Here is a 118,479-nt window from a genome sequence, read left to right on the forward strand (position 1 = left end):
GGGGCAGGACACCAAAAGACAGCCTCTCTCTCTATATGGTTGGGTGAGACCGAGAGTTAGCATACATTAAAAGATCATGGATGGGGCGCCTGGGTGGCGCAGTCGGTTAAGCGTCCGACTTCAGCCAGGTCACGATCTCACGGTCCGTGAGTTCGAGCCCCGCATCAGGCTCTGGGCTGATGGCTCAGAGCCTGGAGCCTGTTTCAGATTCTGTGTCTCCCTCTCTCTCTGCCCCTCCCCCGTTCATGCTCTGTCTCTCTCTGTCCCAAAAATAAATAAACGTTGAAAAAAAAAAAAAAAAAAAAAAAAGATCATGGAATCTCTCACTTCCGACCCCAGCGGAGTTTCTTAACCTCTCTGCTCACCCACCACCACCCCGCTGCATGGAGGCAGGTTTGTCAGGGAGCTGGTTTTACCCACAGGAGGGACTGAGGCAACCCCTCTCTTCTCTCTCGCTGAAGCCCTGGGCCAGCGAAATCATCCCAAACTGATTCTGCAGAAACACAACCATGTATGGTTGCCTGGGAAGCAAAAAAAAGATCATCACCTGAGACTGTGCTCTAATCCCTGCTGTCCCGTCCTCCACCTGAGGGACCCCTGCAAAGTCATTTCTCGTCCATGCCAAGCATCTGCTTGCTCAGTCTGGAGCTTCCCGAGGGTTCTCTACCCGGCTTTCCCCAGGCCTCAGCTTCCACTTTCAAAGACCAACAATCTGCCTATGGCTCTGGCGGAGTTAGTTTCCCTTCTGGGATGATTATTCAAGGAGAAAGAAGCCCGAGTTTTCTGGCTTCACCCCATTTCTGGGTGGGATTGGGTTTGAGTCTTTGTGGTCTCAGTCCCTTTGGAAAAAAATCTCTTCTACGCTATTTCCTGCCTGGAATAGACGGGAAACTCATAACCACAGAGGCCTCCAGAACCCTTCTCTAATCAAACCCTAGCTCCTAATTAGGGCCTACAGCCCACCCTAACGTCTCCAGAAATAAACCTGCGTGGCAATGAGGGTTCAGAATGATGCTCCGGAGTTAGAGTAACATCAGCCCTCAGGTGTAGAAAACTCACGACTCTAAGTTTACCTGCCTAGTTCATGGAGCTGGATAGATGCCTTGACTAGGATGGCTCATTTGGGCCAAGCACCCATCTCAGGACCAGCCAGAACCTAGGTGGGGTGCAGGGGTGAGGGAATGATTGCCCACACACAGGTCTCGCCCTGGCTCTAAACCAATGCCAACAACACTCAGTCTCTCAGCAACCTGTCCCCACCTGCTCACTAGAGGTGGGCCCAGAGTAACAAAATGCAGCCCCTGTCTCTTGGCACCCACACCACCTAGGGGTGCCCACCATTTCTTTTCCTCCCCATCAGGAGAGTGGCAAATCTCGGGCTCTGGAAGGGCTAAATCAGGTTCATGGGCTGAGAGTGGCAAATCTCGGGCTCTGGAAGGGCTAAATCAGGTTCATGGGCTGAGAAGAATCTCAGGCGGTAGGAAGCCCATCGGGAAAGGGCAAAAGAATGAAGGTAAGGAAAACAAGATGGACAATCCTCTGAGCAAGGTTTGTGGGATATGGTGGGGAGAGAGACCCTGAGAAAGCACCAAAACCTCACAGCTCTGGAGACCGGAGAAGAGCCCAGTGACTCCTGATGCCCATAGCAGGACATCCTACTCTGCAGTCAGCTGGGTTCTGAAGGCACCCCATTTTCCTACAACTCTCTACCAGGACCACAACTCTGGTCCCGAGGACCAAAGCTCATAGTCCTTGTCAGAGTCTTACCTTCTCATCATTAAGTACACACCCAAACTCACACAGGCTCCAGTAAAATACGACCTCCCATGTGCCAAGGGCCACTAGCAAGAAGGAGAAGGGTCTCTGAGAGATGGGCAAGGTTCAGCCCTGCTTCCCAGTCTGTTTCTGGCAGAGGTGTTCCCTCATTCCTTGCTCTAATCAAAACACATGGCACAGCAGAAACAAACAAAAAAAAAAACCCATTTCCTTTCTTTTAATAAAATAAAAAGATGCTCTGGACCCTCAAACCCTGAGTCTCTCTAATACTGTCCGTCTGTCTCAGGTACCTATAGAAAACTGAGGTGGTCCAGATGGGACAGGACAGGAAGTGCTGCCATTTTTGCTGGGAAAGAGAGAGATCCCCAAGCTTTGGGGAAGCTATGAGTATTCTGTGGTGAAGAAATGGCAAGGGCCTGAGGGCTTCATGGATGGAAGAGAGAGGCTGAAGGAAGGGAGGCAAGGGTGGGAGAAAGGGGTGAAAGGAAGTGGTGCTGGCCTTAGGTCATGTGGGACCTGACTCTCCTGCCCAGGCTGAAGGTTTGGAAGGAGGCTCAGTGCAAACTTGACTGACATATATATGGCTTTTTATCAATGCTGGGGACAAAAGGTGAAGAGGGAAAGGGACACAACCGAGCGTGGGGTAGAAACCCCGGCAGGTGTCCTCCACCACCCATTTGGAATGGATGTCCTGCTTCTTGGCATTCATAGAGAGACGCCTCCCCAAGGAATAGTAGGATGGGGCCTCCCCACAGGTCTCCCTGGGCCACGTCAGCCACCCACAAACTATCTGGCATGGAAGGCAGAGGAGTGGGAGCTGGGGGGCACGGATCTCAGCACCCCCACCTATCTCATCCGGGAAATCTCTGCCATCTCTCCACCATCCTCCCCCTTCTTACCTGGACCTCAGGGGGACAAGAATTCAAACCTTCTTTTTAGAGTCTCTGGCTCTGTACAGAAAAGTCTTCAGATAGTGTTGCTCCACTTAGATTAAAAGAGAAAACAGAAGCAAAAGCATGATGGGGAAAAAATGCAAATGAACCGCACAGCTTATATTCTGGAAAGGGAGAAAGCATCTGTGTTTCCCACTGGAAGGGGGTAAAGAAGATCCAGGAGTTTCATTTGGTCTTTCTAGGTAATGGGTCTTCTTTCTTCATAGTTTGACGTTAACTGTCAACAACAGTGAGGTCCCAGGACTGATGGTCCCTGTTAGAGTCTAACCAATCTAGTGAATAGTTCATGTCCACGAATGTCCCAGAAACCACACTTGTGGGGAAACAAGGCCTGACGAGAGGAAGTCTATGACGGCATCAGGTTTTTGGTCCTAGTTCTGGACAAGTCCAGTCTCCACATCTTGCCTCCCAAATAGCCACCCACAAAGAGTATGGGAGCTTCTGGCACCCGACCGGGATTCTGAGCCCTCTCCACGAGCTGACGGAAGATCTCCCACTTAGACAGTGGACGTCTCTTCACTTCAGGGTCCCTGAAGAGCCTTCTCTTCCCACACAACTTCACTGTCCGTGGTTCATCCCAGGAATGCAGAGAGATGCTCCAACACGCACACGCGCACACACACACACACACACACACACACACACACACACATCATAGGCCACTGTGTTGCCTTCCCTGTCAGGAAACAGGATGTGCTGCCATTTTGTTGGTCCAGAACACTCAAAACACAGGAAGTGCTGTGACTTTCTGCTGAAAGAGGGCCTCACTCAGGGTGAGGTTTAAGTGAAGCTTTGAAAGAGTGAGAGGGAAACGTGACAGGGCATGCAGCAAGGACAGCTCCTGGGACGATGAAAAGAGCCAGGCTTCTCTTTCACCTGTTAGGGGACTCTCCTCACACAGCCACCAGAGGGAAGTTGGTCTTTCAAAAGTGATAAAGGAAGGAAAAACAAGGACACGACCACAAACAAATGAGAAAGAAAACCTCTAAGGTTGCATAACTGAGGTATTGATAGCTCTGGATCTTGTCAGTGTCTGTAACGGCGCGGGATCCCGGCCGCTGCTGCCTACTTGTTCTTGCCCAGAAGCGCGTCCACCTCTTCCTCGGGCTTGAGGGAGTGCCACTGGGCGATGGGCCTCCGGGGGTTGGCCAGCATGTCAGACCAGTGCCGCAGCTCTGTGCCCGTGGCGTTGCTGCCCACGAAGATCTTGCCAATGGCTTCGTTCTTGCCCAGCTTGTCGTAGTCCAGCACAGTGACCACCACCTGGACTTTCTGCGGGGAAACAGAGGAGGGAGGGAGGGAGTCGGCAGGTGGAAACGCACGATCCCGTGACCAAACTTCTCCTCCTCTATCCTCTACTCCAAATGCCCCGCAAGGAGAGGCCTCCCAGGGCGGCTTGCTTCTACCTCTGAACTTACTTCCAAGACTGAACTTAAAGGGGGGCGAAGGCTGCACGTTCTGGAAACAGCCTTTCTCCCTACCAGTAGGCACTTACCCAGCATGTGCTGTGCTCCAGCCACTGTTGAGTGCCTGGAAGTGGAGGGCGGTGAAGACAAGGGAAGAGGGGTACTTCACCTTAACGAAAGCAGCAGATCCATACTCAGAAATTTACAACACAAAGTGATGCAGGTTCTGCTAGAGAGGTAAGCACAAGGTACTACGGGAACTCAGACGAGGCGACAGTCCTCCTCGGGTCAATCGAGAAAGGCTTCGCCAAGGAGGTGACATAGAAACTGGGAGGTGAAGGCTGAGGACTTCTCTAGGCAGAGAGAGAAGAGAACCCCAAGAAGCAAGAGGAGCCTGGGCGGAGGCATAGAAATAGAAGTGTGCACTTGGTATCTTGGAAACAGAAGAAGTTCAGAGTCACTGAGGTTGAGTGTGAGAACAACCAGGCAGGAAATAGGGTCAGCAGGGTGGGCTGTGCAGGGTGGGGTCAGCTAAGGAGTGTGCCTTTTGTTCTTCAGGCAAGCAACAGGGAGCTCCCAAAGACTCCTGGGAGGAGCGGCATGGATATTTCAGGAAGAGACCCCTCACATCGAGGCGGGAGATTCACTGGAGGAGGACGGGGACTGACAGGTGGGGAGGCCGGCCGGGGGCCGAGGGGGGAGCTGTGGGGGCTGCGTAGTGAATGCCTGAACCAAGGGGGGGCGGTGGGAATGGAAGCAGGGGCCAGGCTGGAGAGGCACTGAGGGGAGAGAATCAAAAGGACTTGGTGGTCAGTTGGACTGGCCGAGGTGACACTCGGGACCTTTATTCATCCTGCTCCACAGCCCACTCAGGCTACTCAAGCTCAACCTTTAGGACCAAGCTTGTCCAGGAAGCCTCACCTGTTTCAATGGCCTGTCCCTGCTCCCCCTCGTGAGTGTGACGCCCTCGAGAGCAAGGACCATGTTTTCTGCACATGCTTCTCCAGCACCTAGCCAGTTCCTAGGGAGGCGCTTAGGGAATGCTCAGCAAAGCATGTTGGGTAAATGAGAAAGGCAAAAGGGTAGGGGGTCTAAGATGATGCCGAGGTTTGTCACTTGAAAAGAGAATGCAGACGAAGCAGGTTTGGGGTGTGGGCGGGGGAAGGAGAAGGGGTTTGGGGAAGATCATTATGTTGGCTTTTGGCGTGTCGAACTTGAAACTCCTGGCCAGTACACTTCATGTCTGTCTTAAGTTTTCCACAAGGACTTCTCGTGGTCTAACATTATCGTTGAGATTCCCTTGACACCTTCGCCTCCCAGTCCTGGGGGCGGGGGGGGGGGGGCAGGGAGGGAGAGGAAGGGAGGAGGGAGCAGCTCACTCCAAAGAGGGAGGGACCAAGACTCCAAGAGGATCCAGCACTCTGCGATTCCAGATGGCTCGGTGGGTGTCTGGTCCTGCCACATTCAGATCTCACTCATGCCCCCTCATGGTGAAAAACAGACCTCACCTCCAACACTTACCGAGCTTGCTGGTAGGAGGAAGGAAGGAGACAGTAGAGAAGGGAAGGATGGAGGGGAAGAGGAGAGAGGAAGGGGGCAGAGGGGTACCTGGGAGCAGACCCAGGGGGCAGCAGAAGTGGGAGAAGGCTGGCCAAGGCAGGAAGCGGCTGCACCAGGAGGAGCGGGAAGAGGATGAGGCTATACCCCTACCTCCCCGGCAGCTCCAACCCCACAGGCCCACTGAACGCCCGTGTACGTCGCAATTCCCAAGGAATGATGGGTAGCATGGCTTGGAGTGGTTCTTGTTCGTCTCAGAAAAGGGGGAAGCCCTTTCTGGCAGGGGCCCCGGGAAGGAGGACCCAGGACGGCACCATGAGAGTCAGAGCCCTTCCCACCAGGGCGAGCGAGGTGGCTCGAGGCGTCTGGGTGAGTTCCCTCATGCCCCCACTGCTGTGCCCCCAGGCCCGAAAACCCGAGCACCTGAATCTGCTCGAAGGGGATCTCAAAGCTGAAGGACTCGTTGAAGTAGGGGTTCAGGGTCTTCTTCTTCACCGTCGTCTTCTTCTTCTTGAGCCTCTTCCCATTCTGCATCAGGTGGATCTTCACGTAGGGGTCTGTGCAGGGAGAATCCCGGCCCCGGAAAGGCACCCTTAGTGCCCCACCCTCCCACCGAATGTACTTGCCCGCCTAGAGCACCCACCCCACCAAGGCCAGGCACCCAGCAAGCCCTAACGCGTGGGCCGCTGAGTCCAAAAGCAGCAGAGTAAGCGTCCAGTTCAGGGGCGGCAAAAAGGTTTCACTTCAAGGACCACCTCGGGCTGATTGGTTGTGGCCTCGTGTAACGCCTGGAGCATTACACTGGGGACATTCCTGAGACTAAGTAAGGCCTTGTCTAGAAAGAGCGAGGGGGTCGCTTGGTGATATCTGTCCTACGCAGGGAACAGAGGAGTGCTGAAGGCACCACACACATCTGCCATCCCCGATTCAATCCAATCCTCCTGACCTCGCAGATGAGCAACCGAGGCTCACAGAAGTGATGTGATGTGCCCCCAGTCACACAGCGGATCAGTGACAGAGCCGGCAGCCAGCCCCACCAGTTGAAGCCCAGGCACAGGCCTGATTCTCGGGAAAATGCGTGCTCCGCTGTCCCACCAGAACCCTGTGCTGTGGGCTGGCCCCGCTCCGTGTGCTCCCCCACCCCCCGTGTCCCCTTCCAGGGTAGGGCCAGCAGAGCGCCTTCCGGAGAAGTGTTCCGGACTGTGACACGTGACAGAGGCAAGCTTTCCTACACAAGTTTCTCTGGTCCTTCCCTCCATGGCTTATACTGCCCAGCAGCTCAGAGTGGGGGCAGGGGACCCGTGGAGAAAGGAGGGAAAGTCAGACATCTCCGGCTCCACAGTCCTGCGCTCAGACCCACAGCTGCTCGGAGATATTCTCTGTATCCCAGGGCCGAAAGTGCTCTTACAACGGGTATGTGAACAGAAAACTCAGGCCAGTGACCGGCTCACTGGTGCCACCCAATGGCAGCCAGAAGTTCTGCATGTACCTGAAAGGCCACCTACGTCCATCTTCTTCAGGTTCTTGGCCTCCAGGATACAGACAGTGAGCTTCCCAGCCGTGGGCACGTAGCGCAGGGAGGTGCAGATGTCGCCCAACTTCTCTGGCTGTCCAGGGGGAAGAGCAGGACCCAGGGTCATCTTAGCCAGCCCACTGCCTCTAGCACGGCCGACCCCCATCTTGTCAAGACTAGCAAGGCGGTGGTGTATCCCCAGCCCTCTCAGTCCCCAGTCCCCACATCTGTGATGTTGGAGAAGGTCGCAGGGCCTCCTGCTGCAGTTCAACAAAGCCCCTGAGAGTGATGCTGCAGGAGCCACGCCCTTAGGAGCGAGGGGAGCAGAGTACAGGCTGTGGGCAGGAACGTGCGAGTGATGTCTGGGTGGATCTGGACACACGCGGGGCATGGTCGGGCTCCCACCCCAGGCCGAGGGGAGATGGAAAGGAGGCTGGGGTGTGGGCATGGTACCCAAGGGTTCGTTTCCAAGGACAGTGGGAAAGCGAGTATCTCGGAAGCCTTCCTCCCTGATTACTCCCAACCCTTTCGATAGCCCCCTGTCGACCATTCCACTCGCAGTGTGACCTGCGGTCTTCAAAGCACAGTGTGTCCCTTCTCTTACGTGCTGTCAGTGCAACACCTTCATGGAGACAAGGCAAGGGTTCTTTGTGACCAGTGAGACTCCCACAAAGTCCCACAACAATTTAGCACTGGGGGCAGGACGAAACCTGCTGGACTCCTGGTTTCTAAGAGCTCTGCCCACATCACGCCAGAGTCAAGCTTCTCAGAGACCAGGTCGCTCAGGCCAATATCCCGGCTCGAGTGTGCCAGCCCTGCTTTCACACAGCATGAGCCCCAAGGTAAGAAAGGGTGTCTTCAGCGTCCCTTCTCGCCCCCTCCGTTACCACCTGGTACTGAGCTAGCCACACAGCAGGGGCTTGGCCAAGACACATGACCGATGCTTGGAAGGAGCAGTGGCTAAAATGGAATATTTGGCACACAGTAGGTGCCCAATAAGTGTTGGGTAAGTGCTTGAAGCCGTAGCAGTTGTTGGGAGGACAAGCCCCCATGCTGAGAATCTTTTAAAATAAATGTGGGCTTTCCTTGTGGGTAAACTGAGGCACAAAGTCATAAACCGGTGGCCCTAAGTGACAGCAGAAACTTAGGAGTAAAAATAATAATGGTGTTCTCCTTCACTTGAACACCTACCGGATGCCAGGTGCATTACAGAGATAAGTTAATTCTCATCTGCAAAAACACTACAGGAGACAATCCAGATCTAAAGAGATTAAGTGATGTGCCCAGGGTCACACAGGTGGGGTTGTGGAGCTAGGGTCCTAACCCAGTTCACCCAACTCTAAAGCCTACCATCTCCGTCGTGCCAATAGGTGGTGGCCCAGGTGGGCAGCCACACTTATCTTCCACATGGTCTCTGCTCTCACCTCTTCCTTCTCCCCGCCCTGCAGGTCTCTCCACTCCTCGATGGGCTGGCCAAGGTCCACGGTGTTCATAGGCACCTTAACCTCGCCAATGATGTCATGTTTGGAGAAGCGGTCAAAGTCGTAGATGGCCATCACCAGGGTTTTGCCTCCTAGCTCCTGGTATGGCACCTGAAGGGCACAAGCAAGATCAGACAGGGGTCAAAGCCAACTCATGCACCTCCAGAGGCTTCTGTGGGCAGATCCTTTGGTTAGAGCTCTGTTCCTACTACCCTGCAGGACTCCTGGTGAGTCTGTAGAGACAGAGAGAAGACCTCAGGCTCTGGGGGAGCAGAGTGGATGGAGGGAGGGGAATGTCCCAGTCCTACAGGAGGCTGAGCAGTGACCTCACACATAAGCCCTCAGTCCAGCCCGCCATTGTTCCAGCCTGAGCTCATTCCAGGGCCTTAGCCACAGCTAAGAACCAAGGAAAGGTCTGTAGAACTCCCAGCAGAATTGGGATCAGAGAGGGACGTGGCATTACCCTTCCAGCCCACATCACCTTGAAGGTGAAGGTTTCATTGAAGGCAGGGTTCAATGTCTTCCGATGGACTTTGGTCTCATATTTCTTCTTCTTGTCTGGAAGAAGGAAGACTTTGACATAAGGGTCTGAGGTGCCTCCCATGTCCAGGGCGGGCAATTCAGCAGCCTGCAGAACGCCGACGGTAAGCTGTGGAGAGAGTGAGGGTGGGCCTTGAGTCTCAGGACTGCTCTAACACCAGCCCTGGCCCTAGACCCAGCACCCACCAACTCCCCCACCACCACCACCAGAGGCGGGCGGCTGGGGAGGTGGGAACAGGCTGGTGCTAGAGAGCAAGACTGGTCTCCATCTCCACCCCCAGGAATCTGGAATGACATCAGGAGAAGCAGTAGCTTAAAGGGCCACTGATTTGCCCAAGGTTGGTGGATGCCAATCTGGGCCGGGGAACCTTCTCTAGAGCAGGCTGGTGGCCAAGGCAGAGTCAATGTTCAGGGGTACCTGCCTGCGGTCTCCAGCCCACCCCACTCCATGGAAAGGAGGAATGCCTATGGGCCAAAGTGGGGGTGAGGGCTGTGGAAGTGTGGAGCTGTTTCTATCTCCCTCCCACCCAGCCCTTTTGTCCCATCCCCCACTTTGCCGCCAAGCCCCACCCTCACACCTGGTTGGCCTGGAAATCATAGTCCAGGGAAAACTGCAGTTTTCCCAGATTCTCTGGCTCTTTCTCCTCCTCTCCTTCACCTTCTCCCTCAGTCAGGCCTGTCTCTGCATCGTCGTCATCCTGTGAAGGCTGGAGGAAAGGAGGGGCGAGTTAAGAGAGAATGGAGCCACGTGGCCTGGCGCAGGGGCATCAGGAAGCCAGCCCATCTGTGCAGACCCTGACTCAGAGCTGGTGCGGGGCAACAGGAAGGAATGTGGCACTGTGCAGGGGGCTTGATTCTGCACAGCCCCTCAAAGCCCCCAGACAGCCCCTCAGAACCCCAGACCGTGTCTGGAAGACCCAGTTCTGGTTTTGGTGTGCCTCTCTCCCTTCAAGACACAGTGCTATGAGACCAGGTGCTGCACCAATGCTCTAGACTTCTTGAGGTGGGGGAGGGGTGCTTCCCTTGTTAGCTCCTCCCCAAAAGTTCCCCCAGCTCAGGCCCCACCCATTCTAGGCAAGACTTACCAGGAGTGCATTCCAGGAATTCAGGAGCAGGGTGAGTCCCCAGAGGTAAGAAGAGAAGGAAGAAAGTGATGTAAGAAAACATCCTACATCTCAGACCAGCCCCTGAAGTCACAGCCACCTGGTGAGACCAGGTCGGCCTACACCCAGATCGTTCTTGGAGGTCCCCCTTCCCTGACTTTGCACTGCAGGCTTCAGGCACACACACACACACACACACACACACACACACGCACACACAGCACTCAAAGGCCATTTTAATCTCTGGCTGACTTCTTGAGATCAGACCCTTCCTGCCATCCTCCATATTGATTCCTTGAGCAAGAGACTTCTCCTAGTCACTCTCAGAACAGATGTGGGCAAAAGAGAAGCACAGAGAAGCCTTTGTAAACTTAAACATTAAGAAGGAAGCACTTGGGTTTATCAAAGGACTTTTCCAGGCCGATTAACACCCCCAAAACAGGGGTAAATAAACCAAATTATTACATGACAAGAGATGGATTCCCCTTGGCCCTGGTCTTGGTGCCTCAGGACCATTCTTTTACCCCATCCGATTCCCCACCCACCCCAACCAAGTAGGTGCCTCCAGTGAGATTTTGTCCTCTAGTCTCTGGCAGGAAAACACAGGGTCACTCCCATGGTGACTTTCTGGCAGGTTGGAGGGGCTCTCTTTCCAACATTTTGTCCCAATAGCCTCTTTGGCGGGGGAGTCAATATATTATGCTCTTCCTCTGTCTTTTCAAGGATGCATCCATGATCACACATGAAAAAGTCCCCCCTTTCCACTGTGGGATGGGTAGACAACATTTTACCAGAGATGTAGCCAATAGGGAGGGTCATGTGGCATTCTAAGGAGGGAAGCCGGTTTGGCTGCAGAACAGCCCAGAAGCATTTGCTTCACCTTTCAGCACCTGGAATGCCTGGGCTGGGCCTCTCTCAGTTCCCCCCACCACTGTCTTCTCCTACCTGGCCCCCTTTCATGTCCTTCATATTCATGGCATTCTTCATGCCCTTGCCCTTCTCCTTCTTGTTCTTCTTCTTCTTACAGCAGCACTTCTTACAGATACAGAAGCAGCAGGTGAGGAGCAGGAGGCCAGCGACCACAGCAATGGCGATCAGTGCCCAGGGTGGTACTGCCCACAGAGAGGACCCCAGAAGTCAGCAGTGCTCTGCCTTATAGTCCCTGACCCCAAAGCATCAGCAAAAATGGGGGGAGAGATGAACCCCAATGTCCACACTCCACATTTTTTAACCACACACCCATGAGTGATTTACATGCAACTTGCCTATACTTTGCATGCCTTTTCGTTAATACTTGCTCTCTCCTGAGCCTACCGTCCTTATGAATACAGCCTACTAACTGAGAGATAGCGGTCAGGTGTATAACAAGGAAGAACGTCAATTTGGCTCTATTGGGTTTTGACTCATTTGATCTACGGAAAACTGGCTTCTATTGGAAAGAATGGGAAGGTCCTTATCTGACCCAGGTGTAGGAAGAGCTCCTTTGACCCATTCCTTATGCCCAGGCTTGAGAGGGCTGACCTAAGCCAGAAGGCCAGCTCCTTAAGGACCTAGACAGCTTGGCTTTGCAGAGCTCAAATATTTGGGGATGGGCCCTGGCTGCTCTCCATGGTCCTGAAGAACCATCTCCCCCTGATAGGGCTGCTCCCCTTAATGTCTGGTGACTCCTGAACAGCCACTGCCAAGAATTCAGAAAGCAGGGGTGGGGGGCGTATTTTCTGTCTTCCAAACTAAGGTAGTTTCAAAGTGTGACTGGGAAACTTCAACAATGGCTTCTGTTTCCTAATTTTTCATCTTCTTTTGGTTTCATATTTTGACAGTTTTCTAAGTTGTAAGAACTTTCTTCCCCCTTAGGAGACGGGGGCACATAAGCCTCCTTGTTCCCCTTATTAGTGCCAGGACCTCCCATTCCTGAAGGGGCTCCCCAAATAATCCATCTTGGAATCCAAACATTCAGCCAATCACATCTCAGGGGTGTTTCCCACCCTTCCTCAGCTCTGCCCTGCCCATAAGGCCTTGCACTGACCCTGGCCTTGCCCGGCCCTCTCAGCCACCTGGGACACTCACAGGGGATCTTCTGGATTTCATTGAAGAATTTCTCCTTCAGCTTGGCAAACATGTCCTCCTTACTCTCCCCAGCGCCCCCACTCTCGGTAGAGTTGTCTAAGAGCCCAGTTGACATTGTGGCGGTGGTGGTGGCAGGAGCCACAATGGGCTCCTGGTTCCTCTTGAAGATGTTCCTCATGGTGGCAGAGGGGATCACTGCAGATGAGAGGGGATGATGGGAGCAGATGAACAACCCAGAGGTCCAAGTGCAGAAAGCTCTGCCCAAAGGACTGGGGAACCCTCTTCAAAAGCTAAAGACTATTAAGAATCCCATTATAATTCAAAGATATTTCTCATAATATTAACATAATATAATAACATAATATTAACAACTGTGGTAAAACAACAATAACAGTCATCATTAAGTTAGTACTTATATGTGCCAGGCACTGTGCATGATCCCCTCTAATCCAAACAAAGCCTAATGTTTGATTATTATTCCCATTTAACAGATATGGAAATGGAGGTTCCCAAGGTCATTTAGATATTTAAGCCAGTCAGCCTGACTCCAAAGCCTGTAAACCTAATCACTTTCATATATTTCGTTTAAATCCAACTGCACAACTCTAGGAAGGAGGCAATATTCTACTATCAAAGACTCCTTCTCGAGCCTCTCTTTTCCTTAACTTCTTCCATGACCTCACTCTGCCTAGATTCTCTGCCTGTCTCTATCACATTCTGGATGTCATCATCCCTGCCTCCAATCTACATCAGCATCTCTGGAAAACAGAGGAAAGGAGGTTGAAAGACAAGCTGCACATAATTTTACCATCCAGAGATAACTCGGGTTAGCATTTTATAACAGTAGATTTTCAGAGTGTGTTTTACATATTGAGACCAGGTTACATGTAATTCGACATTCTACCTTTTGTTAACATAAGATTTTATCATAAGTCTTTTCCTTTATCACTAAAAATTTCCTTTATTATTGAATAGCTAAATAATACCCATTACATGGAAGTACCATATTTGTTTAATATTCTGCTATTAAACACTTAGATGGTTTCCAAGTTTTTGCTAGTAAAAAATATTACTGTGGTAGCATTCATTTAAGGCAGAGGAGTGGCCTGCTCTGTTAAAAGTGGAGCTTTGGGAGGATAGCTCCACAGGCATTGGAGGAGGTGGGGCTGGGGCTGGGGGCCAGGAGGGGGCTGGTGCAACAGACCAGCCAGAGATGACACGGACCCAGATGAGAATAGGAATGTAGGGGACGGAGGAGAGAGGGCAAATGTGACAGCCATTCATTATTCATTCATTCAAACAAATTTATTGAACTCGTATTATGCTTCCCTTGTGGAACTTACCATAAAGTGGATTAAATAACTGCACATAAGTGAATGTAAGATTGTAATTCTGAGAAATGCCAAAAAGGAGAGATTCTTTGGTATCTTTGGCGGTATGAGTTTATAATGGGGCATATGCGACCTAATCTGGGAGAGAAAAATTGCTTTCCTGAGGAACGGACTGAGACCTGAAGGATACTGGGAAGTATCCAGGTGAGGAAGAGAGGAATAAGCAGCCTAAACAGAGAGAACAGCATGTGCAAAGTCCCTGACGTGGGAAGCAGTGTGATTAGTACAGAACCTTAAAAGAAGACCAGAGTGAAAGGAGCATGGGTCAAAATGGGGCTGGCAGAGTGGGCCAGTATGGCCCAGGCACATAACCTCACAGGCCACGGCAAAGAGTTTTGTCTTTACCCAAAGAGAAATGGGAAGCTGTCAGAGGGTTTTAAGGATGCAGGTAATGTGTACAAATTTACATCTTGAAAATTGCACTTCGGTGGCAGTGAGGAAAAGCCTAGAATGCACCATGACTCCAGAGGGAAGGGCAAAGAGTTTAAAACAGTCAATAATGGATGTCTTGTCATCCCCAAGTTCCCATGAAAGATTCTCCAGTGTTCCAGGGGAATCACCAGAGGGGAATGACATACAGCTACTCGGAGGGAACATAGGGCTGTTAATAAAGCAGCGGCACAGATCAGTGGCTTTTCCAGGGCCCGGTGCCTGGAAGGCCCTTTTAAATCCACCTCTAACAAAAGACATGAGGACAAAGCTGCCCAGATAGCAGGGGAATAACAAAGATGCTTGAGAACGTGGCTCTTGATAAAAGGCAGGTTCAGGGGTGCCTGGGTGGCTCAGTCGGTTAAGCGTCCAACTTCATCTCAGGTCATGATCTCATGGTTCGTGAGTTCGAGCCCTGCATCGGGCTCTGTGCTGACAGCTCAGAGCCTGGAGCCTGCTTCGGATTCTGTGTCTCCCTCTCTCTCTGCCCCTCCCCCACTCATGCTCTGTCTCTCTCTGTCTCTCAAAAATAAATAAATGTTTTTTAAAAAGGCAGGTTCAGGGCCATGTGCCCAGAGATGGATGGGGTCTATACATTCAGGGCCCACCTGCTCAGCTACACATCTAGAAAGTATTTGGGGTCATCCTAAGCTTCTCTCCTGCCATCACCCCCACGTGCAAGGCATCTGCAAACTTCTCAGCTCCACTCGCAATGTTTTCCAAATTCAGCCACTTCCCACCCCTCTACCTGAAGTCTTACAATAGCCACCTATCTGGAAGCTTTCCACTCTCCTCTGCTTAGTCTAATCTCTGCACTGCAGCCAGATCCATTTATTTTAAACCCTCCAATGGCTTCTCATCACACTTAGATAAAATCTCTGCATGGTCTGGCCTCTGGCCCCTGGCTAGCTCCCCGAATGCATTTCCTAACACTTCTGCTCTCAGCCACTCAGCTCCTGCCATGTTGGCCTTCTTGCTGCCAGTCACAGGCTCACCAAACAAACTCACAGCCTTTGCATTTACAGCCTAGACTGTTCTTCCTCCAGAAATCTCCTTGACCTCCCGGAGGCACCATCACTCACCTGGCAAAACACCGCTCCTGGAGAAATCCTATTAGGGACTGGGTTTTTGTGCCCCGCCCCCACCCCCAAATTCATACATTGAGATCTACTGCTCAACGTGATAGTGTTAGGAGGTGGGACCCGGCATATGGTGGAGTTCACGAATGGGGTTAGCGCCTGAGAAGAATAGGCCAGAGAGCTAGCTGGCTCCTTCTGCCATGTGAGGATGCCAGGAGTCGGCAGTCTATAACCTGGAAGAGAGCTCTCACCAAAACCCAACGTTGCCAGCACCCCAATCTCAGATTTCCCGGTCTTCAGGGCTGTGAGAAATACATTTCTGTTGTTGATAAGCCTCCTAGTTTATGGTATTTTGTTACAGCAATCTGACCTAAGACACCCACTATCAGCTTTTTCCTCTCCATTGCCACCCCCAGAGTGCTAAGCACTGCTGATGAGCATCCTGCATGAGGGCAGCTGGGCACCCCGTAGATTCTCAACACCACCCAGTCCTTCAACCCTGCACAGGAACCTTAATATATGCTCCCCATCAACTCGCTCTGCCTTCCTTCACAACGGACACTCCAGACCCTCTGTTTCATAGTCCCGTGGCTTTCCCATGGCCCCAACACCTTGCCTGTCATTATCAGAAGCCATTGAAGAGAAATCTCTGACAATGTCCCACCCTACGCCAAACCACAGACCTTCCTGCATATAAACCGCCCTCTCCTCCTGACCTCCTGTTTCGGCTGAGTACTTTCCTCCTATTTAAGACCAATCCCCACATCGCAGGGGTCCCCTCTGACCTTCTCAGGCCACCTTCTTGATGCATGTGCTTTCTTATCCCCAACTTTTCCTGGTCAACCAGTTTGCTCAGATCTAGTTGACCTATAGCATATTGGGACTGGTCTCCTAATGCCTGCCCAATGCGATTTTCCTCTAGACCACACAACCTCTCAGATGGTAGAGGATACACTTTTAAGAAAAGTTGTTTGTATGCTCAGTGATTATTTTAGAACAGTGAATGTTTTCATCTGAGCCACTACCATATTTTTACGCGTTGGCAGCTATTGAGTGATACAAAACGACTGAAATGTGCAAATAACAAACAAAAACAGGAACAGGAAAGGTTGGGCATCAGAAAGGTTCCCTCTGCTCAGTTCTTCCCATTTTAAAATACCACCAGCCAAGCAATGAAGAGCCTCCCCACCCCTCCTCATTCAGCTGCATCAGTCTCCCCTTCCCTTCAGGGTCACACTCCACCAATGGTCTCCATTTCCTCGCCCCCAACTCTCTCTCCTCAGCGCCCACACTGTGGCTTCTGCCTCATCACTCCACTGAAATGGCTCTCTGCACAGTCGCGGGTGACCACAGGGTCATCACTAAACCCAGCAGAGCTTTTCGTTTGGTTGTATTTGACTTCTCTCATGTTCACTTCCAACCACTCCTGATTGTCATCATAATTCGGACTCCATCGCTTGCCTCAAGGTTTGCCCCCAAGGCTTCTCTTCCCAGGCCAAGTGTCCCCCCGGGTGACTTCTTGCACACCCTGGCCTCAGCCACATCCCCATTCTGATGGCTGCCAAAGCCCGACTCACTCCTGAGCTCCAGGCCCAGAGGTCCAGCTGGGCCCTCGATATACCCATTCTACCCATACTCTGTTTCCTCCTGCTCACCTCCAATCAGTTCTGCAGGTGCCACCAAAGCAATCTTCCTAAAACATGAATCTGATCATGTCACTATGGGTACAAGCCATCCCAGGGACATAAGCCACAATCCTGAAGGTGGCCGGCCTACCTGGCCCTCGTGTCCTCTTTCCAGCATCATTTCCTCGTCCCCTGCCCTGAGTCTCAAATACCAACCACACATGGCTTTTCTTCTCTCTTCTAATACAGATGTTCTCCTCCCACCAACACACACGCTACAGGGCCTTGGTACATGCTGTGGCCCACCCCCCAACTTCACTGAGCTAATGCCTGCACGTCTTTCTCGGCTCAGCTCAAACGGCCCCTCCTCCCACTCGTGCCTCCTGCCACCACCGCCCCCAGATTGAGGCCTGATATGTTTTCATAGCTCTGTCCTTACCTTCACAGCACTTACACGGCTTGTGACTGTATTTAAGCAGAGACCACACGTGCGTTGTTTACCGCCCCATGGGGCCCACGGCCTGATTTTCGTAAATAAAGTTATATTGGAACACAGCCACGCTCATCCCTTGACACATTCTCTCTGGCTGCTTTTGCGCTTCAGCAACAGAGTCGAGTAGGTGTGACCGACGTTGTGTGGCCTGAAAAGCCTCGTGTCTTTACTGTCTGGCCCTTGAAGAAAAATTTTGCCGACCCTGCCCTAGCAGATACCAGACTGTCTGACATATGAGAGGCATTCAGTAAACATGTGGTACGTGATGAAAAAAATGAATGAGCAGGACACAGACTCTAGACCACTGGACACGTTATGTCATTTTGCAAGATGACACTGGAGCCCGTCCTTCCAGGGCCACCCGGTGCATGAATGCCTAGGACTCGGACTCAGGGCTCTTTCCACAGGCTTGTTAAGACTCGATCTAGCCTCTCCAAGTCACCAGGCTGGGTCCAGGGCGCTCCCCCCGAGGCCTGGGGAGCGTGTGCGTGTGTGCACCCGCGCGTGTGCGTGATGAGACTCCAAAGTCGGCACAAGTGAGTGGCGGTGTCCACGCTTCCGCGAGCCGTCCCTCCACCCTCTGCCTTTGCAGCCGGCCTCTCGTGCTACGGGGTCAGGCACATTCCCTTATGAGCCGTTGGACCCTGGATGGTTTCTTTTACCTCTCCAATCTTAGACCGCTGAACCGTCAAAAGGAGTCCGCATTCCTAATGCCTTCAGCTGAGGCTAAGACGAACGGGGATGGTGAGTGCCCTTTCCACGGCCCGAACCTGCCCAGAGCATTGAGAAGTGCTTCTCATCTTTCCAAGGCTGCCCTTTGGGCATTTCTTCCCGGGAGACGCTCCCTCCGATGTGACTCAATGACCCTTATCCCTTAGCTCTTCTGCGTCTTTTCCAGAGTCGAGGGAGTTTAAAAAATGCAAAAAGAGAGAAAGCCGAGCAAGCCCTTTTCCCCCCACCTCAAGACCCCACGGTGCCCTCCAGAGGACCCTCCAAGCCCTTCTGCCCCTCTGAACCACGCTGAGGCCTTCTGCGGCCCACCATTCTCAGGGGGCCTTTCTATCAGGACAAGGATGATGGGAGGCTCCTAGCCGGTCTTTCCTCTTTCCCTCTTGTCTGTCTCCAGTCTGTTTTCAGCCCAGCAGGCAGAGCGGTCCTATTACTACAACAAAACCCTACAGCGGCTTACTTCCCTCAAAGTACCCAGTCCTCACAGAAGTTTTCAAGGCCCTGCACAGCCAGCCCCGTGCCCTCGCTCCTCCCCCCTGGTTCTCTTCCTTCCCTCCTCTGCCTCGCTGGCCTCCTTCCAGATCTTCACTCATGCCAAGCACACCCTTAACTCAGAGCCTTGGCACCTGCTGTTCCCTCGGCCTGAAACACTCTTCCCTGCAGGCCTCCACACAGCTGTGTGTTCAGCGCAGCGAGGTCATCCGTGATGACCATTTTTGAAAAGGCAAGCTCCCACCGACCACTGGCATCTCAGCCCCCCTTTATTTCGTCTTCTGCACAGCACTTATCACCAACAGACACACCACACATTTTATCTGGTCTCCACTCACTCGACTTCAAGACTCACGAATGTAGGCATTTCTGACTAGCACACAGCGGGCTCTCAAAAAATATCCTCGGGAAATGGATGAGTCGCACACCCCTCACGTCCGCGATGCCTGGGCTATCGTGCCTCAGACCTCGCGCAGTTGTGAATGCTTGTGACATCACCAACCATTTCCTAAGCGTTTCTAAAAACAACTTTTGGGGCGCCTGGGTGGCTCAGTCGGTTGAGCGTCCGACTTCAGCTCAGGTCACGATCTCGCGGTCCGTGAGTTCGAGCCCCGCGTCGGGCTCTGGGCTGATGGCTCAGAGCCTGGAGCCTGCTTCCGATTCTGTGTCTCCCTCTCTCTCTCTCTGCCCCTCCCCCGTTCATGCTCTGTCTCTCTCTGTCTCGAAAATAAACATTAAAAAAAAAATTAAAAAAAAAAATAAAAACGACTTTTATGTTCCCTCTTGGGTAAGCCCAAGGGGTCAGTTTCTTCTTTCCTCCTCAGTCCACCGGAAGCTAAGGAAACAAGCTGTTGAAAACTTGGCACCAGTTCCCAAGACTCCTGCGGAAAACAGAGGCCCAGAGAGGTGAAGTGCCTCGTCCGAGGCCACACAGCCCGGGCTGCTGGCAGCGCTGGGGGCAGAATCTAAGTCTCTGGAACCCCGTCCAGTTCCTTCCCCCGCAGCACAGCTGCCTCCTCCGTCTCCAGGACTCTTCCCCACGCTAGAATGCAGGCTTCCTGCGTCGGAGCACAGGCGGAGACAAGCACGGCAAGGAGGAAAAGTCAAATCCTCAGGGATTTACAGCTGTCTTGGCCTCTCTTGTGGCTCAGGCTGCAGTCCTGGGGAAGGCAGCCAGCTGGAAGGGTTGAGGATGATAAATGATTTGAGGCTCCAGGGGCTCCCGGCACAGACTGAACTCCTCTGTCTGGTCAGAATCACCCGAGCAGGAAAGCATGAAATGGCATCATCAGGCAGGGACGGCTGCAAGGTGCCGTGACACCAAAACCAGGACACCTGGGAGACAGGCCGGGGGGCTGGGTGGAGGCACCTGTTCTGCGCCTGCAGCGGGAGGGGTCAAGGTCTGAAGGGGGGGAGGGGCCGGGAGACCCAGCAAGGAGCAGACAGACAGGGGAAGGGATGAGGAAGGGTCTCGTTCCTGGGGAGCCCCTGGGAAGCTTGTCGAAGTGCAGACCACCACCCCCCCCCACGACACCCTGCCCTCAAAGCCTCGCTCAGGGGGTTGGAAGTGTGGCCCGGGAACCCGCAGGTTAACAACGAGCACCCTGGCTCACGTTGATGCAGGTGGTCAGTGGCCACCCTGGAAAACGAGGTTCTAAGAAGTCAGAAAGACTTGCCAGGGGAAGCAAAAGTCCAAGACCAGTGGTTGGAAGTAAACTAAGCCTTGAAGGCTCTGTGCACCTGGACAGTGCCCTCCACCTGGCTCCCATCAAAGGCCGCAGAAGGAAACCACAGGTGCGACACACTTAATAATCAGTTAAGTCTCTGTTCTCGTTCTCGGTTAATCCGTCTGGGAGGGCACCGTTGTGAGCTCCAATTCAGAGACAAGGCACATTCCGCTCAGCTAAGTGCCTGCCGGACAGTCAGCATCAAGACTGGAGCCTAAGTTTGCCTGAGGCCAAGTCTCCTGCTCTCCGGATCCCTATCCCACCACCCCCCGCCCCGGGGTGGGGCTGGGGGACAGGCCTCTGGGGTAGCTCAGGAAGGCAGGGTCTCCCCCAGTGAGGAGCACGGGTGGAGCGGAAGCTAGGGAGCTAGCTAGAGCGGAGAGTCCATGCAGGACCTCCTACCCGAGCCCGCTGGCTGCCATCCACCTGTCTGTCTGTCTGTCCAGGGTGGCCACTTGGCTCCTGTGACAGTTCTGGGCGCCCTGGCCTCTGCGTCTCTCCTCAGGGGAAGTCAGTCCCACTCTGGGCTGCAGCCACCACTCCCCTAGCCCTCCCCCCCTGCACGTACCCCTCCCCGACGTCCTCCCCCGGCTTTAGGCTTTACCGTCCTCCCTCACCCCTGCACCGTCACTGAGAAAAGCAACGATACGGCCATTTCAGCCAAGCTTTGCTGGACACCCTGGCTGTTGGAAGTGGCTGCACCAAGAGGGGCCGGGCTCGGGTGAACAGGGCCAGGAGAGGTGATGTGTGTGGTCTAAGGATCCTTACACGCTTGGGATCACGCTGGGATCTCCGAGCACTAGCTAGCTGCCTCTGGCCCCCTCTGGCAGGGGGAACGGCCACGTTTGGCCTGGTGGCGGGGCAGGAGGTGGAGGGCTAGTGACGACCTGATTAAATCCTTTATCTTATCCCTTTTTCTCTCTGTCACCATAGGACCAACCCAGAGGAAGAGGCCTGAAGCAGGGCAGGAAGCAGGCCCACCGGTGGGAATTAAAAGGGTCATATGCACTGAGAGCCTTGGGGTACACCCAGGTAGGGTGTCCTAACAAGTGAAAACAGCCTGTGTCTGGAGGCTGCGTCCCCTTGACTCCAAACACGGAGAGGTTGCTCAGAGCCGAGCGGTAATCCTTGTGTCTAAAGGGAGACGCCATTGACCATAACCTGTCAGGTAGGATGGGAAGGGGGTTAGACTAGTTGCAGAAGGCGGCGTGAGCTGGCCTCCCACCCACTCCCATAAGCTCCCGGATGCTCTGCTTTTAGGACCTTTGCTCTGCTCGTGGTCAGCTGATGCGGGAGCATCGTGGAGGTGCTCCAGGGCTTTACTCTCTGGGTGCTGATGTGGAATGATCTCAAGAGAATGTTAACCAAAAAATGAATATGCACACGAGTTAAGCATAATATCCGTGGGGAAAGGGGGGAGCTGTGTGTATATACGTGCTGAGATATTCACAGACTGGCTCTGGAAAGACGCACAGGGAGCTGGTGACATTGGCTGTTGCTCCAGGGGAGGGGAGTTGGGAAGGAGTAGTTGGCACATATTTCACTGCGAACCCTTCTGTATTTCTGTGATTTCGAACCACACAAATATATCTGCCTGTCCCCTCCCCCTCCCCGGGGTGCTTCGGAATCAGGAGCCCAGTTCCCAGCCTCACAAGAGACAGAACAAATGAGGGGCTTATGTAGCTCAGCCAGGAGTCGTCTAACTTGCCCCAGACTGGGAGGCATCGTCAAGACATTCCCTGCCTTGCCCAGAGGCCACCCTGCTTCCTCGCCCTGCTTCTCCTGTGCCCTAGAATGGGTCAGGAGCTCTAAAGCCCCACACTCACCTCCAGCTGGCTTCTGGGCTCCACTGATATCCTCCCAGAGGAGACTCCCTTCAAAATCAGATTCTTGGGGTTTGGGGCGCCTGGGTGGCTCAGTTGCTTAAGTGTCCGACTTCAGCTCAGGTCACGATCTCACAGGTCGTGAGTTCAAGCCCCGCGTCGGGCTCTGTGCTGACAATTGAGAGCCTGGAGCCTGCTTCGGATTCTGTGTCTCCCTCTCTCTCTGCCCCTCCCCCACTTGTGCTCTGTCTCTCTCAAAAATAAATAAACATTAAAAAAAAATTTTTTTTAATTAGATTCTTGGGGCGCCTCAGTGGCTCAGTCTGTTCAGAGTCCAACTCTGGCTCAGGTCATAAGCTAATGGCTTGTGAGTTTGAGCCCCGCATCAGGCTCTCTGCTATCAGTGCAGAGCCTGCTTGGGACCCTCTGTCACCCCCCTCTCTCTGCCCCTCCCCCACTCATGCCTGTGCCCGCTCACTCTCTCTCTCTCTCAAAAATGAATAAACATTTTTTTTTTTTAAAAGTAATTTCTGCCCTTTAAGGAATCTACTCCTGAAATCATTGTTGCACTATATGCTAACTAACTTGGACGCAAATTAAAAAATAAATTACATAAAAATACCAAAAAAAAGGTAATTTCTGCCCTTTCAACTATCCCAGCACTTCACATCAGATACCACCTTAAAAAAAAAAAATCGGATTCTGACCCCACAACAAACATGAGTAAGTTTGATCCCCACCCCTCACCAAAAGCACATGTGCATGTGTGTGCGTGCACACACACACACACACACACACACACACTCGCTACCAACTGCCACTCCAAACCAAGTCAATATGATCTGGGGACCATACACTTCTGCAGATTGTCACACTCAGGCCTGGCCTCCATTAATACAGATAATGGGGAGTTAACTTACTTAATCTCTCCTCATGTTGTAGTTGCAGAAACCAAAGTAATGAGATGGAAATAGGTTAACCAGCAAGATGCCTCTCACCAAAGCTAGCAGGCTAAAAAGATCAATGCCTAAGGGTAAGTGCATCTCTTTGTTTTTTGAACCCATGCTCCAGTCCGACGTTTGGTCCCGGGAGGCAGAGGATAAAGTTTCAATGAATTATTTTTCTAGCTCATTGGGAACATAAATTACCCATGTCTGTGAGCTCCTTGTGTACCAAGGCCTGATGAGCCTTCCCCGGTCGGGCCACATGCACCTGCACTTTGGAACAAGGTTGTCACTGCTGGTAGAGCGAGGCAGGGCCTGCTCTTGACTAGCTACGGGGCAGCTACCCACTCCAAGGTTCCGGAGAGCTAGAAAAGTCCTTCCCAGTGTCTAACTTCAATCTCTCCCGCTGCAACGACGCTCGTTTTCTTTCTTTTGCATCTAGGCTGAGATCAGTAAATCCCAGCCCGCCGAGAGGAGGCCCTGGGCAGAGGTCACAGCTCTGAAGCACAGGATGTGACGGCCGGGGCTGAGTCCTCATCCCAGCACTCAATCGCTGTGCGTGACCTTGGGCCGGTCTGCTGGCACATCCGTAAGTCAACCACGCCACTCTGCTGGCCTGTGATGACGAAGGCAGGGGGCTCCTGTGTGAGGCCCCTGGAACGCTGCAGCCCTGCACACCCCCCCACAGGGTACTTGTCTCTGAACCTAGACTCAGGGCGTGGATATTCTTCCGTCACAGATGAATTAAGCCCTGGACTGTGAGCGCTGAGGGCACCCGGCTGACAATGCAGCCCAAACCCCCCATCTGAACAATGAGGAAACAGGCCCCAAAGGGACGTGTGTTATCTCATGTCTCACAAGTATCGCGGCAAGTGGGGGCAGAGCGGTGTGAGCCGTCCAGTCCCTGACTCCCTGCTCTTGGTGCCCCCCTCCCTCCACCCCCTGCAAGCCCACGGGTTCCAGTTCATCTTTGGTTAACGACAGCCGATAGCCAGGTGCAGGGGGTGCGGCGGTGGAGGGCAGGGATGCCCCCATCAGGCCAGGCCCCTGGGGTCCCGCTTCCCTCTGCCACCCCAGCCAAGACCCCAGCCGGGACCAGGACAGGGGACCCCCGCGTTGGGGGAAGAGTCCAGACTTCCCACAGGGAGTGAAGACTATAGCAGCTCACTACAGCAGGGGGAAAAGCTGCTGAGTCACCTCCGGCCGCTCTGGCCAGCCCGGGGCAGTCTACGGGGCCTCTAGCGCTGCCGCTCCAAGGGGTCCCTCTACCCCTAGACCTGCTGCGTTCCCTCCCCCTTCTCCCGAGACTCAGAATCCTGGGCCTTCATCCAGAACCCCCACTGCCCAGCACCCGACAGTGTCTCCCAAACCTGTGGGCAGCTCTCCTGGGGCGGAGGAGAGGTCTTCCATGGGTTGGGTGTCAGGATACTTGGGAACAGGCCAGGAAGGGTGGGGGGATCCTGGACGGGTGACTGAGTGGGAATATACACGAAAGCTTAGGGACCAGCAGGGCCCCAGGCTGCCTGGTGCGGAGGGGGTGCAGAGGCCTGCCCGCCAAAGTGTCATGGAGACTTCGAGTGTGCCGTGAGTGTGGGGCACAAGGGCGGGACCCAGGCCAGGGAGGGGGCCGCTGCTTTGCGCAGCGCGGGGAAGAGGAGCCCTTGTGGCTCAGCAGTGATGATCTGACACAAATCAATGGGATCCCTGCTGTGCCGCATGTGACCGGCACCGTCCTTTCCAGCACGGTCCCCTGTTATCCTTCGTGGCGAATGCACATCTTCATTTTGAGCTGAAAACCATTAAAAATTGATGCATCTTCTTCCCAACTAAATGTTACAAGCTTTGAACACACTAGCTCTGCTAAGCACGGCCCCGCTAAGGGAGCCCCGCTAAGGGACCGGGGGTGAGAGGCTCAGGCTGAACGCAAAAGTCTTTTAATTGGAGTGTGTGAGTGTGGAGGTGTGGGGTGAGTGCGTGTGATGTGTTTCTGAGCGTGTCGGAGGGGGTGAGCGTGCGCATGTGAGTGTGTGGTGTGGGTGGTGGGGGTGGCGGGGGAGAGAAGGAGCAGGCAGGGGCGGGGAGCCACGGCAGGGTGGCAGGGGCCCTAGGTGGCCCCCGAGGGAGAAGGTTAGAGACCTAGGAGCCTCCTCCCTGGGGCCTGGCTGACAGGGCTCCTGTCTGTCCAGGAGCCTGCAGCCTGCCACGGCCCCATCTTCGCCCCGACAGGGAAGTGGGCTCCCCCCAGCCCAGGATGACTGCCTCCTAGGCCCCAGTCAACGCTCACGGCCTGGAAAGGAGGAGGTGGGCAACTGGCAGAAGGCTCCATTAGCCGAGTGATGGAGCGGAACCGCGGCGCGGCCGTGTTTGCTCAGCGGCTGTAAGAGGAGAGAGTTTCTGCATCTCTCAGGCCCAGGCGACTGGGGCGACAGCAGCCAGTGAAGGAACAGGATAGGGAAGGGGGTGCCGGGAAGGTTCTGCGTGTGTGCACGTGTGTGTGTTGTGACTGCTAACACACTTGCACGGCACTGTGAACATGTGTCTACACAAGCGAGCCAATGTGTGTGCCACAGAGCCACCTGCAGGGACGCGAGAAGCCCTGGGAAGAAGCCCTGGGAAGCCCTGGGAAGAGAAGCCCTGGGGGTGTCTGACCACACCGCTTGTCCAGGAACTGGGGGGTGACATGTGAAGACCCCGTACTTAATAGCGAGCGGGGACAGACTCCAACGTGGGTCACCTTGAAGGGCCACAGAGCCTCGGAGGCGGGAGAGACAGCAGGCCCCCAGCAACCCCCCGCCCCCCACAGCATCACGGTCACCTCTTGTCAGTCCCCTGCTTCCTGGCAGGGTGTAGGACCCGAAGGAGGCATCAGGAGACCTGGTGCCTCTCCCCTTCGACACTTCCACGCTTTGGAAAGTGCCTTTGCACCTCCCAGAGTGGTCCAGGGACCTTCTGAGATGCTCGAAGACTCAGCCTCTGAGCATGAGCCTCACGAGGGGTGCCAGTGTGGTGAGGAGAACGTGGACTTTGGAACACGGGCTGAGTTGGAACCTGGTGCCCAGAGCTCAGCAACCCTGGGAGATGGGCTTGGGCTTCAGGCATCATTTCCTCAGCTACAAAGACAGGGCAGGGTGCCTGTCCCCCCAGAGCACCGTGAGAATGAAATCAGTCACAACGCGCCCTGGACACCTGTGGTTTTTCTCCTCGCTTCTCCTCGGCGGGGCCGGCTGACCGTGGGCACAAGGTCAGGCCTCGCATCCCGGGAAGGAGGCTGCGACACCAGCCAGGAAGCGAGCGGCACTTCGGAGGGCATGAGGCTGGAGAGCCTGAGGCCCCAGGGATTCTCCTCCCAGAGACACTGCACCGCTCCTGCCCGTGCCAGACTTACTTGCGTGAGCGGCTCGGCTCCCTGTGGATGGTGAGGGCTACAGGTGGAACGTGTCTTGTCTGCCTCTGTATTTCCTGCCAGGCCCCACCGGCCCTGAGCCCTGAGCTTGGCAGCAGGATACTGAGAAGGTGGGGGTCTTACCAGGTACTGCACCCTCCCCTCCAGCAACCACGTCCATCAAGCCCCCCTTCTTCAGAAGGGAGGAGAGAGACACCGAAGCTGGGGGCCTGCCTGTCAAGGCCAGACCCCCCCCCCCCCCAACCCCACCCCGGGGCCCGAACGGTCATTGGCCTGGGGTGGGCAAGCCTGCTGGCATGGACTGTTCAACAAGGACAAGACGACAGCAGCCTTTGGGCAGACTGTTCCCTGGGGCTTCTTCCTTGGGAAAGGGAGTCCCTTGCGGTTCAGACCTCCCGAGAGTCTAGGGCCGGGGAAGGGCCTGAAGATTACTTCTCTCACTTTTGCGGGGCCAGGCAGAAGTCAGCCCTCACATCCAACCCTGTCAGCACTAAGTGCTGGGAACACGAGATGAATAGAACTCAGCCCTGTCCTCGAGGAAGATGACAAACTCAGGCCTTCTCAGGGAGCAGATGGGATCCTCCCCATGACAAGAGATCACTGAGGCTCAGAAATCAACTTACCCAAGCACTCACTGTGAACTTGAACCTTGACTTCCTGGCATCCAGCCCAGGGCTCTTTCCTTCCTAACAAACAGCCCTGGCTCACGGGACTCATTGTGGGGGAGAGATATCACGAAGGCCCTGGGCCCATGGGGTGGGGGTGTGTGCCAAGAGAAAGGAAGGAAACCTTCCCTGAGGTTCTAGTAAATGCCTCACTGAATTTCATTTCATGCTCAGTCATGTAAGGTAGATACTATTATTCCCATTTTATAGATGAGGAAACCGAGGCTAAGCGGGGTAAAAGAGGTTGCTTACTCACACTGTGTCCAGTTTCCTCTTCCCCACAGGATGGAAAGAACTGTACCCTCAGGTAGCAGAGTATTTCATCTGGGGCCAAGGAGGGAGCTGGGACAGTCAGAAGTCTGGGGAGCCCAGTGTGCCCTCAGTGGGAGATGGGAACCAGCACCCGGGAGGGGCTCAGCCAAGGCGGATGCAGTCTATTCCCCCCATTTCCACAAATGCCTCCTTCCTCCCAGAGGCCGGACAGGCCCTTGGGGAAAAAGATGTGCCCTTCACTCTTCCAATGAAGATGCCCATTACCGCCAACACCTCTGACAGCTCATGGTCTCCACAAACTAAAGTGGGTCATGCAAATCCCGGGGGCACAATTATATTCCCCGAAGAAGCCAACCTTCTCCTGCCTGACCTGGGAGCCAGAACAGACATGGGAAACGGGGGCCCACAGGGGCAAGCCATGTCCTCAAAATGCCAACAGGCTGGAGGAGGGAAGAGATACGGGAAAATTCCAAGTTGGAAAGTCCAACTTGGATTCTCTGTGGATCCAAACCTGGGAGGCAGAACCAGCGAGGAAACGGAGCCAGGTCAAGCCTGGGGGGCAGCCACGTGGCGCAGATGAGCGCCTGGCCCCTGGGTCCGACAGACCTGGCTTCGAGTCTTAGCTCTGCCGCTTGCAGCCCTGTGAACTTGGGCAGGTAGCTTAACCTCTCTGGGTCTTGCTCCTCCATCTGTAAAGTGAGAATGAGAACAGTACCTGCCTCATAGGCTTGTGAGGCTCGGAGACGATGAACGTAAAGCAAGTTATTGTGCCCAGAGCCTGTTCCTCAGGGGCTGGGAGCCACAAGGAGCACACAGGGGTAGCCCTAGGGGGCGGGTGGGCTTCTCCTAAGCACCATACTGTGGCCCAGGTTGAGCTCAGCACCCTTCTTTGTACTTCCCGGAGACTGCAGGTCTCTGTGCTGGCAGCCAGGCCTCTCTTAATAAACCATCCTTCCCCATCCCGTACCCTCGACTCCAGCCCAGCAGCCTTTTAAGGCCATCTCTGGGCTGATTCCTGTCTCTGAGCCACTGCACTGTCCTGTGTCCAGACGAGCCCTCCCCCACCTCCAACCCGCCCTCACACACGCTCACGCTGTCCATCGCTCAGCATCGGCCTGCCTCTCGGACTGGGCCCACTGGGGCTCCATTTTGTTTGCTCAAGTTTTCAAATTCTTCTGTGCGGGGTCTGACAGGGTTCTCCCCACAGAAGCTAGAAGAGTCAGGCTCTTCTTCCTCTGGCCATCACTCCCATTCTGCAGTGACAGAGCTCGGAGGCAACGAGGCAAGGTCGTACTGATGCCCAAGGACATCCCAGCCGCATCCTAGCCATGCCACTGGGCCACCAAGTGGCCGTGACGTCCAGCAGGTGGCTGGTGGGCCGGTGTGCTGCTCAGAATGGGGGCTATAGGGAGAACTAATGTCTGGGAGTCATTAGCACAGGTGGCTGGGCAGGGTGCAGGGGGATGGCGGCGGGAGAACAGTCTCCTGGGGAGAAGGAAACCAGAGACAGGCTCTGGGGAACATCAACATTCAGAGGATTCGCAGGAAAAGGTGAAATGCAAGGCATCATGAAGAACAGCCAAGGGTGGAAGGAGAGCCAGGAAGAAGAGAAAACTGATCTGTGGTGACAGAGGTGAGACAGTGGTGGGCAGTGACAGGGCAGGGGACACAGGCGGCTTTTGGGGTGCTTGTGCAGGAGAATGTACCAATAAGTCGTGCACGCTATTGAATCTAAACTATACTGCAATCAAACAGAACAAAGAATGGGCAGAAGAGAAAGCTCTCCGAGCTGATCTGCCTGTGGTCGGTGCTCCAGCCCGGCATTTACGTGCTCCCTTTGGTCTGCAAGAGCTTGACTCGACGGCTGCTGTGGGAGCTACCGTGGGCCCTGCCCAGGGCACCGGGCACCAGGTGGCCCACCTGCTTCCCCCGTGAGGTGCAGGTGATCCCGCTGAGAGACCGTGGAGCGAAGGCATAAAGAGCCAAGAAGCACCACTCTGGGGAGGCTTCCTGGAAAGGAACCCTGAGCCAGGGATATGGGGGTGGGCTTAGAAAGGGCTGGACAGTTCTAGGCAAGAAATCTGGCAGAGATGGCAGGGGTGGGTTTCTGACAACTGTAAGACAGGATGGGACCACTCACCACCATGACCCTGGAAGGTGCTGGAATGACAGCTGACCTTGGCTGGTGGGTAGGTGGTACAGCACGACACTGCCTTTGGCTCGAGAGACCCCACCTTCTTTTTTTTTGTTTTTAATGTTACGTTTTTAACTTTATTCATTTTTGAGAGAGAAAGAGCATGTGCACAAGTGGGGGAGGGGCAGAGAGAAAGCGGGAGACACAGAATCCAAAGCAGGCTCCAGGCTCCAAGCTGTCAGCACAGAGCCCCACGCGGGGCTCGAACCCACGAACCGTGAGATCATGACCTGAGCCGAAGTCGGACACTTAAGCAACTGAGCCACCCAGGCGCCTCGAGAGACCCCGCCTTCTGGGACGTACTCCACAGAGCCAGACCTGGGGCAGGACAGCCTCCCTGGCCCAGACACCAGAGGCCTCTAGGCTTTCTCTCACGGGAGCTGAAGCATCACTCTACACTCACCATCGCCAAGCACACGGAGAATGGGCCCTTCGGTAGCCAGGTATACAATGCACAGGTGTCCAGCTCTCTGCCCGAGGCCGGAAGGAAGCGGACAGAGGATCCTCCCCTTCATACAACCGGTGGCACCGAGCCCCGCGGAGCGCGGGCCTGGATGAAGCCCAGCCGCCCTCATGCACAGCAACCTCCAACCTCGGCGCCCAGCCTCCCGCATCATTTCTGAAGGTCCACACACAACACATGTCACAGCAGAAGACGCTGAGAGCCAGAGGGAGGAAGTGACTTGCCCACGGCCACAGAGTTCATTCCCGATTCCGTGGTCTTCTAAGCCAGTGACATCCTCAGGCTTGGTCGGAGAGTTTCCAGGGGTTTCGGTCTCCCTGCAGGGTGGCCCCAGGTTAAAGCTTTAACTGGAACTCCTGGCGTGGCTCCCATCAGACCCCCAGTCCCTGGCGCGGGAGGCAGCATTTAACCTTTTCCCCATATGGAGCTGGTCTGTTTCGGTATTTCTAATTTTCTGCCACATATTCAAGGTGCCACACACCTGAAGCAGGAAGGGCTTCAGGCATCTGACTTCAGTTTTCTCTACCAGCCCGCCCGCCTCTTCTTGGTGCCCACTCCCCCGAGCAACGTCACCTCCCAGGTGAGGACCACAGCGCTGTTCCTTCAGCCCGTGCCCCGGACACCGCGCCGTGGACCCTCCACTTCCCCTCTCCGACTCCAGCAGTGTGGCTGGAGCAGAAGCTGAGCTCTTCCTCTGCTGGGGGCTCCCCCATCTCATGGTGGGGAGAACAGATTCAGCCTCAAAATGAGGGAGGAGTTCTACACAGCGCTTCCAAAAATCCTGAGAGGATGGCGAGTTCCGTGAGGTAACAAGTGCCCCGTCACGAAGGGTGTTCAGGCTGAGATTAGAAACTACTGGAAGGGGGGCCATAGACAGGGGACACAGCGTTGGCCTAGATGAAGTTCAAGGTCCCGTCTCCAACCTTGTGAGTCTCCAAATCTCTCACCCCTCCGTCCCACCCCTCACTGTCAATTGGCCTCATTCATCCAGGCCCTGCCAGCTCTCCAGGCACTTCGTCCTCAAGGAAGGCCACCACCCAAGTCCACGGGGGAGCTCAACAGTCCTCTTTATGACACGCCACACTCGTGTAGGGATGGCTCGGGGATGCTGAAATTAAATACAAAATGGAGACCAGACTCGAGAATTCCCTGAGCAGACAAGACCATTTAGGCCACATCAGCAAAACTAAATCTAGCTTATTTCATGAACACAAGCAAATTTTAACTTAGATTAGTTCTTGTGAATGCCTCTGATAATCATAAAAAAAAAAAAACAACACAAAACCAAGTCGTTCTTCCTAAAAATGGTATAAGATAATCATCTTTATCCAAGCCCCTGCCAAGCGGAAACCCCCACGGTAATAAGCACTTGAGGTAAAGAGTAGACTATTTCCTTCCCATTTGATAAGCCGTCCTGTGCTGTCCTGTCCCTGAGCTTCTTACCAGTATTTGAATTTAAGAGCTCTCAGTTCACGAACTGTTCTTAAATGCATCATAAACTCTTGCTAAATACTATTTAATGGTTTGGCGGTTTAAATTTTGCCGTTTCTGGGTTTTTGACAGGGGTTGGGGTAGGATGGGGGGAACACAGGACAAAGGACAGCATATCTGGAAGAGGCCAGGTCCGGGGGTGCTGGATTCCGAGGTTGCCACCACCAGGGGAGTTTAGGGGCACACCGCAGGGTGAGTCCTCGTGAGTGGAGTCTGGACCCAGGTGGGCAACAGCCCGGCTCTGGCCTCCCAGTAGGGGGCGGTTGTCAAGTGAAAAGGGAGCCAGCTTAGCTCTCTGAGGTTCATTAGAGAAAAAGGTGAATGTTGAAGACGTGTCATGGCAGGCAGCTCATTAAGCCCACGGAGCTTAAAAATAGTGAGGCATGCAGGCATTGGGGGGAGGGGCGCTGGGGACCGAAACTCCAGCTCGGCACACCAAAGGCAGGGACGGCAAACCCTGGAGACGCTGAAGCCATCGCCAGTGTAAGGAAGGCTGCTCAGCCATCACCCGAATTCTCTGGGTAAGCTAGGAGCGGGACCCTGTTGGAGATGCCACGCCCCACTGGGCCAGGAGAAGGTGAGGCCCGGAGGATCACTGAGCTCCTGGCAGAGGTAAAAAGAGATAAGACACACTGACACATGCCTGCCCCGGAGGAATTCAGAGGCCACCCGCTCAGAGATACTCTACTTGGTTTCCCTGGATCCGTGCATCCCTCCAAAGGCCTTTACACCACCTCTCTTATTGGCCTGCTGTGCAGGCTTTGGGACTAGACAGCCTTTGCTCAAACCCTCCCGCTGCCACCTGCCAGCATGGTGACCTCGGAGAAGGCACTCCCCTATCCTGGACCGGGCTCCTCTTTCATGAGATAGAAATGCCACTGATCCCCACCGCATAGAGTTAAATGCACTCTCCATTACGTACTGGGGCTGCAGCAGGACCTCTGACCAGCAGGTTCCAGGAAGCGGGGAATGAGGAGTAAAGGGGAGGCCTGGGAAAGGTGGTGGCGCTGGATGGAGGACGCAGAATAACTGCGGCTGCCTTGCTCAGTGGTGCCAGATCGGGCTTGGAAAACACAATTAACGCTCTCACTGAAAAAGGCGCAAGACCAGGGGAACCAGATTCAGAGTCAACTGACACAGGGCACTGACCACGTGCTCAGCACACTTTGCCATAAACACTCCCAAACCGGGAGGTGGGGCCAAGCACCAGAAGCCAGCTGGGTAGTTGACAGGTGCGAGGGCCGCGTTGACCCTAGGGAGCCGGATTTCAGAAGTGCAGGAGTCCGGAGAAGGGTAACCAAGAAGGAGGTGGGGAGGTATGGAGGTCAAATGGCTCTTTCCTGGCTTGGATCATAGGAGAAGGTCCCCGGCCCACGACAAGGGCTCTATGATGAAGGGGGTGGGAGGTCTCGCCCACCACCTGACTCAGCCCCCAACCTGGCCTGTCAACACACTGAGTGGGTGAAGTCTGAGCACCCACAGTGACCTGAGACCCTGGACTTGTACTCCAGGCTTCACTTCCCGCCCACCCCCCCCCCCCTGCCCCGGGGGGGCTAGGACTGCTGAGGAGACAGGATGGAACTTACATAGGACGAAAGAGCTGCAAGGCACCTCAGGGTCAATTACTCCAGCCCCTCACTGAACAATGGGGAAACCCAGGCCCAGAGAAGGGAGATTGCTTTCAAGTCCCTGAGAGAGAGCTAGAATCCAGGACACTTTCCACTACGCTGCACTTCCCACACCCTGACCCTGCCTCTTAAATTCCACACTGAAAAGCTTTATATACTGGGAGGAACTGGACAGAGGCTCAAAGGGACACAGAGGTTCCTACAGCCACACAACAGGTCAGACAGAGGAATGCGGGGCGTCTGGTCATCTTTCCCAGGATGCAACACTTATTGAGTATCTACTGTAGGCCAGGCGGTAGGCTGGCAACACTCTCGTACGTTATCCCATTTACTTGCATATAGAAGCAAGGTGGTGAAACAGCTACCACCAGACTATCCGGCTCAAGTCCTGGCTCTGTCAGCTGAGTGTCCTTGGACAAGTTATTTGATGTCTCTGAACCTCATTCTGTAACATGAGGCTAATAATTGTACCTACTTTATAGAGTATAAGGAGATAATCCATATAAAATACTTAGAACAGGGTCTGATAAAAGTTAGCTTTCAAAATAAGTATACCATTTGAATTGATGAATCACTGAGTTCTACTCCTGAACCCAATATTGCACTGTATGTGAACTAACTAGGATTTAAATAAAAATTTGGCAGAAAAAAAATAAATAAAGGCTACCTAAGATATAAAACTTATTTTGAATGAAAAAACAAAACAAAACAAAAAACTATACCATTTGACCCAGCAATTCCACTCCTCGGTACGTACCCAAGAGAAATGAAAATATATGTTCTCTCAAAAGTCTTTACATGAAAGACGCCTGGCTGGGTCAGTGAGTAGAGTGTGCAACTCTTGATCTCAGGGTTGTAAGTTCAAGCCCCACGTTGGGTGTAGAGATTACTTAAAAAACAAAACAAAACAAAACCTTTACATGAATGTTCATCGTACCTGTAATAGTTCATAATAGTCAAAATCCAACCCAGGGGCGCCTGGGTGGCTGGTCAGTTGAGCGTCCGACTTCGGCTCTGGTCATGATCTCACGGTCTGTGGGTTCGAGCCCCGCGTCGGGCTCTGTGCTGACAGCTCAGAGCCTGGAGCCTGTTTCAGATTCTGTGTCTCCCTCTCTCTGTGACCCTCCCCCGTTCATGCTCTGTCTCTCTCTGTCTCAAAAATAAATAAATGTTAAAAAAAAATTAAAAAAAAAAAATCCAACCCAAAGGTCCATCAACTGATAAAAGGATAACTCGCTGTGGTATATCCATACAACGGAATATTATTCAGCAGTAAATAGAAAGGAGATAGTGATGCCTGGTGCACCATGGAGGAGCCCTGACCACATGATGTAAGGAAAAGAAACCAGACACAAAAGAACATATATTATACGATTCTATTTATATGAAATGTTCCAAAGAGACAGATGTATAGAGGCAGGCAATAGATTATCATTTGGTTAAAGCTTGAGGAAAGGAAGAATAGGGGAATGACTGCTAATGTGTACAGTTTTTCTCTTTGGGGTGGGAAAAAAATGTTCTGAAATTAGATCGTGGTGGCAGTTTGCACAACTCTGTGACTGTACCAAAAACCACCGAATCGTGCACTTTAAAGGAGTGAATTGTGTGGTATGTGAATATCTCGATACATCTTTTTTTTTTTTTTAAGTAAAAAATCTATATGCCCCCTATAAAGTAAGGAGTGTCTGATCACATTTGGGGGGGGGGGGAGGGCGATGAGGTTCAAAGAGATCCAGCACTTGCCCCAGTACGGCTAGCCGGTTGCAGGATCTGACTTCGGGCTTTGTGTTATTGGACTCCAAGTCCAGGGTTCTTTCCTGAAGCTTCTGCTAAGACCTAATCCAGCCTGGACTCCCAAATGTCTTGGGAAAATCTTCCATTCCCACCCCTGGCAAGGCCACTCAGCAAATTCTCTTTGCTATCTAATCTAAGTCCTTCCAACTTCCAGAGGTATGAGGTACAGGGAAATTTGAGGTCAAGGCCAAGGTCACAGGAGATAGGCACCAGGCTGCGACCCTGCATTTCTAGCCAATGCCCAATGCCTTCTTTAGGAAGCCTGGGGAAAATGGAGCAGATAAAATACAGTGGACTCTGAGGCATGAGCTCACGGCTGACTTTGGAGGTGACCTTGGCAAAGCAACCTCATCTCTGGGGCTCTTGGTAAAATGATATTTGGAAAGAAGCTCTGAGGAGGGCTCCAGAGGCGACATTTCCAAGGCCCTGAGTAATTCTGAAATAAAGTGGCCTCCCCTCTCCATACCTGCCACTCACCCCAGATGACCAGCCCCGGGAGGACGGCGGGCATCACTCAGCAGCTGGCCTGGGACCCCTGCGGTCTTCAGCAGAGAACTCTGGTGACAACACCTGAGACCCCTGGCCTAATCATCAACCCAGTACTATCAGCAGGTCAGGTGGGCACCATGTCCCACGCTGGGAAGGAGACAGACGAGGGAGGGGACAAAAGCGCTATCAACCAGGGTCCCTGACTTACTTGGCAGGACAGGTACTGAATATGACGTTGAGTCGATGCCCTGCTTCCAGGCAGCCCCCTTCCCTGCCTGCCCTGCCCGGCAGATAGCCTGGCCGAGGGTAGGAGGAGGAAGAGCTGCCTGCTTTGGCCCCCCCAAGGGAAGGCATCACCCCGGTCTGTCTGGGGTTCCTGGCCAGGGTGTTCCGGCTTCAAGGAGATGTTCTCTCCAGCCCTCCTGTTCTCTGCTTGCACAACTATGGCCTGTGTCTAGAAACACTCCTGCCCCACCGCTAAGAAGCTTCTGGAGACACAAAACCACCACCCCTTTTCCCGGCCAGATGGAAAAGAGCAGACACAGAGAGACCAGATTCAGCCCAGAGTCACCCAGAGTCCGAGGGGCCTCCCTGGGAGAGCGGCCCACTGGGTTTGGTGCCATTTGTAGAAGGTCCAACAGGCCAGGGGCGCCTGGGTGGCTCAGTCGGTTGAGCGGCCGACTTCGGCTCAGGTCATGATCTCGCGGTCCGTGAGTTCGAGCCCTGCGTCGGGCTCTGTGCTGACAGCTCAGAGCCTGGAGCCTGTTTCGGATTCTGTGTCTCCCTCTCTCTGACCCTCCCCCGTTCATGCTCTGTCTCTCTCTGTCTCAAAAATAAAATAAACGTGGGGCGCCTAGGTGGCGCAGTCGGTTAAGCGTCCGACTTCAGCCAGGTCACGATCTCGCGGTCCGTGAGTTCGAGCCCCGCATCAGGCTCTGGGCTGATGGCTCGGAGCCTGGTGCCTGTTTCCGATTCTGTGTCTCCCTCTCTCTCTGCCCCTCCCCCGTTCATGCTCTGTCTCTCTCTGTCCCAAAAATTAAAAAAAATAAAAAATAAATAAAATAAAAAAAAAATAAAATAAACGTTAAACGTTAAAAAAAAAAAAAAAGGTCCAACAGGCCAGAGCCTCAGCCAGGAAGCCTGCATGTGTCCCACATGTCCCACATGCATGTGTCCTACATGGTGACAGGAAGACACCAATGTGTGCATCCTCCAGGCCGACTGGTTTTTTTCAGACTATCATCACCCACTTCACTTCCCAGGATGTCTTGGAAAAGGTGAGGGGGACAGTCATCCTTCTCTACATTTTCAAATGGGACCAAACAGCTTGTGTGGGACCATATGTACTAATTTAGCAGTGAATTTGCTGGATTCCAGATCCTTCTATTCAAATACAGTTACACCCCTGCCTCACCCCACCCCTAGCTCCAGTGTTACATTTCTTTTTCTACAAATTGCCCCGTTCAGTTTTAAGAAACACCATAACAATAGCTAAATCTTTTTTTTAATGTTTATTTATTCTGAGGAGGGGGCAGACAGAGAGAGAGGGGGGGAGAGAGAGAATCCCAAGCAGGCTCTGCACTGTCCTCGCAGAGCCCGATGAGGGGCTCGATCTCACAGACTGTGAGATCATGACCTGAGCCGGAAATTAAGAGCTGGATGCTTAACGGACTGAGCCACCCAAGCTCCCCAACAATAGCTAAATCTTTATTAGCACCACATGCCAGGTAGTCACTATTGTTAGAGCTTTTAATATAAATATTAATACACTCAATCCTTATATCAACCCTAAGGCATACCAATGAATTTAACTCCATGTTAAAGATGAAGAAATTGAGTACCAAGTGTTTAAACGACAAGATCCCAGTGGAGCTGGGATTTGAACCCAGGCAACCTGGCACCCTGGCACCTGAGCTCTCGACCACTGCGCAACAGTGCCAAGTATCTATGGGGTACGAGGAACTATATGTTCCAAGTACACCTAAAAGATGGGCTAAGGTCCCACGGCAGGCTCAGAAAGTCTGCTCAAGATGGAGCATAGTTGCAGGAAATCCGCTGCAGGGAAGCTGGGCTGTGCTCTTGCCCAGGGGCCGTGTGCTGGGGGGGGGGAGGGGGGGGCTGGGGACAGGCTGCAATCTGTCTCTGAGCAGCTGAGTCCCAGCCCCAGCCAAGCAGTAGGGAGCAGGCTGAAGGCAGGCTGGGAGCTGGGAGCCCTGGCCGGCCCCACGGTGAGCAGCAGCTGGGAGGGACTCTCCTGCCTCCTAGCTGCTTATAATACTGCAGTATCCCCTGTGGGTGTGGGGCTGGCTGGGTAGAAGCCCAGGACCCTCCTTCTCTCCCCCACCACCCCCCACCCAGACTCAGTCACTCAGCCCCAAGCCCACAGCAGCCGGCAGAGCTGGCCACCCTGGGATGGGAGGTCACACTGGCTCTATGGTCTCCAGGGACTACTAGTCCTGCTGATCAGTTTGGGAGCCATGGCACCATGTTTAGTCCAGGAAGCCTCTTGGCCGGCAGGTAAGAAAGCTAGCTCACTCCCAGAGTGGGGAGTGAGCTGGATGGATCCACTCTCCCCCCCCCCCCCCCCCCCGCTGTCTCCCCCTAGCAGATTCACCGAGGGCTGGTGAGTCCCCAGCATGGGAAGTCCTCCCTTGTACCTCACACCTTACATGAGCCCTTCCTGCTGCAGTATCGCCCCGTCGCCTCAGACCAGGAGCCTTCTGCTTGCGAATGCACCCTTTGTTAAATCCCTAAGATGTAACTCCATGAGCAACACAGCAATCACAAAAGCCATTAAAGCAGCCGGCAGCTGCCGCCGGGTTCAAGAATTTCATTTCAGTTGAGGAAAGGCTGGGGGCTTCAGCCCTCCTCCCCCTAGCCCCTACTCAACTTCAGGACCCAGAGGAAGCAGGAGGCAGAGGAAAAAAATAAAAAGGAAAGATAACAAAACAAAGGCATGGGGGGTGGGGGGAGGGAATCATTCACAGCCTCTCCTGACCTGCCAAGGACTTTTTCCACATCTTTCCCTGGGCTCAGGGGCCCAGATAAGGAAGCGAGCCTTTCTCGCAGCTTCTGCACGGCTCTCTGCCTGAGCTTTGCTCAATGGGCCATCTGCTCCGAGGCCTCTCTGCAAAAGCTTTAAAAGTCCCATTTCTCCAGGGAGCTGAAAGCTGGGGAGGCGTCAGCTGCAAACAATAGGGGAAATTTATTAGGGATCAGCGCTGCCAGGAGGACAGTGCCTGCGGATGGGGCCGGAAGCTGTCCGAGATACAAAGGGTTATTTAATGCAGTAAACCCAAAGGCTCCTTTAGAAGTCAAGTGCTCACACGGGAGGCCCAATACTCTGCAACCTTCCTTTTCAGAATCACTTCTCCCCACCCCCCCACTCCCCCAACCCTCATCCCAAGTCAGACTTATTTCCTGTCCTTTGCCACTGGGCAAATATTGACTTTCTTTCACTCAGCCTTGCCAGTGGAACTGAGACCAACGGATCTGGCTATTGTCTCCTTCCTCAGGGAGGACAAGGCAGGCTGTCAGCAGAACAGCTCCAAGCAGCGGCCAACAAACACGTCAAGAAAGAAAGCCTAGAAGGAAAATCACGGTCCTGGGAGTAACAGTTCTGTCTTTCGTTCTTCTGCTTTGTCTTTCCGTCCTCTGTTCCTTTCTCGAGTGCATTTGCCTTTATCCCGTGGCCACGTAGCGTGTCTGACCCCAGAGAAGCTGCGTGGAAGCGGCGTAACTAGAAGAGCTCTGGGCTCAGACACTGGGCAACCTTCTGCTAGTCTTTTCATTTTCTTGGACCTCAGTGTTCTCATCTGCAAAATGGGAATGTCAGACTTGATGATCTCAGTGCCAGGTCAAGATGTTTCTTCCCGTCAGTGACCCACGTCCTTTCTGCTGCAGTCAAGGCATCCTTCTTTGAGGTCTGATGGCAGAAGGGCTGGAAGATATCTGCTTGGTGCTTAACGGGGAGAGCGGAAAGAGCACCGGAGGAGGGTCCACGAGTGCAGGCACAGCCCCAGCTCTGGCGCTAACATGATGTGTGATACCGGGCAAAGTTCTCTCCCTCTCTGAGTCTCAGTTTCCCCATAATCAAAGTCAGGGTCTCGATAAGACGAACCCTACGGCCTCCTGCAGTACCTCATGCTGTGGTGCCCCTCACCTAACACACCCCGGTGAGTGGCGATGCCTTTTCTCCAAGACCACATTTTACCGCCCTTTCTTCACAACTAACGCATGGAAGGCTGTCACGCTTCCGGCTTGTATCCCCCTCCTCACCAGAAGCGTTCTGTGAACCTCGCTGTTCTCTCTGGCAGCTCCACACTCTGCCTGCAGCCCCCCCTGTGGTTGAGCTGGCACCTCCACAGGCCCTGTGACAAAAACCAGCTGAGTTCAAACTCCTGAAGCCCCTAGCCAGTGCACAGCAGGAAGAGGATGCGGGAAACCGGGGCCCTTTCTTGGAAGCCTGTGCATGATGACAAGTGCAAGACTGTGGGCTCTGTCCCCACCCTTCCTTTCACCTGAGCCTCCCGTCCTGATGACAGAGAGCCTCAAAAGCCCATTCCTTGTGCAGCACCCAGTTCACAGTAAGAACTCCTCCATATTGCCCGAATTTTATAGAAGTTATTCCCACATAATCTTCATAAGAGCTCTAGGAGATAGGTGATTTTATTCCCATTTCCCAGACGAGATAACTGAGGCTCAGAGAGATTAAGTGATTTGCCCAAATTCACCCAACTAATAAGAAGACAGAGCCAACATGAGAACCCAGGTCTGTCCATCTGCAAAGCCTCTGCTCTTAACGCTCAGCATTCTTACTAAGAAAGAGATGGCTTCACCTCCCCAGGTTGTCACAGAAGTATGACAAAGGGGCGGTGAGTGCTGATGCCCAAATGACTCCAACAAACCTCTCACCCCACCCCACCCAGCCTCACCCGAGGCAGTGCCAACCAGGATCTGAACCAAAAGGGTTAGAAGGACCTTTGATTCATCTAAACCATCTTTTGACTTTGCAAATGAAGAAACTGAGGCCCGTGGGTGGGACTTGCCTAAGGTCACATCACACAGTGAGTCTGGGGTACCCCAAGTCCTGGCCCTGCCATCCCTGCACCCAGCCCGCTCGGTCTGGCTCTGGGATCTGGGGTCCTGGGAGTCCCCCTGAGGCCAAGCCTTTGCCAGTCCCCCCTCTACCCCCTCACCCCGCCACCCCTTCCCCCTGGCCCAGACATGCCTCTGGCTCCCCCACCTCCAGGGATCCAGTCTCAGCCCTCCCTGGGCCTCAGTTGGCTCCTTCCTTCAGGAAGTGGAGCAAAATGCCCATGTGTCCTCACCACAGAAGGGACCAGAGGTGTGGCAGAAAGTGGGGAAGGGAGAGCTAGAGGCAGACAGGTGTGAGGTTATAGGAGAGTCTAGCCGTTTTTTCCTTTCACATGAAGTTTCTGCTGCAGAATGATCCTAACGGAGAGAGGAAGAGGGAGACAGGGAGAGAGAAAGAGACAGAGATAGACAGAGACAGGGAGAGAGAGAAAGAGACAGAGACAGAGGCAGAGAGGGAGAGAGGCATTGAGGCAGTGCTGCTGTTCCCACCCCACAGGGAAGCTTTGGAAGCTGCAGGGGAGACCCGAGGGCCATGGGCGCAGGGAGGGGCCGCTGCCCCGCCACCTGCTCCCCACGGGCTTTATTGTGATTATGTCCAGTAGATGCTACTCACTGAGGACTCCGAGGGCTCTGCATCGGCCGAAGCACTTTATGTGCTGTTTTGTGTTTAATCCTCACAACAGTCCTAAAATCCCACCACTGTTCTCCTTTCATTTTGACAACTGAGTACGTGAAGCTCCAAGATGTAAAATACTGTAACTTGCTCAAGGTCACGCAGCTAGCAACCAGTAGAGCCCAGGGTCTCGGGACAGTTCACTGCAGGGGTGTGCAAGGCCTTGAAAGTGGCCCCTTCATATGGACTCTTTAGTCTCGCGTTGTCTCCACCCTGGGGACAGAAGGGCGTGCGAGGGCAAGTGCATGGGAATTCCTGGAGACCAGCCGCCCCCATCACCCAGCCAAACCCACTTCCTGCTACCCAGACACCAGCCCAGAACTTCAGCCACAGAACAGCAAGGCTGGAAGGACCCTGGGAAGTTATCTAGTTCAACCCTCTCAGTGTACAGGTGAGGAAAGCAAGAAAGGGGCTTGCCCAAGGTCACACAAGGTCACAAAAATTGGGAGGCAGAGCCTAGAATTAAACTCAGACTTCCTGTCTTTTTTTTTTTTTTTTAACATTTATTTATTACTGAAAGGCAGAGAGAGTCAGAGCACGAGCAGGGGAGGGGCAGAGGGAGAGGGAGACACAGAATCTGAAGCAGGCTCCAGGCTCTGAGCTGTCAGCACAGAGCCCGAAGCGGGGTTCGAACTCACAAACTGCGCGATCATGACCTGGGCTGAAGTTGGACGCTTAACCGAAGGAGCCACCCAGGCGCCCCTCAGGCCTCCTGTCTTAAACCAGGACTCTCCCTACAACACCCTAAGGCCCAGTGAGAAACTAACGTTTCATCTCCACTGCAGACCAAACCAGAATTCACCCAAGAAGGAGTTAGATGAGGCTTTCCTCTGGCGAAGGGTTGTGAGGTCGGTGGCACAATGGGGTGTTACGGGCTGTTGTAGTGGAGATCTCCCCAGCCAGAGAAGGGATCTTTCTAAACATGATTCCTTCAGATCATCCTTGCCTGCAGCGGATGCAGCCTAGAGCCGAGAGTCAGACAGCATGATCTTGGGGGGAGGGGGATCCCTGACATCCCCCTTTAACCCATGCGACTCTTAACTGTCACTGGGCATCTTTCCCCCAGGAAGGCTCAGCCCTGCAAGAGGGCTGTGCTAGTGCAGGGAAGCCGACATTCTCACAGCCATACTGGAGATTCTGCAGGTGGGAACAGTTGATAGGTGAGCAGGCTGAGGGTCTCAAGGCCCTGGTGACTTTTTAGGGGGCGGGGGGACCTACAGTTTCCCCAGAGGCTATGTCCCAGGAGGAATGCAGCTGGTGAGGCCACACCCCACCCATTCCTTCCACTGGCCTCCCCAGCATGCTGGGGCATACAGGTGTCAGAACTGGGAGAGACCTTGGGTACCATAAGCTCCAAAACCCATTGAAGAGACTGAGGTTCAGAGGGGTAAGTGAGTGGTCCAAGGTCATAGGCCAGGTCAGAATGGAAGCTTCGTGACTTCCCGTGGAACGCTGGGTACACAGCTCCACACTGCCACCCCCTCCCCAGGAAGTGAGCCTCTCCGCAGAGAGGCCCGCATCAAAGGCATGAATTCCTAAACGCCAAGGCTAGAGGCAGGCGCCCTGCGGACTTGTTCACCAAACACGCTGCCCCCGACCTCTTCCGCGTTCCCGACGGGGGCACCAAGTGTCTCCCTCTTCGTGAGGTTCAGAGAGGTGCAACGACTCGTCCAAGGTCACACAGCAAACTGACTACAGCATGCCCGCCTACTGCCCCGTTGCCCCTTCCCCACCCCCCACCCCGGTCTCTCCAAGCTCTGCGATTTGCCAGAATTCTTGGGACCCTGCTTCCTCCAACGCACGGAGCCGCGGCGTTTGCTGGAGTATGAAAAAGTTTCGAGAAGAGGAAGGGGCGAAGATGCCGCCGCCCATCCCAGACCCGGTCCGCAGCGGCAGGGCAGGGGGCGCGGAAAAGAAGCCAGCTCCGCGCACCGCCAGTGTCCCCAGCTCGTCCCGCTCTGCGCCAGGGGGCTCCCGAGCTCCGAGCGCGGGGCGCTTCGGCTCAGCCTCACTGCGGCGCGGGCGGGGGGTCCCATGCGCGCCCCGCACCCACTTTTCACCCTACGCCCACCTCATCCACTCTCCCCCGCACCGCCTCCCGCGGTTCCCTGCTTGCCCAGGGTGCCCGCACAGATGCACCGCGGCCTCTCGCGCCTTCTCCCGGCGCGCGTCCCGGGCTCCCCGGGAGGAGAAGCAGGGCAAGGGCGAGGGGTTCCCGGGATAATTCGGGACACCTCCCCCGGGACTAGCCGGGCGGTGCCGACGCAAGTGGATTTTCGGAGCCCACTCCCCCACCGCGGGCTCCGTCCGGCACTTAGTTTATCTGGCTGTGAGCGCCGAGCCCAGAAAGTCGGAGTGTCCCAGTTTGGCGACCCTGCGCCCGCCCGCGCCCCAGGCCCTCCCGGTGGCCGCCGATGGTCGGAGCGCGGCTCCGCTCGGGACCACGGGTTGCCCTCGCAGGGTGTCCCCGCCCGGGGCGCCTCTTACCGGGGACGTTCTTGCGCGGTTCGGCCAGAGCTCACCGAGAGAGCAGAGCGCGGGGACGGCCGGGGTCTCGAAGTCGAGGTCCCCTCTTCCCACTTCGCGGCCGGCCGGGCCGCTGCGGCTCTCCTCCCGCTCCCCGCTCGCCGGCTCGCCCGCGCTCTCTCTCTCTCTGCAGTAGTAACAGCCCGAACCCGCTTCCCCCGCCCGCCAATTGAGATGCTCCTCACATCCGCCTGCACACAGCGCGTGCCGGCCCCTCCGAGGGCGATCCCCGCAAACCGGGACGCAGGGCCCCCGCCCCGGCAATCCCCGCCCCGGGGAGGCCGCCTCCGCGCGCCCCGCGCCCCCCCTTTCTCCCGTCCGGACGGCCGGTGGGCGGGGAGGGAGCGGCGACGGGGAAGGGGAGGTGTGTGCGAGGGAGAACGCGCGGCGTGCGGGAGAGGGGTTCAGCCCGCCGCGCCCCTAGAGAAGTTTGCGGTGGGTGGGGCCGGCCTCGGGTCCCCGGAGGCCCGCGGGGCTCCAGGGGCAATGCGGAGGCGTCCCCTCCCACTCCGTGCCCTCCTGCGACACTCCCCACCCCACCCGCGCCACCCACGAGCTTTACGAGCCTCTGGGGAGCGGGGATTGGCTGGGGGAGGGGCGGCGGGGAGGGGGATCTCTGCGCTGTCGGGAACGGGCTAGCGGGTAGGAGGGAGCCGATTTGCTTCAGGGGATACGGATGAAGGTTTTCCCGAGTCGGGGACGAAAAGAAAAGGGAGGGAGAAGAGGAGTGATAGAGACAAAAGGCGGAGAGCGGAGGGGAAGGGGAGGTGAGGGGGGTTGGCCCGGGGAGCTCCGACAGCCTGCGGTCCCCAGCATCCGCGCGGGAGGGTGAAGTCGGGACTGGAGCCGGGGGCTCTCCCCCAGCCTCCCGGGGAGGGAGGAAGCGGGTCGAGGGGCCCCTGCGGAGAGAGGAGGAAGCGTGTGCTGCCCAGGACCTGGGCCTGGCTCCCAGGTAGACCCGGAGCCTCCCCGCTGGCCACAACTCCGCTTTCTCCCTCTTGCGGCAGGCTAGGAGGCCTCAACCCTCCAGGAGCACAGGGAGGACGGGGCCTTTCCCACACTCACCAGGCAGGAGGGGCAGGGAGGATTGGAGGCCCAGGTATGGCTCCCGTGCCTCAGTCTCACCCCGATGCCTCACCCTCAATGCCCAGCCATCACCCACTGAGACCTCAGCCCCCCAGCTCAGCCCTGTGCAATTTCTGCTGGTGTCAGGACGCTGCCCGTCTCTGGAGCTTCCCAGCCCCACCCCATCCCTGCCCTCATCCCCACAGCCTCCCCTTCACTCTCACCTTGCTCCTGTACTGCACACCCAGAGTCAAGAATCATCACGTTTGGGGTTTGACCCAGGAAGTGACTCCCCCCGCCCCACCCCAAATCCCTTATATGTATGTGTTGGGGAGGGCCCCACTCAGAGCTTTCCAGGGCTTCTTATCTCCACAGAGTCCGAGGAGCCCTGGGAAGTCCCAATACCTGCAGCGAATCCCCTCTCCCTGGCCCAGCCCCACGACATCCACATCGCCCCAGAGCCCGGCCACTGCAATACTGCGGCACCCGCTGCTTGGAGCCGGGCTGGAGCCGCTCTTTAGAACAGCAGCTCGCTAGTCACGGACCCTGGGCTGCAGAAATAGCTGATTCGGGGATTTCCAGGCTGCAGGCTGAGTGGAGGAGTGTGTACCACCCATTCCCATCCGCCCGGCTGGGGCCGCACATCGGTGTTGGGAAGTGTGTGTGTGTGTGTGTGTGTGTGTGTGTGTGTGTGTGTTTACGTGTGGGCTAAAGGACAAGACAGATGCCTGAGACTCTCTAGTCAGCTCTGCTGACCCCTCACCACCCTTCAGATGAAAAAGGGGACCGAGCATCAAAGCCTCAAGGTCAGATGCTCCTCTGACTTCCCCCCACACCGCCACACCCGGACCACAGGGCTGCCGTGGGGGGCCTGGCACTCGGCGGCTTCTCTTGTTTCTCCCTGGGGGAAGAAATGCTTCTCTTTGGAGATCCACCAAAAGCTTTTTTTTTTTTTTTTTTTTTTTTTTTTTTTTTTTTACCAGGAGGAGGGAGAAGCGGGCTGAAAGTTCAGAGGGCTGGATTCAGCACTGACCAGGATGTCCTGACACCGCGCCTCCCGAAACACACCGTCTTCGCCTGACTACCTGAGCAGGAAAGCAGATGGTTTAATGACTGCAATGTAGTGCTGCGTGGATGCAGGGGGGTGGGTGACATGACCTCCCCGGCTCCCTCCGGTAAAATGGATGAAAAGATACCTGAGTTTTCCTCAAAGCCGCTACCAGTTAAACTGGGTCTAATAACAGAAAATAAAGCATTTATATAGGGCTATGTCTGCTCCTTATGAGAATAGCTGCGTGTAACACATAAGCTTCCTTCACTACGCCCTCCCCCCACCCCGCCCCACCCCGCCCCACCCCCGCCCACCGCAGGGGGCATGGGGTTCCGATTAGGGTAGGGAAGGATCAGGTGACATTTGCAGAAGCAGGGGGCAGGGTCAAGATGGGGAGGTGGGAGCACTGGGGTCCCTTGAGAGAAGCCAGCTTCATTTTTGCTCAGAGCCATAGGGGTGGTAACATTGATTTCACCTGATCCTTTTAAACAATGCCAGCAGGTAGCAAGGCAAGGAAGGGAGGACTCACTCCACTGAGGCACAGGAACCTCCCCAAAGGGTGAGTGACCCACCCAAGTACTTGTGTCAGTTTGGTACAGAGTTAGGGCATGGAGCTGGGTCTTGTGACCTCAGATGCTGACCCTTCTCTAATCTACAGGAGGTGGGTGCGGAGCTAAGCCGTGCCCTCCGCCCCAGGGGCTCCTTACAGTTACCCCTCTTACCAGCTGCTTCTTGTAGACATCTCTAGATGTGGCCCCCGCCCACCCTCCAGCTCTGCCTGGCACTGCCTCCTCCCTCACCCTCTGGGCTCTGACTGATCTCCTTGCAGGTCCTGAGAGGGCTATGCTCTTCCCTGCCACAGAGCCTTTGCACATGTTGTCCTCTTGGTGGAGGACCCTGGCCTCTCTGCCCCACGTCACGATGCCAACTCCTCTTTGTTCCGCCAGTCTCAGTCCCCTGACACCTCTCCGTGTACCCTGTACTTCTCGTCTGCCTGTTAGACAGGCACTTGTCACCCTTGCCATTTCCCAGTGGAAACTTTCCCCCCACTAGACCGCAAGCTCCAGAACAGAAAGGACTTCCTACCCATCCGGCCCACTGGCACAGAGTGGGCACCCAATACATCCTAGTGGCTCTGAGGCTCGGTGTTTTCAAATCCTGGCACTGCACCTTGTGTGCTGTGCGACCTTGGGCAAATTACATAACCTCTCTGAGCCTCAGCTTTCTCATCTGCAACATGGGGATTCTAATTATAAAACAGGATCATCATAAGGATTAAAGGGATAATGAATGCACAGAGATTAACACAGTGCCATTCCTGGCATATCTGTGTGAAAGAAATAAATGTAAAGAAATACAGAAGAAACGGGGGTTGAAGGAATAAAGGAATGGCCAATGGTCATATTCCTCTCCTCTCAGCCTCCTCCCTGGGGTGCGAAGTCAGTCTCCTCTCCTTGCCCCCGCCCCATGCTTTCAGGACAAAGCAGACGGCTGATGCAGTTCAGCGGCTTCTTCCCTCGCCACCCAGGCTCTGCCTTTTGGGCCATCATGGATTCTCTGCTCTGATCCTGGGTGTCAGCACAACCCAACCCTGCTTGGAGCGGAGTGGCATGGCAGAGCCCAGGGCAGGGGGCAGGGGGCAGCAGGGTAGCCTCCTTCATGACCTCCCAGAAAATCACCTCCACATAAGTCCCCGGACTAAAACAATCCCCTCACCTCCCTTCCAATGAGAGAGCAGCACTTGCGCCCCTCCTACGCAGAAATTCTGGAGCTGCCCTGGAGCTCCGGGCTCCGGTCCAGCCCTGCAGGATCAGGCTCCTGTGGCCCATATGTTTCCCGGGCCGGTGGATGGAGGGCCATGTAAGGAAGAGGTGCTCCGAGGAGGACCTTGCAGTCTCCCCGGGCTGGCTTCCTGTTGTTCAGATGTCCTCCTTTCTAGCTAGTGCCCGAGAAGGCTGACAGTGCTGTCCCTCCAGCCCTGTTCCATGAGCAGCCCCACAGCTGGTACCCTGGGGAAGCAGCCTGTACCCTGGCTGAAGGCAGCCTTGCTGGAAACCCCCACCCCACAGCCCAAGCCCAGGCTGACTGAGACAGAGAAAGGGGGCGCTGGAAAAGCCAACCTCGCTCTTCACCTTGACCAAGTTCCCTCCCCGCTTCGGACCTGTCCGGACAGAATAATGACTCTCAGTTCTTCCCTTCCAGAAATGCAACTGGATTCTTGTAAAGAGCTTCTACATCCTGCAGCCACCACCACGAGACCTCCGCTAGCACTAACGGAGCCCCGCTCCTCCTCTTCCCCCCTCCTCGCCCCTACCCTCCTCCCTCCCTTCCTCTTCCTCAGCCGCACGGAGCAAACACAGCAGCGGCCCCCAGCGTTCGTGGGGAGCCATAAGACTTGGAATCATTGGATCTTCACAGCAGTCAGAGGTGACAGGGTGGAAACTACACGAGTTTAAAACCATAGGCTCTAGCTGTATGACCTTGGGCAAGCCACTCAACCCCTCTGCGCCTCATCTGTAAAACAGGAACAAAAATGGTATTCACCTCACCGTGAATATGACATGAGTCGATACATGGGAAAAACTTAGAATAACGTTTGGGACATAGTAAGTGCTCGGTAAACGTTAGCTATTATTTTTTTATATTATCTCTATTTTGCAGATGAGAAAGCTGATAAAAAAAATATCTGCTGTTTATTTAGTGCCTACTATGTGCGAGACAGTTTCTATGTGTCGTGGGGGGCAAGAAGTGCAGGGTGGGCGAAGCTGAGGACCGCATGCATACGCTAAACCTGAGGAGTGTGCTGATAAGGCTCTTCCGGAGTATTTATTTGCATCCATTGGTTTACATGGGGTTACCGAGCGGTACCCCAGGGAGACTTGAATTGTGCCCAAAATGGGCTCCAGACATGTGGAGACATATCTGGCAGTCTTTCAATAGAGGTTTCTGATAAATAAATTATCAAAAGGAAGGAATACAGCTGACAAAATGAGCCAGACCCCACAAAGGGCTTGAGGGTCAGAGGGCATGACCCTCCAGACTGAATAGAGTGGCTGGCCCTTGACCTTGCCTGACTCGGTGGTCTGGAAAGGAAAAGAGCTGAGCGTCAACTGAAGGAGGTCTCGAGAGCTGGCTTGCTAAATCTGACGCTCCCGGCTCAGGCCACCCTGCCCCTCGAATGAGCATTTCGCCATGGGGGTGGGGAGTGGTTCCCATTCTCCGAAAGAGCCTGCAGAGCTGGGAAAGGTGGGAAGCCTGGGCTGGTGGGCACGTCAGCAGGAGGAGCAGAGAGAGGCTGCACAGAGTAGTGTGGGGCTGTGGTGGTGTGGGACACCGAGGCACTGACACCAGCGGCCAGCGGCAGTCCAGACCCACGTGACGACCCACGTGCCAGTCGGCTCTAGGAGGTTCCCAGAACACATGCTGGCCGAGGCAGATTCGGAGCACTAGATCTCCAGGAGGAACAGGTAGGTGCATAGAGCTGGTGCAGTACAGGTACTGAGATGCCAATGCTGGCAATGACCATGAAGACAGGTAACACGTGGCGGGCTCACGATAGGCCAGGCACCGTTTTAAGGGTTTGATACAAACTTAACACGACCACCTTAGGAAAGGGGATCCTTCTTATTCCCAGCGTACAGACAGGAAGATTGAGGTAGACAGAGGTAAAATAACTTGTTTGAGGTGACAACTAGGAAGTGGAAGAAGGAGGATTTGAACTCTGATATTCTGCCTCTGAGGTCACGCTCTAAACCCCTCTGCCATATGCCAATCCATATCGAGTGCCCTCATTCCTAAGCAAAAGCTGGACAAGGTTGTGGACACTGGGTCCTACAGAAGATTTACAATTTACTGTTCTTGTTGTTGTTGTTTGTTTGTTTGTTTGTTTAGAGAGAGAGAGAGACAGGGAAAGCCCAGAGGCGAGGGGCTGAGGGGCAGAGAGAGAGAGAATCTTAAGCAGGCTCCACACTCAGCACGGAGCCAGATGCAGGGCTCGATCCCACGACCCTGGGATCATCACCTGAGCCGAAGCTAAGAGTCAGACGCTCAACAGACTGAACCACCCAGGAGCCCAGCTTTACGACAACCTTATGAAATCAGTGTTTGTCCCCATTTCACAGCCGAGTAGAGTGAGGCTCAAAAAATGCAAATGATTTGCCCAAGTTCACACAGCTGGGAAGTGCCGGGGCCAGGATCCAAGGGCTGGCCCGTGGGGGCTCTAATGCTCATCCGTTTCCTGGGCTGTGATGTGACTTGCCCAAGACTATACAGCCAATTCCAGTCTCTTACTGTCACAAGAGAACAAACCATCGCCATATCCCCCATTTTCCTGGACATGAAGAGTGAGTCCAAGTTCTTTCTAGTCTCAAGCCAGACGTGTAGGCCATCTAAGAACAGACGTTTGGCAGAGGGCCCTGTAGAAGAAAAGGGTCTTGGGTCGGAGGATCTTCCCAGAGAATTCAAGAAGCCAACATAAGCAACTCCCATAACTGTGGGTGTGTAAATTGCAGAGTGAGGAACTCTGTTTGCCTGGGCAAGCCTCGCGTTTCCAGGTAAGCCTGCCCACCTGCGAGCAGGGATTTTAGCCAGCCTAAGACCACCACAAGGGGCCTTGTGTTTGCACAAGGTGACATTTCTGCCGCCATCTACTGGTCAGAGCAAATATAGAGAGAGGGCACATCATGTGTGTCTATTCCTTCTAGTGTGGTATGGGTCTAGTGGATCTTCGGGGGACAAAAAGGGAACCCAGTAGGGATCTTTCCAAGCATTTCTTGAGTGTGTACTCAATAAATGAGTGCTCAAGCATTTATGGAGGGCCACCACTCTGCTAGGCCCTAGGATATAAACTGCTCTAGGGCACAACTCATGCCCGTAGGTCTGTTGGGGGAGACGGGCCCATAAGCACAGAATGATGGAGCAAGGGATACATGGTCCAGAGCCAGTGCACAGAGAACCCTGGAACCAGTGGCCGGAGCCTTGCTGGCAGTGACAATGGATGTAAAGATCACCCAAAGAAGACAACTTCCAAATGATTCTCGAAGCACGCTTCTGATTTGATCCTGAGGAAAAGGGGGTCACATCAAGGGACTATCAAGTGCTAAAAAGTGTGGAGTCAGGAACGCACTGGGCACGTTGGCCGGAGACCCTGGACAAAGCGGGGCAGTGGCCAGGAGTGGTGCCGGAGGGGGCCGCAGGCTGGGCTAGAGGGGCCTGGCCTTAACCCTCACGGGCGAGGGCACCGTGCGAGGCTTTGACACTATCAGCAGGCAGTGAGCTCAGGAGCTGTGCTGGACAAGAAGGGGTGGGCTACTTACTGCCACTGGTAAGTGAGAGATGATCCCGGACAAGGCGGGCACGGGGGCGGGGCGGGGGGGGGGGATGAAGAGGAAGGGGTGAAGGAAGTCGCCATGCTGGCGACTGGGAGTGCAGGGTGAGGGAAAGGGATCCAGGGTGACTCTGGTCTCTGGCTTGTGTCTCACCACCTTCCAAGATGGCAAAGTCATTCATTAAGAGAGGTAGTCCCCCAACGGGGGTGGCAGGGGGGGGGGAAGATGTGAGCTGTGAGTTCACTTGGGGGCATGTTCGGTGGGGAACCTGTGCCAGATTCAGGCAGAGATGCGGGCCTGGAGTTCAGGGAGGAAGCTTACGCAGGAGATACACCTTTGGAAGTCATTGATTCATAAATCATAGAAAAAAAAAAAAAAACTTGCTCTGAAGATGCTAATAACCCGGTAAGTGACAGCGACTGGATTTGATCCTCGACTGTTAGACTCTGTTGCTGGTTAGTTCTCCTTCCACCTCAGCACATTCCTATCTATCAATAGTTATTACTTTTCAGGAGTAGGTTTCTATTCTACCCATTTTACAGAATTGGAAAGTTGAGGTGCACTTTTATTTATTTATTTATTTTTAATTTTTTTTTTTAACGTTTATTTATTTTTGAGACAGAGAGAGACAAAGCATGAACGGGGGAGGGTCAGAGAGAGGGAGACACAGAATCCGAAACAGGCTCCAGGCTCCGAGCTGTCAGCACAGAGCCCGACGCGGGGCTCGAACTCACGGACCGCGAGATCATGACCTGGGCCGAAGCCGGCCGCTTAACCGACTGAGCCACCCAGGCGCCCCGAGGTGCACTTTTAAATAAGCCGCACGAGTTGATGATAGGGTCTGAAGTGGTGTCCATCACAGCCATTCAACTGGAACTATCTCTGGGAGAGCTGCTCCCTCAGCAGAGCGGGTGGCAGTTGATGCCAGTGGAAGGGACACCACCGGAGACAGAACATCCCTCACCCCTTTGCGTTGAGGGAGTGACATCTCAGCCGGAAGGATGGTTTGGAAGTCTGGCTTGCCGGGGAGCAGCAGACATGTGCCAAGGGCTGTGGTAATGGCGAAGGAGGAACTCCTGGTCCACGCATCTCTGGGCGACAGGGAGTGTTTGGGGTTCAGCCTCCAGCTTCACTGTTCTCCCAGGATCCACTACACAGATCCCCCCCTAAGTTTTTCATCTCTCACTCTCCTTCAGTGGCTGCCACTGCCCTTCTTCGGGAGACCCACCCCAGATCAAGTGCGATGTATCAATCTGTCTTCCCTGCTCTCTGCATCCTTGACAACGATAGATTAGCACACGGTGACACGAGTCAGTTCCCCCCCCCCCCAGCCCCCCCAACCGCGAGGGGATGGCTGGAGCCCGGGGCCAAAGCAGGAGCTACTTGCTGCAGTGTGGGGGCTTCTCAGCCTCTCTGTCCATCAGTCACCTGAGGAGCTTAAAAGAAAGATGGCCAGCCCGCCTACCCCCCCCCCCCCGCCCAGAGATTCAGTTTCAATTAGCCTGGGGGGCCCCCCCCAGCATCAGTCATTCTCTGTGTAGCCAAAGGGGGAGAACGGACTGCTTCAGAACCATAGTGTGTCCGCTGTGGCTTCAAAGTCAGACCTGGAATCTCGGCTCTGCCTTAATATTAAGGGTGCGACTTGGACGAATTACATAAACTCTATGAGTTCCAGTTTCTTTTTTATTTTTTTTAAGTTTATTTATTTTGAGAGAGAGAGAGCGCACACGCAGGCACAAGTGGGAGAGGGGCAGAGAGAGAGCATCCCAAGCAGGCTCCACACTGTGTGCTGAGCCCAACACGGAGCTTGATCTCACGACGGTGAGATCATGGCCTGAGCCGAAATCAAGAGTCAGAAGCTTGACCGACTGAGCCACCCAGGCGCCCCTCCAGTTTCTTTTGCTGAAGGAACATTCATAGCCACCTCATCTAAGATGACACATATAAACGCCATGCCTAGAGCTTGGGCTGCCCTTGGACACCCATCACTCTGCTACCAACTTCCAACTCCCTTAGAGTTTGGGATTTCCTCCTAACCTAGCCTTGCGAGAAGTCCCCCAGCTCAGCAAACCATGGAAAATCTGTCCCTCCCCATGGCAGTTTTCCCTGACTCCGCATCTCGATGCCATTCCCTTGATTGAAAACCCAGAGCGTCACCCTTTTCCAGTGCACCCAGCTCTACGGCTGCTCTCTGGCCATCATGGCCCTTCCTAAACTGGCCCCATCTGACCGTTCCAACTCTCCTGCCTCTGCCCCCAACGCTGAGCCCCCTGAGCCTTCCAGCCATCCACGTCCTTCCTGTGCCTACCTCCCTGTATCTATTCACATAGTTACCTGGAGCACCTCTCATTGTCCTTCAGAGCCCCCCAGGTGCCATCTCTGCCGTTGGGGCTCCAGTCCTCCCTGACTGGTTCTCACAGGCACAGTTCAGCGCTCCATTAGGCACTCTCTGTGCTGTTCTCTGGTCGCATCTCTGGGTGGCCACACGTCCTTCTTCAGACTGTAAGCGCGGTGGGGTGGGGGGCTTGTCCTTGCACGGTTCTGGGCACAAGCCTAATCAGTCGGGGCTGTGGACCTCACACGGAGGTCGGAAAAAGACTAGAACCTTGGCACTCAAGACTGTCCCCAAAGACGGGGACAGGGAGTGGGGCTATCATCAAGCCTACTTCAAACAAACTCTAGCCTCAGTTTCCAGATGGGGAAACAGAGACTGGGTACTAGAGTCCCAGATGGAGGCGGGGGCCCCTGCTGCTCTGGGTGAGCCATGTCCTGTGACCCTGTCACCTCACCTTCTGGACCACCAGCTATTATTTGCACATCCCCTCCTGAGGAGGTGGTCCTGGTCTAGGAGGCTGGGAACCAGGGTTCTGGGTCTGTCCCTGCGTGACCTTGGCTAAGTTATTCTCTCTCTGGGGTGACCTCTCAAAGCCCTGCAAATCCTATGTCTTTATCAGAAGGGTCTGTGTGGTAATGATGCAGTCTTCGGGTGGCCACAGGGCTTGTGGTATCCGGCCAGCCTACTTTCAGCCAGCTCTCGCCCCCAGGGTCCCTCTCTCCCTCCCATCCCAGGCCCCAAACAGGGGAAATTAATTGAGTGTTCAAGTCTCTTCCCTTGCCCAGCCACAGCCAAGCTGTGGGGAAATTAGGGTGACATTGGTGCAAATAATTGAGTGTCTTTCCCAAAACGGTCTTCAGGCCCTGTTGCTTTAGCTGCTGCTTAAATGGATGAGCTAATTAACTTAAGTAATTGTTCCTGAGGACTAATATTTTCATGGTCACATGACCTAGAAGGCACATTTTCCCAGGAAGGCCACTCAGCTGTCCGCGCTCCCTCTTGGACGAGGTTTTCCCGGATCCTGTGATAGCTGCCTCCCACCCTGCATGCTCTGCCCTCAACCCAAGCCTGTGTCTTTAAGGGACCAGAACTCCTTCCTCCGGCCTCTGTCCACATGCAAAACCTGACTCTCGACTCACCCTCACCAACCCATTCATCCATTCAACAACTCTGTGTGAGTTGCCTGATTCGTGCATCACATGCTGTTCTTGGCACTGAGGAGTCAACGATGGGCAAGACTGTGCCTCACGGGGTGTCCGTCTACTTAGGGATATGACACTAATCATATGACCACAAACATACACTTATGCACACACACGTCAGATCTACGCTACAATCAGTCCTGTGAAGGAGTGTGGGATGGTTCCATACAACTCGAATAGACCGTCTTCTTGGGGAGATCAAGGACGGCTTCCTGGAGGAAGCAGCCCTTGAACTGAAGCTTGAAGGCCGTGCAGAAGCTAACCAGGCGGAGAGGGGGAAAGTGCATTCCAGGCAGAGTGAACAGTTTCTGCACAATCCAGGTAAGAGACTGGCTGGACCAGAGTGCTGGAGATGGGAGAGAAGTAGAAGGTTTCAAGAGAGAAGAAAGTGACTGGTTTGGTATTGGGTTGGATACTAAGGGAGGAGAGGCAAGCATCAACAGGAACTCCTATGCTCTGTGCTGCTGGCTGGCAGGGGATGTCACTGACTGGGACAGAAAACCCTCGAGCCACACCAGGTGTGGGCAGTGGGAATAAGCATGGGCCGGGTGTTGAGATACCTTTGAGGCCTCCAAATGGAGATGCTGAGCCAGTGGGTCGCAGGGGAGCGGGCTGGGGGCGGGGATCCACATTTGCGCGTCACCTACCTAGAGGTGGGGCTTGAAGACGCAGGGTGTGCTCATGTCAGAGGAGGAGAGAAAAGTCCCGGGCACAGCTTGAGGAAGCCAGGTGCGGTTCACCCCAGACAGCGGCCCTACGAGATGTGAAACGTCGCCTTGTTCTCTTTTGCTATGTCAGAGTCACTGCAGTTTCCGGTTTCCTTTATCTACTGTTGAACCGACAGCGGCTCATGTGCCCGAGACTCTCTGGGTGACCAGGGAGCACTGCGCTACTTCGCGAGGGAGCACCGCCAATCTGCCACGCACTGTGCTGAGTCTGCGTGTTTCCACTCACTTGGCCTTTGTGAGACAGACATTCCTATCCTCGCCTTTCAGAATAGGATGCTGGGGCTCAGAGATGAGCAGTGTTCCCAGGCACGGGCCTGTGTGATGTGTTCTCACTCCCACGTGCTGTCTCTCCGGAAGAGACAGGCATGTGCCAGAGGGTCTGAGAGACCCTAGGAGTACAAGGGGCCAGAACATTCGGTCTCTAATTTCCTCCCGCTGGCCCAGGGCTGCGCGATGATGCAGGGAGAGAGGGCACAGGGGCTTCCATGGGGCAGGAAGTGCTGGGCCAAACAGGGGCAGGTTTGGATAAGTGATCCCTGGTCAGAGCAGCGGCGGACCGAGGGCAGGAAATCAGAAGCAGAAAGTGTGCCTTGTGCACAGAGAGGAGGCTGTGCCTGTAAGAGGTGGTGGCAGGGCGAGCGAAGTGGGCCTGCGCACAGGAGAGGAGGGAGCAGGTTTGTCTGGGGTTGTTCAGAGGCCGCCAAACCTGAGCGCCAAGGGGCTCCCACCGCGTCCTGCCCACCCCACCCAATACACACCCTGGGGCCTTCACCGTGGGTTGGAGATGGGGTAGGACCCCGTCCAACTGGGGCCATAGAGGGCCTGGGAGGGGGCCTAGCAGGAGAGAGGCTGGGCAGCCCTCCCTGTCGCACCCCTACGAGGCAGAGGAGCAGGTGTTCCCAGCAACTGGCCTGCGGCTCCTGATCTGCTGCAACAAGGGATTGTGAGGCACTGATGGGAGAGGCAGGCGGTGGAACACACGTGCGTGCACACAGGCGCACACAAACATGCGTGCAGGTGCACGGGCACACGCGCCCACACGCAGGCACACAGGCACGCACACACGCATGTAGGTACATGCACACATGTACACACACACACGTGCAAGTAGGTCTGCACATGCATGCAGGTACACACACACACGTGCATGTGCGTGTAGGTAAGGAACACCCAGGCACACAGGTACACAGACACACACACAGACACACACACAACAATCAGAAGAGTCAGCCGGGGAGATCGGCCCCATCAGGAATAATCCAGAGGCTGAACTGATCATAGCTGGGTGACTCCAAGGCAAATCGAATCCTCTCTGGGCTCCCTATCCTCAGCTCCCAAGGGCTTCTTCTGCTCCCCTGTCTCCTTGATTTTTGCTGCTTTTTATTCTAGACCCAGAGCAGCAGTGGTGCCATTCTCTATCTGGGCATCTGGCCCCTCCCTCCTGCTCCAGGGCCCTGAGAGCCTGAGACACAAAGCCAAGGGTGGGAGGGTACAAAGACCAAGGGACCTGGCCTGGGTTTGAGTCCTGACTGCCGCTTTCTAAGTGGACAACCTTGAGGACGTGTCTTGAACCTTCCTGAGGCTCACGTGTCATCTATAAAAGCAGCAGATAACACTTCTTGTAGCAAGGATGCTGTGAAGCTTTGATGGCTATAGAGCACGTTGAATGTTACACACACCGCACGCAGAGGGCCCGACACAGCCATACATGTGACTTCCCTTTGCCCCCCCCCCCCCCGGCTCAGCTGTCCCAGCCCCAGCTCCAGGCAGGAGCCCCCTGACCTGCATCCCCGATAACCCAGCCTCTGCTTGCACGTTGTAGCAGGGGCTGCCTCATCTTGAACCATAATCTGTCTCCCTATAATCTGAATCTCTTCCACTGCTGGCGAGAGTGGAGCCATCCAGAAGGGGTGATGGCTCTCCCGTTCTCTGAGAACAGCTGCTGTGGCCCCCATGGCATCTTTGTCTACCTACTGTGCTCCCTCCCTTCTCCTTCGGTGTTTGCCACTGTCTCTACCTTCCTGGCCAAATTCTTCCAGACACGACCTGGTCTGTCTATCCTTCTTGGAATGGGATGTCCAAAGAAGTACAACACACCCCAAACATGAGGCAGTTAAGTCCAAACTCCAGGGGGTCAGACTTTGTCAGAGTCCTAGGTAAAAGGTACGGTTACATTTCTTTCCCGTGGATGTACTTCTGATGGCCATGTATCATTTGCTCCCGATCAAGTCAAGAGGCAGATGTTTACATAATTTATAATCCTATCTGGAGATGTTCTGAAGTGTGACCCAGACCTGATTGAGATTTCCGGTCAGCGGCACAGCCTGGCGCAGAGCTGGTCCAAACACACCCACGCAGGAGGCACGCTCACCACGGTCTTAGGGCAACCTCCCAGAGCAGTGCCAAAGGCGGCCTTCGGAAGAGATGATCAGGGCCCAGGGAGGGCCTCTTCGCCCACCCATAGGTCTGTCTCCTCCCAGGCAGACCTGAAGCCCATTTCCCTGGGAGAGGGGGGCCAGGCCCCTGGACAGAACTGCTCCTCGCTTTTAGAAGGGAAGACGGGGGTGGGAGGTTACCACATGGCCCTGGGGAGAAGTCGGGTGGGAGGGTAGCAGTCAGGCAACTCTGTGAGCTGGAAAAGGTTGGTGGTTCCCTGTATTTTTCCCTCTCCTCCCTCACACAGGAATGCTGTGAGCTGGCTTTGGGGGCACGGCTCCTGGGGCGATGAATGGAAGATGCCTCCCCCTGGATGGTCTCTCACTTGCCCTGATGTCAGCCCCCCCTGTCCAGAAACCGACAGCCTTGTCCTCCACAAGCCCTGTGAGACGGGCTGGAGCCAGCAGTGGGGAGGGGGCTTCTGGAGGGTGAAGGCAGAGGGCTCCAGGGGGGCCGCCCTCCTGGAAGAGGCTCAGGGTTAGGGGGGATGGCACTGCCCCTGCCCCCGGCACGAGTGTCAGTGCTGTCCTCCCGGGCTGCGTCGAACAGCTAATCTAGGACTTTACTAATCTATCAGCAGAAAGTCACCAGACCCCCTCCGGCGCGTCCTGTCACTTGTCTCACTCCGCATGTTCTGTCACTTCCGGCACCACCTCTGGGCCTCTGCCCTAGAGCCAGCTCTGCCTTCAGTTCACCGAGTGACCTTGGGCAAGTCGCTTCACGTCTCTGGGTCTCGGGCTCCTTGCTAATACAATAAAAAGACTAGATTAGATGGTCTCTTAGGTCCCTCTCAGCTCTGATGGTCCCATGAGTCTGCAAGCTGGGAGACGGGAAGTGGGTAGACAGCAAAGGCTATGTGGCCCCCTTTTTTGGAGAGAACAAGGAGAAAATGGAAGGACGGCTCACACCGGGCGGCGTCAGGAATGGGCACATGCAGGTTTCGGCTAAACATACCCTCAGTGATGGAGATAAGCAGGGCATTGTGACAAAGCCCGACCACCCAGTCCCCCTGCTCTCTCCCCTCCCCCTGCTCTGCCACCCCACCTTTGCCTCTCCCTCGGATCCTGCCCGGGCCGGTCAGGGGCTGGGTGGCAGGAGAGCCGGTGGCCCACCTCCCCTGCCCCTCCCTGGCCATCAGGGCTGCGACAGCAGCTGCCAGAGGGGGCGAGGAGGCCCTGGGCCGGGTGCAGGCTGGGTGACGACGTGTGGCGGATGTGTGCCTCAAGCAGCCGCCCAGCAGCCTGCACCAACCTCAGAGGCTCTGCAATGCAGTGGTAGGATTTTTTTTTGTTGTTAGTTTTTTTCCTAAAAGTCCTCATTTCCCAGGGAAATGTGCAGCCAAATGCTTCCAGAAAGGGGCGGCCAGGTTGCCCGGGGATGTGTCAGCCCTTCCGATTCAGTGTAGTGGCCTCCACCTCTGGCCCCTGCCAGTGTGCAGCCAGCCCCCTGCCCTCTGCTCCTGGTGGGACCAGGGGGCCCGAATGGAAGCAGCATGAAGTGGCTGAGCTTCCTTTCCCAAGGCCTGGGACACAGACCAACGGAACCTGAATGTTGAATCAGACCACTTCTCAGTTTCCCGATCTCCCGGGGCTCTGGCTTGAGGCTCCGTCTCACACACAGAGATGTCTTCAGATTCAAAGAGACTCTCCCTCCTTCTCTCTCTGTCTCTGTCTCTGTCTCTCTCTCTCTCCCCCCGAATGAGCATTTTGGGCGTGGGGGGACAATGCCCCCCTTTGGTGTATCAAGTCCCAAATCTGCTACAGGGTTCCCAAGAAGGCCAAGAACTTGAACCACCTGTCCTGCCCCCCCTGCCCCACTGCACAGTATACTAATTTTGCACACGCTCTACTTCTGGGTTCTTCTGTCTTCTGTTCTTGGGTTTCATTTTAAGGGAACTTTTCAATCCAGCTCTGCTTCCTCGATCGAAAAGGTGGTGAGTTCAATCAGCTATGAAAATAAAGCTGGACGAGGAGCCTCATGGAACACGGGCAGACCTACCCTTGCCAGCTCGGCTCCCCCCCTTCCCTCGGTTTCCCCAGAACTCCAATGGCCACAGGGAGACCCGGGGGTTGGAGGGGGTGAGCTCTCTGCTGACCGAAAGCAGCAGCAGGAGATGGCTCCGATGAAGAAATGTGGTCCGCGGCATTTGCTAGGTGGGTGGCATTTCAGCCTTCAAAAGGACTTCGACAGCCCTCCCTCTGCGGGGGCAGGTACAGCTGTGGGCTGGCTCTCCAGTGCCCTGAGCTCTCTCCCCACAACCTGGAGGGGCTACGAGGGCCACGTCTGCCCTTCTCGGTGATGTTGGGGCTCTCTTGGGCACAGATGGTTCTAGCTCAGGGGCAGCCAGGACATAGCCGAGCCAATCTGGGCACAGCCCAGGGAGAGAAGCTGCCAGTCTGCCATCTGCCGAGCAGGTGACAGCCAGCGACATGCAAGTCGGGGGTGAGGGGCAGGGAGCTCAGGGCCAGTAGGGTCAGAGCCGCGGCCTGCCTTCAGAAGCCACGGGCCCCACACAGGAAGCCCTCAGGCCCCAAGTGCCATGTAGGTCTTTAAATGAAAATGAACCAACCCTCCACCTGAGGGATATGCCCCCTCTGCGTTGTGTTTTTCCACCAAAGCACAGGCTGGAGGTGAAAGTGACGACTCTTCTCACTCAGATCAGGACGGTGGGCGGGGCTCAGCTCCAAGGATGGGAAGGGGGACCGGGATGAGCCACGGGGAAACATCCCACCAGGGAAGCAAAGGGAATCCCACATAATGTTTAGAAGCCAGGCTTTGGTCCCAACTCTACTACCCTCCAGCTGTGTGCCCCAGGGCGAGTTCGTTCACTCTGCAGAGTCTCAGTTGCCTCATCTGTAACAGCCACGCCTCATGGGGCTGTTGGGAAGGTACATGACATAATACACACACGCCTCTGTGAGTGAAGGCTACTGTTTGTTTTCCTACTACTACCCACAGGGTGGTAGGTGAGAAGGGCAGGGAATCTCCACCCCAGCAACCCTAACCAAATGGCTCCCAGATTTTAATGTGCATTCAAAATCTCCTGGAAGCTTCCATGAAGTACAGATTCCCAGGCCCAACCCCCAAATTCTGGGTCCACAGGTTTAGTTTGGGCATCCCGCGTAATTATGACGTGGGTGGTCCGCGGACCACATTTTGAGAAGCACTGCCACAAAGGACAGGAGAGCCCGTCCCAAGGGCCCTGGCTGAAGGACAGTGTGGATACGGAGAGTGTGGATGTGCTCGCTCCCGGTGTATTAACCCTGGCCCCTGCTCCTCCCCCCCAGCCCCTCTCCTCTGGGTGCAAGGACGCTCCGGTGCTTTGTCCTGGCCACAGTCTCATGCTTTTGCATCCAAATTCCTCAGGTCAGTCCTCCATTCAGCAAATCCTTACTGAGTGCCCGCTCGATTCCAGACACTTCTAGGTGCTAGAGGTAGGGCAACGAGTGAAAAACAAAAATCCTTGTAATTTGTGTATTGATTGACTCACTCAGTCACTCGGTCTTTCATTCATTCATTCAGTGAATAGTACTGAGAGCCTACTCTCTGCCAGGCACTGCACAGGTGCTAAGGTTGACATTTGCAGAGTCCTCCTTGTCAGAAAAAGGCCAAGGAAGAGATGCCCTTAGGGACCGAGTGCCCTTGGGGCCCCTCAGCTCCAAACCCCAACGCAGAGGGCAGCGTCAGGCTGGCTGCCACAGAGGCACCCAGGGGAGACCCCCCCCCCCCAGCTCCGCCAACTGCAGACTGGGATCGTCAGGCAGGAGAGGCGATCTGGAAGAGACGGATGGCTTGGTCTTCTCCCCAGCTCACTCATCGTCACTGCTGGATACAAAGTATTTCTTTCTTCCTGATCCAGCCCCGTCCCTTTACATAATCCTATGCCTCATAATTACGTGTGAGGACGGGCCAATTCCCCCAAACGCGGTGTCAGGCCATCGATAACGCTCCCTTGCCGTTGCGCCCCGCCACTCGGTGGCCCTCAAGCCACCTGGCAGGGGGAGCTCAGCCCCTGGCCTCGATTTTTCATGGGAGTCCTGCATCCATCACCGGGCTGCCAGCTCTGGTCTCTGCTCCAAGGGGGCAGGTGTTCAGAGAGAACACTCTGCAGGCGCTGGCCCATTCCCACCACCCCTGCCAGAGTGTTTATAAAGCACTAAGGGCCTTCGGAATCCATTGCACCCAATCCCCTCATTTTGCAGATGGGGTAACTGAGGCTCGGGGCTGGTCACAGAGGGAGCGTATTTACTTCACTCATTCATTTACCCATCCATTAACTCGTCAAACACCTTGAGAGTCTGTTAGGGACTAAGCCTGTGCTAGTCACTGCACATACAAGGATGACGAAGATCTGGTGCCTGACCTCAAGAGGCTCACGATCCAATTAGGAGACACATGTCACCATAGTCCGATATAGTAAGCACACTGATCTGTGTGGTGGGAATAGAAAAGAGCCAAGGGGGCTTCTGTGCAGACTTTTAGAGGGAAAACAGGAATCGCCCAAGTGCATGGCATCCCAGGTAGAGGGCGCATCATAAGCAAAGACCAGGAAGCGGCAAGAGGCTTGTCGTATGCAACTGAGGCCGGGCCCAGATCTTCAGATTCCAGTGTCTTCCCCTCCCTCTGCAGCCTTGTGGCTTGCTAGGGAATCACCCTTCCTGATCCCCTGTGTGCAGTGGGGCCTGCCTGGGGCAAAGTTAACCCTCTAATTAGCAGTGATGTTCAGGGTGACCTCAAGAAGGGAGCATGTCAATTACTAATACTCGTTGGGGCCAATGGCCCCTCCACAGGTGGAGCGAGCAAGGATACGAGCAGTGCCCCATGCTACCCTTGCACCTGCGTGGGGACAGGAGAGCTAGGCTGTTCCACACCATTAATCAACAGTGGGTGGGGGTAGGGGCGCCTGGGTGGCTCAGTCAGTGGAGCATCCGACTTCAGCCCAGGTCATGATCTCACAGTTCGTGGGTTCGAGCCCCGCGTCGGGCTCTGTGCTGACGGCTCGGAGCCTGGAGCCTGCTTCAGATTCTGTGTCTCCCTCTCTCTCCACTCCTCCCCCTCTAGTGCTCTGTCTCTATCTCTCTCAGAAATAAATAAACATCAAAAAAAAAATAGGGGGTTGGGGTGAAGTCAGTGGGTTGGAGACCCTGAATATGCCATCTTCTCTGAGCTGAGGGCACATGCCCCCAACTTCTCTGGGCACATGTGCCAGGCTCATTGGGGGACACTGTGTGTGGTGACTACAAATGCAGGTTTCTGCATTATACAAAGCTTGGTGCAATTGTCATGTCAGTTCAGCCATTTAACTATCTGAGTAGCCTTGGGCAAGCCAGACAACCTCTCCGAGCCTCAGGATCATCTGCAAAAGAGGATTAATAACATCCATCCTGTACGGTTGCCAAAAAGTAAACACAGCGTATACACAATGGTTAGCGTAAGTGCCTGGCACATAGTCTGTAAATCGTAAGTAGCAACAGTGGAGATAATGACAGGGGTTGGAAGGCGACGGGAGGAGGAGAGGAATGATAGCAGGACGCAACCCTGAGTCCTTGGACACACCTCCAGGGCCCAGAGTTAACTGGACGCACCGGCCCAAATTCCTTAACCTCTCTCGGCTTCATTTGTTGTTGCTTTCAGTTTTCCCTGTGATGGAAATAATAATATTTCACAGGATTGTTATGGAGATTAAATCATACTATGCATGGGAGGTGCCTCCATGTCACAACAGTGTAGTAGATATTTCTTCCTGCCTTCTGCAGAACTAGGCTCCTGCTCCACCCCTCTTGGCATCACTAAGGGCACCCTTCCCTGGATTAGCCCGAGATTATGGGTATGTGGGGCAAGGGATGGGGCCAAGGTATCAAAAATAGACCCAAACATATATGGTCAGTTAACCGATGACAAAGGAAGTAGGAACACACCAAGGGACAATGGGGACCATTACCCTCAGCAGGAGGAAGACCTCTGGGCTCATGTGTTTCCTCAACAGTCACTCTAGCATGGACTGTGGGTTCCCACACTAGCAGCTCAGTCTTGTTCCCAATCCCTGGCCTCCCCTGTCCAGCTGTTTGTTAGACACGCCGTCTGCATCCCATCCACAGTACTTGCTGAGCAAACTCCTCCAAGCAGGCTCTTCCTTCTGAATTCGTTGTGCCTGCTCATGGACGACTGTGTCTCCATCTACTCTGCCTCAAACTCTTCAGGACATCTATCTATCAGCCATCTATCACCTATCTATCTATCTATCTATCTATCTATCTATCTATCTTTCTATCTATCATCTATTAATTTATTTATTTTAGACAGACAGAGAGAGAGAGAGAGAGAGAGAGAGAGAGAGAGAGGGCGAGTGTGAGTGGGGGAGAGGGGCAGAGGGAGAAAGAGAGAGAGAATCCCAAGCAGGCTCCACACTCAGCATGGAGCTCAATGTGGGTCTGGATCCCACGACGCTGGGATCATGACCTGAGCTGAAATCAAGAGTCAGACACTCAACTGGGGCACCTGGGTGGCTCAGTTGGTTAAGCATCCCACTTCGGCTCAGGTCATGATCTTACAGTTCGTGAGTTCAAGCCCCGCGTCAGGCTCTGTGCTGACAGCTCGGACCCTGGAGCCTGCTTCCGATTCCGTGTCTCCCTCTCTCTGCCCCTCCCCTACTCACGCCTCTGTCTCTCTCTCTTTCGCTCAAAAGCAAATAAACATTAAAAAAAAAAAAAGAGTCAGACCTTTAAAAAAAAGAGAGAGAGAGAGAGAGAGAGAGAGAGACACTCAAGCAACTGAGCCATCCAGGCGCCCCCGGGACCTCTTTTTTTAATAGACTTCTTATTTATGGACATTTTCAAACTTACGCAGAAGTAGAAAGAAGAGTATAATATGCCGCATGTGCTTGTCACTCAACCTCAACATTTATGAACATTTTGCAATCTTGTTTTATCTAGTATCCTCCACATTTTCTTTCTTTTTTTTTTTCTCCTGGAGTATTTTAAAGCGAATCCAGACATCACGTTATTTGTCCCATAAATACTTCAGCATGGCTCTCTAAAAACTTTTTAAAAATATAATCTTCATGATCACCATGTCACCATCATATGTAGCACAGTAAGATTCTTTAATAGCAAATAACACTCAATCCGTATTCAAACTTTCCTGATTGCCTCAAAAATGTCTTTTCCCTCCTCTGTTTTCCACCAGAAGTTTTATGGTTTCAAATCTTACGTTCAAGTCTTTAATCCACTTTGAGTTGATTTTTGCATATGGTATAAGAGAGTGGTCCAGTTTCTTTGTCTTGCGTGTGACTCCCCAGTTTCCCCAGCACCATTTGTTGAAGAGGCCATCCTTTCCCTATTGTATATTCTTGCCTCCTTTGTCAGAAACTATGGACCGTATATGTGCAGACTTATTTCTGAGCTCTCTATTCTGTTCCACTGATCTGTGTGTCTGCTTTGATGCCAGTACCATACCGTTTTGATTACTCTAGCTTTGTAGTATAGTTTTGCCTTTTTCAAAAACTGTTTAAGTCTACACCTTGCATTTGGTTATTATATCCAGTAAGTTATTCTATGATAGAGCCCTCTCCCTTTTTTGCTGTCATTGATTTGTTGCACAAACCAGGTCACTTATCCTGTGCTATGTCCTGCTTCCAGGACTGGCTGATTTCTTCCTCCTGGTATGGTTTGGCTTTCCTCTGCTTTCCCATTACAGTTCACACCTCCATGTTCTTAATTTACCCATTTACTTGCAGGTTTCCCCCGACTAGACTGGGAGCTCCTGAGGGTCAGGACTGGCTTTTGATTTTCTTCCTATCCCCAGAGCCTAACACTATGCCTGTCACGTAATAAACATTCAATCAATATTCACAGAACAGATGCAATTCCGCCATCAATGACATTGGACTCACAACGCTGTAGGATAGTGACAGGGTTTTGGCAGCAATCTCACGTCGGGCACTGGGGGAGCTGTCAGCACACAGCAGTAGCAGCAGGTAGTGGGTGTGAAAATTCCCTTGGGCACCTCTCTTCTCCCAACACGTTCTCCAGTACTCCAGCCACCCACCCCATCGCCCCTCAAGCCTTCCTCCAGTGAATTAGACACTCCCCGGGCTGGCTAAGGAAGCCCTGCTTTGGCCACAGGGCATGGGGGATGCAGGGCAGGATGCATCCCGGAGCCCAGGACTCAGTCCCGTGTCTGAGCAACACGTTTGCCAGCAGCCCTGGGCATCTGGATGCTCTGTATATTGGGCTCTTAGCAAAATGGATTCACCTTTCTCTACTCTGCACTCATTTTCTGATGGTCTTGAAATCCAAGAAGTTCCTCCCCTGAATGCAAGTCAGCCAAATTACAAAACTCCACGATTCCATGAGAGTGCCCTCTGGAGCTGTTCCATGAGGCAGAATTTGGGAGGAATCAGCTACCCTGCCCTGTGCTCTTCTGTCCCTACCTTCAAGTAATTGTCTCCTCCTCGCGTTCACAGATGGAGAGGCAGGCTTACACAGGGCCTGAACCTAGGCCTTCCAGAAAGAGAGGAGATGGCTGCTAAGGAGGTGTTGGGAAGACCTTTCCACGTGAAATGAGGAAAGCAATTCCCATTCCTTCTTCCTAACATAAGCCCAAGAGGTCCTTATGAAGTCTAAGCTCAAGCCCTTCAGCCTGGTTCAGCCTTAGCCAGGAGGAAAGCAACTCACTTACACCCAACTTGGGTGTCCTGAGTGCACACACTAGCAACAAAGCCCAGTTCCTTCATTGCCCTTATTTTCATGTTTTCTAATCAACTTTACTGAAGTATAATTACATACAGACAATAAAATATACTAATTTTAAGGATATAGTCTGAAGAGTTGTGTTAACTTCACCACCATCCTAATGTAGATGCAGAACATCCCCATCACCCCAAAATTTGCCTCTTTGTGCTCAGTCCCCCAGCATCCCCAGCCCCAGGTAACCCCTGATTTGTTTTTCTCTCTATAGATTAGTTCATCTGTTTGAAAAGTTCATATAAATGGAATCATACCGTATACAACCTTCTGCCTGGCTTCTTTTGCTCAGCATAATTATTTTGAGATTCACCCATGTTGTTGCAGGTAACAGCAATTCATTCCTTGTTGTTGTTGCTGCTGAATATAGTATGCCATTGTATGGAGTGCCTATTTAAATTTAAATTTAAAATAATTTAAAGGTTATTTATATCTTCTGTTCCTATCCTTCCCCCCATCTCCTGTTCTAAGAAACTCTGCTGCCTTCTAGAGGATAATAAATTTGTCTCTGGGATGAACATGGTAAAGTAAAAAGGGAAATTGAAAAAAAAGAGAGAGAGAGAGTAAAGAAGGAGAATCTTTGCTGCCACCTCTTACATACAGCATGGAGTCAAAAGGTTATGTCTGGATTGGGGAGAGACTGAATGAAGTAACATCTTACACTGGTTTTTAGCTGATTCCATTTCTGTGACATTCATCAAAAAAGAAACGAGCACCAGGGCACTGGCTGGCTCTGTCAGTGGAGCACGCAACTCTTGATCTCGGGGTCATAAGTTTGAGCCCCATCTATGCTGGGAGTAGAAATTACTTTTAAAAAATATATACGAGCACCTACTATGTCCTCAACCTTGGGCTGAGGACACATGACAAGTTCAAGGCACTTGTCAGGAAGGCAGGCATATAAACATGTGATTTGTGTTTCTCCACTGGACTCAAACCACAGGGAAGTTTGGGGATCCATGTCTTGGGCCTCCAGATAGAGTCTATGCCTATAGCTGGGAAATAAAACTACTTAAGTCTTTAGCTGTGATATCCTGAAAGGCCACAGGAGAGGGGTATCGTTTTGTGAGTGATATGTATTTCTCCACATTTCTCTCTTGTTCTGTACATCAGGGTCTCTGACAGAGCCTCGGAGCATGTCTCTCCCCTTCCTATCTGTCCCTCACTCCCTGGTTCCTTCTCTATCCACATTAACTTGTCATGAACCCAAAATTTATATTTGTGTTATTTTTTGTGCTTATTGATAGGCTCTTGTGTTCACAATTCCTAATTTAGGAAGCAGATAAATGGGACACAAATTTATTTCTTTAAAAAGCTAACTAAAATGAGTTAGTTTTGTCAGCAGCTCTCAGCAGGAGAAAAGTTTACCTGGTCCCTGGTCTTCATAATGCCAAATAACTAATTTAACTTAAATTTCCCCAGTGATCTGACAGCTTGACTGGTAGTTTCAGCAGAATCTGGATCCAATCTGCCTGTTGAAATGGTACAATTCTCTTCACCCAGAGAAATCTCCCATCCAGGAAACTGGGACACACTGGTGCCCTGCAGAGCAATCCTGCATAGATTACAACCCCCCGCCCCAGGATTCTGCATCTTCTTTATGTCTTACACACAATACGAAAAGAAGGGAGAGTTTGAGTGGCAGAAGCCAAATGGGAAAGATTTATCACAAAGAAAAACAATAGCAAGAAACTATGACCATTCCCAGAGCTGGTACAGGGAAACCAGGAGGAGGTGGCACTATTAGGAACTAGAATCTGGGGCCATCGATTAGGAACTGGAGCCATAGAGGAGGTGCAGGTGCTGACAGAGAGGCCTCCTGAGGCAAAGGGAGAAATGCCCCACCAGCCTTCCGCTCCACCTTCGGCTGAACTGGCCCAGATGCCAGTTAGCAAAGGAGCTTAGAAAACGTATTTCCTGCTGTCAGAGCAGAGTAAAGATCAGGAAATAGATCCAAGGGCAGGCAAACAACCAACACATTATATGTGTGTGTGTGTGTGTGTGTGTGTGTGTGTGTGTGTGTGTTCTTGTTGTTTTATGTGTGTGTGTCTGTATGCCTATTGCCAGAAAGAAAGTGGTACTGATACTTTATGCTGGCCATTCTAAAACTTTTTAATGTTTATTTATTTTTGAGAGACAGAGAGGTGGACTACAGGTAGGGTAGGAGCAGAGAGAGAGGGAGATTCAGAATCCAGAAGCAGGCTCCACGCTCTGAGCTGTCAGCACAGAGCCCGATGCAGGGCTTGAACCCATAAACTGTGAGATCATGACCTGAACTGAAGTCAGATGCTTAACTGACTAAGCCACCCAGGGGCCCCAATGCTGGCCATCCTAAATAATTTTCATGAGAGCAGTTCACCGAGCCCACAGCAGGCTTCTTAGGTATGTCCAGGCAGCTCTTCCTCCTAGCACTATCAAGGCCCACAGAGCAGCTCAACAGCATACAGAGGGATGGAGGTGGACATCCTGGTGTGAACAGAATAGAGAGAGGAGGCCTGGAGTGCACCCAGAATATAAAGGTATGGAATATACTTCTGACAACCGCCCCTCATATTCATAGACAAATGTAAATAATCATCTGCTCTCATACCCATCCATTTTTTATACTCAGACACACACCATATAAATTGTAGCTACAACACAAAATATCTGCTTCAAATCTTTTTTTAATGTGGTCTAGAACTCTCAGGTGTGATGTGGGAGGTAAACAGAGTAATATATGTGAAAGTGGTGTATAAAGTTTATAGCACATTACTCAAACAAGTACAAAAATAGAACCTGGATTCTAACGTTATTCTGTAGTTAGTTTGTTGTAAGTGGAGGCTGCTAGTGATGGTTATAGGTGGAATTATTCTAAGATTTACAAGCTTTAAAGATTCTGGGATAAAGAGAAACCCTTTATTTTGGGAAAAGATCATAAGGACAACGCCCATTTATCACGTGCTTACTACATGCCAGGTATTTTATGTGCATTATTCTATTTATCCCTTGGAACATTTCTGAGAGGCAGAAAACTCTCTCAGTTTTCCAAGGGAAACAAGGTTAAGTAACCAGTGGAAAAGCTCATGGCTGCTGAGGGCAGAGCCAGGATTTGGGCTTGGGTCTGTCTCGTTTTAAGAACCACCTACCACTGTACAAGGCATCTCCTCAAAGAAAAGAGTCAAGGCACTGCTGAAGGGGACCTGGGGAACCTGATGGCCTTCATTTTGAAGGCACATGTATTTCTTGAACCAGAAGCCAAGAAGAGTTAAATCAGGTAGAAAGGATGTGAGGAACAATGGTTGAGTGGAAGAAAAAAACATGGTGGTCAGGGGTGCTTGGGTGGCTCAGTTGGTTGAGCATCCAGCTCTTGATATTGGCTGGGGTCATGGTCTTGCAATTCATGGGATCGAGCCCCACATTGGGCTCTGCACTAACAGCATGGAGCCTGCTTGGGATTCTCTTTCCCTCTCTCTGCCCCTCTCCTGCTTGAATGTTCTCGTTCGTTCTCTCTCTCTCTCTCTCTCTCTCTCTCTCTCAATATATAAACTTGAATTTAAAAAGCCATGGTGGTTAGGTGTCTGTATCTCATTTTTGTCAAGGTTTCAGAAATTCTGGAACCCGTTGATGAACCTGAAAGTCTTGAGCTCTATGAATGAATTCAGAGTGCAGGAGTGCCTGGGTGGCTGAGTCAGTTAGGCATCTGACTCATGGTTTCTGCTCAGGTCATGATTTCAGTTCGTGGGATCGAGCCCTCGGGTAGGGCTCTGCGCTGACAGTGCAGAGTCTGCTTGGGATTCTCTCTCTGCCCCTCCTCTGCTCATGTGCACGCTCTCTCTCTCTCTCAAAATAAATACACTTAAAAAAAATTCAGAGCAAATTAATTCCACACAAGCCATGAAAACATCAGCTACTAATACAAAATTAGATATTGTAAGTCACATAACTAGCCAAAGTCCTTGTATCTCTTTAAGTTTTCCATTAAATTGTGGGTTAAAACACCTTTTAGAAATACTAGTTAAGGTTTAATCCTTACCTTTACTAGATTTTAAGAACTATGGTTGAGTGGAAAGACATGAATGTGCCCCTCTCATCTAGTCCACTTACCCAGGAGCCCTGGGCATAACTAAGGCACTGCCATCTGCCTGGTGACAGCTTTTCCAGTTGATGTGGAAGGAGAAGGTCTGATGAATAGAAGGCTTGCAGGTTCAGGATGATGGTATCACACTCCACCCCAAGCATTCATTGCCTTATGTGTACTCTCAGACATATATGGCGGCACTCATAAGGAAGAAGGGCCCATGGCAGCCCAAGAAAGGAGGGAAACCCAGAAAACACCCTAATGCTGTGAGCCAGAGGTTATGGGGGGGGGGGGGGTGTTTTCAGTGTTTAGGATGATGCCAGAATGTTAGAATTTAACTCCCCTGCAGGTTGCCAGGTCCCGTGGGGACCCTACCTCACAGGAGCTCTGGAGCAGATGGAGAAGAAACTAGGAAATGCTGTTACTCCAGAAGCTCAGGAACCCTCCAGAGAGAAGGTTGCAGGTAATAGAAAAGTGAAAGAATCAGGCACTTAACTCTTTAACCCCTACATTGCCAAATGTCCTTTTGCACGCAGTGAGCTATTGGCTGAAAATTGGGGTGAGGCACCTGAGTGCTCCAAGGAGCTGAGGAACTGCAGAACCCCCTTCCCCAGCTAGCCATCACCAGGAACCAACATTCTTCCTTGAGCCATTCGCTGTGTAGGAAAATGAAGGGAGAGGGGGGCAGGGGGATGCAACTACATTGGGCACTAAATCAAGATTAATGAAGTTCCCGCCAGGATTAATTACTGCACTCCCTGGGAGCTTGCGAGCATAACGTGGGCATGGCCATTTATAATGGCCAAGTCTGGATCTGAACAGCATGGATGGGAAGTGATGGGCAACTTAACCCTCTCACAACCTGATGCCTGAAGGCAGCTGAAAGGAAGCAGAGTGAAAGGAGAGCGCCCCTGACAGCCCTGGGTCACTGCTCTGCATTAAAATGAATCCTTGTCCTAGTTCTTTCATCTTTTTGATCAATGGAGGCTCTGAAGAAGCCAGAGTCACCCCAGGTATCATTGATAAAACAAAAGAAGCAGTGTATTCAATGGCTTGTGGATGGGGAAGCTAAGTTTCAACATGACTTCCCTTCACAGACTCTCCCTCCCTTTCTGGACCCTAAATGTGCACCATACCAAGGCCTCTCCATGATGTAGAGGCCAACTGAGCCTGTGCCTGTTCATGTGGTCAGTGCTGATCTAGGCAACCTAGCAGTTGTGCTAGGTGACTCTTCACTTCCCTAAGACATCAGCTGGTCTCATGAAGCAGTCAGATCAACAAAACATAAAGGCACCTTTCACTTGTCCCCCATGGCTTCACAACAGGAGTTGTGACATGGCTTCATGGCTTCACAACAGGAGTGACAGAGGTACTAGCCCTCAACCAGTGCGCATGTGAACGAGGTACAAGAGGAGCCCCACTTTCAGAAACAAAGCCATGACCATCCTCCCTGACTCCAGAAAAAAAGCTAAAAGAAATTTGGGGAAGAGTGGAGACCAGAGTCAGCCCCGTGACCTGTGACTTCAGAGCTGGAGAGAAGTATCACTGTTCCTGCTCGCCTGGGACAAGCTCACAGCTCCAGGACCCCATCCTAGTCATTTGTCCATCAGGGCAATACCACTGAGAAATGGAGTGTGGCACCCCTGCACCCATGGTGGCCCCCCTGGGTCAGAGAAATAAAAGTCAACACCCAGGGCCCACCAAAATGGGACTGTGATAAACTACCTATTATTTTCAACTACAGTCTCATCCTTTAAATGCATTGCAGAATGAGATGGGATGGGCTTCAGGTCTGACTTTTCACTCTCTGGTTATAAGAAACCTAAGACCTGAACTTGAATTAAGGTACTGTGCCCTAGAAAAGCCCCCAGGTAGCCTGCAGAAGCAAAAAAAAAAAAAAAAAAAAAAAAAACCCAAAAAAACAAAAAACTCCTCTCCCTGGGAAGGTAGCATACAATTTGTCAAATACAGCGCTTAGCACACAATTGAAGAAAATCAGACATGCAAGGAAACAAGACACCTTGAATGAGAACAGGCAGGAACAACAGATAATAGAAAGAGACCCACAGGCACTCCGGGTGTGATGACTAGCAGATGCTGATTCCAGAACCACAGTTGGCTATGATCAAGTCAATAGAAAGCCAACCGGGGAAATTTCAGCAGGGACCCAAAAGCTATAGAAAGTACCATATGATATTTTGGAAAGAATGACATGCAAAGCTCGGAACTGACAAATACAATAGCCAAAAATAAGAACTCAACGGGCAGGCTTCACCACAGGTTTAACACAGCTGAGGAGGAAATTAATGACGTAGAGTATCGATCAGAAGAAATGATCCAGTACACAGCGGCAAAAACTGGGCATCTTGCTTAGAGACGGGAATCAGAAGTCTTCCGGAATAAACAGCAGGATAATCCCACAAGACTGTGGGTGGCATGTGGCAGGTCAACTTCAGCGTTGGAACAGGTTAAGTCAAAAAGTAAGTGCAAAGGGCCCAAACAAGATTATAAAACCATGGGCCTGAAACCTCAGTTACTTTCCAGGAAAGAACCAGCAATCTGTATCCAAATTAGGCCCAAACAAACCAAAACTACATGGATGTTTTGTCTAGATACTCCAAAAACAAACTCAAAACAACTGAGTTTTGACTCAATGAGTGCTTTTCCTCGCCAAATGGATCAAATGACATGGATGTTTGTGTATCATGAAGACCCACGCTACCCATATCCCTGGGGGAGGTCCAGACGGCGCCAGCTGACAGGATGCGTTACCCAGGGAAAGAGGCCACAGTTACCTTGGGGTGACCTCCAGGAAGCAGACTCGCCCACACTTCCAGCCCCCTTCTCTGCTCTTGGGAAACCGGAGAGGCCCCCGCTGCTGGCACGCCCCTCACAGATTTACTACTCTGTTCCCACCACTGTCTCCAGCCACCTCTAGTTGTTCAGGCTGTAATGCATTTTCTACATCTGTACAAGATTTATTCGAGGCAGGGAGATTTATTTAGCACATTCATGCTCAACAGAGAGGACAATTCCTCATAGAGTTCTGATCTCATTTGCCATTAGAAACCTGGATGAGATTGCTTGGGTGATGGGCGGCGAGAGTTGGCTGACTTTGGGTAGGAGTGAATGTGCGCGCGTGCATTTACATGGACGTGAAATTTACGTGTACCATGGGAAGTCCTGTGTGGGCAGGCTACTGTGTGAGTATTCTTGTGTGAATGATGGGAGAGCACAGGTGTATTTAATTATGCATACACCCAGATGTTGGCATGGTATATTCAAGCATGTGAACATCTGTATGGAAGAGTATGAAAATCTGTGTAATATGATGTTATCTAGATACATATACAAATAGAGGAGGATGAGCTTTAACAAATGATGGTGTGTACACATCATGATCGTGCATGTCCAGTCACACACTTGTATCTGTACAACCAGTGGGAGTGCAATCCATTACCAACCAAAGGATTCTTCTTTTTCTATTTTTAATGTTTATTTATTTATTTTTGAGAGTGAGAACACAACCAGGGGAGGGGCCGAGAGAGAGAGAGGGAGACACAAATCTGAAGCAAGCTCCAGGCTCCAAAATGGCAGTGCAGAGCCCAACACGGGGCTCGAACCCATGAACCGTGAGATCATGACCTGAGCTGAAGATGGACGCTCCACTGACTGAGCCACCCAGGCGCCTCCAGAGGATTCTTCTTAAACAGTGAGCCACATGATCTCTCCTCAGCTTAAAACTCTTCAAGAGTTCCCAGTGTGCTTAGGATGAAATTCCAACTCCTTAATCTGATCTTAAAGGCCTTGCATGGTCCAGCCTGCCCACCACACTGACCTCACTCAGCTGCCGGCTGGCACCCCTTCCCGCCCTGCTCTGGTCACACCAGCCTCACCAATGTTTCCTCCACCCACCATGCTGGCCTCTATTGTAATACTTGGGGATTCCCAGCCTGCAGGCTCTGCTCTGAGCCCTTCACTGCTTTTTTCACCACCCGAGGTGTCAGTCTGTTCAGTCTTCTATAAAAATACCATAGACTGGGTAGCTTATAATCGGACATTTGTTTTTCACAGTTCTGGAGGCTGGGAAGTCCAAGATCTAAGTGCTGGGAGATTCGGTGTCTGGTGAGGGCCTGCTTCCTGGTTCATAGATGGCTGTCTTTCTACTATGTCCTCACATGGCGGAAGGAGCAAGGGAGTTCACAGGGGTCTCCCTGAGAAGGGCGTTAATCCTATTCATGAGGGCTCTGTACTCATGACGTAGTCCCCTCCCAGAGGCCCCACCTGCCAACATCATCACATTAGGGATTAAGTTTCAACGTGAATCTCACTACAAACATTCAGTCCATGGCACCTGCCTCAGCTCAAATGTCTCCTCTTTAGAGAGGTCACTCCTCATTATATCGCCATTTCATTTTCTTCAGAGCACTTACTACCACCTGAAATTATCTTGTTCGTGTATTTACCTTGTTGACTGTCTCTCCACCAAAATGTAAGCTGCAGAGAGGGGGCCACTGCCTTCTTGTTCATGTCTATGCAGTGCTTGGCACCTAGGAGTGGCTCAGTAAGTATCTGTTGAATGAAGGACTTTACATGTGCAACCATGTGATATGTATAAGGAAAAATAAGATGCGGTGATTACCTGTGGACATTGGGCGCATGAATTAGAATGAGTCTGTATTACCATATATTTAATGTACAGTCATCCATTCAACCGCTATTGACTGAGCTCCTATCAGACACTCTAACAGACCCTGGAGACATGCTAATAGGCCCTACTCTCATCGAGCTTACAGACACATAATAAATTATCAAAAACATAAAATTATGCCCAGACTATGAACGCAAAGCATAGTGAGCCAAGAGTATTTGACCAGCCCATGTAGCTGAGTTGGGGCCTGAACAAAGGGATCCTGAGAGCTACAGGCACGGCCGAGCTGAAGCAGCACAGGTAAAGGCTGCACTTTGCACTTTCAAACACAAAGTGTATACAGTATATTAATTTGTAGTTGTCATCACTAGAGATCCTGAACGCAGAGCAGAAAGGACTTCTAGTCTTTTAGGATGAAACATATTCACTCGCTGACGCCCAAATGGGCCTCTCTCATGGCCTCTTGGCTGGTCCGGCTCCACCTCCCCCCACTTCCTTTACCCAATCCACCCAGCCAGGTTGATAAATCTGAAACAACACCTAATGGGCCAAATTAAAGCCCTTCAATTGAGGTTCAGGCCACCTGTCACCTGGCCCTTGCCCACATGGCCATCATTGCTAACCTCTTTCATGCTCCTACCAGGAGCTATGTGTGTTGCCCTATACTGAACACTCTGCGTCCTCTCTCTTAGTCCTCACGGCCGGTTGCACAGCTACCAGTCTGCCTAGTTTACAGATGGGGAGACAATAACTTGTCCCTGGTCATCCCATGAGTAAGTGTCAGAACCAGGTTCCATCCCAGCCCGACTCACTCCAAAGGCCAGTTTCTCCAAGGCCACTGCTTTTCTCATTCCTGCAGCCAGGCAGGTGACTCGCTGTCACTCCGGCCCAGGTGCCCAGGCCACGGCCCCTGCCATGGGATGTCCATCTCCCTCCCTTCCGCCACTGACTCAAGTCCTGTGTTCTGCATTCAACATGCATTTATGGAGCCGGGTGCCTTCACAGTGTTGGGAACAGGAGGTTGGGAGAGAACCATCCCGGCCTGCAGGAGCCCAGGGGCAGAACATCCCACCCAAAGCCGGATCCGAACTCTCAACCCATGCCAATCCCACCCTCTGAACTCCATTTTCAAACCTCACCACCCAGGGGGTGCTTGTCTCCAACAGATTACCAGTTTCTCAAGGGCAAAAACCCGGCCTTATATTTCCTTGCCTGCCTGACAACTTCTAGCAGACAGACCCTCCCTCAATTCATATTGGCTGATTATATTTCTCTTTGCCTTTTCCTGCTGAGACTTATGTTTGAACAAGTGGTGTGAATCTGGCATTTCACAACAGACAACCAGGCTCAGTGTTCAGATAGAACAGCTCTCACCAAAACAGGAGCTTTCCACCAGGCGAGCATTTGGCCTTAATAGTAGAAGGCTATGCTGAAACTAGACCCATGATATTGCTAACGGCTCTCCCTCACTGCTCGAACCTGAACACCAGCCACAAAGTGCATAAAAAAAGTAAGTTCGGTTCTAAATTTCACAACATGATGTTGAGCGAGAAAAGCAAGTGAAAGAAGAATATAGACTATAAAATTCTGTTTAGGTAAAAGTATTACACACACTTGTGGCACATTGTTATCTCCCATCCAACACATTCTTCTTACAACGTGACTTTGACATTGACAGACAGTTGATGTCTGTCAGTCTGTGTCTCCTCCTTTTGAAATTGGGTGGATTCTGTGATTGCTGTGGCCAATAAATTACGGCAGAAGTGATGCTAGGTGACTAAGGCTAGGCAATAAAAATGTAATGCATTTCTACCTTGTTCTCTTAGGACCCTTATTTTTGGAACCCAGCCACCAGGCTGTGAGGAAGCTCAAGCAAGCCATGGAGGGGCTCATATAGACAGGAGCACAGGCCCCCAACCCACGGCCTCGACTGAGCTCCCAGCTACAGCTGGCACCAGCTTGTTGGTCATGTGAATGGGCCATCTTGGATGCTGTATGGACCGAGCCAGCCAGGTACCCCTGTAAATGGGCCATCTTGAAATGGACTCTCCAGGCCTCAGTGGAGCCGACACCATGTGGAGAAGGGATAAGCCATCCTTGCTGAGCCCCGCCCAGATTTCAGATGTCTGAGCAAAGTAGACGATGGTTGTTTTAAGCCACTAATTTGGGCTTGTTGTCTGTTCTCAGTCATTTTATCAAGTATCACCAGGTAGGCTGTGGTATCGGATAACTGATACAACACCCAAAACCCAACACTATACGGCTTGTAAAGTGTGCACAGCAAAATCCTCATGGGTGCCTTCGAAGAAGTGGACTGGGAGCCTGGGAGCGAGATTGGCGGTGATGCTCCGGAGGGGAGTCTAGCTTCATCTGTTTTCCACCCATGCACATATTTCATAAAGGATGGTGTGTGCATACATTATTTGTATTGTTTCTAAACACATGGAAAAAAGACTGACAAACATTAAAAGCTGTTCTGGGAAAATGGATGTTTGTCATATTTTTCTGCTATTTTAGTTTTCCAAAGCCAATTAAAAAAAAAAAAATGTGGCAACCTTTTAAGAATCCAGTCTACCATCTGTGTGAACCCAGGTATAGAGTCTGTGATTTGGAGACTGAGACTGTGTCTCTCAACGAACCTCCAACCTCTTCCACTCTTTTTGTTTTCATTCTGAGGCTCCCCAGATTCCCTGCCTCCCCTCCACTGTCCCCATGGCTCTCATTGTTATCCTTTCCCTCTGGGATCCTAATTCAGTCTCCAGCTCCAGGGCTGCCTCCCTGCCCTGCCCCAGTCTCCCAGGGGAGGACAGTCTCCCTGTGCCCTTCTTCCCACACACACCCCCCCACCCCCACCCAGGGCCCTGCTCCTCACCTCTCCCCAGTGGCTCGTCTATCTTCTACTTGCCTTGCCTCTTCCATCTACAGATAAGCTCAAGTTTATTCCATTTATAAATTTCAACACATGCACAACCTCCAGCTATCTGCATAAATCTCTTCTTCCTGACACAAACTGTCACCCGTCCTGGTGCTCACACTCCCCTTCTTCCCCACCGCTGACCCACTGGCTCTATAATCTGACACAATCTGGCTCTGGAAGGGGCCCCTGAAGTGCCAGTTCTCAGGGCACTTGCTTCACCTCACTGGCATCTGACAACACCCGCACCCCCTTCACCCCCTCTCCCCTGGCTCTGGTGCAACACTCGTCTCCTCTTCTGCTTCAACACCTCCCCGCCTCCCTGGCCATGCCTGTCCCGCTGGGGCGGACATCCCTACCCCCTTCTCTGCCTTCCCTCCCTGCCCCACTCCTGCACCTCCCCTGACGTCTCCTCCTCAGGCCCCCGCCTCTCCTGAGCACTAGACTCACACTTGCAGCTGTTTATTGGTAATTTCCACGCAGATGTCCCAGAGGCACTCCAAACTCACTCCGTCCCAAACTACATTCATTCTCATCCCTCAAATTAAACCCATCCTTCCTCTCCCCTTTCCCTTCTCAACACACAGCACCATCGTCATTCACTCATCGCCTGGTTCAGAGGCTTGGGGATCACCCCAGCCTCCTTCCCCTCTGCCTCCCGCTTATAATTGGTTATCAGGTCTGGTGCATGATTCTTCCTAATTAGCTCTCAAATGCAGACTCCATCTCCCAGAGGCCCAGGCCCTCATCGTCTCTCACCTAGATTCCACAATTATCTCCTAGCTGCTTTCCCTGTCTTCAGCCTTGCTCCCCTGAAAATCAGGAATCACATCTCTGCCAGACTGAAGTTTCTCAAATGCACGTCTGGTCTTATCACACCCCTGCTTATTATCCATCAAGGGATAAAATCCAAACGCCCCAGCCTGGCATTCAGGGCCCTTCATGATCTGGCCTCATCCCCAACCAGGTCCCCACTTGAGCCCATACCCCAGAAAGCCCTCAGCACTAATCACACCTTTCTACTTGTATCTGTCTACTTGTATCTGTGTCCCTCCACCTAGGACACTCTAGTCAACAAGCGACCTCCACTTCTTCGAAACATTTACGGGATGTCACCTCCACCTGCAGATCCTCCCTAGCATGCTGAGTATTTCTACCCTTCCAGACATCATCTTGCTGAACTGAAGTAATGTCTTGTGTATCAGTTGCCCGGGGATACAGGTGCTCTGAGAGCTGGAACCATGGCGATCATCTCTGTGTCCCGGAACCCAGCACTAAGTGCCTCTACTTAGTTGGGGCTCCATACGTTTTGGCTAACTCTGGAGCTTCCAAGAATCAGACATGAAAATTCAGAGGATTCTAATTAATGTGGGCCATTTATGTAATTGTTGCTGAAATAGGAAACCGGAACATACAAGCTCCTGCCTCTAGGGGGTATATATATAGCAACAGGACCTTCCCTGTCCTACCTATGGAATCTTTGTGAATGATTCTTTCATTATGTAGAAGCAGTTGGTGAGGAAATGTGTCACTGTTATAAGTGATGGAACAAGAAGGTGGGGAGGGAGGTGCCCAAGAGGAGAAAGGGAAAGTAACCCCCAATCCTACCTAACCACAGGATTTGCGTTATTCCTACACATTCTCAGCTTCTTCCTCGCCCCCCACCTCCCTGCTTCTCTCCATCTAAAAACATTCCCAGGGAACTGAAGCCCTAGCTAGCTCACACACTTAGTGTTGTCCAACAAGCGAATTCCTGAAACAAACCACCAAGGGCCATGTAGACAGAGAGGGGGCACAATCCATTCTCCTCAGTGAGCACGTGGATGTCCGTGGGCTCCACAGAAGTGACGAGTGCCGCCCCCATTGCAAATGGCACTGGGCTATGCTCTCGGTGACCTGAGGAGAAAGAGAACAGCTCTTGGCAAAACAGCTGTTCCGTTTCCCGCTCCGGTGCCTGGAGCCCACCGTTATGCCTCCAAGGTGGCCATAATGTCACTCAAAGTCGGGTGCCACCAACAGAGTCAATACAGCCTAGCCGGTGCCTCAGCGAGGTGTCAGGTCCTGTGACACCGCCACGTCCCACCCTGACTCCTGGCCACACCCAGCTCCAGTCACACACACACACACTCCCAGGCCACGGCCACCAAGAACCAGGAGCCCACCTTCCCTCACTGCCCACCCGCCTTGGAGCTTTCTTGAAGCTCATTGGGCTAACTCTACCCATTGGTCTAACTCCAAGGCGGCCCCCAGCAGGATCCTCCCAGGTCCAGGGGCCCCACAGGGTGAGAGCGAATTAGAGGGAAGAGTCCCCGGAACAGGAGATGAAAAGTGCGAGCTGGCCGCTGCAGACAATCCTCCGCCTCCCCCACTGGTGTCTCGTCTTATTTAACAGGAGAAATCCCCAGAGCAGGGTCCTTAACTTCTCCAGGCGCGGCCGGCAGACAGGAGCACTCGGGAAATGTTAAGTGAAATCTCTAAGAGGTCCCACTGAAAGCCTGGCAGTCTCCAGGGCTGAGAAAAGCCTTCAGACCAGAGTAGGATCTTCAGCCACAAGGGCAATGGCCTCGGATGCTCCCCCTCCACTCCCCTTCCGGGGGCTCAGATGGGAGCAGAATGGGCCGCCCTTCCGAATCGGGGTAGCAGGGGCGGCAGAGCCATTCTGTGGTCTTTGAGGCTGTCTTGGGGGTAAAGGGAGGGGATGGCAGGGCCTCTTACAGCTGCTTTGATGACCGTTCCCAGCAGTGGGGAATGTGTGGCAATGAGCTATCCCTCTTCCCCCCTTCTCCCCCCGACCCTAGCTGCAGCACTAATAAGCACACTGAACTGGCAGGAAGTGAAGAAGTCCCATCTCCTAGCACAGCCTCCCGTGTGAGGAGGGAAGTGGGGTGCAAGAAGCACAGGGGAGTGACGCTGCTTTCTTGGGAGCAGCTGTGAGCCTTGGTGGGGATCAGATCTGGGACAGGGACCTCATCAGCTCCCCCATCAACCAGTCAACTGTGGAGCCTTCTGATCATAGTCCCCCCTAATGAGGATGTGGGGCAGCCTGACAGTGACCTCAGGCCTCTCAATCCGGTCTCTTCAGACCACTCCACCCAGAATCACCCCACCCACACGTCTCTAACACCCCTCCGCAGCTCTGGGGCCCCTGTCTTGTCTCCCCAGTGAGCATGGTAGATATTACTCACTGCTACGTCTCTATCCAGCCTCCAGCACAGGGCCGGCACCTAGCAGAGGCACAGAAAAGGCGTGTTGGTTGACTGAACGATGGGACATGTGGGCAGGCAGAGAAGGTAAAGGGAGCACGACCAGGTCACCCTGTGACCTGACTTCTGACTGTCCCCTCCCCTTTCCTGGCTCAAATAAGCACCCACAGTGTGCCAGGCACTGAGGGAAACACAGAGCCACCACCACCTCAGGGAGATTGGGCCTAAACACACAAAAAGCTAAACCACAAAATAACACAAGATAAGAAGAGGTATCTCAACATCACTCATCATCAGGGAAATACAAATCAAAACCACAATGAGATACCACCTGACACCTGTCAGAATGGCCAACATGAACAACTCAGGCAACAACAGATGTTGGCGAGGATGCAGAAAAAGAGGATCTCTTTTGCATTGTTGGTGGCAGTGCAAGCTGGTGTCGCCACTCCGGAAAATAGTATGGAGGGGCCTCAAAAAACTAAAAATAGAACGGCCCTACGACCCAGCAATTGCACTACTAGGCATTTATCCACGGGATACAGGTGTGCTGTTTCGAAGGGACACATGCACCCCCATGTTTATAGCAGCACTATCCACAACAGCCAAAGTATGGAAAGAGCCCAAATGTCCGTCGATGGATGAACGGATAAAGAAGATGTGGTATAGATATGCAGTGGAGTATTACACGGCAATCAAAAAGAATGAAATCTTGCCCTTTGCAACTACGTGGATGGAACTGGAGGGCATCATGCTAAGCGAAATTAGTCAGTCAGAGAAAGACAAATATATGACTTCACTCATAGGAGGACTTTAAGAGACAAAACAGATGAATGTAAGGGAAGGGAAACAAAAATCATATAAAAACAGGGAGGGGGACAAAACAGAAGAGACTCATAAATATAGAGAACAAACTGAGGGTCACTGGAGGGGTTGTGGGAGGGGGGATGGGCTAAATGGGTAAGGGGCCCTAAGGAATCAACTCCTGAAATCATTGTTGCACTATATGCTAATTTGGATCTGAATTTTTAAAAATTAAAAATAAAATTTTTAAAAAAGAAGAGGTATCACAAGACAGAATATAATTAATTGCCAAAGGAGGCAAACAGACATGAAAAGCCAAGCGTCAAGGAGGAAGGGACTGAGGTGAGCTGCTTGCTGCTGGAAAAGGCATCAGAGAAGAGGGGGGATCGCATTTGAACCTTAAATGGGGTTGGGGAAGCACATGGATTTGAATACCCCAAAGGCTCCTAGAAAGCATTCCAGGTGAAGATCGTGCCTGAGCGCTGGCACGGAGGTGAGAAGCAGAGATCTGGGGCCAGGGTGTGGTCCAGTCTGACCCCACCAGGGTTTCTGAGGGTAGGAGGAGTGAGAGATAAAGCCAGAGCGCCGATGTGGGGCTAAGCATGGACACTAGCCAAACAACAAACTTAATCCCACAGGTAAATGACGACGGAAAACAGGGAATATGCAATTAACCAGCCAGACCCTGGTTTCCCACACCACCCCAGCTCTTCTGCTTTCAGAAGAAAAGCACAAGTGAAGGTCAGGGCCTGGGCCTTCAGAAGTGGGCACGATGCCCAAAAAGCAACAAAAAAAGGCAGACAACCCGGGAGGAAAATGAGTGAAAACTTAAGTAGTAACTTTAAAAAAGGATATCCAAGTGGCCAACAAGTACACGGAAAGAAGCTCATCTTTTTCAGGCATCAGGGACATGTACATTGGAATCAAAAGGGGACACCATAAACGCCCACCAGACTGGCTAAAATAAAAAGACAGAAAGTACTAAGTGTTGGCAACACGGAGCAACAGCGATCTGCCGTCACCGCCGGTGGGAGTGCAAATTGGCAAGAGCATTTTGGAAAATGCATAGCCTTCGATGACAAAACAAAACACACACGGGCCCGATGACTCAGCAAGAGAATGTGTTTATCAGGAGGCATAGAGAAGTAAGTTCACAGCAGCCTATTCATCGCAGCCCCAGACTAAAGACTATCGAAATGTCATTAACGATAGAATGGACAAATAAATGGAGGTACGTTGTCATAATGGAGTGTGACACAGCAATGAGAGGAAACAATCTCCAGGTACAGATAACGACCCGGCTAATGTCACAAGCAACGTGAAGTGGAAGAAGACAGTCACAAGCGAGTGCGTTTTGAAAAGTATTATTCTAGTTCGAAGACTAATCTATAGTTCTCGAAGACACAGCTGGGGAAATGAGGCGTTTCTCCTTCTCCCTCAGGGGTGCTGGTGATGTTCTGTCTCTCTCTTCATCCAGCCGCAGGTAACACAAGTGTGTTCACTTTGTGAATTTCATCCAACTATACATTTACGATTTGTGCACTTTTCTCTGTTTATATTTCAGTCAATGATTTTTAAAAAGAGAGCATATGCAGAACCCTGTCCACAGGAATTTGCCCCTGAGTGTCCCCACTCCTACTTACCCCTTGCCCCCTGATGTAACGGGTCTCGGTTGGTAGTGAAACCTTCCTCTGGCCCCTCCTGAACTTAACATGTTTCTTGACATGTTGCAGAGCCGATCCTCTGTCCCCGAGCTATGATGTCCTGACCAAGCTCTCCATCCCGGCTGACCCACCTCTAACCAGCTCACCTGCTCCTGGCATTGACACCCAAGCCCTCCCTCTGGCACCCCCGACACCCTCCAGGAAACAGCATTTGAGTGGGAGTGGGGCTGGCAGGGATATGCTCAAAAGGTATGTTAGGAATATTAATGTAGCAGTGGGCTGGGGGTGGGGGTTGGGGAGTGACCAGGAGCCCAGCCCTGCCAGGACACCAGCCTGGAAAGGATGAGGGCAGCAGCGTGAAGAGAAGGCCGCAGAGGCTGGGAAGGGAGCAGCATCCTGGGAGCGTCCCACCTTGGGAGGGAGACCGAGCCCCTGGCAGAATCAAGCTCTGGGAACCCAGCCCTCTCCTGGCAAACTCACCTGCTGAGGAAGTAACTGCCTGAACAAACAGTACTTTTACCTCCTAAGGAGTAAAATGAACTAAAATAGAGCCATTTCCCATTCACCTGGCTGGCTGGGTACAGTCTGTTTACAGGTTATGAGAAATAGAAGTGGGGTGTGCGGAGAAAAACCCGATCTGCACCAGTGCCCACCCTCCATTCCAGGTCCCCATCCTAACACCGCATTGCTCACACCAACATGAATTCCACTAGCAATGCAGAGAATCAATTTAATTATTCAGGCCCAGGTATCCAGAGCTTGAAACATACTCATTCTTTCCTCTGTATTTCTAAACTCACCATCATTCTAGAAATACAAGGTTTCAGGTCTCCCGATACCGCTGGCACTTTGCAGTCCTTGACCCTCCACGGCTCCTTTCCCATATATCTCTCCCTGTCAACCCACCCCCCACACACAAAGGGTTGCTCAGGAGGGACAGAGAGGAAAGTCTGGGGGAAATGTACCCTTCGAAGCTGGTATCCGGGTGAGATCCCACATTATTCCTTGTTAATGCTCTGTTGCAAAATACACTGAGTGTTGTATTTCAATCCACACTGATGCATATTTCAGGGCAAATTTCCTATTGCCTGTCACAGCTCAGGGGAAAAATGAATGCACATTTCCCCAGCTCCATTAGCTGGGGAAACAGGCTCACACTGCTAGCAGGCACGTTCCCCGCAAGTGAGGCGAGGGAATGAGATCACTGGGAAACAGTCCCGTGGGGTCCACGCACGGGGCACACGGGTGCACAAGGTCTCGCCCTCCTGGGGGTAAGTGCCAGAGGCCCCCTGGGGCAGGGCCAGGCACATCCACCAGAGAGGGGATCAGCCCAGGGGTCCTGACCCTGGCCTTCATTAGTGCTGTGGTCCACAGCTGTTCCCTGTTGCCTTCCTGCTTTAACCTGTCTTCTCTTTGTCACCCCTACTTTAGACAGACAGATAGGGTCGCAAGGAAAACAGGCCACAACTTCTCTCTTTCTTCCTTGAAGGAGGAGTCCTGATGCCTCTGACTCTGCTGGCCTGAGAAAGCAAAGGCATGGTCTGGGGCAGGGGCCTCACACTTCCAGGTTCCCAAAGGAGCCAAGGACAAGTTACCCTGACACCCATTCCCTACGCTCTGCTGGGCGTGGGCAGGCAGAGATGGCTCCTGCTCCAATCAGTCCCTTCGTCCACCACCCTGTAGGGCCACCATTCCTAACAAGTCCCCAACCCTAGCTTCCTGTCTCTCTCTCTAAGTTTCTTCATTTATTTTGAGAGAGTGCGCAAGCAGTGTTGAGGCACAGGGAGAGAATCCCAAGCAGGCTCCGCAGTGTCAGTGCAGACTCGGGACTTAAGCCCAAGAACCAAGAGACCATAACCTGAGCTGAAATCAAGAGTCCGACACTTAGCCGACTGAGCCACCCAGGGGTCCCAAGCTTCCTGTCTCTTAGTCACGCTCTCCAAGCCATCCCTTGTGCCCTGCCAGAGTGAGATCCTGGAGTGCACATCTCTCTCACCTGCATCCTTCCCACTGAGCATTCACAGCCTTTCTGAGGGTGGCTGCTTCCTGTTCCCCTCCAGCCTCATTTCTCCCTGCCCGCCTCCCAGTATTTTTGCCCTCCTCCCCAGCCTTTCAAGTCCCTCCAGGATACTTCCCACCTCCAAGTCTCTGTTCTTGTGATTCCCTCTGCTTGAAATGACGATCTTCCCTTTGTCCATCTGGAAAATGCCCGATGTTTCTTCTAGCACCAGCTCAGGCTTCTCCTTTATGAAGTCCTCCCCGAATCCCTTCAGCAGAACTGACAGCTTCCTCTCTTATCCCACTGTACCCTATAATTTTATCTTAGCACTTGCCTTCCTATACTGAGATTACTTGTTTGTGTGCTTGGACTGTAAGCCCATGGAGGGCAGGGGCTGTGTCATCACTAAGCATCTTTGTATCCCCAGCACGCAGCAGAGTGCCTGGCCCTTGGTGGGTACTCAGGAAAATGCTTGCCAAATGAATGAGTGAGAACTCTCAAAGACTCCAGTGAGATGTGTTTCCAATGGAAGTGTCCTCCTCTGGGAGGTCCTCAGGCCCCCAACAGTGCAGCCTTTGGTTCCCTTGCCTTAAACTCCAAAAGGCTGTATTGTGTAGCTTCCAGCCACTGGACGCTGAGTGCCCCCATCTGTGTGACAGGTTTGTGTTGCTGTCTCCTGTCACCTCCTTCACCCCCATGGGAGTTTAGTCTGAATCTCTACCACGTCGCCCATAGGCAGAGAGGAGCCCTTGGCTCTGCCAAGACTAGCCCTGGGCTGGGCGTGTTGTAGACCTTCAGCTGAGCTTGAAAACTCAGTAGAGAAGGGAACTCTGTGAGTGGGGGTCTCCTCTCGACCGGGCACTGGAGAGGGAACCCTGTGATGGTAACTCCAAAGGCACGTGTGGCTCTGACAAGGAGGGGCTCTGTTTCTATGAGAAACAGCCTTGTTTGTTTCTTTGTTAAAAGAATAGATCCTCTTCTGCACCATTAATATTTCCCTCTGGGAACCTGAGGGTGAAAGCTCTCCTTCTCCTCCCCTGCGCCTTCCTATTTGCCAAGTCCTTTGCACCTAACACTGAACTGAAGCTAAAAGAAGCAAGAATAGTCTTTCCAGCCATCACAGTTCTGAGGGCATATTAATGGAATAGGGACAGTGCCCCAGATGGCAGCGTGGGCCTGCTCCATGCTGCAGCCCATCTGGTCAGCCAGGGCCCCTCCTGCAGCAGAGGCCAAGAAAACAGAGATAACTTTCTCGCAGGCAAGAGCCTGGCTTCCTGGTCACTGGCGTTCCCTGTACCCAGGGGCTGGATTTCAGAGCGGAACACCAAACACGCTTTCATACTCCCACCGCAGTGTGAACTCTGGCAAGCTGAGTCTCACTTTCCCCAACCGTAAAATGGGCAAATGCAATCTGCCATAGTGACCTCACTCCTTGTCCTCCACCCCTAGTGTCAGAAGGGTGAAATGAAGGGATGTGGTAAAAGCCCACTGAGGTTTTCCCTCATTCCTTAGCAAGGATGATCCTGTCATTATAACGCTCTGAGCTGTGCCCGTGGGAGGACACAGTCAAGGGTCTACGATGAGGCAGGGAATAGTCCTGCTAGATGTTCTGATTTGGCCTCCTGGACAGCGCCCAGGTATCGAGCGGAGAAATGTGTCAGGTTGGAAATGAGAGATAGCTACAGAGGGATTTGGCTCTAACCCCAAAATCCTGAATTGCGTTTTCCCCTCTGTTAAGCAAGCATTACTCATCCATCTCCCACGCCTGTGATGTTACATGAGACCTTGGAGGGAGAGAACTGCAGACCCAAAGAACAAGAGGATCCACTTGGTTGCGGCAGGAGGGCATGGGACTAGAAGCCGGAAGAACTTCCTGATGGGGGAGGAGCCTGTGAGACTGGGAAATGGGTGGCCAGAGGCACTGGCCCCATCTCTGTCCTTGGGGTCTTTCAGAACTCAGGAGCACGGGCTGAGTTAGGCTGTTCATCTTACAGCCGTGTCCTCAGGTGGCCCCTAGTCCAGCTTCTGGTGGGGATGGGAGACATGGGAAAGGAGGAAGATCAAATGGGAGCCAGAATTTGGAGGTTCTGTTTGGGGTCTGGAGCTTCACAGAAGGTTCAGTCCTCCTGGGAGCAGCTCCAGGAAGGCCACCACCCACTGATAGGGTGGCTGAGGCTCAGCATGGGAAGGCACTCCCTTCAGCCGCACCATGGGGCCAGGCCCCCATTGCAAATCTGGCCATTCTCCTCCCTGAATTCCTGGTATACTTAAGGGGCTTACTCTCCTCCCTACTGAGCTGATCAGAAGGGGCACTTCCCCAACACACACACACACACACACACACACACACACACACACACACAGAGTCACTCCCATCATCCCATCCCCCATTGGGGACCAGCCAGCCTTCTTGGCACAGCTGCTTGTGGCTGTAATTCTATCCCGGGATCCCCATGACATCATTCCCCACATGGTCAGTGGGGAAGGGGAGGAGGGAACAAGGTGGCTTTGGGACGGGGAGAAAGGGCCAAGAGACTTGTCCCTGAAGACACACCTCTAAGGAGAGGCATTGTGGGAGGGGCCCAGCTCCACAACCCCAGAGCTGTACAATCTTAGGCAAATCATTTAACCCCTTGGAGCATTCTCACTCATCTGCATAATAGGGCCATTCTACAGGGTTGTTTTCAGTACCCAAGAGGCAGGGAGCATTGTGGGAGGGGAGGGCTTCACCCCCCCATCCTCCATCCACCATCAGCATCCCACCATGCCCTCTCAGATATCCCAGGGGCTGCATGTTGCACCTTTGTTTACCCCTAACCATCCTCTCGGTCATTCACCAACATTCTGAATGTTGGACAGTGTAGCCACCCCATAAAGCAGGCAAGTCCAGAATAAAGGACTATGGGCCTCTGCCCTCTCCCCTGTAAAAGTACACCCTGAGAAGGTTGCCCCACAGGACCTTCTGCACAAAACTCACTCCTCCTTGGGGAAGTGCCCCCACACCCATGATTCTGAGAGTCAGGGAAACCCAGGAGCCCCACACCTACCAGGAGGGCAGCATGAAACATCTGATTACACAAACCTGCCATGGTCCCTGCTGAATATTTCATACAGGAGCAATGATCCATTAGTCACCATCAATTATTCATCCTCATCAGGGCCAGCGCCAGGGACACAGCATGGGAGCAGCTGGAGCTGGGACCCACACCCACTCTACCTCCACTCCCTGTCGAAGGCAACCAGAAATCTCTCCCATTCCCCCGCCCACCTAGGGTCCTACTGAGCACCCACCTCTGAAAAGTGTGCATGGGTAGTCAGATGGATATGACCCCACTGAACAGATGGCCAGCAAGTCACAGGCCAAGCTGAGACTGCAATGCATGAGCCTCACAGTAAGGATTTCCAAGAAATAAGAAATAGACACACTCTCTTTATCAAGTTCAACAAGCATATTTGGCAGCAGGTTGATGTCACAGAGGTGGCTGGACCAAAGGTACCGGGTATGTGTCCCTTGTAAAGACTCCTACTGCCAGGCCAGCTCTGGCCCCATTCTGAAGGTCTCCTTCCTTCAAAAGAAATCACAGAATCATGGACTCTCACAGTTGAAGAGAAAAGACCCTCAAGACCAAGCCATCAGTGTGACAGGAGCCCCTCCAGCAACATAACAGGTAAATGGCCCCTGGCCTCTGCTGAAATGTACCTAAGGACAAGGTGCTTGTGTCTCCTGAGAAAAGCCACTGAGTGTCTGGACAGTTCTAATCCTTCAACATTCATTCCATAAATATTTACTGAGTATCTTCCACGTGCCAGGCACCAATAGAGACACTAGGTTTACACCCAAAACAGACCAATTCTTGCTCTATTTGAAGGGTGTTGGGGTGTCTGGATAGTTCAGTTTGTTGAGCATCTGACTCTTGATTTCAGCTCAGATCATAATCCCAGTGTCATGGGACTGAGCCCCACGTCAGGCTCCACACTTAGCGTGGAGTCTGCTTAAGATTCTCTCTCTCTCTCTCTCTCTCTCTCTCTGCCCCTCTCCCCTGCTCATAGTTTCTCTCAAAAAATAAAATAAATAATTTTTTTTAAAAAAAGAACTGTCTTCCTAACAGTGGGTCAAAATTAGTCTCCATGTATCTTGTGCTCTCTGGGTCTGGTAGGAGATGAGAAGTAGAATCAATTCTCTTTAAGACCAAAGCCTTGGGCTTACTGCAGTTAAGACTATGGGACCCAGTTTGCTCCTCCAGGCTGGACTTGCACCCCCAAACCATCTCCCTGTTTGGGCAATGGTTTTCAGGACTTGGACCTGAGCAATGGGTACTCTTGGTGTTAGCGGAGTGTTAGCCCCCAATTCTCCCTCCCCCAACAAGAATATTGTACCCACACATGCAAACACCAGTCTTCTCTGCCAAGCAAGATACTTGTTCTATCTCTGACTCCAACTCCACTCCCAAGAACTGGTTTTGTCCACTGGTAAGGCAGGCAGTGAACCACCCGGTGTTAAAAATGACACAGGAAAGCAGTGCCTTAAATACGTTCCTCAAACAGCCTTCACCATCCTGGAATCCCATCATTACTTATCCAGCCTTTTCTGGGTAGGCATCACTGCCTATTCAACATGCAGATGCCTTTTTGTTGGGAGGAGTGCCATGTTCAGCAGAGGAGCAGTTTGAATCTGTGCCTGGGGCTGCAGAATAAGACATACCGCACTGTTTTCAGGGCTAGGGGAAGGGAGATGAGATTAGCAGGCCTGGAAGAGTGGCGAGGACTGGGTAGCATAGAACAGCTGGTAGGCACTTGACATCTCTAAAGGGAGAAGAAGCCAAAGAAGAGATAGGAGGTAGCCTGAATATTGTCTGGAATTTCCCTTTTGTGTAAGGTAAGTTATGGAGAGTTTCAAGTGATCCCACCCAGTAAGTAGAGCCTGAGCTGCTTCTCTCATCACCCAAAGGATGATCGTTACACATTCTCCCCGACGCTAAGTGCCCTGGACAGGGAAACAAGGAGTGTTCGGATTATCAGTTTAGTGAAATATATGGTGGTCAAGTATATAGTGGTCAATATCTAAGTGGGGAAGATGAGAAACGAAGGAACTGGAGAATAGAAAAGAAGAGCTTCTTTTGTCTGCAGGATTTTCTGGGGCCTGCAAGAAAAGGACTGACCCCATTCAGATGAACCAAGAGGCTGAAAAGGTGGTGTATCCCTACTACAGGCACATAAGGACACAGCCATGGTCTGGCACTCTATCTTCTCTCCCACCATCACAGGCAGACTCCCCCAGCCCTCAGGGCTCTGAAGAGCCTCCAGTCTCTGCCCACCCTACCCCCACACTGGGCCCCATGCCAATCTATGCAGCCATTCCTCCTGTTGTAAGAAGAACTCCCACTGCAGCTCCCACAAGTGAGGGAGGGGCTCAGTTCTAACACCCTGCTGACCTGCCAGTGCAGAGAAGACTAGATTCTTCACTCTCATTCCTACATAGCCCCTCCCCTCCAGGGATGCCTAATCAGCTCCAGCTTCATGGCAGTACTCTATCTATCTTCAGTTAAGTTTCGTGTAACAGACTGCACCATGCCACAAAAGCCCTCCCTTCCCACCAACCCAGGAAAGATTTTGCCTATGAGTGGAGTGGGCAATGAGGTATCTGGAATAACAAATATTACAGGGAAGATGCCCCTGTGCTAAACATTTCAGCAAGCTGGAGGGAGATGCCAGTCACTGAGTTTGGGAGACTCAGTGGATTCCAAGACCCGAGGTCATGTATTCCTATAACCTACAAGCTAAACTGGACCTCCCCTAACCTAGGTCATGTGTGTCAAAGCTACTTTTAAAGACCTCTTGTGAAAGATGATTATAGATACTCAGGCTCATAGCATATTTGGAATTCATTCCTCTCATTTTATAGAGTAAAAAGTGGGATTCAGGAAGAAGAGGTGGCTTGGCCAGGGTCTTGCAGTCAATAAAAAGTGATAACAGTTCTTCACAACACCAATTATCTTCTCATCCCAGCCTCTATCTCCAAAATTGGAAAGTCAGGACTTAGCCTGTGACCGTCCAGTCTGGAGAGAGAGCACGCACAAGTGCAGTGCTCTGTCCGTGGTGCTGAAACTCCCCTCTCAAGCAGCCAAGAAGCATTGTTGACATGCCTCTAGCATTGTAAAGGTGATATGGGGGATTTGGGAGGAAATTGATAATATAATCCAGGAGACCATTTACATGAAGGAGTCAGAGACTAATTCTAAAGGCATAAATAGGCATATGAGCGTGGGAAAGGGGGCAGTGTACTATCCCTACCCTTGAACAGGGTATGGCCCCCTGACTTTAAGACACTGAGATACAGGTCCTTTCAGAGAAGCTAAAAGTGAGAGAAAACAAAACAAAACAAAACAAAACAAAACAAAACAAAACAAAACAAAACAAAACAAAACCATGACTATACTGGTCAGCTTCAAAGTTTCCATGGGGAAACTTTCTAAGAAGGAAGTCACCAAAGGGAAGGCCAAGAGAAATTTGGAGACTATGTGGATTAATAGGAGAAACTTTAGAAGATGTGGGGTGATTTTGAAAGGTTCTGCCATAAGCCTGGAGGCTGGGCATCAGGATTTTTCAAGGTCATACCTCCAAAGTCCAGAATTATGACTGTGATCCTTCTGTGGTTCTTGGAGTCAAGTGGGGGAGGGAGGGATGTGTGTGTGTGTGTGTGTGTGTGTGTGTGTGTGTGTGTGTGTGTGTAATTAAAAAATCACTGTCAGGATTGTGTTAAAAAGGAGTTGAGTCTAGCCTGAGCCCCAAACTGGAGTCCATACTGAAAAAGTCTGGAAGCCATGTTCTTCACAAGATCCCCAGATCTTTACTCTCTTCAGTATTGAGGCTGAGTGATAGTGGCTTGTTGGCAAAGCAAATGTTCAGCATGTGTGAATGGATCACATACAAGGAGCTGTTTTAGGGGCACCTGGCTGGTTCAGTCAGTAGAGCATGCAACTCTTGATCTCAGGAGTCATGAGTTGAAGCCCAGCATTGGACACAGAGCCTACTTAAAACAAAACAAACAAAGAAGCTGTTTTAGCAAGGGATGCACAGCACCCTGAATTTAAATGGACAGCCCATGTGCTCACTTTGGCAGCACATATACTAAAATGGGAATGATACAGAGAAGATTAGCATGGCCCCTGCACAAGAATGACATGCAAATTCCATGGACAGCCCACGTGGTAGCAGACATCTGTATACTCTGCTGCAGGTTTGACTCTCATAAGGGAAGTCTCCTGATGCTGAGTTCACACTCACACACACACACACACACTCACACACACACACACACACACACACCATCCCTCATCTCAGAGACGTCATCCTAACACTGATAAAGAAGAGACTTTCACTCTCCCAAGCCCTATTATGTCCAGCATTACTCTGTTCCTCTTCTTCCTCCCCACCCTACTCCTCCTCTTCCTCTTTTCCTCCCATGCTGTGATGCACTCATTGAATACAAGTCAACTATAACAACTGTGCACACAGTCAACTCTTTCCAGCATGTCTATATCCACACTCATAAACCCTGGGATAGAGAGAATCTTGGTGGTCAATCTATCCTTTATAAATATCTACCCTGTCCCAGACTTTCTTCTTTTTTTAATGGTTATTTATTCATTTATTTAGAGAGTGGGGGAGGGACAGAGAGAGAATCCCAAGCAAGCTGCGCACTGTCAACATAGAACCCGACATGGGGCTCAGCCCCATGAACCGAGATCAGGACGTGAGCCGAAATCAAGAGTCAGATGCTTAACCAACTGAGCCACAGGCACCACAGAGACTGTCTTCTCTTTGGAGATCTCACCATCTGTTTGCTCTTCTGTCACAGTGTCTAACCACATTTACTGTTCAGAAATTCCTCTTTGTATCTACCTGAAATCCATGTTCTAGATTGCCTTTCTGACATCATGAATCATTAAAGATGCAAAGCATCTTCCTCACTGGGAGTGGGGGGCAGGGTTTCATTGGACCTTTTGTAATCTGCAGGCAGACACATGGATGACTGCAATACTCCCCCTACCTACATACACATGGAGAGCCTGTGACCATGGGTAATAACAACAAAAAAGCCCAAGGACACAAAGAATCCTGGAGATGGCATCTGATCCATCTCCTGTTTTTAGAGACAGGACTACCGCAGGGTCCTCTGAGAAGGCCAATCCCATGCCCTCAAGGAGCTCATCTCCAGTCCTTGCTTCTGGGTCTGAAACATGAAGCACCTAGCTTTCCTTAGCCCCCAAACCCAGCCTCATATTGCCAGCAACTAATACACTTCTCAGAAGCCATATTTATATTACAGCAGGACAAGAGAGCAAAGGTGTAATTGGGCTCGATTTGATTGAGTGTGACAATTGCAGTTAGCTACATGTGTCATTGAGAGATGTGAACTGAGGATAGTTTATGCTCAAAAACTAATTTCCAAGAAGACCTGACATCTTCCTCTCACAGACATCCAGACAGTGCTGACATCAGTGGCAACGGAAGAAAAGATCCATGGACTTGTCTGAGAGAGAGACCTCGTAAGGTCATCTATCTACTCCTGCCTCCACCTCCATACAAACACTCCCTCAGAAAAGCTTTTTCCCTGCTTTTCTGGAACATCTCTCTGACACTCTCTCTTCATCCCCTTGATTGCCTACCACATCTCAGTGCAACCAGCAAGAAAGTGCTGCCTAATGTCAAACTTACTAAACCCTGCTTGCTTCAGTTTCCAACCCTTGCTCTAGTCCTACCCTTGGTGAAATGACAGTGACCTTCTCCTCTTATATCTCCATCCCTGATTCCAACCACTATGGGGACACACCTGTCATGCTCACTCCTCCATTAGTGATGTCAAAGAACCATGGTCCCCTGGCTCTGGGCTTGTTCTCTGTCTCTCTGCTGATCGCTGGAATCAGTGGCCAAGGAGCTGTCTCATCCCTGTTCCTGAATTCCTTTCTCAGTCTGCAGAGGAAGAACTATAGTTTGGCCTTTGAAAACCTCTAATGCTTTTCTGGGACCCTAAGAAGGGACTGCAGGGATTTCTAGTCAAATATCTCCACTTTACAGAGGAATGAACAAATACAAAGAGAGAAAAATGACAAACTCAGGGTCACCAGGGGAATTAGAGGCAGAGTTAGACTCTCTTTTGCCCTTCACAACGCAGAGCCTGCCTCCCAGCTCCCTGGCAATGCCAGGGAGTGACCTGAAGTCCCAAGAGAAGGCCCAGAAGTGCCTATGGCTCCTCCACAGTTCATGAATCATGGTGGCCACATACCCACTATTCCCACCCTGCTAGATGCCCCCGTAATAAACTCAAGGAGCATTGAGTTCTTTTTTACTTCACATCAATTATCATAATTGTAATTCAATAATCAATTGTGTGTTTCTTGTCTTCAGTGTCTTTCTTCCCTCAGACTATAAAGGTCATGAGGGCAGGGACTGTGTCTGCCCTGTCTTTATCACCACTGCAGCCTTGCACATGAATGGTTGTTGCACAAATGAGTGAATGAATAAACAAATGAATGAATGGGAGCCTGTGGAGGGGTGACCTATGTGACCCCTGCAATGCTAGGGGTCCCAGCTTCTTGCCCTGGCTCTAACACTGAGGGAGGCAATGTCACAACTTTTCCTTCTCTAGAGAATTGGGACATAGAAAAGAGTCTTATCACTATGGGGTACGTACACTTGAAGCAGCCCTTTGCTTTAGGTGAGCCCTTCACCTAAAGTCATTAGTGAAAGTATTTAATGAGTCTATATGCTCTCTTATCTATCTCTCTCCCCGCCCCTACCCCCCCCCCCCACATCACTTCTGTCACTAGGGCGGTGACAGGTGCCCTAATCCCTGGCCCCAGAAACACTGTCTCATTCACCTTCCACCAAGTCTCCTGCTTCTGAGCACCACAGTCTCCCATCAATGCTGCCTCCAGAAAGGTCTAAGCTAACAGTCACAGCCAAGCAGGCTTCACCTGCATTAGCTCCTAATCACAGATGGCAGCTGTCACAGGGCCTGGAAAGGCAGCAATAGTTATAGGAGAAACCATGGGTCCAAAATCTGCAAGGAGACCACACAGTGGCCATGCCCCCAAGCCAGACCCCAGCCTAGGACCCTGCCCAGAGCACTTCTGAGCCAAGAAGGGAAGTGGAATGTGGTGGGAAAGAGAGACCACATGTCAGCTGGAGAAGTCTTCTCCAACCTGAAGATTGGTCTCAGATCCAATTTCATTCTCAATTTCCAAGGAATGTGAGAGGGAGGCCCCACTGCCCACAGGCAACCTGCCAAGAGCTGTGTGTATGTGTGGTAGGTTTGCATCTGTGTGTTTATGTGAAGTTGTGAATCTTCCCTCCTCTGAGCCAAGTGCTCTGAGGTGTCACAATCCCCAGACAAGAGACAAGCAAGAAATGCTCTCTGAAAGTAGGGTGATGGGATGGACCCTGGGAGGGGCTGTTTTGGGAATCCGCCTAGCTTGCTAAAGGCCAGAGCTCTGTGTCCCAAACTGAGAGTCCTGGGGGTGCCAACCTGCCCTATGGAGGCTGCCCTATCCTGTGTCTGTGAACTTCCAAATTTACTGTTGAGTTCTCCCTGCCCACTGGCCGCCAAGCCCAGGGTCGGTTTCCAATACATCTCCTGGGTAGAGAGGAAGAGCCAGGGGGAGAAAAATACATTCGTGGGACTGTGAGAGTGGAGAATCAGGGACCCAATCCTGCTTTAGCTCAATGACCCCATAGGACAGTGTCCAGGGTCTCAATGCTCTCCCCCTCCCAGGAAAGGACAAACTGCTCAGGTGACCCTCTCATCAGGGAGGCTTCCATCTTTTACTATGTCTCTGTCTTTCCCCATTCCTGGTCTATGATGGGCAGCGCAGGATGGCTGAGCCGGGAAAGGAGCTATGTGCCAGGATAATCAATTACCCAGCCATGTGGCTGCTGAAGAGCTGAGAGACGAGTGTTCCCTGTTGGGCCAGATGTACATGTGCAGACACCTGACCTCGTCTGAAGGTGGCTATTCCACTGTCCTCCAGAGCCTCCCTGCCCTGCCCTCCACTTGTCCTCCCAGGATGAACCAACCACATTCTCTCAGTGCCCAAGCCACAAAAGCCACGGAAGAGACAATGAAGGCTGCCTGTTCTTCCTGAGGGAGAAGCAGTTACCTCCTGGCCTCTAAGATCAGGGTGCTAACTCTTAATTACAACAGACAGTTGTCCAGGAAGACAGAGCCTGTAACTCTGCTCCCAGCTTGCAGCTTCTCTGTGGCTGCCGGACTGTATACATGGAGCCCCAGACTCACCTGGCAGGAGGCAGCGAAGGATGAATTATAAGAGGAAACGGGTACTCAGAACAGCAGGAAGAATATGGCTAGACACAAAGAACTTCCTCACTCTTAGGGGTTCCTGTTAAGGACTGATTTTCCTTCCCACCAGGTGGTCCTTGGAGGGCCTGTCCAATAGGGGCTTTAAGTCCCCTACACAAGATAGGGAAGCACTGCCAGTCCTCATTTGTGAGATTTTACTTCTGGGAGGGACTGAGATCCAGGTTTCCTCTGCATCCCCAGAGCTGTGTGGACAGAACGAGTGCCCAGACGCTACCAGCACGACCAGTTCTACATAGAGGACTGTGAATAGCCGCCTGTGCAGGCATCTATCACAGTCCAGCCTGACCGCCCCCCACCCCCGTCCACAGTTGTGCAGCCTAGGGGGCTGTGGCACTGGGGACAGAGTCTGGATGTGGACTCTGCTGCCCACTAGCAGTGTGACCTTGGGGACATTTACTTCACCTTTCTGAGACTCACTGTTGTCATCTACAAAGGAGGTGAAATATCACAAGCTCTACAACGAGAGGGGCTTTCTGCACCCTTCTCATTTCTTCACAAAGAACATTAAAAAGATGTGCACTCAAGAGTGAAGATTTAATAAAAATTTATAACCTTTGCTACTTCATTAAAGGAAGTCTTAAGTGGAACTGGCATTTATTTATCTATTTATTTATTTAGCAGTTGTGCGATGCAGAAGAATCCATTGGTTAGAACGGTTTGGTGCCCGACCTTGATCCACACTGAGGTACGAGCAGTTCAACCCATTGCTTTAGGACCATCACTGTCAACACGTTAAAAACGGCAAACTACCTTAGGGTTATTCTGAAAACAGTTTGGACGTTATGGCTCCCCCTGAACAATTCTTGGGGGCTCCCAGGGGTCCACAGATCACTTTGAGAACGGCTGTTCTAGGACATCTCGTGCAATCTTCCCATGGGCCATATCCCTTGTGTGTTACTGTCTCCATTTTCAGATGAGAACCCTGAAACTCAGACAGTTTAAGGAACTTGCCCAGACACAGGCAGAACGTGGCAGGTGTGACCTAAACCTAGGCTATATGACTCCCTGCCACACACATGCCGTTTCGGTTATGCCCTGCAGAACAAGCAACTGTGGGCCATGGACCCAGGGGGTGTTGGGCATCTTCTCTCCACCTCCCCCCTCACCTCTCCTTCCCATACCTTGGGGGCTCACCGTCTTTATCCCCGGGGAAGGCTGAGGACACCTCCCAGCCTCTGCAGGGGTGATGATCTGGCTCTGTTACTGTCTGTTACCCCTGGGTACCTCTGCTACTCTTCCACCAGCAGGAGCTGGGGGCCGGGGTCTCCCTGGGAAGTCCTTGACCCTGGGGGGCTGAGCTAACAATCTCAGGCTCAGCCTTCGCTTCTCCCCTGCCTCCTACAGCAGCAAGTGCAGTTCTCAGCATCAAAGAGCTAATCCAATTTCTCCGTTGTGCTTCCCCCATTTGCCTCCTGCAATGCCAGGATTGATCTGGAACCAGGGCAGCCTTATTAAAGTGATGCCTTTTCCTCCTCATGGGAGAGTCAAACTGGGAGAGGGAGCCCTCTTACCTCCCCTCAATTAACTCCAAGTTTCCTGCTAACCCCAATCCCAGCCGCAGCCACCCTGTGTTTCCTGGGGTTTACTTCTAATTTTCCTTGGCTCCTAGTGGTGAGGCTGGATTTCAGCCCCCAGGTCTGCTTCCCCAGGATCTCAGAGCACTTAACCACTAGCCTCTTGTTCATCCTCTATACATTCCTCAGACAGGGTGGACCACAGGAACCCAAAGGTTCTGGCATCTAATCTCAGACCCCCCTCATTGGGCCTGTGACTTTGATCCATGTCAGTTGGTACAATAAGGGATCCATGGCTAACAATGAAAATGGAGAGCCAAGCAGCCCCAAGGAGGATAGGGATAAAGGGGTATGTGTTTACTAAGCATGCTTTTCTCCAAATAAACATAGCAGATGAGAGACAAAGAGGGTGCTCGGGGACCTCTACCACCGGTAGCCCATGCCCTCTCCCCAGAACACCCTCATGCCACCTGTCAGGGTCTCCTCCTCTCCAAGGAGGAGTCAGGGGATATGAAGTTGGGCTAAAGCAGGAAAAGCTAAGGTTAGACATCAGAGAGGAATTCCTTTCTATAAATAGCATAAAAGCTTCTTCCCCAATCACTTCGGGGAACAAGATACTAAAGGATCATGTAGAAAGCAGGGGTGAGCCTCCTTGATTTGGCTGCAGTCAACTCCTGCATCTGCAGTGGGCTGTTGGGCCTCGACCCCACTTCGTCTCCCCTCCAGGTCATCTCCTCAGTCGGCCTGGCATGGAGAGGGTTAAGTTTCTCCCCGCCCCACCCCCATCCTCCAGCTAAGAGGCCCCCTTGTCCCATTCCTCCATTCTTTTCAGTTTTCCCCGGCTCCCTACTGCCAAGCTCACAGTTACGTTCAACAGTAAGTATGGAATAATTGTAATGGGTGAATGTCACCTCCAACTGCAATGTTCTCTAATCGCTAAATTCCAGAGCTTTGGCATCAACCCAGTTATGGGAAGCCCTGCCAGGGGTCTCCATGGCCTGAGGACTCCTTGTCCCACCCAGAGGCACCTGGTCCTCACAAATGCCTCAGGGGAGCCTCCCTGACTCACTGCTCAGCTACTGCCCTACCCTAGTCCCAGACTGTCCAGTGATGAACCCCTTGGGTTTCTCGGTTTCTTTGCAGAGGGAGGAAGTGAAGAAGGCCCCAAGGACTGAGGGAAATCTGGTCCTGGCCAGGCAGCTATCCTGGGGCTGGGGAGCTCTGGGAGCCCAGTCACCGTGCACCCAGCCATCACAAGTGACCCTGGCAACAGAGCTCCATTCTAGGTGTAAAGTGGGGGGACCCAGTAGAGGAGGAGCCCCATGCTCTGACTTTGGGGAGTTCCCAGGCTGATGGAAGATATGTGGTTCTTCTGACCTCCCTTTTTAATCCCTTGTGCTTCTTACAGAACAGGTGCTGAGTCCATCTGAATTGGAAGTGAAAGGAAAAGGAGGAGAGGAGGAAATCAGGAACAATGTGCTCTGGCTCAGACAGTGCTTGGACTCCAGTTGCCCCTCTATGCGAGGGTTGAGTGCTGGGCTCTAAGTCCATGGGGGTCTTGACTTCTCAATCCTGGACTCTCTGAAGAAGAGAAGCAGTCAGATACCAACTAGACACGCACACGTGTACACAAGCCTATGTCTTGCTGGGCTTCGGAAGAAAACTCTACCAAAATGGGAACTTGCAGAGGCTTTGGGTGCCGATTATGCCAGCACCCCATTCAGATAAGGCTGTCTGAGGCTGGGGGCAGATTCCCCAAGTGCCCCATCATTTGCTCTACTCCACCCATGATGGTTCTTTCCTCCTCGCTTCAGAGCAGGTGCTCCTGAAGATGCCTTAGCCCTTACAGCAAGTCCCAAGGAAACCCAACACCAGAGAGGGAGAGCTGATTCCATTTCTCCAAAGGATCACTGCCTGATTTTGTAAAAGTCTGCTACCTGATTTTAATTACTGGTTCCCTGCTTATACTCAAAGCACTGATGACACTGAGGACCCCTGACCATGTTGGCCAGTTCCACACTCTAGACAGAGCTGGTGAGAGGGAACTGGGGAGGGGAGGCTCACTAGGGAGAAGCTTTGACCAATTAGCTACAGTGGCCTGGAAAGACCCCCAAAGTCTACGATCTGGGTTCGAGACCTTGCTCTTACCTCTTGATGGTGCAAGATTTTAAATCAGTCACATAACTTCTCCGGGCCTTTGCCTCTTTATTATAAAATGGGACCATGATGGCTGCTCTGAGGCCTCTGTGGTACTAAGGCCCGCAGTGATGAGAGACAGAAAAGCTTCATTACAGAAAGGGGAACTGAAGGGGGGAGATTGAAAAAGAAGCAGGCTCGGTGGGTGACGGCAGTGTTGCTTGGTGCCCAGTCGGTACATTCTGGCTATGCCACTTCTTACACTGCTGGTGAGTGTTGCCTATAGCAAACGCTGAAATCCTGAGGCCCTGGACGAAATGGTCAAAAAAGGGCCTCTTCTGACTTTATGACGGCAGGGCTGTCCTCTTCGTTTCTTGCTCCTGACCCCCAATTTGGGAGCTGCCTGGTGGCACCAAACCCTCTGAGTTTCAGTGACTATTATAACAGAATGAGCAACTCATAGCCTACTTCCCTAAGAATTCAACCTCCCCATCCCTGGCATTCAGTCATATGGTCTCTTGACCAGACAGGTGGGGAAGTCTGTCCTAGTCTGGAAATTATCCAGGGAGGAAGCTTTTAGAACCTCTCTTGCATACCATGTATTTGGGGCATCCTTCCTGATGTTTAATTTTAGACCCCTTCCTGAAGCTGAGACTTCTTTGTGTTGGGGGGTGGGGGGAGAAGAGGGGCTGGCAGCCAGGTGCTCCCCGCAGCCAACTCGCAATGAGTGGTCAGGTCCTCTAGGCCCAGATCCAAATATACCCATCACTCTGGCTACTACCCTGAACTATCAGTTCCAGGGATGAAAAGGAAGTACTGCTGAGACAAGTCCTTCCCAGAAATGAAGCTTTGACAAAATACGGCTTCGTCAGGCATAAAAAACTGCCTGAAAGTCAGAGGGAAGAAATGCTGGAATGGCCACAGAAGAAGTTATAGCAGCTCATTCCTTTGAGTTTTTAAGATTAACAGAGGTGGAAAGCGTTTCCTCCAGTGGGGAAACCCAAGGAAGAGTCTTGTCTGTGGGCAGCGAAAGGGCTAGGAGGGCCCATAGGTGACATCATAACGATGGAAAACACTTACATGGCCTTGACCATGTGGTAGGCGCTGTTTTAAACCCTTGACAGGAATTAATTCATTTAATCCTCACCAAATACAACCTATGTCATAGGTAGGAATTTTACCTCCACTCTACAGATGGGCAGACTGAAAAGCAGAATTCGGTTAACTTGCCCAAAGTCAGGACGAGTGACAAAAGCAGGAGGGACCCAGGCAATCTGGCTAGAGTCACTATACTGGCTCTGTGACTTGACATTTCACTAAACTATACTATCCATCACAGACGCCCCGTTCTCATGAGAACCTAGGACTGGCTTCTCTGACCTAGTGGAGGAAGGATAATCAACTTGTTGCATGTATGATGATTATTCAGGTACAGAATTTAGGGTTGTATCTGTCCAGTGGGCCCTATCAATTGTTATCATTTATTGAATGCTTACTACCCTGTGGGGTAAGTATTATTACCTCTGATTTACAGATGAAAACCTTTCAGACCTGGTCACGTCACTCCAATGCACGGTCTTGAACCACCCTGTATGTCCTCCTAACAGCTGTTGCAATTGTGATGAATTATACGTCTGTTTAATTCTGTGTGTCATTCACTCCACTGTAAGTGCCATGAGGGCAGAAACCAGGTCTGTTTTGTTCCCAACTGAATCTCCAGTGCCTAACATACCCCTGGCACAGAGTAGACTCTCAAAAGCTAACAGTTGAATGAATGTAGAAACTGAGGCTCGGGGGCATCTGGCTGGCTCAGTCGGTAGAACACGTGACTCTTGATCTCAGGGTCGTAAGTTCAAGTGTTGGGTGTAGAGATTACTAAAAAAATGAAGAGAAAAAAAGAAAAAAGAAACTGATGCTCACAGTAGCTAAGCAATTTGCCTAGGCTGGCTGGAATGCAAAATCCACAAGGGCAGGGACTGTGGTCTGTTCGCTGCTGTATCCACAGTGACTAAAACAATGCACATAGTAGGTGCTCACATAGTAGGTGCTCCCCAATAAATATCTGTTGCCCCCCAATAAATATGTATTTAATAAATATTAAATATGAATTAATAAAGGCACACACTTTGTAATTAGGATTATGAACCCAAGCCTGTTGGTTTGCTGCCTCCTATTTTAACCACTACCCTGTACTGAGTGAACACTGTCTATAGTTCCCTTTGGACTGCCACTTCAGTTCTCAAAAATCATCTCCATCAACCTGAACCTTTTGTGTGTGTCACTCAAGAAAAACAATCCAGCTTCAGCTAGAACTGAGATCAGGAAAGCCCAAATCCCAAAGCCAAGTGAAACAGCATTTCTACCGTCCACAGCTTTTGACTATCCCTGAGGATGTTTCTGTCCAAGGAAGGGGACAACGCGTCGCTCTTCTAGCCCACTGAGCCCCAACGTCCTCCCCCTCCATCCTCACTGTCCCTCCCACACCCTGGATCCCAGACCACCTGCTGCCCCTCAATCTACTCTCCTGAGAGGGCTGCACAGACTCTACAGGGTCAGTGGAGAAAAGAGGAGACTCAGCTGAGAGAGGACAGAGTCCAGGTAGAGGCAATGGGTCCTTCGATATCAGGCTTGCCTGGGGTTGGGGAATACTGGCTGAGGGACAGGAGGGAAGAGGATTCTCCAGCCACCTCCAAAGCCCACCCACCCCAGTTCTCTGCAGTGCCAGGGACATTCCTGTTACATCTGCCTGGAAGTTGACCGAGGGTGAAAGGGAGAATGACCTCGAGTCTCTTCCTACTAGAGACAGCAAGTCAGGTCTATGTGACTCTGGAAATAGAACACTTATCTCTGCCTTCCCCTTTCTTAGCTTTCCAGAAGCTCCTCAGCTCCTCCTTGGGCAAGGCATGGAGAGTGGGCCTGGGTCAAGCCCAAGAGGTCCCCAGAAAAAGCAAGTCCCCCCCAGGGGTGTCCTAGAGGATGAAGCCAGTGATCTAAGTGCCAAGCAGGACAGCGGCTGGCTGCACCAAGGAGAGAAGCCCAGGACTGAGGGTTCAGCTGGCACTAGTCATTCCCAGGGTCATGGGGAAGAGAAGCAGGGTTGGGGCTGGGCTCCCTGGCCCAGGCCTCAATTTGCCTGGTGTGGACCCCTGACGCTGACTCACCTCTGGGGCCCTGACACAGGCTGCAGCTGGCAGTGCCTCCCAGGCCACTGCTCACCAGGCACGTCCCACTGCATCAGAACCACCCTGCCCCTCCCACCTGCCCCTCCGGCCTTGTCTTAGGGGCACAGGACACGGCTCTACTTTTGGCACTTCTGGTGGACACAGAGATGTTTCTAGCAGCCCAAAGTCAGCACTTGTACCTAAGCAGGGGGAGACGACTTAGAAAGATTATGGGCTATCCTTCTCCTCACGGTCACATCCTCTTGATGAAGTGCCCAGGTTACCAAGAGCTGGACGGGTCAGGTTGAGGATAATTATTACACACGGGGGACCCCCTCAGGGCAACCGCAGCGGGAGAGGAGGAGGGGCACCCTCCAGCTCTCCAGGTCAGACCTTGCCCACCTTCCCGTCTCTCTGGGTACACAGAGCCTAGGAGCCTAAGGACTTCCTCATCCCCCTGCCCACCCCATTCCTATCTGGGTCCACCCACCACCCACCCCATCAGGCCTCTGCCGTTGTCTCCCCACTGCAGCGCCCCCTCCTGGACCACCGCTTCTGTCCTTGCGCTCCTTTCTGCTGCCACAGGAGAGAGCAGCCAGAACACTTACTCCTCTACCTTACAGTGAAGAGGGGGAGGATGCTGCAGAGGGAGACACAGGGCTTCCGAGACCCTCCCACCCCCACGCCACGGGCTGGGGTGTCCGGGAGGCACTTGTGGAATGTGGGAATGAAAAGGGGGAAAAGAGAATGGGGGAGAGACTGAGATAATGGGGTAGAAGGATAAATCCTCTCTCTTTTTAGTTTAAAAAAAAAAAAAAAAAAAAAGCCCCCGTGTCCTGAGAGAGGTGGGCCTGAACAGAGGCAGGGGAAGGGGCGACCCCAAATCGGGAAGGTAAATGAAGGAGTCCAGAATAGCCGGCTGGGGTTGTCTGCACTTTCTGGGTCTAGGAGCCCAGCCCTGGGGAGGAGGGCTGAAGCAGGGACGGGACGTCCTAGGTCGTGCTGAGTCATGAGATTTGGAGAGAGGCGAGGGGTGCTCCCATCCCCCTCTCGCGTCCCTGTCCCAGTTCCTCTCGACCCTCCCTTCCAGAAAGTCCCTGTAGTCTGTCCCCCCACCCGCTCCCCAGCCAGGGTCTCTGCCTCCAAAGCCCACAGACCCTCCTTCCCCTTCCCACGACGGCGGAGCCGGGGAGGGGGGGGTCCCCGAGGCGTGAGGCGGGGGCTAAAGAAGCTGGATTGGAGACGCCCCCGGCGGCCATGGCGGGGGGTAGATGGGGACGTCCAGAAGCGACGGGGTCGCAGAGCCCGAGGGCTCCGGGGACGTCGTCCGGCCGCAGCCCTCCGCACCTCATCCCCCCGAGCCCCAGGGAGGAATGCTGCTCCCTCCTCCCGCCCCAAACCCGCAGAGCAGCCGGCTCCTCGCCCCTCGGGGCCAGCTTCCCAAAACGAACCTTCCACCTGGACGCGTCCAAACTCCCCCGGAAGGACGGTGCGGGAGCCCGGCCCCCTTTTGGCCCCGAACTTCCCGGACCCCACCCTCCCCCCACCCCCGGGAGCCAGGTCCCACCCCGCGGCCCCTCGGCCCAGGAGCGGAAAACCCGCCCCAGGCAGAGAAACTTTGGAGGGGAAGTCGGTGCCCCCCCACGGGCACGGAGGGGTGGGGGGGGGCACGGACTTACCGGGAGCGGCCAAGCAGGAGGGAAGCCGGGTCTCCGAAGTGAGGGGGCGGAGGGCTGCGAGGGCGCGGCGCCGGCCACGGTGCAGCAGGGGCGTCCGTTCCCCCGGGGCCCGGAGTCCCCGCTCCGCGCCGGCCCCAACTCGGTCCGAAGTGCCTTTGCCGCAAGACTTGCTGAGCTTAGCAGTCTGCGCCGAGGCGGCGGCGGGAGGCCGCTGATGGCTGGGCGAGCGCGGCGAGCGCTGCAGTGAGGGGAGGAGACGCGGGAGCGCGGGGGGCGGGGCCGGCCGGGCCGGGGCGGGGCGGACCTGCGGGGACTGGTCCCCTCCGCGCCCCCGCCTCCCGCTCAAGGTCACGGCTGCCGCTCCCGGTCCGGGAGAGTCGGACCCAGTGCGGGACGTCATCGTCCCCACCCGAGATGGGCTATCACCCCTGAGCCAGCTCCCTCTCCCAACCTCCGGAGCCCAACTGCGGCTCAAGGCTCCATTATTGGCCTCAGGAGCCCCCGTAGGCATTTGGGATCTCCGGGCCCCTCTCCCCACGCCGTCCTCCAAGTAAGGCCACCTGGAGGGCAGAGGCTTCTGAGCCTAAAGCGTTGATGTGGAAGAGGGGCATGTTTGGGAGAAGTTACAGGTGGAAAATAGAAGAGGGGGGGGGAGTGGGAGGAAGCCTGGGGAGGCGGCAAGGAAAATGGGAGGAGGGGGGAGAGTCTGGCAGGAGGTGGAGAGGAAACCCCCATTTATTAAACGACACGGTTTTCCACACATGCTGGTTTCTTAATGCTTAAGACATCCCTTTAAGGTGGGTATCGTGAGCAGTTTGCAATGGAAACGGCCCCTGGATGGTACTTTGGCCGAGAAGCCGCAGCTACACAGTAGGTGGTGGCACTGAAGAGCCCGGGGAGAAGAGCCGCAAGTCCGCGGCGGAGCCCTTCCTCGCCTACCGCGGAGACACCAGGGCTGCCCGGGGGCGGGGGGTATGGCCTCAGAAATTGCTTACAGCACAATTTGAATTTCCATTCTGTGAAGTCAACTTTGTAATAGGACAGTAGCACCCTGCCTCTCTCCCTGGATGCCGGGAGAGGCTCCCCCTCAGGATCCAGCCTGACGGATCAACTCACATTTACCCAGTGAAAGACTAGGTGAGAGAGCGGAAGCCAAACGGAGGACTGCAAAGAGGAAATAGGATTTCAAGCTTGGAGGTGGAGAGAAGCAGCGGTGGAGGGCGCTCTTCCAGATCACTTTGCCAATAATACCAAGTAGATCATTGGGGCGCCTGGGTGGCTCAGTCGGTTGAACGCCGGACTTGGGCTCGGGTCATGATCTCCCGATTGGTGAGTTCGAGTCCCGCGTCGGGTTCTGTGCTGACAGCCTGGAGCCTGCTTCAGATTCTGTGTCCCCCTCGCTCTCTGCCCCACCCCTGCTTGTGCTCTGTGTCTGTCTCACTAGGTAGATCGTGGAGACCGCCACCAGCCACCTCGCCTCAAGGGCGCAGTGGCTGTCACCAAAGGGGAGGTCATCCCTGCTCAGCATCTGCAACAAGGGGCAGAGGAGGAAGTGGGGAGTTGAGTCTGAATCTATGCGGGACTAAACCAGACTAGTAACAATCATCCAGCGGCAGCCTCTGACACTTTCAGAGAGGATTCAGAGAGGATGCTCGGTCCCACCTTAGCCAGGTGTATCCCAGGACTTGTTGCTTCATAAGTCAGAGGGGCTCAGTTTGCTCCTTATGACAATGAATCAGGACATTCATGCAGAGGGAGGCCAGAGAGAGAGCTCCTCACACAGAACCCAGCCAAGCTACCTGGTGCCACTGTCCACCAGTCTCGGGCTTGAGATCAATCTGCTGCCTCCAAGTTCCCCTAAGCACACCTGGGAGCCTGAGGGCAGAGGAAGCCAGCCTGCCTTTCCAGACTACTTAGAGAGTCAATGCTGCAATCAATTTGATTAAATGAAAAATGTGGTGTCCCTGGCTATGGCCTTAATGTTCTTTTAATTCATCAGGGCCAGCAGTGTCTGGGTTATAAACCCAATCAGGAGCTCAGCATCCCTCCTGCTTATTCCCCCAGGCTTCAGCTGGAAACCAAAAGAATGAGAAAGACACACACACCCGGCCAATTATCAAAACTTTGCTTTTCAACCGTTGGTCCTTGTAAAAAGATGAGCCCTTGGTCGTCTTAGACCACCATCACTGACTTGCCTGCTCTCCCGTAGGGACCATCAAGGCAACTGATCCCTCTGCCTCCATGCCGTATCACTTCGCACCCATGAAGGTGGCAGAGGGCTGCCTAACTAATTCCAAGAGTTCTCCAGGGAGAAAGAGTCTGTAACTCCCTGGCTACATGATTTCACCACCTTCCAATGCACAGCGCTGCCTGGACGTTTCCTTTTTCTAGTTTTCCACAGGTAGGAGACAGAACAGAACAGGGAAGACCAGCATCCACGCCATCCCACCTCTCCCCGGGGACCAGAGATGCGGAGTCCCAGCATCCTACCCAACAGGTGGCTTATCTTCTGCTTAAATAATCCCATTCTGGGTCTCCCTATCTCACGGGTCTGCCAGCCCTTACACTTTCTAACTCTTGGATTGTATTCCCCTTGGTTCTGGTGAAGTCTTTGTCTGCACAAAGCTTTTCAATGCTCTGCTTGTCATCAGAGCAAATAGAAAAGAGCCGGAGACAGGCCAGCCAATCTTACCCGCAGGCCTTGGCCAGCTCCCGTTTCCTGCTTTCTGTTCACACACGTGGAACACAAACACTCACCCCTGAAGCTATAGTTCCCATCCCCCTTTCCCTGCACACATCCATATCCCCCTTCACGAGTGGTTTCTATTGTTCCTGACAACTAAGCAAACAAGGATTAAACTCTCCACTGAAGTACACCTGCTTTACTGACTGGCATTGAGCAAACACTTGTAAAAACGTCCGTATATGCAGTGCCTGACACCGAAGGTCTCAGCTTTCGTCTTCTATTCTGATTTTAAGACTCAAAAGTCGGGGCGCCTGGGTGGCTCAGTCGGTCGGGCGTCCAACTTCAGCTCAGGTCACGATCTCGCGGTCTGTGAGTTCGAACCCTGCGTCGGGCTCTGGGCTGATGGCTCAGAGCCTGGAGTCTGCTTCTTGTTCTGTGTCTCCCTCTCTCTCTGCCCCCCCCCCCACCCCGTTCATGCTCTGTCTCTCTCTGTCTCAAAAACAAATAAACGTTAAAAAAAATTTTTTTTTAATTAAAAAAAGATTTAAAAGTCCACAGAAAATGTTAGTCATGACATGTTTCCCGTGTCAGGCAAAAATTTTCTCTTTTGACATTTTTCTGTGAGTTGTAAAAGTCATTTTGGGAAGAAGCACATGTAGCTAGCTGTTAAGTAAGAAACAAAGGATATCAAAGAACGTGTAAGTGATCTGAGTGCATTTGAGGGGCTAGGAATGAATTGAGATTGAGATGAATTGAGATTGGATATGCCAATCTCAAATGTATTTTAAATTTTACTTAATATATTTCATACTAAAATCTACTTGACTTTCATGTATCACATGGAAATGTTAATACAGAAGACACTAATTAGATAGAGCAAAAAAATAAAATAAAATAAAATGAAACATGAATAACGTTAAAAATCATACAGTCCAGGGCAGTGATGGCCACCAACATGATTCTATCCCAGCAAAAATGCCCTCCACCAACAAATAGTCTATGTGTAAGATCACTCTGGAGCTGTGGGTGAAACCAGAATACTTCAGTGTTTCTATTTATCCCAGCTTGGTGTGTGGGGTTGCCCTGAAAAATTTCCCTAAGGCATAACTCAGCCAGATTTTGGGGATTAGTGACTGTGTGTGTGTGTGTGTGTGTGTGTGTCTAATAATATTCAGCCTGGAGTTCTGTGATTTTTAAAATGTAATAATAGTAAAAAATTTTATTTGGAAAGAAAAAATCATACAATCCACGTAATATCTTAGGTTTAAATTTAAAAAAACTGAAGGGAACCAAAAATAATATAAAAACAGGGAGGGGGACAAAACAGAGACTCTGGAGGGGTCGTGGGATGAGGGATGGGCTAAATGGGGAAGGGGCATTAAGGAATCTACTCCTGAAATCATTGTTGCACTATATGCTAACTAATTTGGATGTAAATTTTAAAAATTAAAAAAAACAAAACTGGTCTCCAAACAGCCAGTGAAGGCCAGCTCCTCCAGGAAGCTGATTAAGTGGACTATAATTATTTATTCCCCATGCAATGAACAAAACAATACAAAAATTAAAATAAAATGGAGTCAAATAAAACTCTTAAATATAATAGAATGAGGAGGAGGAGGGCAGCGAAGGACTTCCTATCTATAATTTTACACTCCTGGAGGGGAGGCATTTTAAAGTTTCCAGGACCATGTCTGGCATATAAAAGAAATCCACAAATTCACAAATAATAATCTCAGAATTTTATCAGATCCTAGGAACTAATGAATACTATGGGGACTTCATTTTTTACATTCTTCTATCTCCTAATTTGTCTGAAAATGATTTTTTCCTTCTCAAATACAAAGGGAATAACTTTTTTAAGTTTATTTATTTTGAGAGAGAGAAAAAGCATGAGTGGGGGAGGGGCAGAGAGAGAGGGAGGAGAGAGCGAGAATCCCAAGCAGGCCCTGCACCAGCAACGCAGAGGCCAATGCAGGGCTCGAGCTCACGAACCGTGAGATCATGACCTAAGTCCAAGTCAGACACTTAACCAACTGAGCCACCCAGGCGCCCCAAAGGGGATAATGATTTTAAACACCAGAGCAGACTATTCCTCCTTCCTCAGTGAAGCATGGGTCACACACAGCCTTATGTTCCAGGTAAGTTAGTTACTCTGAGTGTTATTTTTCACTCTTCTAGCAGAGGAGATGGTTCTTCTGGATTATTCTGCCCAATGTCAAAACTGCCCCCTTCCCCAACTACTTCCCCTTACACTCTTAAGTGAATCCCCAAATAAGAGGGAGATGGTGTATGCAGAGAGGGGGTTGCTTTCTGGAATGTGAAGAACCAGGGGCTCAGAACTAGAAATCACACAAGGGTAGGATGTCTTTTCTTTCCAGAGGGTGAACACGGGCGCCACCTGGGTGGCTCAGTCACTTAAGCGACTTGGGCTCAGATCATGATCTCAAAGTTCATGAGTTTGAGCCCCATGTCGGGCTCTCTGCTGTCAGCGCAGAGCCTGCTTGGGATCCTCTCCCTCTCTTTGCCCCTCCTCCACTTGCACACTCACTCTCTCACTCTCAAAAACAAACATTAAAAAAAAAATAAATAAAGCTCTCCATCATTGGGACACCTATCTGGTTCAGTAGGTAGAGCATGTGACTCTTCAACTTGGGGTTGAGTTTGAGCCCCATGTTGGGGGTAGAGTTTACTTTGAATAAAAACACAATTTAAAAATAAAGCTACCCATCATCGAAGGGATGAAAACAAGTCAGTTAAAACACTTTCTGATTAATTAATCCTGGCCCTGTAATATCCCCGTGTCCATTAAAACCCTCCATAAATTGAGGTCGTATCACAGACCTGCCCCCTGGGATGTGCCCTAGCTGTGGGAGGTAAGCGCCGGAAGCCAGAGCAGAGGACATCTAGGGAAGAAGGTCTAGGATTGATATACTCTTTGTCTGGGTGTCCCAGGGCCATCCGCCACCCTTCTCTTGGTCTTAGGTGCAAATCTGAAGCAAAATCTCTTGAACTACAGAATCATTCACGTGCTCATCCTCTATATGGTCAATAAAATTTTACCACCACCAAGGTTACTGTCTGCCAGGAGCCCTGCTGGGGCCGGGCAACATAGAGGTAAGTATCAAGGGAGTTCAGAGCCTAGTTCAGGAAGACAGATATGGAAATACCCAGCCACGAGGCGGGGCATGAGACGTGTGCCCCAACAAAAAAGTGAAAGGTACATGGGGACCTGAAAGAGCCACTGACTCAACCTGGTAGGAGGGCAAGAAATAATGGCAGGTTTCCCTGATAGAATAATCTTCAGCTGCCTTCAGAGAAAGGACTAGTTGTCCCGGGAGGCGATTTAGAGAAAGGCACTCCAGGCAGAGACAATAGTAGCAGGCTAAAGAAGATACTGCACCCGCTGAAGATCTTGAAAGTTGGAGTCAGAGAGTTTTGTGACCTTGGGCAGGCTTCTTAACCTCTCGAAAGCCTCAATTTCTTTAGCCATTGGAGAATTTACCACCTACCTTAAGGCATTGTTGTAAAAATTAGATAATGTAAGGGGTGCCTGGGTGGCTCAGTCGGTTAAGCGTCCGACTTCAGCTCAGGTCATGATCTTGCGGTTCACGAGTTCGAACCCTGCATTGGGCTCTGTGCTGACAGCTCAGAGTCTGGAGCCTGCTTCGAATTCTGTGTCTCCCTCTCTCTCTGCCCCTCTCCCGCTTGTGCTCTCTCTCTCTCCTTCAAAAATAAACATCAAAAAAATGTTAATTAAATAATGTAATGTTTGTAACACCAAGCAAGGCCTTGATAAAAAGGTAGCTACTATTATTATGCTTAGGGAAACGAAAATAGCTCCACAGGAGCTACAGAGTAGGGTGGGTTTGGGGAGTAGTAAAAGATCAGAGGGGCAAAAGTAACATCATGTTGGGACCGGCTGCCCAGGATGTCTGGATTTTCTTCAGAAGGAATGGACACCATCGAAGGAACACAAGAAGTGCATCAGTTTTATGTTTTAGAAAAACCACTCACACAGGGAGTTGGGTTAGAGGTCCTGTAAGGTGTCTTCCCCTGCTGGCTCCTCAAAGAGGCTGTATGTGTAGTGCTTACCATTTTGGCTTCTGCAGCAGCCCAGGTTGGGTTCCAATCTCAACTCACCATGACCTCACAAGCCCTCAGGCAAGTTAGGTCACTTCAGAGAAATGTGGCAAGGATTAATGGAGGTGATACAGTTCCTGGCACAGTGCCTGACACCTAGTAAGTACTCAGCAGTAATTATGGTTTCTGGCTCTAGGAGGCAGCAAGAGAATTCTCATTTGCCCCAGAACACTTGAGTAACTTTCCCAAGGAAACTCACGAAGCCTAGAAGTCAGGGGCTAACTGCCAGCCTGCTCATGCTTAGCCTATGGCCTGGGAAGGTTCAAAAAGGACTGAACACCCTGAGCCAGATCCTGGCCCCCTAGGGCACTGTATTATGTATCAGCTTCTGCCTGGACAGAAGACAGCTCTGTGTGCGTGCAGCTGAGCCCCACAAATGACACAGGCCTGTTGGGTCTTTTGTCTGGGTTACGAGGCACTGACCAGGAGCTTCAGGCACCACAAGAACAGCTTAACCTGGGCCAGGCCCACCTGATGCTGTGGTTTCCTCTTCCCAGTCAGGCCAGTCACCCAGAGACTTTCCATAATTTTGCCTATGCAAGTTTCATCACTAAAGGTCTTGGTTTTCTAAATTTTTTTTTTTAAGGTTTATTCATTTCTCAGAGACAGAAACACAGAGCGTGAGCGGGGGGGTGGGGGGGTGGGGAGGCAAGAGAAAGAGAGAGGGAGACCTAGAATCTGAAACAGGCTCCAGGCTCTGAAGCTGCCTGCAGAGCCTGATGCGGGGCTCGAACTCATGGACCGTGAGATCATGACCTGAGCCAAAGATGGCCGCTTAACCGACTGAGCCACCCAGGTGCCCCGAAAGGTCTTGGTTTTCTTGTGCTGACTTGGTTCTTGTTGCCAGGAACACAGCAAATCTGCCTGGCCTCAGTCCCATTTAGCTAATGGGGGGTGAAGGTGTGCATGTGGGGTGGGGAGCTGAATGGAACTGCCATCACCCCCAGGAAACTCCTGAGGGCAGGGTCCCTGCACACAGGCCTGTGTGTCCACGCCCTGAGGCGGCAGATACCAGGATGTTAGTGAGGCAGCTGAATACTCAAACCAGCTTAGGAAAGAGAAGAATGTTCACTCACTTCTCTAAAAATAAGGTTTCTATAAGCCTCACCAGCCTCACCCTACTGATGGTGGGAAGGAGAAACCCCACAGCTTTTAAGGGCATCAGAATTTTTTTTTAATGTTTTATTTTTGAGAGAGAGAGAGAGAGAGAGAGAGCAGGGGAGGGGTGGAGAGATAGGGAGACAGAGAATCCCAAGCAGGCTCTGCGCTGGCAGCACAGAGCCCGACAATGGGGCTCAAACCCACAACGTGAGATCGCGACCTGAGCAGAAATCAAGAGTTGGATGCTCAACCGACTGAGCCAACCAGGTGCCCCAGGCATCGGAAGCTTTGTTGGTGAGTTTTTAGGAATGGCTTATTGCTTTGGAGAGCCCCACATCCCAAAGGCTAGACTCAAGGGTACTCAGAGGCCTTCCATCTTTTTATGGGTCCAGATCCTGGAAACAGACTGTCTGGGTTTGAATCCTGGTTCCTCTGTATACCAGCTTGATGGCCCTCAGTCTTAACCGCTCTAAATTCCAGTTTCTCATCTGTAAAATGGGTATGATAGTACCAACCTCACTGGGTGTTATAAAGATTAAATGGGTGAATACATGCAAAGCATGTATGTGCCTGGCACATAATGAGGGTTGTGATGGTTTTTATTTCTCTTCATTATACATGGCATTTCTCTGCCTGAAATGCCTTCTTCCTCAGCCTGGCCTAGTCATACATCTTGTTCTGGCACCCTGTGGGTCCCTTGCAGATGCTAAGCAGACACATGGGACCATTTCCCTGATTCTTCTCCATTCATGCAAGCTGAGAGTTGTATCCAAGGGTCCCACTCTGAGGCAAGTCCTGTTCCTACTTAGACACTGGAACGATTTGCTGTCCACGTCTGTCTGACTCACCTTAGGTGGTACTTTACGTAGCTGCTGTCAAACCAAATTCAAGGAGTGGGGGAGGGGGGATCACTGTCCTTGGGGATCTTGTAAACCAGTCTTAATTTTATTTTATTTTTTTTTAACGTTTTATTTTATTTTTGAGACAGAGAGAGACAGAGCATGAATGGGGGAGGAGCAGAGAGAGAGGGAAACACAGAATCTGAAACAGGCTCCAGGCTCTGAGCTGTCAGCACAGAGCCCGACGCGGGGCTTGAACTCACAGACCGTGAGATCATGACCTGAGCTGAAGTCGGAAGCTTAACCGACCAAGCCACCCAGGCGCCCCAAACCAGTCTTAATTTTAAATGCACCAGGCCTTCATCCTGAGCAAGGCCACGTGGCCAGTTTGGCAGTGCTGTAGTTCAAGCGCCAATCAAATTGTTCACCTTTCTGAAGCCTTGCTCTTCTCTGGCTCTATCACAATGGTGCATGCCCACTAGAGAAAATAGATCCCTTCTACACACAGATCCTTCCTACACTAAACTTGGAGCTCCTTGGGTGCAGTGTCCGTGTTCTATGCCTCCTCAGTCTGTAAAACCTAGTGCAGGGCTGAAAATATAGGAGGCACTTGATATGCTGGGCACATAACTGGGATCACCAACAGTTTAGAAATTTGCTCTGCCTCAGGTGGAATGAGGTCCCAAAGCCTGAGCTTCACTCTTTTATTTACTTTTGAGAGAGAGAGACAGAGAAAGAGCAGGGGAGGGGCGGAGAGAGGGAGAGAATCCCAAGCAGGTTCCGCACTGTCAGAATGGAGACTGATGTGGGGCTCGAACTCACAAAACCGTCAGATCATGACCTGAGTCGAGACCAATCGTCAGACACTTAACCCACTGAGCCACCCAGGTACCCCCTGGGCTTCAATCTTAAATCTACAACTCAGTCTCTTCCTAAATAGCAAGTTAGATAAAGAACTGACCTTTGTAAGGGGGGTTAACATTGCATTAGTCTGCATCTGAGGAGGGCAGGTTATAATGAAGCAAAGGAATGGAAAATGATCTCAGCTGTCTAAGCCTATCACTGCCTCCTATGTGAGTACCGGCCCAGCTCTGGGAACCAGGGAGGAAAGGAGCCCACACCTGGTCCTCTGCTGCCCTCTTGTGTTGCTTATTAAGAAGTTCCTGCAGGCTTGTCCTGCAGGGCCTGGAAAACACCCACTATCCTGTATCTCATGCCACCCCACCCATGGCTGCAGTGTATTTGAGGATTAAAACCAGAAGCGACAAAGAGACCTGTGCCTGCCATTAGTTCAGACTAGGAAACAGACCACTGTCTTCCTAGGTAAAAAAGCCATAGCCTCGAAAATAGCTTTCCCCTTTAGGAACCCTGAATGTCCCTCCTTCAAAGAGATCTTCAAAGGATCTCTTGTGGAGCAAGAGAAACACTGACGTGCTTCCTATTTCAAATTCTAAAGCTAGCAATTAAGGGCATGATTTTGCATCAAAATTCTAGCCACCCACCCACGCTCAGGGCAGTATCACCTCATTTGTGTTAGCAGGGTTAAATAATCTGTGTAAAAGCCCTGTGAATAATATCTGGCAGTTAGTGCTATATAAGCATTTAAAAAAGAACTCAACAATGTGGCAGAGGTCACAGCACAGTGGAAAAACATGACCCATGTATTACTAACTGGACATGGATTTGAGGTCTGGATCAGCAACTGGCTACAAGCCTCATACAAATTCTATCCGTATCTCAGTTCAAGTCCTGGACCCCTAATACCAGCCTCCTCAGTACTGTCTATAACCATCTAGCAAAGAAAATGATCAGTTCCCACATCTGTTTCCCTGAAGACCCAGCCCCTGTGGATTCAGAGGAAGCTGAGTATACATGTTGGTTTTGTTATGGTCCCTTCTCCAGTGATGGTGGCTCTGGGGGGAAAGAAACTAACAGGTTTCCAGTCAGCTCACCTCAGTCCTCTGATTGGGGCTGGCCTTTCCCTGTGGTTGTCCCTTACATTGTAATTGCTGCACCAAGGGCCTTTGTTCCTAACTCTGCCTTTCCCTTTTTCCTTCGGGCTTATAAACCTATTCAAGAAACAGGCAAGGTGGTGTGCAAGAAAGGACCGGGGCCTTATGGTAAAGATTGCCTAAACTCACTTGTTGCCCTCCTGGCCAATCTAAACAGGACAAACCCACATCCAGGCAGGAAGATCCATGGCATTTATGGAAACCAAGTAGTGCTCTCTGGTGGTCATGCCTGGAGTGGCAGCCAAAGTTGCCGCTAGTAGTGGTTGGGGCAACGTGTGTCAGAGGGAAGACTGGAGTCTGAGAGCTTTCAAATCCAGGCCCACTGTCTTATTCCTTCTTCAAACCCTCTTCTCCTTTGCTTTCTGGATACCACTTCCCTTGGGTTCAGCTAAGTAGCCCCACTCTAAGCTGTCCTCTCTTGTTCCTTGAAGCTCAGTGGGGTGGCAGTGGAATGGAGCAGCAATGAAGAGAACACTGAAACAGGCTGGGCACTCCCATCCACCATGATCTCTGCCAGATCATCTTCCAAGGCATGTATACAAGAGAAAGGCCTGTGCCCAGGATCTGCCTCCCCCTGTGAAACTGCCCAAGGACACACAGAGCTATCTGGTAGGGCCAGCACTGTTACAGAACATATGTTATTGATCACTCAGTGTCTGTAGGGAAAAGGAAATGTTGGGGCATTTCTGCCTATGCGGGGGTGGCCATTTCAAGGCCAACAATGGCTGCTGGATTTCAAGTCATATCTAGGAAATAGAAGTCTCTCACAATCAGGGCTACAAATGACCCACTGGGGACTATAACCCTAGGTCACATTTGCACACTCCTCTACTGTGTGGGAACGAGAGAAAGGTGGGGGCCGGGACAGGGGGTGAAGCAGGGTAACCAACCCCAAGAGCCAATATGCCGAGTCCTTTGAGACCCCAAAAGCCTTAGACTAAGAACCAACAAACCACAGATGGATTGGTTCTTCCTTAGAATATGGAGGCCAGAAGTCTCATCACATTCCAAAGTCCACTCCTCCTAGGACTCACCATCTCTTTAGTTTTCACACCTGTGAAATGCGGATACTTGCTGCCTACATCACCCTGAGGAAGAGTGACCATGACAGGTAATCAGTCACTTAGCATTAAAGAACAAAAGGAACAAAATTCCGACTCTTGGTTATCAGTTCAGGTTTTGAGCTCAGGGTCATGAGTTCAAGTCCTGTGTGGGGCTCCCTGCCCAGCAGAGTCCACTTTTAGAAAGTCTTGCAAGAGCTGGACCAAGGGACTTCATAGTAGACAATCCTAGACCAACTCTAGCTTTTGCTAGACTTGACATTCATTCTGTAAAAGGCACTGATGGTCTTGGCCTGTGGGGTCCTGGGAATCTGCTCTCTTCTCATCACCTGTAGAGCAGTATTTGTTCCTAATTATATACTTGCTAATTTGTTAATTATGTTTTAATTATTACATAAACCTACGAATTGTGCAAAAATAATCTGTATAAAAACTAGATTGGGGAGGTAGGTGCCTGGATGGCTCAGTTAAGCGTCTGGCTCTTGGTCTTAGCTCAGGTTACGATCTCATGGTTCATGGGTTCGAGCCCCACACTGGGCTCTGTGCTGATAGCACAGAGTGTGCTTGGGATTCTGTCTCCCTCTCTCTCTCTCTCTCTGCCCCTCCCACGCTTGCTATCTAGCTTTCCAAAAAATAAAAATTAAGTTAAAAAAACAAAAACAAAACTAGACTGGGGGAGGCTGATTGTCTCAGTCAGTAGAGTTCAAGACTTGATCTCGGGGTTGTGAGTTTGAGCCCCATGTTGGCTGTAGATTACTTAAAA

At 52.2% G+C, this 118,479-nt stretch overlaps 1 protein-coding gene and 1 non-coding gene across 3 annotated transcripts; one reads left to right on the top strand and one right to left on the bottom strand.

Annotated features, from left to right (window-relative positions):
- Nucleotides 1-3,715: 3,715 nt before the first annotated feature.
- SYT2 (synaptotagmin 2) lies at nucleotides 3,716-106,115 on the bottom strand. Of its 2 annotated transcripts, none has more exons than XM_060644098.3 (9): nucleotides 105,878-106,115; nucleotides 12,397-12,591; nucleotides 11,275-11,441; nucleotides 9,805-9,924; nucleotides 9,168-9,335; nucleotides 8,630-8,797; nucleotides 7,182-7,299; nucleotides 6,116-6,249; nucleotides 3,716-4,001 (listed from the first exon to the last, which is right to left on the bottom strand). In XM_060644098.3, exons 2-9 carry the CDS (start codon nucleotides 12,572-12,574, stop codon nucleotides 3,795-3,797), a joined length of 1,260 nt encoding a protein of 419 aa, XP_060500081.1. In that variant the 5' UTR covers nucleotides 12,575-12,591; nucleotides 105,878-106,115; the 3' UTR covers nucleotides 3,716-3,794. The 2 variants fall into 2 exon arrangements, with proteins under 2 accessions (XP_060500081.1, XP_078297476.1); XM_078441350.2 differs by lacking the exon at nucleotides 105,878-106,115 and adding an exon at nucleotides 43,786-44,184.
- LOC132687009 (U6 spliceosomal RNA) lies at nucleotides 93,112-93,218 on the top strand. Its single transcript, XR_009613952.1, has one exon. It is a non-coding gene; the product is annotated as a U6 spliceosomal RNA (small nuclear RNA).
- Nucleotides 106,116-118,479: the final 12,364 nt, after the last annotated feature.

Source organism: Panthera onca, chromosome F1 (genome assembly GCF_046562875.1).
Source record: "Panthera onca isolate mPanOnc1 chromosome F1, mPanOnc1 haplotype 2, whole genome shotgun sequence".
Taxonomy (NCBI): domain Eukaryota; kingdom Metazoa; phylum Chordata; class Mammalia; order Carnivora; family Felidae; genus Panthera; species Panthera onca.

Excerpts from the sequence above, each read along its gene's own strand:
- SYT2 (XM_060644098.3), bottom strand. The coding sequence starts at position 12,574 with ATGAGGAACATCTTCAAGAGGAACCAGGAGCCCATTGTGGCTCCTGCC. Across the intron at positions 9,925-11,274 it reads AGGACATGAAAGGGGGCCAG|GATGACGACGATGCAGAGAC; the intron begins GTAGGAGAAGAC and ends CAGCCTTCACAG. Across the intron at positions 8,798-9,167 it reads ATGAAACCTTCACCTTCAAG|GTGCCATACCAGGAGCTAGG; the intron begins GTGATGTGGGCT and ends TGTGCCCTTCAG.